The following is a 122097-nucleotide window of genomic DNA, read 5'->3' on the forward strand; positions in this document are numbered from 1 at the left end:
TACCCGACCTGACTGCAATGTTTGCAAGTGCAGAGCTGAGAGCAGTTAAACAGACTTGTTGTGGGTCTTGGTGCATGTGTTTGACATCTGAGAAAACAACAAGTTCTTGGGCAGGATTCAACATCTCAACAAGAAATTACAAAGAAGTGATGGCAGATACGATAGGATACCCTGCCTACAATTAATGCACCTGCAACTGAACCATCAATCATCCAGGAAATCTTGTGACAGTCCATTTATATCCAGTCATTTCTCTTACTTGGGAGCATTGCAGTTGTCTTGGATCAGGCACTGCATGCAAAGGCAACAGAAATTGCAGAAAACCTCTGGAAAGGAATGGGGGAATCGTGCTGATGATTGGCAACTTCCATAAATCTGCAACTTGATGTCCACAGTTGGTAAAATGTTTGGGGATGCTGGATGGACTTCGAAATATGGCTGTGGAATCAGGAGTCATTGTGGAAGGATCAATCAACAAGGTTCTTGAGGGGAAACAGTACAACCAGGCTGTCTGTCTTCAAAAGTTGATATATGAAGCGCTGCTCACTGTTTTTCATTTCTAATCTTTATCTGATGTATATTTCCCCGGGATTCCCGGCGTACGTTTCTCTGGAAATCGTTCCCACATTTTGACCGGGAATCTCAGGAATTTTCCGTCCCGAGGTTCTCGACTGCAAATTGTATTTGGAAACTTTCATTGACTTCGAACTGACTGTCAACACGTACTTCAATTTTCCGTTTTTTTGTTTTTTCAGAAGCATTTCGACGACAGTCAGTATGAAAACAGGAGGTTTGATGATTCAAGACCACTCAAGCACAATGCCGTCCCGACTGTCTTCCCGCATATTGTGCCTGTCACGTAAAGGAAGCCGAGGAAACATTTGTAGACAGACATTTGTGGTAGACATTTGTGAATACATTTACAGAGAGAGGGGCGAGAGAGGAGGGGGGAGAGAGGAGAAGGGAGAGAGAAGGGCGAGAGAGGGGGAGAGAGAGGGGAGGGAGAGAGGGGGGCGAGAGAGGAGGGGTGAAAGAGGAGGGGGAGAGAGGGGGGACAGTGGGGAGGACAAGAGAGAGGGGGCATCAATTCTTCTTCGTTTGATATGACATCACAATTGATGCTGGGGACCTGATACTGCAGGCACGAAGCTGCACATACTGGCACGCACCTACGGGCCCGCACTAGTATGTATAAATATATATATATATATATATATATATATATATATATATATATATATATATATATATATATATATATATATATATATATATACACACACACATATATTGTTACAGCCACGGGAACCAAGTGTATTATGAGGGGGTTAATCCTCGTTTCTCCTCGGAAGAACTGGACCTGTGGCCACCGCTCAAAATTAACTTTGTGGTATGGTGGGTTGCTTTACAACCATGAATGCCAAACAGTTAACCACGAGTTCCAGTGTCCACCGCCTCATTTGCCGTTTAACTCAAGGTCACGTGGCTTCCTGACCAGGGAACGTGTCCTTGGCGATGCACCAATCTTATCTTGATTAGATCTTAAGTATGGCAGCCGAGCACTTACCGCTGGTGTGTGCCGACTATGACAGGTTAATTGGTTTGTGAATTATAATCTCCCAGTCTATCTCGGTTCAGACAATGCTGCATCAATGGAAGGAAATGACAAGCATGGACAGGTTGAAATGTCAAAAATGTGGTTATTGAAAAGAAAAATAAATAAACTGACGAATATTTTATTTCCTTGTGGTGTTAATTAATGAATTCAAATCAATCAAAATAATCTCAAAGAAATAAAGAATTAAACAGACATTGATAGAAAAATAGACAAAGAGCAGAGACTTATCACGATGCCTTACTGAACAATTAAACAAAAGATCTCAGCAGATCATTCAGGGGGGGAAAGAAATCCGGTCTTGGCTTCCCAAGGCGGAAGTCATCGTGCGTGAAATAAAATCTCCCAAAATGTGAGCTTGCCTTGGTCCGCTGCCAGCACCCTTCTTCGCTGTGCACCCACCCGCAAACAGGCGCGAACACCAATCGACATCAAGTCATCACCCCCAGGAACCAGGGATGCTAAGAATCAGGTCCGCCAAGAATCAGGTATGCCAAGAGCAGGTTCCGAGGAACAACGGTCCAACCATTACCGTCAGGAGCTATCAGGAGCCATAACCAAATGGCAGCTGTAAGGAGCTGTTAGCAATGGTCAAGAACTGTAAGGAGCTCTCAGAAATGGTCAGGAACTGTCACCAACCACCATCAACTATCAGTACAATGGTCCCAACGGCTATCTCTTGTGTGCATGAAAGTGCAATCAAGAGGAAGAGGTCATCCCATAAGAAAGGCAATCTGTTCTGTACACTTCTCCAACGCATCAAAGAGTTAAAATCCCACTAGACAAAGGGAATGGGTCTATTCTGGACATGCATTTGTGGAAATAACTGTCTGAGGACCTGAATGTTGTGTGCATTAGACAGATCCGATTATGAAATCCATAACAATATTTTATATATATATATATATATATATATATATATATATATATATATATATATATATATATATATATATATATATATATATATATATGGACCTTGGTGTTGGCGCAGTGGTAAGGGCAGCGGCTTGGGATCCAAGAGGTCCTGAGTTCAAGCCCCGTTGAGCCACTGAATTAATACACCAAGGGGTTGACTCAGCCTGTCATCCTTCCGAGGTCGGCGAAATGAGTACCAGTGTACTGGGCCGGTGTATACCCCGGTTAAAAAATAGGTGTACCATATCCCTGTGTCGTAAGAGGCGACCAGGGTTGCGTCAGGAAGGGCATCCGGCGTAAAAAAACATATGCCAAATCACTATGCGGATCATACGGATGATCCGCTGTGGCGACCCCTAACGGGAGCAGCCGAAAGAAGAAGAAGAAGATATATATATATATATATATATATATATATATATATATATATATATATATATATATATATATATATATATATATATATATATATATATATATATATATATATATGCATGCACGCACGCACACACACGCACATACAGTATATATTGTTACGGTTGTGGAAATTCGCAAACCACCATTCAGGTCCCGTTGGTGAGATATCTCTGCAAGTACATGTGTAGTTAGCCCCAAACCTGTTGTTTGGAGGGAATAAATGTGATTCTTTCGGGCTGCGACGCTTTGAGATAGCCGTTTTTCTGTTCTATCTTTATTTTGAACCAACCATGCTCCAACCATCACACAACAACAACAACAACGCCAACAGCCACGATCTTTACCTTCACAACTCGCTCCCGCAAACATCGCATCACCGCCATTCCAAACGGCACCATGGCCATAAACCACCACCATAAACCCTCCACCACCTTCACCTCTCTCCTTCTGCGGCCATTCCCACACCACCTGTGAGCACCGAGCGTCGGGCTGTCCTGGGCTTGTACAAGATACGCGCCGAGCCGCGACTGCAAAATGCGGCCTTTCCGCGGAGAATTCGGATCAGGAATGCTACACGCCCACTTCTGATCCGTCCAATCAGCAAGCGCGGCGCTGTTTGGCCCCGCCTCCAGGCGCGTCTGTGTGGAATCGAGATATGCAAATTCTAGGATCAGGGGAGATTCACGCCCCTTTTTCTCCATCCAATGGGCGAGCGTGGCTCCACCCCCGAGCTCGTCCTGATCTGGAAATTTGCATATGGGTTCTCCTGCCGGCCTATAAAGCGCCGAACGCAAGGCGAATTTGGGCAGAGTCAGTTTGGAAGAGCGGAGAGTGGCAGAAAAACGAAGACAGTTTTGGGGCAGAGAGAAAGAAGAGTTGTTGCACCAGAGTTGTTGTTGCGAGGCAGTAGAGTCAGTTTGGAAGAGCGGAGTGGAGTCGGGAGGCGAGGGCGTCCCGGTGGTTTTCTGCAGTAGGCTGAGGAGAATTGGGGGAAGAGTCCGAGGAGCTCGGGTCCGAGGCAAGGAAGACGGCGGTCGGCGACGAGGTCGCAGTGGAATCGCTCGTCACGGGACCCAAGAAAGCCAGCTATACTCTTTCCCCAGAGCATCAACAATTCCCCCCTTTTTCCCCCACGCTGAGATAGTGCGAAAAGGGGGCCCCGTTCCCACCCCACTCCAAGCGGTGCCAACGAAACCTTCGAAGGAGCACGAAGACGGGGCACCGCCACGCTGCCACATTTGCGGCTCAACACGAAGACACGGGTAGGGCCCACCCGGTCTCGCGGACCTGACCGCTCCTTCAGGTCCCGCGCAAATATTGGCCCACAGGCTCCGTCTGCCCCCTTGTCTTTGAGGGTGGCCTTTTCTTTTGCTTTTGAGTAAATGTGTGTCAGCGCCGTCTGTGAAGTAAAACTGTTTAAGTGTTGCCGTGTGCTCGCGTAGTCGGTAGTATCTCTGCGTCATTGTTTCTTTTGTAGCATTTGATATATGTGCATTCTGTTTGGCTGTATATGTGTGCTCTCCGTGTGCCGTGGAATAAATGTGCATTATGTTGAATTGTTCCCCGTTTCGCTTCGTCTTTTCTTTAATTGAATCTCCATCTTGCTTCACATAAAGGGTTGGTAGTGGGCTTAATACGCCCGATAATTAATCGGAACCGTCGAGGCCGACGATAACACTGCTCAGTTATCCCGATAGTATGGAACGGATCGCTTAAGCGGCCCGTGTCCGGAGTCGACCTGCGGCGAGGTGCGATCGCCCGGTCTACCCTCCGCGTGGGTACTTAGGTAGGTCGAGTTTGGCGAACAACCCTATCCCACGCGGGTGGCCGATTGGCACGATCGTGGTGAGGCCGAAAGGTCCACCCGTGACTATCTCCCGGCGTTAGTCCGAGAGGGTCACGACAGAATTGTCCATCAGGTGGGCGACGTTCCGCGATTCGAGTCACGTGGCCGTTCGCATGCCTGCGGGCGCGAATTCGCAACAATATATATCTATATATATATATATATATATATATATATATATATATATATATATATATATATATATATATATATATATATATATATATATATATATATATATATATACGTATACATACACGACATGGCCTTAAGTACATGGACGCCTGCTCGTCCAACATCTCCTTCCAAAACCATGGGCATTAATATGGAGTTGGTCCACCTTTTTGCTGCAATAACAGCCTCCACTCTTCTGGGAAGGCTTTCCACGAGATATTGGAACATTACTGCGGGGATTTGCTTCCTTTCAGCCACAAGAGCATTCGTGAGATCAGGCACTGATGTTGGGCGATAAGGTCTAGCTCACAGTTGGCATTCCAATTCATCCCAAAGGTCTTTGATAGGGTTGGGGTTAGGGCTCTGTGCAGGCCATTCAAGTTGTTCCACACTGATGTCGACAAAGCATTTTTGTATGGACCTTGCTTTGTGCATGGGGGCATTGTCATGCTGAAACAGTAAAGGGCCTTCCCCAAACTGTTGCACAAAGTTGGAAGCACAGAATCATCTAGAATGTCATTGTATGCTGTAGTTTTAAGATTTCCCTTCACTGGAACTTAGGGGCCGAGCCTGAACCATGAAAAACAGCCCCAGACCATTATTCCTCCTCCTCCAAACTTTACAGTTGGCACAATGCATTTGGACAGGTAGCATTCTCCTGGCATCCACCAAACCCATATTCTTCCGTTGGACTGCCAGATGTTGAAGCGTGATTCATCACTCCAGAGAACGTGTTTCCACTGCTCCAGAGTCCAATGGCGGTGAGCTTTGCATTGTGAATAGTGATCTTAGACTTGTGTACGGCTGCTTGGCCATGGAAACCCATTTCATGAAGCTCTCGACCAACAGTGCTTGTGTTGACTTGCTTCCAGAGTCGGTTTGGAACTCTGTAGTGAGTGTTGCTACCTGTGACAGATGATTTTTCTGCGCTACGTGTTTCAGCACTCGGCGATCCTGTTCTGTAAAGGCCCAGTCACACCTTGACGTTTTAGCCAGCTTATGCCGATTTTTGGAAAATTTGTCTAAAACGCTGGTACACGTCGAATACGTTATGGGTAAGTTTTGATAACATTGAGAGCACGCTGAAACACACTGCCATACGTCGTTGTACGCTGGCTTTAAACGTTGTACTTTTCGGTTGTCCTCAAATTTTCCATGCTTGAAATTTTAAGACTTATGCCAGCGTATGACTCACACGTTCCGCATAACGCTGGCCATAAGTTGTAGGCACGTCACGCGATCGTTGACACACGTCGACACACATTACTTGTGAGTGACTCATAAGTCGAAACACGTCGAGGTAATGTTTAGCGTACCGAAACTTATTTCTAACCTATGAGTTACGTGTTGTACTCGCGTTACGCGATCGGTGATACACATCCACACACGTTCCTTGGAAGGTGCTCATAAGTCGAAACACATCAAGGTATTGGTTAGCGTCGGTGTTCCAGACTCCCTGGTTTTTTTTTTTTAGTTTTTTTTTTCTTCCTTCCTTCGGTATGATGGTGATTTTGACACTTCGATTTCTAGTGCGGTTATAATATAATATAATTAATTGGCTGCCGCTCAACGATTTAAATCATAACGGCACTGTACACTGAACACCGTCATACCAAAGAAAAAAAAAACCGGAAGTCTGGAACACTGAGGAACAGAAGTCTCCGAGGGTCGCCCGTGCCCAGTACACTGCCCCCGTGGCATTGGCGCCACGGGCCCCACATCGTGCGGGTCACCCGTGCCCACTACGCTATCCCAGCCCCCCATGGGCCCTTAGCCTACTGGGCCGACTAGCCCGGTGCCCGGGGTACCCACGCAGCGATACTCACCATTCGCAGCCACGCTCCCAGCCGGTCAACAGGGCTCCTGCACCGCTCCAAATGGGTATCGAGCCTACATTCCCACCAACAGCAAAACGACCTCCATTTTGTCAATTTGACTAACCCCCTAACTCACATTACTCTGACCCTGGGGTCCCTTTGGTGGGAATCACTCATCGGACCATGCATTCCACATTCACTCCATACACTCAGACCCGCTGGCCTCACTCACTCATCAAGTACACTTTCCATTCCTCCACTCACACTTCGCTGATTCTGCCATTCTTCTAACTGCCTCCCCTAACTACCTCGTGCTCCCTCGTCGTCCCTTACACTATAGCACGTTCCTTTTAACCTACGTAGCTAAGCTACGTCCCATCTACACACTCAAAGTCGTCACTGTCTCCAAATCCAAAATAAATCCATTTCTCCCCATTCTAAATCTCAACTGGATCCCTCTAACTAATCCATTCCACGGGCCCCATGAGGACTTACCCCTGCCCCATGAAGCCGGTATAGCTAAGCTAACCCATCCCCCTAACTAGTGGTGTCCTGTGCCCAGGCAGGGGTTCTTCCACCTCTTGCCCAGGAATCCTGTTCACCCGAAGCAAGGCTTGCTTCTTTTCTTTTTTTTTTGTATGTGCGCACCAGCGCGGCAACTCGCAACCTGCGCACCAGTGCAGCAATTCACAGCCGCGCACCTTGCACCTTGCCCGTGACGTCATGGCAGCTGTTCGTGTACCTCATCCCTCTTGGACGGTACCATCCGGCAGGGATATCCCTCCTGCCGGATTCCTACCCTACATGCAGCCATGATGTCACCCTGCGCATTCAAAAGCAAGCCTCGCGTTTCAAGGGGTTCCCCACACGAGCACATGTGCTCTGCCTGTCCGTAACCTGTGCCGTGCGCTCTGCGAACAGAACACACTGCGCACGCCACATAGAGCTTCACACACATGCCCGCCTGGAGAACCCATCCGTTCCAAATCCATTTCCCAGCCTATCTTTTGTTCGTCCGCGGGATCGGCTAATCCACCACGTGCGTTTCCGGACCGGGTTTCACTCCCGCAGGCGTGCACGTGGCGGCCTCGTGCGTACCACAGCACGGACCCTGCGCTCGCCGCCGGGCAAACCCGGCGCGGTCCCCAAAACAGCTACTGCCGCTACTCGGCCTTTGTCCATCTGTCGCCGTCCTCGTCGCCATTTAACACATGCACTCCCGCGTGCCATGACGCTTACACACCTTGAGATGAAACTCACACTCGGGCATGCAGTTGCGTGTTCCTGCATGCCAGCCGCCATCTCCCTCACATACAGCGACCTCACACACACGGTCTCTCGCACACGGCCATTCACTCATGCATGCCATTTTCCTCGCACACGTGGTTCCATTCATACACGACCTTTCACTCACACTCACTATCTCACTCGCACACGGTCTCCCCCACACACGGTGTCTCTGTCACACACAGTGCTGCTGGAAGTGTGTCGCTCACATGCATTTTGGGTCATTCGCAACCACACACACCAGGACACTCACGCTGGGGAATCGTGTCACCACAAGGGTTCCCGGGGCCTCCATATCCCCCAAGCTCCTCGTGCACCCGTTTGCAGCACTCGCCCCCTCTAACTCGCTTGACACGACTGAACTCACCTGGTCGCGATGAGCTTCAAGGGAGAATAGCGTCTCCCTCCGTTCCCGAAGGACGCTATCCAGCTGCTTGCACCGGGTCACAACACGTTCTGCCAGCTCACCCCCATTAAGCCTCGCTACGTGTGTGTGTGTGTGTGTGTGTGTGTGTGTGTGTGTGTGTGTGTGTGTGTGTGTGTGTGTGTGTGTTCGTCCTTAGGTCCTTTTAATCCACCCTCTATCTCCCATGTCTCTGTTTCCGTGACTATTTGCATTTCTTCCTGGCTCCATTTTCCTTCCCATTTGAGTCGTTCTTCCTCTCTGAGCCCCACTAGCTGTTCGTTATCTTTCCGGAGCTTTTCCATCTCTGTGGACTCAAATTTTGCTCTCTCCTTGAGTTGATTAATTTCAAACTCATATTGTTTTTGTTTTCTACCCCACCGTCTCTCATGCTCCTCATGGTTCAATCTCATAGTTTCCTTCAATTGGCCGAGCTCCTTTTGCTGTTTTGTTTGTTGTTCTTTCATTATCTCTGCGCACCTCAACCTTGCTTTTTACTTAAGTCGTTCTTATCCTTCTTGTTTCATTCCTTGTTCTTTCACGATCTCCGCGTACTTCAACCTTGCTTTCTGTTTTAGTTGTTCTTTTCTTTCTTTTTTAATTTCTTTCACCCCCTGTCCCTCATTCTTCAATCTCATAGCTTCCTTCAATCGACTGATTTCTCCTTCCTGCTTCATTCCTTGTTCTTTGTGTTTTCTATTCCACTGTCTTTCTTGTTCCTCATTCTGCAATCCCGTTGTCTCCTTCAATTGGCAGATTTCCTTCTCCTGTCTCATTCTTTCATTACTCTTTCTTGTTCCTCATTCTTTAATCTGGCCTTGGCTTCCAGCTGTTCGATCTGTTCAGTGTGGTTCCTCAACGTTTCATTCTCCGTTCTCGTTCCCTCCTCTTTCAACATCCTCAGCTCGCCCTGTAATTCCGTCTCTTTGTTTTGGTGTTTCTGTAACTCAGAAGCTTTTTTTTCTAATTCCTTTCTCATCTCCGCACACTCCGACCTTGCTTTGGCTTCAAACTGTTCGATCTGTACAGTGTGGTTCCTTAACGTTTCATTCTCGGCTGTCGTTCTTTCTTCTCTCACCATCCTCAACTCGTTTTGTAATCCTCTGTCTCGGCTTTGGTGTTCCTGTAACTCAGAAACTTTTTTCCATAGTCCCTCTCTCACTTTGCATGCTTCCTCACTCATTTCATCAATTTTCTTGCTCATTTCCACCTCACTTTCCACTGCTTTCCTCCTCAATTCGTCCATTCCCTCACCGAATTCTCTGCCAATTTTGACCCAATACTTTCCTCTTTTTATCTCCTGTTCCAGGCTTTCTCTTTCCCGATTGCCTTCTTCTACCTCCTCCTTCAGTTGTTCCAATTCCACATCGTGTTCCCGTTTTTCCTCTTCCCACTTTGTTTCCCATTCTTTTTCAAAGTTCTCTCTATCCCAGGAATTAATAATTTGCTCTTCTTCTATTCTTTCGTTCAGTTTCCTCTTCTCTTGTTCCAATTCATGGGTACTCAACTCTACTTTCCTCATTTCTTCCATTAGTTGGTCAATTTTGGATTCGTGTTCCTTTTGTTTCCTATCCGCTTCTTCCAAGTTCTCCCTCATTTCTTCGAACCGTTTTGACTTTTCCAACCATTCTTCCTTCTTTTCCTCCAGATGCTCCTCTTCTTTTTTATCTCCTGTTCCAGGCTTTCTTTTATCTGTTTGCCTGATCTTACCTCTTCCTTTAGTTGTTTTAATTCCAAATCGTGTTCCCATTTCCCCTTTTCCAGCTTTTTTTTCCCATTCTTCCTCCAAGTTCTTCCAATCTCGAGAATTACTAATTTGCTCCTCCTTTTTTCTTTCATTCAGTTCACTCGCCTTTTGTAACACAAACCCACGCAAACAATCCACTTGTGTCGTTTCCTGATGGAGTTCCTCGATTTTGCCGGCTAATTCCTCATTCAGCTCCCAAATTCGTTCCCGTGCATTGGCCATCTCAGTTTGTAATGTACTGCCGTCGCCCTGCCTCGCCTGCCATGCCCACGTGGTTTGAGCCGGTAGGCGGGAGCGCCTTCGTCGTGCCGCGCGGTTCGTAGCGCCATTAATGGCGGCCCGCTCACGCCTCGTGCCATGCTGAAGTGCGGCCGCGCCGCCATCTTGCGACTCCGAGTTTGTTTGCCGGTAAAGTTCATGCTCAGTGTATGAGGGTGAGCTCCTTCACTGATTACAATTTTCTGATACGGGTCCAAACCGCATGGCGACGGCGTCCTTGACCATGGATTCTACCATTTCTAAAGGCATACCTAATACCCCCTGCTCCCGTTCGTCTTGAAAAGCCATCTTGCCTCTCGGAAATAATTTTAAACGCTCGTGGTTTGGTGGGAATCGAGGGTCGCTTCACTCACCCCTGAACCGATTCCCGCAAATTTAGTTTGGAGACGGGAGAGTTTGTTTCCCGCTCGATGACACCAGTGTTACGAATTCGCGCCCGCCAGCGTGCGATCGGCCGCATACCTCTAATCGCAACCGCGTCGCCTACCGGATGGACAATTCAGTCGTGACTTTCTGGAACCACGCCAGAAACCAGTCACGGGTGAGCTTTTAACCTCACCACAGCCCAGTCCGTATTCTACCCGCGTGACATAGGGTCACTCGCCGAATATCGATATACCTAAGTACTCGCGCAGGTAACCTACCGAGGGGCCGTACCTCGGCGCAGGTCGGTTTGGGACACGAACCGCTTAAGTGGTCCATTCCATTCTACAGCGATAACCGAGCGTGTATTATCGCCGACCTCGCCGGATCCGATTCTATTAACGGGTATTTCAAACCCAACTGATTATTCCGCGAAGCAAGATGGCATTTTCAATGGGGAATAGAGGACGCAACGAATGGGATACATTTCACACAAGGACATTTATTATTTACACACACATCACAAGCAAGGCAGTCATGCAATGTACAAGCAAGAAACAAAAGCAATACCACTGACTACGAGCAAAAATATACATGCACAGTCACTTAGGCAGGTCTACTTCACAGGACATGGCGCCAACAACATTCATTCAAAAGCAAGAAATGGCCACCCCCAAAGACGAGGGCGGCAGACAGGGTCTGCAGACCTTTATAACGCGGGACCTGGAGGACCGAACGGCTCCCGCGAGACCGTGGCAGGTTACGTGCCCCCCTCGGTGGTCAGCGAGTCGCGACGTCCCACTCCCACGACCGTCAGCGTGGTCGTGCCTGGTTCTGGGTATCCCACGTGGCCGGCAAGCTCTCTCCAGCGCTCCTCGTCCAGACACGCAGGTCCACCAAACAGCCGGCACTGCTGCGCCTTCCGTCCGCGTCTCCCACCAACAGGCCGCTCACAGGACCACGAGCGCAGGAACCAAGCGAGGAAGAAGAAGAAGAACTGGACCACCGCGAGACAGGGGCGAGCATGAACCAAGAAGAGAGGCTGAGCCTCGCGTGCGGTCCGCCCTTTATAGCGCGGGGCTCCGCCCATCGCTCCGCCCCGTTCTCGGCTCCACCTTCCTTCGAGAAGCTTCTCGAAAAGGGGCATTTCTCAACTTCGACCACCTCACTCCTCATATCCACCAATCGCGAGCGAGCCGCCTCGCCCTTCTCGTCACACCAGCCTCGGAGAAAAAAGGCGGTAAAATCCGCGCGTCATCGCAGTTCTTTCCTTGGCGCCTTTGTTTGACGTTCTCGGACGGTTTTCGACGTGGAAGGGGTGGTAGCGTGCTCTGTCGGTCCAAAATAACGATAGAGAAAGAAAAACACTATATCAAAGGGTCGCAGCCCGGTGAACACGAAGAAACCCCTCTAAACAACAGTGGGGAAACCTATCTGAACACTCACTTACCGGGATAACTGATCTAAGGAACCTTTATGGTGTTCTGCGAATTTCCACAGCCGTAACAATATATACAAACACATATCAGTGGTGGAGGGAGGGGTTACGTTCCTGGGAAAGTTTGCTTTCATATTAGACATGTTATATACGATATTTTTAACAATTAAGAAAGTAAAATGAAGGTATCAAAAACATCTGCAGTAGTCTATAACTCACCAGTGATGGTTGGAGTGATGACTTGAGGAGGTGGAATGAGATTAAGTCGTCAAAATGAGGTAGGGGATGCAGATAGTGGGTCGTCTGCCTCTTCCTCCTCTGCCTGCTTAGGTGATGGTGATGCTTGTGGTGCATTGGTATGAAAAAACTTATCCAGTGTCTATTGCTTCGCATTTCGCTGGTTTTCTTTGTAACCGTCTATCTCGTCCTCCTATGTCTGCTCTGCCTGCTGAGGTGGTGGTGGTGCTTGTGGTGCATTGGCACAAAGAAAACTTAAACAGTGACTGTTGCTTTGCATTTTGTTCTTTTTAGCAAACTTGGAACATAATTATGGGATGGCGCGTCGTCCGTCCGTCAGCTCGTCCATAAACATTTGCAACTTTTTCTCTGAAACTACACAAACGATTTCATGCCCTAAGGAGATCGATGGGGGTTTCCCCCCCCCCCAAATTATGTATTTGCTTTCTTCTCAGAAACTACACACACAATCTGGATGAAACTTGAACACAACCTTCATCACACATGATGTATCAAAGTTTGTTCATGACATTAAAAAGATTGATGTCTAAGTGGGTTTATAGGGGGAGGGGAGAGGCGGTTGCCACCTAAAATAGGTATTTGCTGTAACATTGGTTCATTGGTGTATTTTACTGATTCCGTCCCACATTGACTTCTTCCGCAGTATCATTATTCCACCACTTGAGCGCCCATGGGTATTGCCCCTATTTTTCTTTGTAATCATCTGTCTCGTCCTCCTCTGCCTGGTCTACCTGCTGAGGTGGTGGTGGTGCTTGTGGTACATTGGCACAAAAAAACGTATCCAGTGACTGTTGCTTCGCGTTTTGCTGTTTTTCTTTGTGGATTTCTTCGTTGCAATGGATAGTATTGGCGATTTGCCTGCACACCTCAGCACTTTGTTCTCTGCTCAAGTCATCCTCACTTTGTATTTCCATGGCTTCAAAGAAGTTGCGGAAAGCTTCTGCCAGTTTCTTTGTGGTAAAAGCTCTCACTGGGGTGGTTCCACACGTGTTTCTCCTTCCTCTGCCCTCTGAGTCTCAAGCTCACTCGTGTCATCATTTGTTCTTCAACACGTGATTTCAACACTTTGATCACAACTTCCACTTGCACCACTTCAAACCCAGCTTGCTCGGCCAGGCCTCAGATGTCATGCTGTAACGTGGGGACCATGTTGGCGAATACTGTGAAAATGTGGACACACTTGCAACAGTTTACTCCACACTCCATTCATACAACTTTGTGTCACCTCCTCCCATGTCTCACCTATTATGTCAACTGCTTTAACCCTTGAATGGACAGGGATTCTCAGAATGATAGATGGCGAGTGGTTTCATCGTGCAGTCACCTGCTGCAAGCAATAGGGTGATGTGGTCTTTGGCAGCTTTGAAACTGGGCATCGTGAGTTATTCTTTTGAGATGTAGGTTTCACAGGCTTTTGTTTCCAATACAGCCTGGTTTCATCAGTGTTAAATACCTGTTTATCTGTGCATCTACCTCGCCTGTCATCTTGATGTTATGGAGGTTACTGCACCACTTAAACGGTTCAAACCAGCCTCTGCTTGCATTAAAGGTTTGACATGATTCACCTCATTCACCGTTCAGGTCGTTAAACTGTGGGACTCAGCCTGGATTGTATGATGCACATGACATTGGTTTTGGTCTTCGATCCAGACCGATAATAAACATTCCATATTCTTCATCACCAAACTATGAGTGCGTACATTTCCAAAAGCACCCAGTGGCCTGTGGCTCTCACATTGTCCTTGTTTTTTTTTCCCTGATTGTCCTCACAGTCGTCATGGGGATCCAAATGATGGCGGCCATATGCATTGCATGATCACCAACATTGAACTGCCTTAATGCATCTAATTTAGTCTGCAAGGTGATTAATGGACACTGTGTTTAATTTTGCTGACAGAAGCACTACAGCCTCACTTGACTCAGGTGCGTGTGGTAAACCGCCTCAACTCAGCCTTGCTTGATGATCGTTTGTCACTCATATTAAGAGGTAAACAAATATACCACCGAAAAACGAACAAGGAAAAAAGACAAAATGTCATCGTCCCGTTATTTTCGTCATTTTGCTGTTTGGAGTTGAAGGGTGAGCCCATATTTATTTACAACTAAAATGGCCACCAGTCTACTGGTCTGCCGTCTTTGACCAGATCACAAAATAAAGTGAGGTACAAGTGTTCACCATTGTGTACTGTACTTGTGCCAAGTTTGAACAAAATCGGACGATGCATGTCTGAGCAATGGTGGGGACACATTTAAGTAACAAAATGGCCGCCAGTCGGCCATCTTGGATCCGATCTTTTTAAAAATGACACGCATATGTAAGTCATCATTTCTTATCTGTCTGCATAGTTTGAACAACATTGGTAAAATGCATGTCTAAGAAATGCTTGAGGACATGTTCAACATTGGGTTTTTTTTTACAACTAAAATGGCTGCCAGTCAGTCATCTTGGATCTGATGTCGAAAGAAAAAAGGAAACACTTATGTAAGCTGTCATTCCTTATCTCTTTGCCAAGTTTGACCAATATGGGTAAATGCCTGTCCGAGAAATGGTTGAGGACGTGTTTGGTACCGTTTTTTTCTATTTACAACTACAATGGCCACCAGTCGGCCATATTTGATCGCATCACCAAACAAAATGAAGTACTTATGCAGACCATCATGTGTCGTCTTTGTGCCAAGTATGAATAAAATCGGTCCGTACATCTACGAGATATGGTTGCGGACGCACGCACGCATGCACGCACGGACACGAAAATCAAGACCAAATCCATAAGCCCCCGTTTTGGATGAAGTTCAATAGGGGCTAATAAAGAAAAGCTGCTCATGCACGTTCGACAAACATGGCAGTGTAACAATATGTACAGGGCAGAGAGAAACAGAGCTTCCATTTTTTGGGGTTATTTTTTAAAACATTTTTCATTTTTTAACTGAAACATACCTACTTATATTAGAAAAGAATGTTAATTTATCAACAACGATATACTGAAAAAAATGGCTAACTGGACTACTTAGTATATCGCGAACTCCCTGTACTATAAAAAGGTTCATTGTGTTGCACTCTTGTTTTCACTCAGAGCCGAAGCTCTGAGCTACTTATTCTACCCACTATGGAATGGTGGTGCAACATCGGGCGGCGGAGGATGCATTTGTCTAAAAAGATGGCAAATATATAGCTTTTTAAATTGTATGTTACTCTATGAAGATCTGTATAAAATCTATTGTTACGGTCATGGAAATAGACCCTCATGCATTCAGAGACATGTCGAAGTTTCCAGAATTTGTTATTTCTAAGATTTGTGTGAAGGATACATTTCCTGTCCATTGTTGAGAGGGATGGGAGACAAATGCGTTGTGCATGTTTAGCTCGGTCTTTCCCCTTCATCTAACTGACAATCCACGCTCCATCCACATTGTCATCCTGTATTGTATCCAGTATTCCATGCCACCACCACGCTGCACTCCTTGCCCCTAACCTCTAATTCTCTGTTATGTCTTCACCCTTTGAACTGCGATTCCCCATGACGCCCTCACCCCCCCCACCCCCTCAGCTTCTTAAACCCTGAAACCCCACAAAAGCCTCCCTCGCTTCACTGAAAACCACCCATTTGTTCCCCCATCTCACAACCTTCGTCATTCTATTTCCCAACCTCCACCTCACACCTTCCCTCAGAAACCAACCCCCCACCCCCCGTTTTCATTCAACATCCAAAACCTTTACCGTTTCACCACTGAGTCACTGTCTCTCATACATGCCACATACTCACCTTGTTAATTCCGTACAAAGAAACCCTTCAGCATGTGACAATGACAAACTAATTGGATAACTTCCTTTCCTTTCTCCTTTATAAAAACCCTTCATTTAAAACACACATTACACGAACGTTACAGACTTGCACACTCACAGCACGCATGTGGAGAGTGTCAATTCCTCCAGAAAGGGTGGCGTCCATTCAGTCGTGGTGAATCATTCTGGAAGATACTCGAAGACTCGATGAGCCAGGAACCAATGAGATTTGACCACTAGTGAGTGGAAAAGGCCTCAAACCACACCTGTGCTGGCCCCAATAAAAAGTAAGTGCACAGGTGGACAAGCGGAGCTACTAAGAGCAGAACCACTGAGATGGAACATTTTTTTTTTGTCTGAATGAGCGGTCCTTACATGCACTGTGCCACAGCGAGACTCTGCCTGAATGAGCTGTTAATTGCCTGCACCAGTCTCTGCCCTGAACGAGCTGTTAAGTGCCTGCACGAGTCATTGCCGAGGAGTGGGCTAGCACGAGAACATGACGGCAGACAGCCGCATAAGAACTGTTGAACCCGGCGGTTCCAACCACTTGCCACTGCATTGCGACACCACATCGACACTCTCCCTATTCCTCTTCACCCTCACCCTTGTCGCTCCTTCACTTTGGGCAAAACATCAGCAAGCATTATCTGTGTCTGGTAAGCCAGGAGTCGATTCAATACTCTGCTCTTCGTTTAATCTTCACATACTCTCATCTACCTTCCTGGATGATTGAAGGCACCATGTCCTATGCTTAGTGTAGATAAGACTGTACACTTGGGCTCTGTAAGCACGAAGATAAATCACTTTTCTCTTTTTGCTTTTTAATTGTGTCTTTCTATCGTGATTTTAGGACATGCATTGTAAATACATGCTCACAATTGCCATTGAAAATACATGCCCCCACTGATTGAACAGCTATTGCTTTGTTTTGCTGATTGAATAAATGTACTTTCTGAACTGTTAATCATTTCCAACCTGTTTGCTATCATCATTTCTTCTGTTGGCTCAGTTTAGTGTGTAAGTCTAGATAGACGGGAAGTTCTGCCCCATCGATTGGCTCTGCAGTTAGCCAGTGCATACTCACTGTTCCGCTCGGCCACACGTAATCAACAGACAGGTGCGCACTGGGGTTACGGACCTCAATTGACATCGCCAAACCAGTGGAAAAGGTAATGTGGTTTAGAGCCAAGCTCCTGCCAGGTTTGGCAGTATCAATCAGCATCCGTAATTGCTTGACAACCTGACGGGGCCGCAAACTTATCTGTGGTACAGCAGCCTGCATGGCCGGAGGTCGGAAGAGTTCGAGAAGTCCCCTCGTGGTGAACCCCAACCCCGGTTCTGTAACTCTACTTTCAGATGTTCATGTTGATGCTTAACCAATCATGCTGTTTATATATGGCACGAGGAAAAAAAATGACTTCCGCTTAGTGGCGAAGCTCAGTGTTATTATCCCCCACAAACCAATGAAGTTGGCGGGGGATATAGAAATGGGTTCCATCCGTCACATTTCGTTTCTGGAGCTTAACTACAAATCCCCTCAAGATATATTTAAGAAATTTGTTACACATATCAAGCAAGTGGTGAACTGGTGCCTTTTGATATTTTCTAATTGATAGGTCACGTGGTTTGGCAGCCATGTTGGATTCAAGAAAATATTAAATAATGTTTTCTCTGGAATCACATAACCCAACGAAGCGAAAATTTGCAACTATCATCTTCCATCATGTCTGCATACATAGTAAGAAATTATGATGTCACAAGTCACATGGTTTGGTGGCCATCTTGGATAGAAAAACACACCTCATCCGATTAACACGAAACTTCACACATGTATTCCACTGGAGGACTGGAGGCAGAATGTAAATTTATGATGCCATAGGTCACTTGGTTCGTCAGCCATCTTGGATTGAAAATGAATAAATTGTAAAAAATATTGTTAAGGATTCAGCGACGGAGGGATTCTCAACCCACTCCGGCCGTCTCCGGGGTTTATAATGATGGCTGGCTCAGCACAGGCCTCGGGTCACGCGTCTTCAATCGCGATACCAACGTAATCCTGGACCATACCAGTTGGGGAAATAGAACCCCGGTTACAGATTGATTTTGTCAGATGCTGAGCGTTTTCTGCCAGTCTGTAACCATTTTGGTTTTATATACCAATCGAACGGATCGTTCCTTGACGCGACACGAATTAATCCAAAGCGGCAACTTCATACGAACCAACCAGATTTATTGGGGAACATCGGGGAACACCAGGGAACACAACACAAGCAAAATATTCAGGACACAACACAAGCAAAAAAACAATGTTTTTATTAACAATCTTTAACCCGTTCTTAACTAGGGAACTACGGATTACAGGTTTCGAGGGGGTCCCCACCGAGATATGCCTTAAACAACATGCAGATAAGACAGACAGCATGCAGACAAGGCAGAGTACTTGGTGATGTTTCATGGACGAGAGGAAAGTGTCAAAAACTCGAATGTCTCTCGTAACAAGCCGATGTCCACGGATTCGAGCCCCCAGCTCGAACACGCCGCATGGCAAAATGGCGCTCGCCCTTTTGTCACAGACCTCACGCATGCACTCTCACACGTTCAGACCCCGCGAGGTCGACTGCACCATAGCGAAAGATCCACGGTGGTATGCTCCAGCTGGCTTTTCACAAGGTCCAACATACAAATCCATGCCTGGCTCGTTCACCAGACAAGGCCAAATCGAGGTGTTTGGGCTCCGGCAGGCGGATCGCCAAACGTGTCGAGGACCTTCTCATGAAAGTCAATTGCCTACTCGACGTGCAGGCAGCCTCTAGTCGTTTCTCCTGCCTCCTTCACGAGGCAGATCGCAGACAGACACAGCCGTCCCCTACACAGCAGATCACGACTCCTACCAGTCGTTTCTCAGTTCCACCTTTTCTTTCTCGTCGATGGCAGACTTGACCGTCAGGTTCAGTTTTCTCTCCCAGCCGATTCACCACTGCCTTTCCTTTTCTCGCTCGCCTCGAAGCCCCCCTGCTCATCCAGCAGATCGCGACTCGACACTCGTCGTTTCTCTGTTGCCTTCCCTGCCTTTCTTTCGCCTCGTTCCTCACAGAAAAAAAGACACAGTCGATGGGCGCCACCTCGGCGCTCACAGTTTCACCACCGTTTATTTTCCGTTTGCTTGCTTGCGAGCCACTCGCTCCGAAACCCGAGCATGCCTCAAAACCGACAAAACTCCTCCCCTTAGTTTTCACCTCCCTATCCAGGCCACTCCCGCTCAGCCGACTGTGCGGGGCCTATCGTCCGGAGAGGGGAGGAAGAAGAAGCCCTCAGCACACCACCACTGTACGAACAATAAACATGCATCCTATACCTCCCAACACACATGTAACGTCCATTTTACCGAACAGCCTCGCTAAACATGCATTTAATGGGGGATCTGAGCTAATCCTATATTTAGTAGCCTACTAAGGGCCATTTCAGTAACACTATTCTTCTCCAGAACGGCTGGACAGATTGAGGCAAAATTTCACATACACTTTCCCCAAGACATCCTTTCAGAAGTTTGTTAATTTCTAATTGATAGGTCACATGGTTTGGTGGCCATATTAAATTTACCCTAAAACCTTCAAACATCTTCTTCTCCAGAACGGCTGGACAGATCAAGGGGAAACTTCACATACATATTGCACACGCTTAGGGAATATAAGTTTGTCAATCCTCATTTACTATGGCGGGGGATATCGAAGACTTTGTCTTCAACGGATCCTTGTTTGCTTTGGTTTGAACCTCAACTTAAAATGAGTGAAATGGAACATTTTGAATTTTTCAAATTATTCTCACTCAGATTTCAACATCACAAATGCATATTAAGTTCTTTAAACTTTCTTTATCTGCATATATGAAGTTGCATTTTCTGTCAGTCTGTCTGTCTGTCTGTCTGTCTGTCTGTCCATCGATAGAATCGGATCCACCGGTTGTAACCCCATCATATTGCACACCGTTGGAATCCTCTTGGCAAATGGAGATGCAAGAAAACATTTTCAAACCTACAGGGTAGGGGGTTTAGGGTGGGGGGAAGACTTCAATTATCTCTATGTAAATGTGTATTGTATAGCATCACAATATGTGTATTGAAGACATTATTACAAATCATCTCCTTATATCGACATCGTCAAGCTCACAATTCTGGCACCGAGCAACCAGACTTGAAATGTCTATCCAGAGGCACTTCGGTCGTCATTATTGTGTAGTATTGCCTTATTGTATCGTATTATTGCCTGTTATTTTATTTTAAATATTGTATATATTGTATTAATCGTTACATTATTATTATTATGGTATTGCCTGCAAAATTATGTGTGATGAACTAATTGGAATTATATTATAATAGCACCTGGCTCTTTTTCTAAACTATAAATTCCTTCTGCACACAGTGCGGGTCCCTCTGTTCCCCCCTTTGTGTATAGCCTTTTTGGCTGCTGGTTGCATCATTGGTTAGGGACGCGGCTGTGCCGCTGATGCAGTGCCCTTATGACCAGTACACTGGTACTCATTTCGCCGACCTTGGAAGGATGACGGGCTGAGTCAACCCCCCGGTGTTAATTCAGGGACCAACGGGGCTCGAACTCAGGACCCGAGGATCCTAAGCCACCACCCTAACCGCGAAGCCAATGCCAGGCTTTTGGTCCCTCTGCTGGAATAGATAGATGATGATTTGTAAGTAGTAATACTGACTACCACCAGGTGGCGTGCTATATGATACACATTTACACAGAGAGAATTGGGGTCTTTCCTCCACCTTTAACCCCCTATCCCAGATATGCTAACCTGATAGAAACCGTACTTGGGGTACCATTAGGCATCATGCAACATATGGTTGTATTTGGTTAAGTATTTTTTTCGTTTTTGAAGCATATATAAATCAACAAACAAACAAATAATTCACTTTTATAGTAGGCGTATGGATAGGTCGAGGATGAGACAGTCGTGAATTGAACCCAGGCTGAACAGCTCAACTAAGTCATTCGTCTGATGTTCCGGGCACTGCAAATTACGGGAACAGAATTTCAATTTTTTGCCGAATAAACGAATAATAAAAAAAATAACAAGTAGTTGAACAACTTGTATTTGCTTGTCATAATTTTACACTTGTTAAATAGATCAATGTTAATCAGGTTCCATACCACCACTACCCCACCGCTCCCATACCACCCCTACCCCACCGCTCCCATACCACCACTACCCCACCGCTCCCATCCCCGACATGCCATGAATAAAAGTGTTTTCCCTCCTCGAAATCTCAAAAGGGTCTCTTGGTGGTGAAGTTTCTTGGACTTTTGATAATATATCGAGTTATAAAGTACGTGACCTGCATCGCACCCCGAATGCTGTTTGCACAAGTTACCATCCAGAGCAACACTTTTTCATCTCAGAATGTGCACAAGCGTTTCACACGAGTGGTGCAAAGCACGTGATGATGATTGTAATTGATGTTGTGTACATTTACTCGATTACAAGGACCGTTGTGTGCCATTTTTCACCCGTGGAGCTGGAAACCCATGAAGACGCTGACCCGGGCAAGAAGGGAAGGTGCGAGGAGAGGGAGGCGCGATCGAAAGAACCGCCGATTGAATGTGCGATGCGAATGAAAGAAGGAAGGAATTGTAAGGAGCTCGCTCGGTGCTCGGGTCCTGCGGCGCACAGCGCGTCCTGACTATGCGGGGCGCGCGCCTCGACCTGGGGAGACCGCTGTAGGCAGGTCCTGGCGGGCAGCGCGACCCCCCCGGGGTCCGGGGTGGGGAACCACCCCGGGAGGCATGGCCGAAGCCGAAAGGGAAGGACGACCGGCGGAGAAGCGATGCCGCAAGCCGGCGCATCCGGTCAAACGGGAGATCAACGAAGAGATGAAGGTAAGGCGCGGAGAGGGTTAATGACGGAGGGGAGGGAGAGGGGTGGAGGTGGGGTCGGGGAGGGAGTGCGACGAACGTCCGACGTGCCCGGCACAATGGTACGAAGTGTTAAGGGTTCGGGATCGGACGTGGTCCCGACGACGACGGTTCGAGGCCGTGTCCGCCGCACTCATCTCGAGCCGGTGTTCCGAGAGACGTTCAAAAAGTTCTCGAATCGGGATCCGCCTTCAGTGTCGGCTCAGACAGCGCCGGAGGTTTTATTTATTTTCTCAAGACACGAGCAGGACACAAGATAGAAACACCTTCCCGATGAGAGTGTGTACATAAACTCGTGTACAATGTAAAGAACAGTCCGCCCGTCGCTCCATCGGGGATGATGATCGTGCGTTCGAATCGGCGCGCCATGCGCATCATGTCCGTCTCGCGGACACCGCGTCGCACGACGACGATGACGAGCGGAACGTCGCGCGTCGCGCGTCGTGCAATCCGGACCGGGCTATATAATCCGCACGGATGTCCCTGGACGTGCTGAGACGGCCAATGACCCTTTTAACCGGACGGGGAAGAACTTTAATGAATGAATGCGTCCTCCACGTCCTCCACGTCTCCGGCACTGCCACTGGCACCGAGACTCGCCGACTTAATCGGGTGTGCGCGCATTCAGGTGTACGTACGTACGGACGTACGATCTTTTGTCGACGAGAAACAAAGGGTTTGTGATTTCACGAACCTCGGCCGTATATTCATTATCATCATCAGTTAATTAATAAATAAATAAATATATAATTAACGCCTCCTACTTAAATTGGCAGCTCGCAGCGGGTCGTCCTGATATTATATTGTATTACTATTTGTCGATGGTTCGTGCTCGGGTTATCCGTGCGTTCGGACACCTGCTCCGCTGCACGTGTACGTGTACGTGGTGGAGCTCTCTCTCTCTCTCTCTCTCTCTGATGATGATGGTACGAGGAGGAAAGGGTTAAATCCGTGCAAAATTGCGCGCAGCTGCAGATAGGGGAGGGGCGTTGGGGACGGAGGGGAGGGGGGAAACGCGACGATGGGGGAGAGATCGGGGAGGGGCGTTGGGGACGGAGGGGAGGGGGAAACGCGACGCTGGGGGAGAGATCGGGGGAGGGGCGTTGGGGACGGAGGGGAGGGGGGAAACGCGACGATGGGGGAGAGATCGGGGGAGGTGCGGTACGTTTGAAGCTGGGCAAGTATTATTCTACAACTACCTCCGCCAGCTCTATTTATTTCCGAACGTTAAAATGAAATCGTTGTTTTCACAATTACTTTTAAGTCTTTAAAGCAACGAAATTATCGGGTTCTCTGCTTGCGAAGGTTTCGCGGGAAGAGACGATGAGATGAAGGGGGCGGGACGATTTCGTGAGCGATGGCGGGAGAAATAGGGGGCGTTGCCTGATCCTGTGGGCGTGGCCTGACCGTGTGGGCGTGGCTTTCTGCGCTTTGTCCCAACGATCGCAATTCTGCGCGTTGCGTGAGTGAAATACAGAGTACAGTACAGTAGTATCGAATGTTCTTCGCTCCATTATTGGTGAAATCCCAACGACGCTCGAACGAGGCTGCAATTTTCAGCAATTTTCAGGCGGGAACGCAAATTGCAAAGTCTCATCCAAAGCATCAAACTGCGTTCTCATAGCACATTGTGTCCCACGTCCTTGTGGTGCTCAAAATTATATTTGCAGTTTTGCGGTTCTTATCCGCCTGTTTGTGGCAACTCAATAGTGAAAAAGCTGTTGTTATAAATTTTCTATTCCACGGATGATTTTTCGGTGCTGCACACCTTGATGGGACACCGGGGTGTATTGGGACATCCCCCTCCAGCAGCCATTGTTGACCCTCGTATTAAGTGGCAACGCATTGACACTTACAAACTTGTCAAGCTCCGATGTGTCGCCACTTGATTTCATCGGCCAAGGATAGCTGATCAAGGCGACGTCCAAATGTACCCAGCCCCTCGTAAACCGATCTGTCCTTCGGAATTGGTGGCGTATTGGTACCTGCGCGTGCAGCACCTGGAAATCTTTGATTTGTGGATCAAGGTAAACGATTCCTGAGACCTTCCGAGCTGGTTTTAGGATCTCCGCTTACCAAGCGTGCCGTGAGCAGTGCAAAGTTGCATCAAAACGGAAGTGTGGCTTTGAACACCCTTTGGCAAACCCTCTCGACATCCACATGTGTTATTACTTCCATGATGTGGGTTCAAGGTTGTGAGTACGTCGAGTCATCGGTCCGGTCTGGCTGGCTGGGCTTGCTTGTGTCGCGATAGGGGGCCCTCTCTGATTGCTAACTTACGGGTGAAACCTACTTTTCCTGCACTTGACGGTCAAAGGTAGCAGTCAGTGATCGCCTCCGATTGGGTGATTGGTTAAATACACCTCACATAGAGTATCCATCCATTGGGACCATACTCTGTGCAGAGCGTTGGTGCTGCCTCAGCAGTCTCCTTGGCTATTGGGTACAAACCTGGATGGGTCGCCACTCTGACGCAGGATCCCAGCAAGCTGGTACTCATTTTGCCAACCTCGGAAGGATGACAGGCTGAGTCAACCCCACCTGGTATTCATTCAACAACCAAGCAGGATTTGAACTCAGGATCCTAGGATCCCAAGCCGACCACTCCAGCCAACCCACCTGATGTTAATTCAACGGAAAAGAGGCTCAAACTCTAGATACTAAGATGTTAAGCCAGCCTCCTTGACCGTCAAGCCAAACACCAGGCTTAGTTTGTTGCTTTTTTAATTTCTTCCATGAGCCTCGATCTTGATTTAAAATTGTCAGAATCTCCATGAACACCTGTTCACCTGTTATTGTCCGCACATGTTAATTCCCAGAAATATCATATTTCACAAATACTCATTGTCTTGCCCGACTTGAAGGCGACTCCTGACTCTTGATAAAGTTCAAGCATCACGTTGAAAGAACAAGAGTTAGAGAGACAAAAGCACCTTTACCTTGGGAAAGGTTGAAGGAACATGGATATGTATTGTCATTTGGGGCCATCTGTTTGTTTCACACTCATTGGAGAAAGGGGATGAGGAGGAGTGGGAAAAAGAAATGCAAGATGGTAATAGGACTAGGAATAAAGGAGGGTTGAGAAGTTCGGGAGCAAAGTAAAAAGGAGGGAAGGGAAGGGAAAGGTAAAAGAATGTATCGAATACCATGGTTAAAATTCCTCTCGATTTTCATACATCTTCTATAATAATAAGTTGTGTTTGTATCTCCTCCATAACTCCAAAACCATGAAACCTCGCGACCCAAAATTTTGCATGCATACTAAGGGAACTCCAAAGGAGTGCATGAAAGAAAACTGGATATTTGGGTGAAGTTAAAAACCTCTTTTGAAGATAATTAATGGCTTACCTTCATGAAAAGCTTATCCTTGGTCAGCCCAACTTCTCCGCACAGGGGTGCCATTTTGGAGAAGCGATGTAACAAAAACATATCTCCCAAGTAACAGCAACTCTTAACCTTTTGCAGCTTCACTTCAAATCCCATATCCACTATCCCCGTGTTCTCGGCATCTTGATTTCCATCCACGCACCCTTTCTTAGGTGCCTGAGCTGCCATTTTGATTTGACGTATGAAAAAACGCCTTGCCTTGGCAACATGATCTACTCTCACAGGCTAATTAAAGTGTATAATCGAAATATGATTTCGGATTTGACGATCGGATCTCGTGGCCTGATTGAGGGTTGAAATCTGGAGTGAAATCTGAAAATGTTAAGAAATTACCGATTATTATAACTAAGCGAATAAGCATTTTTATTTAAGGAAGGTTATGCTTCCATCTTCTCCAAATTTACACAAGAACATGTGAAATTGCTAAAGCATTAAACTGAACTTTTTCTACTGTTTCCACCATTACATTAAGTGAAGAAAAGATTAAGGAATATCCCCGAAGTGTAAGTTCATTGAGTGCAACATAAATAATTTTAAAGCTGCCGAAAGCTCCCGCTATTATTATAGAAGAAGATATGTGAGCAGTGGGCATCGTGACTGCGGCTCGGTTCAAGATGCGGAAATCCCCGGAGTTTGGAAGGCAAAATAAATTAGACGAGTAGAGTAAAAGTAAAGCGAACTTCGAGTTCAAGAGAGAATTTAAAAATGTTTTCAGCGGCTACAAAGCAATGCATCCCCACTCCACGGCATGATGGCCTGAGAGGTACGCACACTCGCTCGAGGCTGTCTAGCCTGGGTTCGAATCTCAAACCAGCTAGAAACTGTCATCCCGGTGTTTCACAGGCAGGGTGATTAATGAATGTGTGTGCCGTCTCTCGGATGGACATTAAACTTGGCGTCACATCTGCCCGATTTAGTTGGAGGACATTGAAGATCCCTTCATGGTGTCCTTTGCAAAGAGTAGGAGAGCTATCCCTGGCATCCTGGCCAAATTACAAATTGCTGTTCCAACCTTACAGGGGCACTGCATCAGCAGCACTGCCGCACCCTCATTCAATGATGTGACTTGCAGCCTTGTGCTGCACAGGAAAAAAAGAAGATGACCAGATTCCTATGTGTGGTATTTTATTCTAATAATGATTTAATTAATTAATTTACTCTTTAAAATTTCCACTTAATTTATTTTTTCCGTCAGGAACACATTCCCTCTTTAATACATTTTCAAGTCAGTGGGATTTTAGAGTTTGATTTATATTATTTAAATTTAAATGATGTTTTCCAGGAATGCATTGATAACATAAATAGGGAAGTGTGTGTGTGTGTGTGTGTGTGTGTGTGTGTGGTCATAAAGAATAATGTAACATTTCCTTTGCTAGCAACCCCCCCCCCCTCACCTTTCTCTCTCTTTTTCTCCCCCAGCCCTCCTTCTCTCTTCTCTCTTCTCTCTTCTCTCTCGCTCTCGCTCTCTCTCTTTCTTTTTCTCCCCCCCCCCAGCTCTCTCTCTCTTTTTCTCCCCCCAGCCCTCTTTCTCTCACTCTTGCTCTCTCTGTCTGTCTCCTCCTCACTCCCCTCCTAATAAAGTGCAGCACTCTCCTCCCACACCTCCTTCTCTCTCTCCCCTCCTCTCTTTCTCTTGCTTACACTCCCCTCCCCCTACTCACACCCCCGCCCTCCTGGAGTGTATAGCGACATGTGGTGAGGAGTCGCCCTCCCCCTTCCTCGCTCCTCTCTTCCTCGCTCCACCACCCCTCCTCACTTATCCCTTCTCTCTCCCCCCTCTCCCCCTTTCCTCGGTGCCCCCTTTCTGAGCTGCACCCCATCCTCACCCCCCCCCTTTTCGCTCCTCCTCCCTCCCCACCCCACCTCTCTCTTCCCCATCCCTCTTTCTCTGTCTTTCTCTCTCCCCTCTCTCTTGGTATTCCCGTCTGCGAAACGACGGGTGGTATTTGGTAGTAATCTATAGATGGCCCTTAATTGTACAAATAAAACGACTTCATCCACCACGGCCCGGGTACTAAACTCACAATGAGATCCATCATTTATCAACCTTCATTGCACGCAAAAAATAGATGGTTTGGAAACAATAATTTGAACACCGCGTATGGCCCATCATTGACTCCAACCACAGGCGGGTGCCTCTTGTCACGGGATTCATCCGGTTAACACGATGATGAAAAGTATTAACCTCCGCTATGGGATGGAAAGGCCTCAAGAGATTATTGTGAAAATAATGCAATTATCTGCCACACTTATACGTACCAGGCCGAGACTTTGGCCTGCACGGGAGGGGTGCGACTCCTTGCCTCGGGTTCTGATGCTAACATTTCTGGGTAATTGACCAGTTTCGTGTGCTTTTTTCTTGGCGACCACCCTTCATTGCTTCATTACAGGGAGGGTATCAAGATGTTATCACGTGGGGTGTTACAATCTTCACTTTTGAGAGGGTGATTAACCTGTGGCGGATTTGCGAATAAGGTGTACTTGAGCTGAAGCTGCAGGATTGTCATCAGCTCAAAGAACCCTTGTTGCATAGTTTATGTACAATAGTCCCACTTTACTGCAATGAATCGACTGAGAATGGAATAGCTCAGATGGAGGTAATCGTGCGAGAACACAGCTCGAGCAGAGCCATGGAAAGTGACGATGTCGGCTGGGCGAGTCGTTTGATCCCAAGGTGATGTTGGAGAAGTCGGGGCGCATTGGGACATCCCCTCTTCAGCTCTTCTTAGTCGATGGTAAGGTGCCAATGCGTTGGCATTTCATGTCATTGATCAAGAATAGCTGCTAGAAGGGATATGCTGATGTCCTGCAGTTTCCATGATTGTGGAGTAACAGGAATGGTAAAATAGTCACGCAGAGATTTATCAATGAGGCCACCAACTTGCGGCTATGAGGTTCCCTGTAAACTGCGGACATTTTCTGCTCACCTGTCAGATATCGCATTCACTGATGTCAATTAATCAATCAATCAATCAATCAATCAATCAATATCTTAAATAGAGCTTTTCAATTTTGGAGTAGATTCTTTCATAAGGCATGAGTTACCAATTCCACTCGGGCTGACAAGATGGCCGAGAGGTACGCATACTCTCCTCTATGCTGTCTAGCCTGGGTTTGAATCCTGAACCGGCTATAAACTGTCATCCTGGTGTTTCACAAGAGTGTTTAATCAATGTGTGTGCTGTCCCTCAGATGGACATTAAACTGGTAATCCTGTATGCTTGCATGAGTTGGTGAAGGTTAATGATCCCATGGTGTCCTTCGTGAAGAGTAGGCGAGCTATCTCCAGCATCATAACCAAATTCTAAATTCCTGCCCGAATCAGCAGAGCGCATTGCATCAGTACAACGGGCATTCCCTCGGCCAATTATGCCACCCTCGGGAATTAAACCTTGACTAAACAGCTCAAAGGAACACAAACTAGCTCTGAGATTTTCTGCCAGCCCAGATCTCCAAAATTACTACGAACTATTGACCACCCTTAGCTTGAAGTTAAGTTTGTGATCGATCTACAAGTCCAACTTGTAATATCTGCATTATAACCTCGTCCACAAACTGAAGCAATGAAAAAAATTCCGATGAAGTGTCGATTTTATCGACGATGAAGTATCAACTTCAGTAATGAGGTTTTATGATGAAGACTCTCAACTCTTTCCACTTATTCCATGATACCTTCATCCTCGTTCTCGCAGCTAACTCAGCTCCACCACCTGCATCAAACATATCTTCCAAGTAACAAAAAAATCTTAATCTTTTGCAGCTTAACTTCAAATCCCATATGCACTACCCCCATGTTCTCAGCATCTTGATTTGCACTTTTATTTACATCTGAAACTGCAAGCCACTCTACCCAAACGTCCCTTAACTCCACTGCATATCCAATGATACCACCTTTTAGCAAGACACACACACACACACACACACACACACACACACACACACACACACACACACACACACACACACACACACACACACACACACACACACACACACACACACACACACACACACACACACACAGTGAATATAATTTGACTGTACTCCCTTACCACAAGTCACCTAGGGACATTTCCCACTTTACTTATTTTTGCCTTCTTCGCCATTAACCATGAGATCGTTGCCTCCGCCACGGGATGTGGAAGGAGATTATGTTTTCACCTCTGTCTGTCTGTTTGTCTGTCTGTGTGCAGGATATCTCAAAAAGTTGTTGACGGCTTCAGATGAAATTTGGTGGAGAGGTTGGGTAAATGACAAGGACTACCTGATTAGATTTTGGTGAAGATCCAGATCCAGATCTGGCTACTAGAATTTTTGAAGTAATTCTTCACCATTGGGAGATCGGGCCAAAAATGATACACGGCATGATATTTCAAAAATGTATTGGACCCGATATGCTCTGGCAGATCAGCCATTGCTTGGCAGAGGTATGCGCTCTACCGAGCGTCATTCTAGATACGTCAGTATTCACCTTCAATCCCTTACATTCCATTGCTTCCTTCCAAATATGAATAATGTTTCATACTCAAGTTTTCATTGTTTTGTAAAGGAGAAGATTAAGGATGCTGTTGATTTGATTTAATACTTTTGGGTCTTTTTGTGGGATAATGTTTCAACAGGTTAAGGGTGTTGTCATGGGTGGGAATTGCAGTCCCCGACTCGAGGACATTTTTCTAATTTTCTGTGAATTCTCATTTACGCAGAAACTGATGAAGGAGAAAAAAATTAGGCTTAGCTAAAATATTATGTCATATATGTCATGATATAGATAATATTTGTGTGGTTAACTATAATTTTTGAGAGTTTTAATGCATGGTTTAACAGAGTTGTGGAAGTCCTGGATAAAAGGATTAAGTTTTTTTAGGGTCAGTCTTAGGGTCTTTTTTGCTTGCACTGGGTCAGTCGAAACCAGTATTGAACAAGCTGAGTGTTCGTAAAGACATTCATGTTCTCCATGATAGCTACATAATAGCTCCAGCACATAAGGCTGTTAATAATTTTGCTGTGCTTTGTAAAAATTTCGGCCAATTACCATAGTTTCCGGTGTATAAACCGCCCTTTTTTTCAGCAAAAAAGGTAAAGGTTTGGGGTTCGGTTCGAAAATCGGTCCAAAAACACGATCAATGCTGAATTTCAATCATATTCCAAATGAACACTTTTGTTCACAGCAGTCGGAACTGCTGTTAAGCTCAATTCTGCCATTTAAATTTTGAAAATCGTTTCAGGTTAAGAGTTTGTACAGCATTTTATTAACCATGTGTGGAAATTAAATAAATAAAAAATGGAGACACCCAGAGTTTTGGTGTGTGGCATATATATGTAGAGCCTTGCGGCTCTGAAAACACCATTAAACACAAAAGAAGAATTATTCTCAATAACTAGAGTCCAATAACAGAGCCCCAAAGACAATAACTAGAGTCCAATAACGGAGCCCCAAAGACAAGTTTCCAGTCGGCGTCATTGTTCGTGCGCAGCAGAAGGGGTGGATAGATGAGCGACTTTTGGTGGTGACTATCATTTTACATGCATCATTTTCTACATGGACATCCGGTGCAGGCAGAATTAATCCACCAAGCTTGTTCCTTACAAGCTGACGTGATGCTAGGAAATGCTGGACAGTGGGGTATGGCTTAAAACTAGGAGCAATCAATCAACCCCGAGTACTTTTCTTTTCGTGGGCACGAAATGGATTTAAAAAGAAGAGAGCGAGAGTTATCATGAAGAGATTCTTAAGAAGAAGAGATCTAACGAGAGCAAGGAGCCATGTAAGACTGTGACGCTTTAAGAAGTACGAGTGCTGCTCAGTTCTTTTTGGCTTCCTTTGGTTCTCTTCGTTCTTCCTTGTTCTCTTCATTTTCCCTCGTTTATATCAGCGGTTTCTAACTTGCTTCTTACAGATTACTCGGGTCGACCAGATGAACTTTCTTATTTCACAGGCCTTTGTATTTGACCTGGGCTTCGAGGAACATTAGCTGCATCTTGGTGGAACCACCACAGACAAACTTTCCTATTTCCTGGACTTGGTATTTTCATCCAGTTGAAAATGAACATTTTGTGACGTGTTTCCAGCCGGGATTTTTGACTCGGATTCCGAGGAGCATTGGCCACATGCATCTTGGTTGAACTTTATTACTCCTGTTGCTACGCTGGCTGAGCATGATGTTGACTGGGAGATGGCCGGTGTTCATCGGGAGAATGAGAAAGGTCGACCTTCCGATGATCTGTGGCTGGATCGTCAAGGTGTGGGAGGAGATACCGTCGGACATCATCAAGTGAGCATTTCTGAAATGCTGCATGTCCAACAACATGGACGGCACAGAGGATATCATTTGGGAGGAGGAGGCTGCAAATGACGGTGACAGTGACATGGACTTGCTCTACCCTGATTCGGACAAGGAGTTAAGTGCCATCTTCGATGAGGAAAGCAATGACGAGGATTTCCTCAGGTTTAGCTGAAAAGTTTCACCAAACCCAAACGACCCTTTTCAGGGCCACAAATCCACAATAAACACATGATACCGGTGTAAATCCCTTGTCTATCTTTTTATAGGCACAAAAAAATCCTCTTTATAATATTATAAAATAAGAAAGAAAAATAAAAACTTCTTGGTGTCCTCTCCTCTCTCTTCAACCTCTTGAAAATAAGAATAAGAGTGTTCGATGAAATTAAGCAGACACGGGAGTAAGTATGCTGATACTTCTGTCGCTTTGTTCCATACAAAGTTAATGTATGGACGTATTTACTGTAGATCTAGATCAGAAAATATAATGATCAATATATTCATTTATTTTGAGGGTGAAAAACATTGGTGCGGTTAATACACCGGAAAAGTTATTTTTTTTTTTTTGAGGGTGAAAAGCAGGGGTGCGGTTCATACATGGCCGTGATTTATACACCAGAAAATACAGCAACTTGGTGTGTCATTTTGAAGGTGATTGGTTACACCTAAGCTCATTTACCATTGCTATTATAAGCGCGGTGGGCACTTATTCAACCAAGATATTCTGGTTTTGTATTTTTAATTAATTTTCTGAAATTTGTAGAATTTGTTTTTCACTTGGAAGTTGTGGTTTACGATGAATAAATAAAGGTGGAAAAAGTCTGATTTAATGTAATTCAATTCCAGGCTAGGAGGCAACAAAAGGTTAAAAAATTTGAAAGAGGATAAGACTGTTAAACTATATTTTCTATAGACACTGCAGGTTAATAGGTGGTGCCAGGCAATGTTCCACCAAACAGTTATCGGTTGTAGTTAATTGAGGCTTTCAAGTTGTTGGGGAACAGTTCAGGAAATATTATTCAGCAATTGAGAATAATTCTGATATGAACACTTTCTGGAGCATTAATTCTTTTTTTGAGTTCTTCGATAAGATTAGATGCCTCAATATCAAGTCAATCAACGTTTTTCGTTTTTAACTTTATATAAACAAGCTCAAATGAGCGAAGATCCTCATCCTCTTAATCATGACGTCATAAAAAACGAATATGGCGTTATTGTGATGTATCAGGTTTGCAATAAATTATCTGTGCTAATACCCGGCTTGATTCCCGCAAACAATTCAAACAGCTTGCTTAGTTTCGGAGATAATGGTATAGGCGATTTCCATTAGCGGCGATATTATGATGTCAACTTTTTTTCTAGAAAGAATTTCCAAAATCGGAGATGGTTACTGCCTGCGCATGGGCTTTCTGTGTATACATGGCAAGTTTCACGAAGATCCGATGAAAACTCTGCGTTGTGAAACAAAAATGTCCAAAAATCGTAATGACGTCATAAAAATTGATATGACGTCATAGTGATGTTTCATATGTGCGGTAATTCATCTCTGCTAATGCCCTGTTCGATTTCCGCAAACAGGATTAAAAAAGCTTGCCTAGTTTCGGAGATAATTTTTTAGGCGATTTCCATTAGCGGAGATATTTTGACGTCATAACTTTATTTCTAGGAGGAATTTTCAAAAATCAGAGATGGTTACTGTCTGCGCAGGGTATTTTTACATATATATATATATATATATATATATATATATATATATATATATATATATATATATATATATATATATATATATATATGCCAAGTTTCAGGAAGTTTCGATGAAAACTGTAGGCTGTGAAACAAAAAAGTCCACACGAAGAAGATGAAAAACAACAACGTGAGTAAGACTTCGATATTCTCCACAAGGATCTAAAAAATTTAGATTTTGTACTCGTGAGGGATTCACTCTTTAAAAGTGATTAACAAGGTTTTAAACTCTTTTAATATGTTTGTATGTGTCAGGTTTGATGAAGTATTCTTTTATAATAAAAAAAGTAAATACTCAAGTTTTCACTGTTTTGATAAGCAGAAGTTTAAGGATGCTGTTAACTTAATTTTATTTCACACTTTTGTGTCTTTTTGTGGGACAATATTTCAACAGGTTAAGGGTATTCCCATGGGTGGGAATTGCAGCCCCCGACCAATGGACATATTTCTTATTTTCTGTGAATTTTCATTCATGCAGAAACTGATGAAGGAGAAAAAAATTAGGATTCGCTAAAATATTATCTGATACATGTCGTTATACACATGATATTTGTGTGGTTAACCATAATTTTTTTGATTGTCAGCTTCTCTAGATTTATCCAGATAACCTGACTGTAAACAGAAGTGGTAATGATTGTACAGTTGCTGCGTATCTGGATGTGTTGGCTCGAGTTGGACAGAATGGTTTCGTACAAGTGTATATCATAAAGTTGATTATTTCAGTTTCCCTTTAGTCTTGTACTCCTTTCCAAGTAGCAATGCACCAATTAAAATGGGTTGCAATGTCTTTTCATCTCAGCTACATAGATTAACAAGATTTTGTTCAGTGAAGGATGATTTTGTGAAACATGCTGAGAAGGTTTTTACATCATTTAAACGGGTGATATTTGGATGATTGTTTGATCAGGTCTTGTGAGATTGTCACCTTTTACTATCCTCGCCGATGGAGAGGGTATTGCATTTGGGTCCGTTTGTTTGTCTGTCTGCCTGTCTGTTTGTCCGCACAGGACTTTAGTGTTTTCCTCCGCAACCGCTTGTCAGATTATGACACAATTTTCATGATAGGAGCAACTACTCATGTAGAATGTTTTAATGATAATTATGATGTCATAGGTCACGTGGTGTAGCAGCCATGTTTGAAAAACAGAAACCTCACCAAGGAAAAAAAATTGAAACTTGGCACATGGCAAGTACTCCTCATGGGGAATAAGTGTGATTTTTTTTTTGACATCATAGGTGCCTTGGTTATGACATCATTATTGCATATGTAGAACACTTCATCTGATCAGCATGAAAATTTTTGAGGGTCATCTAGCGATAAAATGGTCCACAGAAAAAAAAAAATGATGACGTCAATGGTCACGTGATTCATCAGCTATATTGGTTAAAAAAAAAAGAAACCTCAAAAAATCTTCTTCTCTGAAGTGGCTGAACAGATTGAGGTGACTTTCTAGGTATGATTGCCAATCCATGACAAATATATGGTTCACACATATGATGTCATTGGTCACATGGTTTGGCAGCCACATTGGATTTACCCTAAAACCGATAAAAAAAATCTTCTCCAGAAGGCTGGACAGATCGAGGGGAAACCACACATACTCCCAAGCATTGGGGATACCAGGGTATTCACGAATAATTGATGTCACGTGGTCTGGCAGCCATATTGGATTGAGCGAAAATCTTTTTAAAATTCCTTGTCTTGAACCGCTTGATAAATCGACGTGGAACGTCACAATTATGATCTGGTAGTGATGTGGAATATATATTTGAAATTTCAATCTGATTAGAGACATGGTCTGGCAGCCAGAATTATTTTTTTTTGATCTGGGTTATTTTTGATTATTTATTTATTTATATATTTATTTTTAATTTTGTATACCTTGTCGAGGCTCATATGAGAGCGAACACACAATGCACAGCAAGGGGGGTATGAGACGAGGGGCGGGAGTGGGAAGTACAAAATTAGTGGGGAACAGAGACATTAGGAGATCTGTGGAAGGGAGAGGAATGGGATGGGGAACATGGGGAATACAAGATGGACATTACAGGGACTTTCAGGAAGGAAAGCAGGAAATTTGAAGGAGGTGGGCTTGGGTAGATTAACGGGGGGTAGAAAAGATCGAGGATTTGGATGGGGGATGATAAGAGGTGGTGGTGAAAATCTGTTTTGAAGGCCTGGAGGGAAGAATGTGAATGAGGGAGTTTATTCCAAAGGTGGGAAAAAAGAGAGGAACGAAAGAGTAAAGATGAGCAGTGATTCATGATTTTGGTAGTTTTACGAGAAGGGGGTTGTTGGCAGATCTTGAGCGCCCTGCGCAAATGTGGTGGGGACAAATCGCAGAGAGAGAGAGAGAGAGAGAGAGAGAGAGAGAGAGAGAGAGAGAGAGAGAGAGAGAGAGAGAGAGAGAGAGAGAGAGAGAGAGAGAGAGAGAGCTCGACCCTGGCCACCAAGAGAGAGGAAGCGAGCTCAACCCTGGCCACCAAGAGAAAGGAAACGAGCTCGACCCTGGCTCGTCGAAACGAGGAAACGAGAGAGAGAGAGAGTGGTGGGGGGCGAGGCTGGAGAGGAGATGGTAGAAGACAAAAAGACCACCGACCAGCCTGCGGTGAGAGAGTGAGAGGCCCAAAGACTCAGCCTTATCAAAGGAGATGCGAATGATCCGAAATGCCTTGGTTTCCACAGAGTGATGCCGAAAAAGGTGAGAGGCAGGAGCACCAGCCCAGAGCGTAGAGCAGTACTCCATCAGGCTGCAGACGAAAGCTTTGTATGTGGTCAGGAGCTCAGGTGGGCTGAAGAAAGACTTTGCATGACGGAGGATTCCCAGTCGGCGACTGGCTATGTAGGCCAGGTTTGAAATGTGGCTTTCTCAGCAAACGTCCTGGCAGATAGTGAGACCCAGAAGCTTGAAAGAAAGGACTTCTTCCAGAGGATTGTTGAGAAAGTGGATGGGTGGAGATGGGGGGGCTGGTTGCCAAACGGTCCTTTTGGAGAGACATAGTGAGAGTGTGAGATTTGTCCGGATTGAAAGACATGTTCCATGTGTTTGGACCAGTTTGTGATTTTACCCAGATCTGCAGCGAGCGAAGAAGCTGCTGCATGCCGGTCTGAGGCATGACAGATGGTACGGCAGAGGGTGGAGTCATCAGCAAAGAGATATAGAGGATTTTCCAGAGAGTCGGAGAGATCATTGATGAAAACCAGAAAAAGAACAGGGCCCAGAACGCTGCCTTGAACTCCAGCCCCTACAGGAAGAGGGGATGAAAGAACTCCATTTAGGGCCACACGTTGACTACAACAGGAGAGGAAGTCTACGAGCCGTGAGTGGAGATGGCCTTGGATACCATAGGAAGAGAGTTTGGTGAGCAGGGCAGTGTGCCAGACCGTGTCAAAGCACGCGATATATCTGGGGATACAGCTCTGATTTCATGTCCGGCATTAAGGACCTCCACCCATTGTTGGGAGAGCGGAAGCAGAATATCCAGGGTTGAGTGACCTGGTCTGAAACCAAATTGATGATCGGAAATCAGGCCATCAGAGAAGAGGAAGGATTTAATATCTGAAGTGATGATGGATTCCATAACCTTGCTGATGATTGGGAGATTTCTGATTGGTCTGTAGTTGCAGGGATCTGTTTTTTCACCTTTTTTATGCAGAGCAGTAATGTTTGCTGATTTCCAAGCAGATTGCAGATGACCTTTGGCAAATGAGAGGGTGAATAGAACAGAGAGCGTGTGAGCAAGAGCAGGGTTTTAGGACACGTGGGCTGATGCTGTCTGCACCGGTTTCAGAATCTGAGTTGAGGTTTGACAGCAAGCTCTCCACATTGTCAGGAGAAAAGAACACAGAGTCCAGGGATAGTTGGGTGTGACTGGTTAAGGTGGGTAGAGAAAGCGATGGGTTTTGGACACAAGATTTTGATGCAAACACCGAGTTTAGGCATTCAGCCTTTTCATGTGCGGTGTCAGCAGTGTGGCCATTTGAGGGCAGGGAGGGGATGGAGGGGGAACATACACCAGAAACAGATTTGATCAGACACCACCAGGATTTTGAGGAGGGAGAGAGGTTTGAAAGTTCAGACTTGAGCTAAGAAAGATGTTGTTTTCTGGCTCTCCTGAGGGTAGCTACACACTTGTTCTGAGTTTTCTGGAAGGAACTGAGATTACCCTCAGTTGGGTTTGCTTTCCATGAGACAAAGGCAAGTTGTTTTCAGGACAACTGCCTCACCACAAGTTTCAGTGAACCAAGGGCGGGAGGAAGGGTAGGACAACTGAATACGAGAGGGGATAAATCTGTGCATGAGGCAGAGCAAGTTTCTTTGAAAGAATTCCCAGGATGAGTTGATGTTGGAGAAAGTAGCGATAGGAGACCAGTCTATAAGTTTGGGGGCTGCTTGGAGACCCTGCCTGTCGGCCTTAGTGAAATGCCATACTCGACGGCACTGAGATGGTTCTCTGATAATAGCCAGAGAGATGTCCACTTTGACAAGGACATGGTCAGAAGAACTGATTGTAGCGGAGGAAGAGCAGCAGATATTGTCAGGGAAATTTGTCAATCAGATCCAGAAGAGATGGAGTACCATTGGTTGAGATCTGAGTCGGGAAATTGACCGATTGAGTCAGTCCCAATGAGTCGCAGTAAGCTTTTGCTGAAGTGCTATGACAGGTGAGAGAGGTACCCACACCTGGCGAACTGGCATGATGACAATTGAAGTCACCACATATGAGGAAGAGAGAGAGAGAGTTCGGATGAGAAGATAGAAGTTGGTCCCTGTTTTCGGATAGTGAGGTGTAGATCAAGTCATCACTGTTTGGTGGACGGTACAGTAAACATATAAACATGAGGTGGGAGTAGAGGGGAAGCCGTAGCCAGAGGTATTCCTGGTGGTGTGGGGGAGTGAGGGCAGTCCATGGAGAGTGAGGAATATAGTCTTTGATGAAGAGTGCAACTCCTCCACTAGGCGGAGGCTCAGGTCTGTCATACCAAAGGAGGGAGTAACCAGGGAGAGATACTTGGGAGTCAGACACGTCTTGAGGGAGGAAAGTTTCTGTTAGGCAGATTATGTCTGGTTTGTCAGTGGCAACCTGAATGGAAAGATCTGAAAGGTTTGAGCGAAGGCCCCGGATATTTGAGGTCCACACTGTTAATGAAGAGGGAGGGGAGGAGGCTTTGGGTGCAGGGGGTGGGAGGGGAGGGTGAGGGTGGGACAAGGGACGAGGGGGGGGAGGTAAGGAGGTTTGTTGAAAGAGTGTGGGGGATTGCAGAATAGCTAGGAGAGGGGAGTGCTTGAGGAGGAGAAAAGTCTCTGTGGTGCTGAGGGAGGGGGGGACAAGAAAGGGGAAGAAGACAGTTGAGGATTTGAGGAGGTGGAGTGATGAGATGGAGGTAAAAGGGCAGGGGAAGGAGGCAGCTTTGTGGATGAGAGGTGGGGTGGGGGAACTTTGAGAAGGGTGAGTGAGGGGGGTGAATGGTGGGAGAAGAGTGATTGGGGAGAGTTGAGGGAGAAATGTGAGTGGGGAGTTTTTGATTGAGGTGAGAGGGAGGCTTGGAGAGAGAAGAGTGTGATGGTTGCTTTGAGAGGGAGGGGTGAGAGGGGTGAGTTGGCACTGAAATTGGAAAAAAAAGAATGGTTGATGGAAACTGAACATTCATTGCAAACTGGGTTTTTAAAAGTCTTTGGTCAGATATGCGATTAAACACATTTCTTGAGGGATGCAAAAAAGGCGAATTCAGAGAATGGAGAGAAAAAACGCTGTAACAGTTGGATTTTTTAGGCAAGGCATGAAGGAGAGGTCAAATTGAGAGCAGTCTGTTAAAATAGTAGAAGAGTAGTGCATTTTGATCCAGTAATGAGTACCAATGTGTGAAAGAGGAAGATGAAGCATTATAAGAGATTGTTTTTATTTTTGTTATTATTATTATTATTTTTATTGTTTGAGAGAGTTTTCATCAGATTAGCTCATGGAAGTGTTGTAGAAAAAACCGTGAGGTGAATGGTGAATTTGGATCGGTAAACGCAGGGGGTGTAAACAGATCACGTGGTTATGTGAGAAGCACTTGGCTATGGGAGGTGTCTCATCAAAAGTGAAATTATTTATTAGAAATAAGGATTGCGTAACATTTGGAAAAGGGAAAGTTGAAGTAAAATTGTGGAAGTATGTGGTGAATTTGGACGGTAAACGCAGTGTGAAGCTGCTGGGTCGATGAAAAGTACCAGGAAGAGTGAAGAGAGACACGTGGTTTCAGGAGGTGGAGAGATTGAAAGGATACAAGGAAGATTATTATTTTTTGATGTATTTTTGAAGAACAGGTAAGATTCGGGAATGAAAGGTTGCAGGAAGAAATCATGAAGGTAATGGCGAGAGAGAGGGTCAGCTCAGTCGAATAAATATGGTGTGCCGGCAGGAGGAAGAAGAAGAAGAGGAAGAAATGGAAGGATCGAGACTCGTGAGTGTGCAAGGAGAAAGGTAGTTTTTTTTTTGGATTTAAGACAAGAAACAGAGTGTTTCGTTGGGAGGGATGGGGGACGTTGGGAAAATGGGGAAGATAGGAATTGAAGGTAATGGGGAGAAAATACAAATAAACATGTTCGTTCACCAAGAGGGGAAGGATGGGTAGCCCTCAAGCAACCAGGTAAGACAAGGTCGACGAAAACTCACAAAATAGCACGATTTTTGAAACACAACTGAAGTAGGAACACACAGTAACATGTAGGTGAGAAAATAAGCAGTTAAAACGGGACAGATAACGATTGGAAACTTAACTTTGAGATCGTCATGAGAGAGCCCTGAAAGAGAGCTGCCGACGCTCCGAACCCAGAACCGGAAATTCAATTGATTATTGATTGAGTGATTGATTTTTTTGAATACGGCTCACATGGCTGTTCCTGGATGGGTTTGAGAGTAAATAAGTCGCAGCTGAAATGCAAATCCTATCCAGGTTGTTCCTGATGACTTCATCTTTGCTTTTTGCTTGTTTCGGTTCCTTTTGATTACTCCAATGCAGGACTGGACCTATTTGCTCTTCCATTTGATTTGAATTGAATTTATTTTCATCCCATTCTGAATTCAATTGAATAATAATCAATGTCATCGGTCAGGTTCAATTGTCTGAACAAAGAAGGGTTGCAAAGTGGGAGGTCTTGGTACCTGGCCAGCAGTGATAAAGTGGCAGTTCTGGTTATGGCTCTTATTAATGACGTAACACACCAGTTCCAAACACCACACCAAATACACCACACAAAACAAGTCCTGGCGAGGGTCTGCATTCTCTGATTGCTCATTTTCTTGTTTCAGTTTGGTTGGTTTTCATGTAAACACTTGTTATTGCATTGAATATGATATCATAATATTGAATTAATTATTTTCGTGAGGTCAGTTCTTTAATTAATATTATTGATTTTATATATATATATATATATATATATATATATGTATATATATATATATATATATATGTATATATATACATATATATACATCTCTATTATATCCCTGTGTCGTAAGAGGCGACCAGGGTTGCGTCAGGAAGGGCATCCGGCGTAAAACATGTGCCAAATCTCCATGCGGATCATACGGATGATCGGATGATCCGCTGTGGCGACCCCTAACGGGAGCAGCCGAAAGAAGAAGAAGAAGAAGAAGATACATCTCTATTATAACACCAAGCTTGCACACTAAAAACTCGGCTCACCGTCACACGATCCCTATGAAATTGCTGTGGCACTTTGCTGACATGCCGACAATGTTTGGAAAGTCTTGGCGTTCCATAGTACCACTTTCATTTTGCACAATGCGTATTTTTGTCATTCCCCGTGTACGGTCTGTCGTCTGCTACCAGCTATGTTGTACTGCTATCCCGTGCATGTGCATGGGTATCGCTAGTATATATTTATTTATAGATGGTATAAATTAATGGAAATATTTAGATAAAATGAAAAAAAAAATTAATTAAAATACATAATAAATATGCATTAAAATAATTTGTTGATGGTTGCTGGGATATGCAGTACAGCGTGTTAAAATTGGTTGTTAATGCCAGTTTGAATATTTCAATAACACTTTGAGTCAATGGTTAGATGGATATGCTGTGTATGGATATATCTACAAGGTAATGTTCGTTATTCATGTGAAGTGGTTTTCTTAATATATTATCATATAAAGTGGTGTATGATTAAAGCTATTCATATGTGGTAATGCTTTAAAGAAAAGTAGTAATTAAATAAGTTTGAATAAGGAGATTGCATTGCTGTGTTTACTGACTGTCTGGACACAACCTTAAGGTTGTGAGTCCATTGATATTGAGTAATCTACCGATGTGGACCTGCGACTGCGGTTGTGGATCCGCCATTTGGAGAGGCAATGGACTGAAAGGATCGAAACCTCGATGATAACCGGTGCCCAGCTGATGATCTGGGCAGTTGGGAAATCAGTCAATTGTTCATATGTTATGGTTATAACTTCAAATACAATAGCTTTTGTAAATACTTCCCAGTACATAATATATCTGTGTTTGTGTGTATATATGCATGTATGTATGTATGTATGTATGTATGTGATTATATAAATGTATGTAGTTCTCTGTTAGGGTTGTTTGTGTAAGACTTATTTTCATAGCACTTAAAGAGGTAACACTTTTGCAACTTGCTCTGATTTTATCGGCGTTTGCGCAGATTGTTCTTGATGTCGATTCAGTAAGACGGAGAGCATGTCTATTGTCCACAGCAGGTTCACCTTTTTCATATCGCTGTAACACTTCTAATTTAAGATCCAACGAAATAGATTTCCTTTTTTTCTTGCTTAGAAGCACTATTATCAATGTTTGGTCACTTACCAATCATGGATTCAATGAATGGCACCGATAAGTCCTGATTAAAAGTTATAATTGTCGAGGAGGTGCCTCACACACAGAGCAAGATGGCGGGGAAAAAGACTGAGATGTGAGTGGTATCGTTCCATGCAGCACAATAAATGTTGTCGACTGACGCTCAGAAACCTTGTCATAACGGGCACCTTCTGCGTTGTGCGAAAAGAGTTCCCTCATAGAAAAACCATGTGATCGTGATATCGTGTTTTGTGGAACCGTGTTCAGTGAGTTGTACAAAAATCGGCACTAATCCCTGATGTAAACCTGCTTTCACTTCAAATGACTTGTACATCCTCCACCAGTTCTTGCTAATGTCCATGGCCTCATTTTCATTGGTATAACTAGCCTCACCAAATCGTCTGTTATTCCCCGTCTCCAAAGTTCCCATTCCACAACGACCATTGGTACTCTATCACATGCCTACTCAAGATCTACAAACACATGCTATAATTTCTTTTTCTTTGAAGTACTTCTCTTGAATCTGTCTAACTATAACGATTGCATCTGTGGTCGACCTTCCACTCGTAAAGCCAAATTGGTCTTTATTTATATTGACAACTCCACCCAATCTGTCTTCAATAAACATTTTCAAATATTTTCAATGCTTGCTCCAAAATATTCACTCCTCTGTGTGATGAAGGAAGTCATTGGTCACCCGTCATCTTAAACAAAATTATCAAAATTATACTGGTTGCAACGAATCATCAAAGGATATACGAGGCGCCGTGAGGAGAAGTGATGTAAGGGACACATCGGCCATTTTGGAGTTAATGCCATATAGCATTATTTTAACCCTTACCCTATCATCCGAGCCTATCATCATCATATCATTAAAAAATGTCGCTTACATCACTCTTCCTCACCGGGCCTCAACCATTCTTCCATGTCATTCTGCACATATCCGTCATCCACTTTACTCCCAACTCTCTTACTGTCTCCACCATGTCAACCCTAACATCAGTTGGTCGTGCTGTTTTACCTTTATTTAATTTCTTAATAGCTGACCTCACCTCTTCCTCTGATATTTCCTCCACCGCACCTTCTACTTTCCTGCTCGCCGCCTCCTTATCCATTCATTCTCATCATTCAACAACTTTTGCAAGTTGTCTTTCCGTACTTCTTCATATTCATGTTTTCTAACTACAGTACAACCTTTCCATCTAAGCAAAGTATATAGTAGAGTATATTTAGCCTGTATTGGATCAGTTTTGTTTAATGGTAGTGAAACCTTGGGAATGAGGGTAGAAGACTAGAGAAGAATAGGTGGACAGAGCTGAGGATAATGAGATGAACGTGTGGTGCGACAATAAAAGATAAGCAAAGAAATGTGGACGTAAGAAAGAGGCTCAAAGTAAAAAATAGTACTGGGGAAGAGTTGAGAAAGAGAAGACAAAGGTGGTTTGGGCATGTGGTGAGAAAGAGAGAATAAGTCTGTCAAGTAAGTCACCAGTTTAGTGGTTGAGGGAAAAAGTCCAAGAGGTAAACCAAAAAAGACCTGGAAAGATGCGATCAGTAGAGTCATGCAGTTGTTGGGGTTAATGGAGGAGGAAGCATTTGGCAGTTCTAAGTGAGGGGAGGGGGGCATCAGCTGATCAGCCCACTATTATGGGAAAATGGTCATTAACGTAGTAGTAGTAGTAGTAGTAGTAGTAGTAGTAGTTGTTGTAGTCGTAGTAGTAGTAGTGTATCAATTTTGGTGAGCATATTGTTTTATTTTGAAGGAGATATTAAATGGGCACCGTGACCAAACTATTCAAGCATTTCCTCGAACTTGTATATGTTCTCAAGATTCCCCCGATAAGTTGGCTGCACGTTGATGAGGAGCAACCATCTGGAGGTTACATAGTGGGCGATAACATAATTAGTGTCCAAAACTGAAAATACATAAAATCACAGAGCAAGAAACCCAAAATTTCTTTTTTAATCATAACCACTTTACACCTCAGTCACTAATGTAACACAGTTGATAACGCCACCTTCGAGGTGTGAACGAAAGAGAAATAGAAACTTAACGAAATGCCACATTAATTATCTCCAGAAACATGAAACTTAGGTCTGACGTGCATGCAAATCCAATGAAGCAAAACTGGACCTGACAATAAGCTTTGGGGAATCTTAGCAAGTTTTTTTTGGATAAAATACACTTTTCTTTCTCTTGTTTTAACAATGAAGAGATCATTGACTTAATTTGAGATCATTGAATTAATTTTATGCCATAGGTAGTACATTTATTATGTCTGACTTTTTAGCTCAGCTGGAACGTATTTCCAGGGATCTTATGGGATGGCGCGTTGTCAGTCCGCCCATCTGTCTGTCCACAAACACTTACAACTTCTTCTCTGAAACTACACAATGTATGTTGATGAAACTTGACCACAACCTTTATCACCTGGTTTGTATCAAAGTTTGTTCACGGCATTAAAAAAATCGTGGTCTGAGAGGGTCTCCGGAGGGAGTTTATGGCGGTGGGGGGGGGGTGGGTGGTTGCCCCCCAAAAGAGGTATTTGCTTTATTCTCCAAAACTACACACACAATTCCAATGAAACTTCACCAAAACCTTCATCACCCATGATGTACCAAAGTTTGTTCACGGCATTACAAAAGTTGGGGTTTGAGGGGGTTTACGGGGATGGGGAGTGGGAGGGGTTGGGTTGCTCCAAAAAAAATAGGCATTGGCTATAACATTGGTTCATTGGTACATTTTCCTGATTCCGTCCCACGTTGACTTCTTTCTCAATATCATTGTTCTACCAGGTGAGCGCTCAGAGGTATTGCCCCTATTTTTCATTGTAGTGATAACTGATTCACCTGAAGGCCCATATAGTGGCAGCTCATTGTTGCCGTTTTTGCTGGCAATCCCATATGGCATACATTTATTTTCTCCTTTGTACCTTAATGACCCCATTATCAGTTCAAGAATATGTAAGCAGTTACAGTAGCCTGCAAAAGTATTCACCACCTAACAAGAATGCCACATTTAGATGAATTATGAATTATGGAGAAACAATATTTCTAAATGAAACAATATTTCAACCAGACGTAACACTTTAAACTTTGACCAAAAAGTTCAATTTTTTTCTCGCCTGACCACAAAACGTTTCTCCAAATGCCTGCAGTATCATTAATGGGGAACTGAAATGCTCAGATCAGCTCAACACAAATCTATCCCTTGATTCCCTAGAAAGTAGATATGACGTGTCTTTTTCCTCTTTTTAAAGAATGTAATTTTGCGATTAAAAGTTGAAATCATCTTTTTATTCATGCTTTGCCGTGACGTCACACCTGAAAGTCCACCACAAGATTTATAGTCGCACAGTGTTACATCGCAGTGTGATTTAACTCGAATGGCAAATAATAATTTGCGATTTTCCACAAATGTGCCGAGTCGATGTGTCCTTGGTGGTTGCAGGAATACAAACCGAGATGGTTTCATGCTCCATTAATGGCCGAAAGACCCTAAGTTTGCCAGAAATTCGCTAAAGTTTGTCTGAAATACCCGAGTGTGGATCGAGACAAAGTGTTCGCTTTTGTGCTCAGAACATTTTACAGAGCACTGTTATGAAGCAAAAGAGATGGCAAGATGTGGTTTTCCACCATGATTGAGAGAGGATCCCAAACCCATGGTTAAGTGGAAGAAACAGCTGTCACTCGACACTAACACCACCTTTACCCAGCTCCCAGCACATGTACACGGATGATTTGAGAGGTGAATGAAACACCTGTTGCCATTGCCCGGCAGTTCACAAGAGTACCTGAAAATAATTATCTATTATCAACACAAATTTTTACAAATCAAATGAACCACCATCTATTTAAAGTGGAGAGTATGTATGTATGTCATCTACTCCTCTGAGAGTATTTGACCTGGGACTCTAAAACTTTCAGGGTCCCCACCCTCTCCCACCTCCACAATCCCCCATTAACCATCACCCCTACAATACCTACCAACATCTCACACTACCACCCGAAAATACACACTACCACCCCAAACCCCCCACCACCATAACCACATCCACCCCCCAACCCCCCCTCCCCCATCTCCACCCAAACCCCCCCCCACCAACACCCCCACCTTCCCCACCAACATTGCACACTCCCCTCCACCATCCCTCCACAACACAATATCCACAACCACCCCACATCCCTCCTCCCTCCTCCCTCTGAGCACCACTCCCCCCTCCACTGCGGCAGGGCATCGACAAGGCATGACATGGCACGACCACAGGCACAAAGGCTCAACATGATAAGGCTCCATAATTCCCCCAAAAGCATTTCCATCACTAATTTTTTCTCGAATTGTTTCTTCAAAATCCCACTGATCAGTTTCAGCAGACTAAGAACCTTCAGAGTTGCTAATGACAGTGGAATCAGTATCAGAATTCGAGCTTGAAATAAGTTTCTCGACGTAAGTCGCCATTTGGATCAAAGAGTGACGCCACTGGCAAAAATCTAAAATCAACACCATAGGGCTTTTTGTGGCACTTTGTGATTGGCAAAAGAAATTCAAAATTTTTTCCCCTTCAAATTTGACCATGATTAATGATTTTAAATGGCTTTCAGAAAGAAAAAAAAAAAACATTTGGTGCCCATTTAAGATGCTTTTTCACAAACTCCATATGAGCATTTAGATGCGTATTTTTCAGTAATGGTAAAAAGGAGGGGGAGGGTAAGACAAGATGAGAGAGAGAGAGAGAGAGAGAGAGAGAGAGAGAGAGAGAGAGAGAGAGAGAGAGAGAGAGAGAGAGAGAGAGAGAGAGAGAGAGAGAGAGAGAGAGAGAGAGAGAGAGAGAGAGAGAGAGAGAGAGAGAGAGAGAGAGAGAGAGAGAGAGAGAGAGAGAGAGAGAGAGAGAGAGAGAGAGAGAGAGAGAGAGACAAACAGAGGCAAACAGAGAGGCAAACAGAGAGGCAAACAGAGAGAAACTTTTGACTCCATTTATATTAAAAATATAAAAATAATTCAACCAAAGCAAGTTTTGAAAGAATACAACAAAGTCACAGAAAATCAAAAGGGAGAATAATTGGTGGACTGCAACCCAAACAATGGAATTGCAAAACAAAGGAGTAAACAAGAAAAAGAGCAGTCAGAGATTGCAAACCCTCACCGGGACTTTTGAATGGTGTATATCTATGGGTTTTAGGGTTAATCCAATATGGCTGCCAAACCATGTGACCGATGATATCATTTGCGTGAACCTTTTGTTCCTCATGGACAGGCGGTCATACGTGTGCAGTTTCAGAGAAGATTTTTGAAGGTTTAAAAAAAACAAAAAAACAATATGGCTGTCGAATCATGTGACCAATGACATCATGAGTTTTTTTTTCTGTGGACCATTATATCCCTAGATGACCCTCAAAAATTTTCATACTAATCGGATGTGGTGTTATACATATGCAATTATGACGTCATAAGGAAGGCACCTCTGACCTCAAAAATCCCACTCATTTTCCATGAGGACTACTTGCTATGTGCCAAGTTTAAATTTTTTCCTTTGTTCTGTTTCAGAGATACAGAGGTCCAAAGTATTTCCATTTTTACAATATGGCTGCCACACCACGTGACCTATGACGTCATAATTATCACTGAAACATTTTCATGAGTAGTCGCACCAATGGTGAAAATTTCGTTTCAATCTGACAAGTGTTTGCGGAGAAAAACACGAAAGTTCTGTGCGGACAAATCGACAAACAGAGAAACAAACCAACAGAGAAACAAACAGACAGACAGACAGACAGACAGACAGACAGACAGACAGACAGACAGACAGACAGACAGACAGACAGACAGACAAACAGACAAACAAACGGACCCAAATGCAGTACCCTCCCCTCTGGCGAGAGTAATTACACGTAAATATCGAATACATTTTCATTTACTTTGGCCATTTTCCCAACACACGAAGTTTCAACCAAATCGTTTAAGTTTACGTTATTGCTGCAGAAATTAAATTCTAGTTTTGACTGAGTTAAGACCAGGGATTGAAAATGTTGGCTCACGTTACATTGCTCCTGTGGTTTGCCTTTCCTTTTTGCTTTTATTGACAAGAAGATTGCCAGTTTAGCCTCTGACAATACATAATGAAGAAACATTAACAACTTTTTATTGGACGAAGTGACTCTAACCCCAAAAATTAAAAAAAACCATGGGTAAAATGGAACATTTACTCTCTCAAATACATTCTTCAGTGAAAGAAAAATTGGGCACAATCTTGTGGGGTCGATATAACCATGAAACAAATTCTTTAATGGTTTTGCAGAACGGACAGAGCACTGATACGGTAACATGTGGACGATTTACAAAGATGTTTGGCGACAATAACCAGTAAGCAAGTCTCCATTCTAAGTCACCTGACTTATTTGTTACAGGTGTATAATATATTGCTTTCTGTGCAGGTTCAGAAGAGGCAACGCCAGGTAAAAATGCTTTCATCTCATAACTCCAGCTGCAGTGTTTATATTAATGAAGGAGAGACAGGACTGGTAAATAGACTTACTCTTGAGATTACTGAATAAATAGGAGCCAATACTGACTGGAGAGAGAGAGAGAGAGTAGAACCCGTGAAGGTGACAACTAAGTTGGGAAGCGAAGGATGATGGGATACCCATTTAACCTCAGTACTCCACTGCAACCCAAGTCTAAAGGATGTACGATTGACTTCTACAAGTACTTGAGCTGCAGCTCTTGTTGATCTGGTACCAGTAATCTCAGCAATTTCCTTTGAAGATTTCTAGCAATGATTGGAAGAGTCACGAAGATGCCGACTGAAGTGAGGTTTGGAAAAAAAAACAACGGCTTTTGGGAACATTAGGAAAGAGTGGGTTGAGGAATAAAGGTTTCCCCCGGAAACATTTCAACATCATACCTTTGTTTTTGACGGTTCTCCACTACGGCTCGACAAGCATTCAACAGACCCTGGTAAAACAGAGGGGGGGTGAGACGCTTCAACTTTTTGGGATTTAACTGAGAACATCTCAAGGTCGGAGCCAAGTGTTCTAGCTTGTCTCGGTATTTGTTGTGCTACGGGGAGCCATGGCAGTTGTTCCACATTGAGCAATCATTGCATCGACTTCAATCGAAAGGCCATCAGACGAAACTTTACATCAGTGAGTCCTCGGCCACCATCAGACAAGTACGTCCGACCGCAACCAGTGATATCCTCCCCAAAATAAGTTAACCAGTATCCGTTGAAGCTCCTTAAGGAAAACATCTGGTGGCTGTAAGCAGATAACTTTATACCACAAGAAAGAGGCGACTAAGGTGTTAACAATTAATATGCGGCCTCTGAAAGATATTTGCAGAAAGAACCTTTTCCATCTGTTAAGATGCTCGGTTACCTGGTCTACCACTCCTTCCCAGTTAATAAGGGAGTACTGATAAGGGCCAAGATAAACACCTCGGTATTTCACCCCCCCTCTCTTGTCCACTTTAGTTATTTTGGAAGAGACTGAGGTGGCAGTAAGGGAAGCCTACCTGATGCTGATGTACTGTGAGCTGAGGATACCCACAGAGCTTTACTCTTTTGCCAATTACACCGCAAAGTTGAAGCAAATTGAAACCTACGTAAGGATTTGAGAAGAATGGTTAGGTCCTGATCATTTTTTATTAATACACAGACATCATCAGCGTATGCTAATACCATGATTTGGTGCTCTTCTGGAGAAGGTGCAAAGCTGGAAAGAAAGGTTCTAAGATTGATTAGTCATGGCTCAAGAGAAAGACTAAACAGTAACCTTGATGATGGACAGCCTTGCCGAACAACCTTCTGAACCTGAATGGGTGAGAAGAGAGCATTATTTACTTTTCACAAACTAAATATATTGTTGCATAACAATTAGACAAACCCTATAAAGTTTTCACCAAAGCTAACCTTTTCCAAAACTTGAAACATGTATGTGTGATCAATACTGTCAAAAAAGTTTTCAACATCAAAGAAAATCAAACCAACCCCCTCTTCCTCCTCAAAGCCACAGTAAATCAAATCTATAATGAGAAAGATGTTATCACAGATTTATTTCCCTGGAATTGTATAAACTCTGGTCAGGATGAACGACAGTTCCAATGACAATCTTGAGCCGATTGGCTTGCAATTTTGAATGGAGTTTGTAATCAGAGCAGTCATGAAATGGGACACCAGTTCTCGATCCGACAGAGATCACCGCCTTTTGGGGAAAGGCAAACCACCACTCTGCTGCAGCTGAGAGGCAGTAGTCCAGAGTGTAAACTTTCTTGCAGCACCAGCAGTACTTCTGGACCTAAAATGTCCAACAACGCTGTGAAAGATTCCACTGGATGGCCGTTGATTCCAGCGGCTTTTCCATGTTCAAGGCTACACAGAGCTTTACTGAGTTCTTCCCGGGTAAACGGCTCTTTAATACATTGATGCTGGTCACAACTCAAATAAGGAAGATGAGTTGTCGTATCATCAACAATATCTTTACACCCAGATTTTTTCGCAAATAAACCAGAAAAACATCTTTACACAAGCATCACTCATTTTGTGTAACATTCCCTCTGGTGTCTAACAAGGAAAACATCTGCCTTTGTGACTGTTTATCCCCTTCCAAATGAAAACAAGCTCAAATGAGCTAAGATCCTCGTCCTCTTAATGATGATGTCATAAAAACGAATATGACGTCATTGTGATGTATCAGGTTTGTGATAAATTGTCTGTGCTAATACCCGGCTTGATTCCCGCAAACAAAATTCAAACAGCTTGCCTAGTTTCGGAGATAGTGGTATTACTCCTGGCTCGGGGGGGGGGGGTGTTTTTGTACATGACTCTTTTAGAGCGTTACCCTAATTTGTTGGGGGGGGTTGTGTACATGACTCTTTTAGAGCGTTACCCTAATTTGTTGGGGGGGGGGGTTGTGTACATGACTCTTTTAAAGTGTTACCCTAATTTGTTGGGGGGGGGGGTTGTGTACATGACTCTTTTAGAGCGTTACCCTAATTTGTTGGGGGGGGTGTTTGTGTACATGACTCTTTTAGAGCGTTACCCTAATTTTTTTTTGTTCTATATGTCAAAAAAAAAGTTTGTGTAACACCTCCAGATCAAGTACATTTTCTCTGTCGGGTCCATCTTGGATTCGCAGTTGGCTACCAGCAAACCATAATTGAACCAAAATGCCTGTATTGGGTTTAGATGGAATAAATCATTATTAAGCATCCATAAATTATTACCTTCGCAAACTTTGTTGCGAAGGTTATGTTTTGATCGCTGTGTATTTATTTATTTATTTATTTGTGAATATGTGTTTGTTTGTTTGTTATTCGCATAACTCCAAAAGTATTGAACTGAATTGCAGCAAATTTGGTGCGATGATTGGTTATTATCCCAGGACCATTTGATTAGATTTTGGGAGCGATCGGGTCAAAGGTCAAGGTCAAGGTCATGAAAAGGTCAAAATCGTCTTTTTGCCATAGCGCGGTCAATTTGCATTCAACTAATGCCAAAATGTTCAGAATTCAATGCCCCATCTTGTGATATGTGACATGACACAATGACGTAATAACCCTTATTAGCGGTTGGGAGTCTAAGGTCAGGGGGGGTCACGACATTGCAAAATGTTCGGTTTTAGTCATAACACGGTCAATTATTATCCGATTTGCATGAAACCAACACCAAAATGTTGACTGTTCTGTTCCCCACACTCTAATACCAATTACAAAATTAAGAGCACAAAGGTCAAGGTCGAGGTCATGAAATGGTCAAAATTGTCATTTTGCCATAATGCAGTCGATTTTTATCCAATTTGCATGCAACCAATGCGAAAATGTTGTGAATTCAATGCCCAATCTTGTGATATATGATATGACACAATGACGTCATTACCTTTGTTAGCGGTTTGGGTCAAAGGTCAGGGGGTCAACGACCTTTATTATCATAACGCGATCAATTTTTATACAATTTGCATGTAAGTAGATTCAAAATGTTTAGAATTCAATTCCCTATCCTGTGATGTGTAATATTTGATAGTGACTTTATTGGTGAGTTTAAAGCATTGGGGGGTGGGGGGGTGTCACTGAACTTACAAAATGTGCATACCTTAGTGGCACGTATGCACACTAAACAAAAAATGTTCCTTTTTATAAATTAGGAGCCAGCTGACGTATTACTTTTGGATTGCGCAACCACAACCAGCTGATGTCAACCATTCTTAAAAAAAACACGATCACCTGATGTGTGCTTCAAATGTGTCATTCTTATGTGCCATGATGCTTTCGGCTGCTGGTGCAATTTTAAGATATTAAAAAATAAAAGATATGCACATTTTACAGTTGTAAGGATGCAGGTAATAAAAACGGATTATCAGGCAAAAACATAGTTCTCTCCATGCAAACCAATGGGACTCTTGCACCAGGAGAGGCGTATTTCACAACTTGTAGTTCTATTTATCGATAGTACTTCAACCCCCTATCGTGCAACGAGCTAATGTCATACGCTCTGCATATAGTACACACAGCTGAATTAGTACTTTCAGATGTCATACTTTCTGAAAATGAATGTTTGTTTGTTCACAATAAATAACTTATTGAGAAAAACAGAAACTCGTGTGTGCTAAATGCCCCTAAAATGCCAGAAAATAATTTCTTATAATGTGACCAGTTGTCATCAGATTGACTTGACACCGACACCCAAAAAGGTCAGGGAGTTCATACAGAAATTGTACAATGTACGTGAATCAGTGTCATACAGCAGGAAATTTAATGTTTTTAAGCCATCATAACACATATGAGATGGCAGATGTGGTATGGGATTAAATACCCTCACAATCAACGGTTTCTGGGGGGGAGGGGGGGCAAAATGTAGCGTTGGTGAAGGTATGCGCTCTACTGAGTGCCCGTTCTAGTTAATTTTGATTTACTTCAATTACTTATGCATTGCTTAACACATTTTAGCATAATTTATTCTCTTAAAACTTGGTTCACAGTAGAAAATGACCATATTTTATGTAATTTTATTCAAACATAGTCAAAAATAGCTTTCAACTTGAAAGTAGCTCAAAGTTTGATGGTCTCTAAATGACTTAATATTGTAAGTAGAGCTATAAAATTTGGCCAAAAGTTTCATTATTAAGTTATCTGAGCAATTCAATTTTCATATTATCACAGTGGGGCTATGTGTTATGACCACAGAGTTTATTGTAAACCAAAGTCACCCCTACCCCCAAATGGCCACTTTTGCGGTATTTCATCAAATGATGATATCTCCTTAATTAAATGCCATGGAAAGTTGATTTTTTTTTTACTAAATATAGGTTATTGACCCCCAAGGAATTCATTGGTAACATTTTTGTATTTTTTTTTCGCTGATCTAATTAGCATAATCCCAAGATTTTCCTCAAAATGACTGCCAAAATAATGAAAAGTGGACATGATTTAACATTGAAGCTTTAATTAATGGTCTAAAATAGTGATGTGCATATGGTTCAATCCTACAGAGACTATATTGAGACACTCATATTAATTATATGTAGGGGAACTTGAGGCACAACCACATACCGGGCAACCACATACAACCACATACTGGGATCAAAGATGGCAGCTTTGCAGGTAGAGCCAGAAAAGTTTCTCAAACACTTTGGGAGATCACCAACCCTCTCTCCATCATTAATTCACAATGCTGTGCATTACTTGGTGAAGGTGCTGAAAAGTGGAAGTGATGTTACAAATTTCGATGATCTCCGAGCAGAGATGTTCCATTTCAACAAAAGTAGTTCTCTTCATAACCTGCCTCCAACCAGCCAGGGACTTCTACCTCATATCCCACATGGATTCTTTAATGCTTACACTACCATGCATACCTTGGACAGCCATACTGATCCTGAAACTGTTGAGTCACTGAAGCCAGAGGATTGTGGCTATGAGTATGAGCAGGGTCAGCTAATACCTGCAACATTGTGGAAAAATCCTTCCTGCCCATTGGTCTGTATTCTGTACTTGTGACAAGTGTGCTAGGTCAACTTGCTCTTGCAGGATGGCTGGGGTCAGATGTTGCAGATTCTGTCGGTGCAAAAAAACATCACCCGACTGCAAAAGTCCAATTGCTTAACGTGATTCTCGGGAATTCTGCAACTTTATGTGGAGATGACTGTTTGAGCTTTGCATTATATTATTACAGTTGATTTATGTGTATTATGTAGTATATGTAGCAATATTAGTTCTAGCAGTATGTAGCGTAGGTAGTGTAGTACTTAGAACATGTTATAAATCTTGAATGTTGGATGAGTGATAATTCAAGAAAATGTATCACCAACACATTAGAACAATTTTACCTGGACTTTATGAGCTAGTTTGTAGTAATATACATGTAACTAGTATTAGAATGCAGTGTGTTTTCTGTAGTTTTCTAGAAAACTATCCAGGTGCATGTATGTATGTAGTAAATTATGCAGTGTGTGTAATAATATTAGTCCTAGCGGTATGTAGCATATGTAATGTAGCATTTAGAACAAGTTATCTTGAATGCTGGATGAGTGATAATTCAAGAAAATATATCAACAACAAGTCAGGAACATATTGAGTTATTTGGCAGCAATGTGTATGTAACTAATAGTACTAAAGTATGGGCACCATGGTTGTGCATAAACCAGAACTTATTTCAATGTGTAAACATTAAAATTCTTTAATTAATATTGCTTTTGACTTGTTTTAATCGATAGGCGAGAGGGAGTGGGAAGGATATTAAGTTAGAGTTTCATCTTGAATATTGTTCTGCATTCCGAAATTTCAATATTTTGGCAGCAATTTTGGAATTATTAAGAAGTAGATCAACTCCAAAAATGTAACCAATGAATTTCTTGTGGTCAAAAACCTGTATATACATGTAGTATCAAAAATCAACTTCCCATGCCATCTAGTTGAGTGGATATCATCATTTGATGAAATACCGTAAAAGTGGCCATTTGGGGGCAGGGGTGACTGGTTTACAATGAGCTTTTTCAATATTTTGGCAGCATTTCTGGAATTATGCTAAGTAGATCAACTACAAAAACTACAAAAATTTTATCAATGAATTCCTTGGGGTCAATAACCTATATTTAGTACAAAAAATCAACTTCCCATGCCATTTAGTTGAGGAGATACCATCATTAGATGAAATGCCGTAAAAGTGGCCATTTGGGGGTAGGGGTGACTTTGGTTTACAATGAGCTCTGTGGTCATAACACATAGCGCCATTGTGATAATATGAAAATTGAATTGCTCAGAGAACTTAATAATGAAACTTTTGGCCAAATTTTATAGCTCTACTTACAATATTAAGTCATTCAGAGACCATCAAACTTTGAGCTACTTTCAAGTTGAAAGCTATTTTTGACTATTTTTGACTAAAATTATGTAAAATATGGTCATTTTCTACTGTGAACCAAGTTTTAAGAGAATAAATCATGCTAAAATGTGTTAAGCAATGCATAAGTAATTGAAGTAAATCAAAATTAATAATTTATGGATTTATTCCATCTAAACCCAATATGGGCATTTTGGTTCAATTATAGTTTGCTGGTAGCCAACTGTGAATCCAAGATGGACCCTACAGAAAAAATGTACTTGATCTGGAGGTGTTACCCAAACTTTTTTTGAAGGTCTTGGCATATAGAACAAAAAAAAAGGGTGACACTCTAAAAGAGTCATGTACACAAACACCCACCCAGAGCCTATACTATATCGGCGATTTCCATTAGCGGCGATATTATGACGTCAACTTTTTTTCTAGGAAGAATTTCCAAAATCGGAGATGGTTACTGCCTGCGCGTGGGCTTTCTGCATATACAAGGCAAGTTTCACGAAGATCCGATGAAAACTCTGGGTTGTGAAACAAAAAAATGTCAAAAAATAGGAATGACATCATAAAAATTGATATGACGTCATAGTGATGTATCATATGTGCGGTAATTCATCTCTGCTAATGCTCTGTTCGATTCCCACAAACAGAATTCAAAAGGCTTGCCTAGTTTCAGAGACAATTTTTTAGGCGATTTCAATTAGCATAGATATTTTGACGTCATAACTTTTTTTTCTCGGAGGAATTTTCAAAATCGGAGATCGTTTCTGTCTGCGCAGGGTATTTGTACATATATACGCCAAGTTTCAGGAAGTTTCGATGAAAACTGTAGGCTGTGAAACAAAAAAGTCCACAAGAAGAACAACGTGAGTAAGACTTAGAGATCCTCCACGAGGATCTAAAAACCAACAACTTTTATTTGGGGTGTCAGAAGACTCAATATTTTGGATTCTAAGTTTAACTGACATCCCCATTACTTTTTCATGAATCAATTCCCTACGAGAGTGAAACGGCAATTTTGTTCTTGCTTGTGGAAAAAGACTTAAAACATTCTTGACCGAAGAGTAACAAGGTTTTCTTTGGATAAGCGTTTTCCAATGGTCACGAAAACAATCAATAGAAGAGAAATCCTCCAATAGGCTAGTATTGAAGGTCCAATGTATACTTTTACTAACTGAGAAGTGGCTCATCCAAGCACTACCAGGTGGAGATCTGAGAAAGTAGAAAGAAAATGATTACAATACATGAGTACGTTTTGAAAAGTAGAATTAATATACCATCTATCAAGCCTCGCAAGCGTTATCAACCCGCTAGCACATGTGTATCGAGATGCTGTAGGGTGCCCGGTGCTGTATCTGCCATACATCAAGTAGACCAAACAATGAGAAGCAATGCGATATATGTTTATGAGATTCATATCTGGTGTTGGCTTAATGGTTAGGGAGGCAGGCTTTGGATCTTAAGGTCCTGAGTTCAAATCCCGCTCAGCTGTTGAATTAATACCAGGTGGGGTTAACTCGGCCTGTCATCCTTCCAAGGTCGGCAAAATTAGTGCCAGCTTTCTGGTATCCTGTGTCAGAGTGGCGACCCATCCAGAATTGTGCCCAATAGCCGAGGAGACTGCTTAAGCAGCACCGACGCTCTGCACATAGTATGGTCCCAATCTCCCCCTCCTCTATGACATTCAGGATGTGGTTCTGGAGTGTTTCTATCTAAATTGGGTTTGAAGGTGCATTGCAATCTCCTCCAATACAGATACATTGATCAAAGGCTATTATGTGAAGGTAATTAGCCAGATGAGTGAAAATATCTTTACGCTTCACACTATTACTCGGAGCATAGACATTGAGTAAGGTGAGGTGAAATCCTTGATAAGCCACCTCTAAGGATGCTAAGTGTCCTTTAACTATTTCATAAAAATCATATGAGTCAGGAACGAAGCCTGGACGAAGCAAAAGGCAATTCTGGCAGAAATCGAAGACAGAAACCGAAGGTTGCTAAACAAACACTGCCCCTTATTAAGGGGAAGCCAGTCAGGCTGCGAAGTCTCTGTTATGGTGTTTCGTGCAATAAACAGATATCGACATGTTTCTGAACTCATAAGCTTTTAACTTTGAGCTAACACAAATGGTTAGTACCACCCACATTAATGTTTAAAGGTGCCAAAAAGCACTTCCTTCATTTTCATTTCGAATCAAGTGGATTTGGCTGCTGTTGAGAACATTCCAACCCTGCTTTCGTGTTAAATTTTCGAAGTCTATGAACTTGTGCTTTTGTTACTTCATAATATTTAGAATTTCTAATTATACACTTTGCAATCTGAATGAAGGAAAGCAAGTCAGGGAAATGTTTTTGGATTGCAACATTCATCTGCCTAAATGTCTCATTTAGAATGGACACATTAACCTTGGGAGGTATTTGTAAGTGATCAGATGATGACTGTGACAGATCAGCCACCTCGATGTCATCATCTGATGCCGACGGCTCAGATAACATTCCGCCAGCATCATAAATTTCACTCTGGATGATTACTGACTCATTTATAAGCAAATTTGGGGGGTCTACCAAGTGATGCAGGGTGCAACTCTGCAAACCTTGCTTCACACTCTCCTCATATCATCTTCAGATGGGGCTTCTAATACATCATCCTGTACAACTTGCTGGACACCTCTGCCGGGGCTGCAAAAACTCTATTTAGATTTTTTGCTGAAGTGGGAACGTTGAGAAAGGTTGAATCACTACTTTGTTTAGGCTCATGAAAAACTGATGATGATGATACTGTCTCGACATTTGCGGGGGATACGTTCCTGAAAAATGCCGTGAATGTCAAATCCACGAATGTCGAGGCATTGTTTCAATGGGATAAAGGGGGATAGTTTCCCAGGAGTTCGTGATTCATCAGGAAAAATCAAAAAACGTGTGAAAAACCACAAATACGGCTGTGAAAAACGCCAAGAAACCGCCGAAAACTCATCATGTGCTTCACTTGGTCATGGCGGCACCCAGGGAGGATCATCAACATTCTTGAAATGATCATTCCATAACGAGACAAAACGGACACTAGTTTTTCATTTGGAACACTTCTTTTAACATTTGAACATAATGTTAACCCTAACATTTAACATAACCCTAACATTTGAAACACTTCTTTTAATTACTGGGACATCCATCGGGGAGGCCGCAACAAGGAGGCCACTTTGTGTGGTTAACCCGGAACTCACGACATTGTGAACAAACCATTCATCCGAAACGAACACCACGACCTTCTGGTTCATACGTGACATGGCACATACATGCTCAAGACTGATAACATTCCTGACCACCAAAACAATTTCTTCAGGAAGAACCTCTTCAGTGGGGTTCTTCAGATCAGAGAGATCAGATATGGGAGCATGCGCCAGAGCAGCACATCACTGCTGTCCACTTTCACAGAGTCCACATCACAGAGTCCACATCACAGAGTCCACTTTCCGCCGGTACTCCAGGGGCCTCTGTCTGGCCATCCCCCAGGCAGATGCTTGGCGCATCCCAATCTCCTTGAGATGCTGATTAACCTGCTGCAACCACAAGGAATGTGGTCGGCCCATTGGCCTCTTCCACTCATGAGGCTCCCTCGCTGAGAGAATCTGATGAGCATGATCAGCTTCAGGAAAACGAGCCACATGTCCATACAGCCGCAGCTGATGCTCACTGACTATGCAGGTAACAAATCTCATTTGAGTCTCTCTCAGCAACCGCTCATTGGATACAATGTCTGACCAGTGATAGCCAAGGATTCTCCGAAGAGACCTGGTACCAAAGAAATTAAGTCTCCGTCTCAGATCCTTGCTCAGAGTCCAAGTCTCACATCCGTAGAGCAAGACTGGAAGCACCAATGACCTGAAGACAGACTTTCGTCATCTTGCACAGGTACCGGCAGCACCACACCCCATGATCCAGTGAATCCATGACTCACCAGGCTCGACCCAGACTTCTGTTGACCTCTGACTCACAGCCAGCAGAGACATGAATATCACTGCCGAGGTAAGTGAATCTCTCCACATTCTTCACCCCTTCACAAACTAGATTATTATGTGTTCAGGTTAATGCTTCAAACACAGCATCTTGCTGTAAATGAGCCACCGTCATTACTAAAGTAAAAGAACTCCGTCTTACCCTGACTTCAGATTGATGAGCTTTACAGAATTAAATAAAATGAAAATAATGAAACCAAATGAAAGAAAATAAATATTAATTAAAGAGAAACATCTATAATCCGGCTCGACTAGGGATTGAGGACAGAGAGACAGAGACAGAGAGGGACAGAGACAGAGACAGAGACAGAGACAGAACGAACAATTCCGTCACAATCATCACCGCCAATATCTCAAGATGGATGCTCTCTCTCTCTCTCTCTCTCTCTCTCTCTCTCTCTCTCTCTCTCTCTCTCTCTCTCTCTCTCTCTCTCTCTCTCTCTCTCTCTCTCTCTGGCCAATAGGGAAAGATAAACACATGAAAACGAGGTGGGAGAGGGGGGGGGTAAGGGTAAGAGAGAGGGGGAATACAGAAGGAAGGATTCAACTCACACAGGCAGCAGCCATGACACCATTTTTCTTCTTTAATGGCTCCAATTATTCCTACGTTGTTGTGGGGTTTGCCGGGGAAAATTTTTGGCCCCAAGTGTTTTACGAATCTGCTGGCAAGGCCTGAAGTTCGACTAAGTAGTTAGGGGAGGAATTTGGAATTTGGCCATGGTGCTGTTTTATAGCTCGCCTACTCTTCGTGAAGAACACCATGGGATCTTTAATGTCCAACGACTAATGCCATCTCTCCAAGGGATGGTACATACATTGATGAATCACCCTGCCTGTGAAACACTGGGTTGACAGTTTATTACTGGGCTGAGATGTAAAGCCAGGCCAGACAGCTTTGAGGTGAGTGTGTGTACCTCGAGGCCATCCAGCCAGCCCCCCCCCCCCCCATGTATTCATCTACAAATCTTATAATATTCACTTGCAAATTATCATTTGTATAGGAACATTGTATTTCATGATTTCCTGATTGCATTCATGTAGACGAACCACAAAAACTGTGATGACGCGTCTTTTAGACGATCGTTGAGCTGTACCATCCTAAACAAGTAACATTTACAGGCGTAAATCGCACTGAAAGCTCAAAACAATGAGCAGAAACTGGCTCCTCAAGGAAAGATGTGGGTGTTGTTTTGGAACATCATTAAGCTTCTGTCACAGTGTCTCACATTATATTTGTTATCGAGGTTGCGTGACACATGATATTGAGGAAGCATCATGCCATAATTTTCAGATGTCATGTACCTTTTGCATCAAATTACCAGTGATATGAAATCATGGCTGTTCTTTGAGCACGAGAGAGCTGGATTTCCAGGAATGCTGTGTCACAGAGCTTTGCCGAGAGTACAATGAACGAGTTGCTGGGCTGGTATGGCTACGAGAAGGTGGAGCTTAAAGATGGTGAGGACATCGATCTTCGAGAGGAGTTGGGTCAGATATCTCCGATTACAAAAGGTGAGCACAAGTTATCATGCCAAGCTTCCCTCCTTCCTTTATTTAATTATTTTTTATTGTGTTGAATCTTCATCCTGTTGGTGATGGGATGAAGATTCAACACAAGGAAAAAAATAGAAAAATCTTCATCCTATTCTTTTTGCTTTTGTTTTGTGAATAACCTACTATTATAAGCCCCAGTATTGTTCATAAAATCCGAACTGAAAGCCTATGGTGAAACACCTTCCTCCGGTGAATTATAATCTTTGGGCAGGTGTGCTCGCAATGTCGGGAAGGTGTAAAATATTTGAAGGTTTCTGGGGAAAAGTTGCCTCACCGTAAATTGCAGGTGGTGTTGAGTCTTCCACACAGTCAGCTGCACATGTTTGCTTTCCTTCATCGAGTGTTAAGAAATGCTGAATGGCTGTATTGATCTTGCAGCCATTGCCACATAGCATTTTGCAGATAGATGAGGCTTCTTCTGCAGGAAGGTTCAGGTTTCATCATCCATGGTTTCATTCTTCTTTTGTCTGCCATGTCATTTCTTTGTGGAACAGGGTGATTGTTTTATTTATTTATTTATTTATTTATTTATTTATTCGAGAAACCACAAAAACTAGACCTGTTAGGAACCTAATATTTTGCATAAATGTAGCCTCATGTTACAGAAAGATGTGACATGATCCTGAGAGCTCTCGGGTATCACGTTACCCAGCAATGACGTTTAACGGTTTTCACTGAGTCACGCCATGGAGCTCACCGTGGAGGAATGCGTGTTTCTCGTCGAACATTACATCAAGAATGCATCCTGAGAACGTGACATCAACATAATCCATGATGTCCTTGGGCACCTTTCCACTGTTTTCTTTCTTTTTCTGTTCTGTTTTCTAGCTCTTCCATCAGCATCACCTTTGTATACAAAACCACTAGAATTTACCATATTATTCAAGCTACTCCATTTTACTTGGCAGTAACCACCGGCAGTGGTTTCATGAACCACTTTTACCATACCAACAGCCAATTATGTTTTATTAAGCGCTGACATTTTTATGTCTTGTGTTTTCTGATTTGTGATCTTTTATTTATTTATTTATTTATTTTACAATCGCTGATTATTCCATTCTTTGTTTCAGTTAATTCTTGCACATTTAATGAGTATGGTAGTTGTACTGTTTTATTGCGGTTTGGTTTCATTTTTGGCCTGGCAGAAATCTTGATCCCCAAAAAACGCTCTTCGGAGGGGTCCAGTCTCGAGGATGGGCAAATTCAACCGTGGCCTGACACTCCTGGTCATACAACTAAGGAGCAAACGGCGTGGGGTGGCCTCCCATCAGCCTGTTTGCCTTCTGCCGAAAGCCCGAGGCATCCTGGGACAAAAGATTACAGTAATGTTTCCCTGGTCATTCCTCTTGTTCCACACCCACTGGTGAAGACGCCTCCAGGTGTGTGTGTGTGTGTAACTATTTTCGGAATTCAATAAATTATTTAATAGTTGTGAGGAACAGAACAAAATATGGTGTGTCTGTGTGTGTGAGATGTGTGGGTGTGTTTTTTATTTTTATTTTTTTTGACCAACATGGCCACTTGTGTGCATTGATACAAATCAGGAAGTTTATTATATAAGTTCCCTTTCAAGGAATTTCAATGCAGGGGGCTATTCGGCCCATCAAGTCCATGCTATGGTTGCCAACATTTGGTTGATTGTCCATGCTCTATCTTTTTTAAATGCTGAATGTCATGCAAGGAAGTAGCGCGTACCATTTTTTTTTTAAAGTCGTTGGTATAACGTGGCCAGGGTTCATAACGCTGACCTCCCAGACTCGAAGTGGACGCTCCAACTATTACACCACTGACTCTGGTTTCAAAGAGTAAATTACATGCAGAGAAACGCTTGTTGGTAAACAGAGCTCGAGTCAGTCAGACCTGCCAGATCTGGGTCGCATTTTTGTGACCTGAGACAAAGTTTGAAGGCGTGAAAACTTGAGATGCATTTTCAGATTAAAAGTACAATTCAAACAACTTTCTGAGTAAGTGAAATCAGAACTACATTTTACATCAAAATATTGGGATATCTTTCACATTATTTTACTCCTTTTACACTACCCATAATACTGACGTTTGTCGCACCTCGTATATAACTATCATGGAGACTAATTCAAAGTATACTATGAAATTCAATACTCAACCTTGGACAAGACATTTGGGAATCGATATAATCAGCTTTTGGTTCTTATATTTATTAATTTTTATTTATTTTATCTTTTTGGAGCAAAGTGGCTTGTTTGGTATTCCCATCTGAGCAATTGTCTCATAATTCTGGACGTCATGGTTAAATCTCATATGTTGTGTTGTTTTATCCATTCTCTGTTCATGTCTTTGTCATTCACATGGTGTAGTTCTTTCATGAGCCTTAATCTACCGTGATATATATATATATATATATATATATATATATATATATATATATATATATATATATATTTTTCTATATGCATGCATACATACATACATACATAAAGTGTGTTCCTGTGATAAAATTATTTCTTTGTTTTTTTTAAGTTTGTGAACTTGGCAGATACATTTTTTTTTTAATAAGAAAAGGAAAGATAGTTTTAAAAACACAAGCTCTGTTATATCGAGGTGAAATAATACATGGAATGGAGAGTTGAGTTCTTTCCTCTGGGTGAAAGTAAAGAATGAGCGTGCGCCCCAGGCAAAAATAACATTCCTTTCCTGGAGTAATTCTCGGCAGACGACTGTAGTATATGACAGTACAACTCTCATTTACTGGAGTTCTAACTAGCATTTTTGCCTGCGAAAGTAGATTGCTTGTGAATTTGTGATGAAGGAATTGGACAAATGAGCAAGTTATTATGATTTGCAATTGAGGAGAGAGTGGTGTTTTCATTAGAGCCTGTGTGGTTGTTAAGGGACAGTTGAGAAGTCCTTAAACCATAACTACGGACCACCACCAAAAGGGGACAGTGCATGATGTTCATTGTTCACGTATATTTTCACAAGTTACCAGGAACACGAGTTTTTCAATTCACACTTGATGTTCTCGAGGCTTTATTATGCAGTGAAGCTCAGTTTGTTTTGTTGTGCCGTACTGTGATTAAAAAACATTTCCTTTTGCACTGTGTTAACTGCTCGGCCTCGTTCCATCCAGCAAACCCTGCAGACTTGTGCGGGATCTCATTGGGATGGAATCCGCTGCTGCTGTGTATGCTTTTGCAGCACCGGATTCTGAGTTCAAAGTCGATATTTGTTGGTGTTCATTTTGCTTTCATCATTATTGCATTCTCTCTTTGCAAGCTCAAAAGAATCAAATGATTCCTTGGTTCGTCCGTGTTGTTAACACAAGCTAATTTTCTTCCTGGATTGACAATGACGTGTGCAAACGAATCATCGTCACAAATTTCTTCTTATTCTTATTCGCCTCCTTCCTTTTTACACATATTTGTTCCCTGACGTTTGGAACGTGCAGTGCAAATATACTGAAACAAAAATGTAGGCATCGAGTCTCTTACTGTTTTTGCATTCAGCACGAAATTTGCCATTAACTAAAGAAATTGAGAACATCCACTCATTGGAAAGCTGCCACGTGTTGAACCGTGCACGGAAGTCTCAGTCTCTCTCTCTCTCTCTCTCTCTCTCTCTCTCTCTCTCTCTCTCTCTCTCTCTCTCTCTCTCTCTCTCTCTCTCTCTCTCTCTCTCTCTCTCTCTCTCTCTCTCTCTCTCTCTCTCTCTCTCTCTCTCTCTCTCTCTCTCTCTCTCTCTCTCTCTCTCTCTCTCTCTCTCTCTCTCTCTCTCTCTCTCTCTCTCTCTCACACTCACACTCACACTCACACTCACACTCACACTCACACTCACACTCACACTCACACTCACACTCACACTCACACTCACACTCACACTCACACTCACACTCACACTCACACTCACACTCACACTCACACTCACACTCACACTCACACTCACACTCACACTTGTTCTTGTATATACTGCCATTCTGAGTTTGTACTTTTGTTAATGAACATATGGGGACGTCATTATAATGAAACAATATTTTATTATCCATTTGTCCAGTTTCCCCTTCATCCCACTTCCCTCTTTACCTCCGCCACCGAAGGTGAAGGAGGTTATGTTTTCACCCCTCTCTGTCTGTTTGTTTGTTTGTTTGTGTACAGGATATCTCAAAAAGTTGTGGATGGATTCGGACTAAACTTGGTGGACACGTTGGGTGTTTGAGAAGAACAAATGGATTCGATTTTGGTGAAGATCTGGATCCGGATCTGGACATGATAATTATTTAATTGTGAAAGTGATTTTTCACCGTTGACAGGAGAGATAGGGCCAAAAACGGATGTATAACAGGATATTTACCCTCGCCAAAGGATTCGGAGAGGGTATTGCATTTGGGTCCATTTGTTTGTTTGTCTACCTGTTTGTTTGCACAGAACTTTAGTGTTTTTCTCCACAACCGCTTGATGGATTGAGACGAAATTTTCACCATTGGTGTGAGGACTCATGCAGAATGTTTCAATGATAATTATGACATCGTAGGTCACGTGGTGTGGCAGCCATAATGGAAAAAACCAAAAAAAATTGGACCTCTGTATCTCTGAAACCCCACGAAGGGAAAAATTAAAACTTGGCACGTGGCAAGTACTCCTCATAAGGAATGAAAGTGATTTCTTTATGATGTCATAGGTGCCCTCGTTATGACGTCATAATTGCATTTGTAAAACGCCACATCTGATCAGTATGAAAATTTTTGAGGGTCATCGAAAGATAAAATGGTGCACAGAAAATAAATTAATGACGTCATCGGTCACGTGATTCGGCAGCCATATTGTTTCTTTTTTTTTTAAACCTTCAAAAAATCATCTCTGAAATGACTTCAAAGATCGAGGCGAAACTTTACACATATGATCACCTATTCATAAAGAGCAAAAGTGTCGCACATATGATGTGATTGGTTACATGGTTTGGCATCCATATTGGATTATTTACCCTAAAACCTATAAAATACACCACTCAAATAAGTCCTGGTAGAGTTTGCAAACTCTGATTGCTCTTTTTCTTGTTGTTGATTTGTTGATGCAAGCACTGAATTAGCTTGTCCGTCTGCACAGTGGGTGACTAGGTTTTACAAGTGTGTGTGTGTGTGTGTGTGTGTGTGTGTGTGTGTGTGTGTGTGTGTGTGTGTGTGTGTGTGTGTCCAGGGCATCACCATTTTTACCATTTGATGTTTTGTCATCAAATTTTCAACAAATCTTTATTATGAGAATATGGAGAAGACAAATTAATATATGGATCAAAATGTCAAAAATGTAAAGTCACACTGACCAGAAATATGACCAATTAACCCATCCACTGCACGTCAGCATGAGATGGCCGGGTTTTTAATCATTTCCATGTTTCTTTCTTTATTTACCAATTGAGCTTCAGTGTGTCTGTCCAGGCCGTAACCTTTTTTTTTTTTTTTTTTTTACTATTTGAGCTTTTGTCATCAAATTTTCAACAAACCTTTATTATGAGAACATAAATTAACAAATTTTACATCTTTTTTCTCAGCTGTTGTTTTTCATCAAGTTGATTTCTCATACAAAGCGGATGTGGATGGGCTTTGCATTTTGAGATGCTTTCTTGTTTTTCTATTTCAGTATTTTGTTTTAAGAAACACTGAATGATTGAGATAATTATTGTACTTTTTATGTTTCCTCAAAGCAGGAGGCCATTTGGGGTCCATGATGTGATGGTTTTAGAGCATCTGCTCCGAGTCTGGGAGGTCAGTGGTTCAAACCCTGGCAGAGTCAAACAAAAAAAAATTAGAAAATGGTACGTGCTGCTTTCTTGCTTGATGTTCAGTATTTAAAAGGTTAAGGCCCTGTCACACCTTGACGATTTAGCCAGCGTATGCCGATTTATGAAAAATTTGTCTAAAACGATGGCACACGTCGAATACGTTATGGGTAAGTTTTGTATACGTTAAGAGCGCACTGAAAAACACTGCCATACGTCGTAATACGTTGGCTTTAAACGTTGTACTTTTGGGTTTTCCTCAAATTTTTTATGCTTGAAATTTTACGACGTATGCCGGCGTGTGACTCACACGTTCCGCTACGCTGGCCATAAGTTGTAGGCACGTTATGCGATCGTTGACACACGTCGAAACACGTTACTTGTAAGTTACTCATAAGTCGAAACACGTCGAGGTAATGTTTAGCGTACCCGAAACTTATTTCTAACCTATGAGTAACGTTTTGTAAGCATGCTACACGAACGTTGTTCACACTTTGCAACACTTTACTTGAAAGTACTACTACTACTACTACTACTACCAACATCGACATCACTAAATTCTCTCGAACTACTACTACTACTACTACTACTACTACTAATAACATCGACATCACTAAATTCTCTCGAACTACGACTACTACTACTGCTACTGCTACTGCTACTGCTACTGCTACTGACATTGACACATACTCAACATGGAGTCTGGAACACTGACAGGTTCCTCTTGTGAAGCCAATTTGTATATACCAATTCCCCTAAACGCTGCCAATACGCCATTATACGGTAGATGTAAGTTAGAAACACGTTCAGTAAGTTCTGTGGTCGTCCGGAAGATGTCAATCAAATTCGTCTACATTCGCCAATGTGCGTTTGAGATACGTTACATATCGGTTTAAAGCACGCTACATATAGGTTCAAAGCACGCTACTAATATGTTCAAAGCACGTTACTCGTAGGTTAAAAATTAAGTTTCGGGTATGCTAAACATTACCTCGACGTGTTTCGACTTATGAGTAACTTACAAGTAACATGTGGCCGACGTGTGTAAACGATCGCAGAGCGTGCCGAGAACTTATGCCAGTGTATGCGGAACTTGTGAGCCATACGTCGAGTACGTCGTAAAATTTTCAGCATGCTTGAAATTTCACGACGTACTAGACGTGCCACATAATATGCCAGCGTACTTCATTGTTTTTCAGCATGCTCCTAACGTATATACAACTTACCCATACCGTATTCGACGTGTTCCAGCGTTTTAGACACATTTTTCATAGGTCGGCATACGCTGGCTAAATCGTCAAGGTGTGACTGCGATGTTGACACTTCCAATTTTCAAGGGGTTATGATTTAAATCGGAGTGCGGCAGGTTTTTAACAGAGAATGCCACAAGTTCGTCGGCGAAACGTGCAGCACGCTATGACTAAGTTAGCTATCGTTGGGCATAGGTTGTGAACGCCGACAACAGGCTAAGGATTCGTTGGTATAAGTTATCTTTAACACAACGAAACGTTCTGTGCCCGTTACTAATACGTTATGCATATGACCAACACATTATGAATACGACCAAAACTTAAAAAAAAAACTCAAAACTTCAGCGTGTGTGTGTGTGTGTGTGTGTGTGTGTGTGTGTGTGTGTGTGTGTGTGTGTGTGTGTGTGTGTGTGTGTGTGTGTGTGTGTGTGTGTGTGTGTGTGTGTGTGTGTGTGTGTGTGTGTGTGTGGCAGCTCCACCATGACCCTTCAATCATGTAAAAAAAAAAATGTGAACGTCTGATTATTTGTTCATTCTCTGTCCTCCAAGTGCTGAGCATCATGCAAGAAAGCAGAAGGAACCATTTTTAAAGTCTTTATTATGATTCAGCCAGAATTCAAACCACTGACCTCCCAGATTCAAAGCAGACATTTTGACAATTACTCAACTGAGTCTGGTTCATTTCTTTCTCCCATTTCAACAGTGAATCTTATTTTCATCTTCTAATAACATAACACTGATCCCATTTCTGTGTATTTTTATTTGTATTTTCATTTGGCTGTCTCGTTTCCAGCGGCCGCTTCCCACGCTATGTTTGAAAAGCTGTGTATGCAGGCAAAGCTCAACATTCAAGTAGAATAAGTGCATGATAACAGATGACACCTTTTAAAGGTGTAAATACAAGATGGAACGCGTTCGTTTAAAAGAGGATTATCATAAACTTGAACAAACCATGTTAGCGTTGTTAATAACAGGAGCTCAGACACTGAAAGTCTTTGAACAAAGGTTGCAGTGCAAGGTGATCATTTAATTAAATAAAAGCCTCCGTTTAGCATTATGACCTCAAATAATGTTAATAATAAACTTCAAAGATGGCCCAAAATATATAAATTTAATATTTGGTGGGCTCGATGATGTAATTTGTTGGAGTTTGAGCGTCTGCTTTGAGTTGAGGAGGTTTGCGGTTCAAAACCTGGCCAAGTCATTAAATATATATATGTATATATATATATATATATATATATATATATATATATATATATATATATATATATATATATATACATATATGAAAGACTTTAAAAATGATGCCTGTTACTTCTTTGCTTGACACAACATTTAAAAAGGATAAAGCACGGACATACGAGGTCCGTCTAAAAAGTAACGGGACTGAGCCTGCTGTGTGCTCCACTTACACAACTTCAATGAATGGGTTGTATCACAGTCTTTCGCAAAATTCCAGCAATATATGTGATTGGTGATGGTTGACTGCGCTCATTGTGTGATTTTTTACAGATCGTGCTTTCCATGTTGTCTCGTTTGAGTCGTCGCGCTATGAGTCATGAGCAGAGAGTCAATCTGAAGTTTCTTGCCAAGCTTGGAAAAACACCTTCCGAATCCTTCGCAATGCTGCAGCAAGTCTACAGGGAAGAAACGATGTCATGTACACGTGCATTTGAATGGCACAAGAGGTTCAAAGAGGGATGGGAGGAGGCTGAAGATGATCCACGGTCTGGAAGACCTTCAACGAGCAGAACGGCGGACAACATCGAGCGTGTGAAGCAGATGGTGTGCACAGTTCGTCGACTCATGATGCGGATGATTGCTGAGGAACTTTCCATCAACAAGGACACTATCTGGAGCATCATCACTGAAAATCTCGAAATGCGCAAGGTGTGCGCAAAGATAGTCCCCAAGGTGTTGACCAAGGACCAGAAACAGCAAAGAGTCCCTGTCTGTCAAGACTTTATCGAGAGCCTCGAGGACGATCCAGACCTGCTCGGGAGAGTCATTACTGGCAATGAATCGTGGATATTCGAATACGATCCCGAGACCAAATGGCAGAGTCATCAGTGGAAAAAACTGGCATCACCAAGACCAAAGAAAGCAAGGATGTCGATGTCGAAGGTCAAGGTGATGCTCATCGCGTTTTTTGACATCAAGGGCATCGTCCACTTCGAGTTTCTACCACAGGGTCAAACAGTGAATCAATACGTGTACAAGGAGATCCTCCGGCACCTCATGAGATCAGTCAGGGATTAAGGAGGGATCTGTGGGAGAACAACAACTGGGTGCTCCACCATGACAATGCCCCTGCTCACAGTGCCCTGAGTATCGGACAGTTTCTGGCAGAGAGGAATGTGTCAACTCTGGAGCAACCCCCATATTCGCCAGACTTGGCCCCTTGTGATCAAGGGGACCCAATTTCCTGATGTGGAGGCCATCAAAAGGGCCGTGACGATGGAGCTCTGGAGGATTCCAGAAGAAGCCTTCCAGGGGTGCATCGAAGCGTGGAAGAAGAGGATGGACAAGTGTGTGAGACTGGAGGGAAACTATTTTGAAAGGGATAAACTGTGATTTCAATATATTTTTTGGAACAAAATTTCTGTGAAGGCAGTCCTGTTACTTTTTAGATGGATCTCATATATAGGGGGAGGGTGAGGTAGGTTGTGAGAGGGAGGGAGAGGGAGGAGGAGAGAGATAAGTGAGAGAGGGAGAGAGGGAGAGAGAGAGAGGGGGAGTGGGGAGAGAGAGAGGGGGTGGGGGGAGAGAGAGAGAGAGAGAGAGAGAGAGAGAGAGAGAGAGAGAGAGAGAGAGAGAGAGAGAGAGAGAGAGAGAGAGAGAGAGAGAGAGAGAGAGAGAGAGAGAGAGAGAGAGAGAGAGAGAGAGAGAGAGAGAGAGAGAGAGAGAGAGAGAGAGAGAGAGAGAGAGAGAGAGAGAGAGAGAGAGAGAGAGAGAGCTCGACCCTGGCCACCAAGAGAGAGGAAGCGAGCTCAACCCTGGCCACCAAGAGAAAGGAAACGAGCTCGACCCTGGCCACCAAGAGAGAGAGAGAGAGAGAGAGAGGGGGGGGGGAGAGAGAGAGGGAGAGAAAGGGAGAGAGAAAGTAGGGGTTTGGGGGATGGGATAAGTTTCCTTCTGTATTCATATCTATGCTGTTCACCTCATTCCTCCCCACACCCATTGTTTCTCCAAGTCTGCCTCTATTTTCTTCTTCAACTCTGTTGTTGGTGTCCCCTCCCCCACCCCCACTGTTCCTTTTGTCCTTTTGTGTCCGAATTCATTCTGTGTTCTCGCTTTCCACAAGCCTTGACTCTGTATGGTGTCATACGTTGTCAACCATTGTGCAAGCTTGATGTGGCGAATGGTCTCTTTCTGTGTTGAAGTTCCTTGAAGGGAAGTAACTCATATATTATATATTTTGAACCATGGTGTCTGTCCATGTGTTCATCTTTCTCCTGTTTATGGTGGCCGCTTCCTGTGCTGGGTTTGAAAAGCTCAATATTACTTTTGAAATTATGGGAGAACAGCCATGAGGAATGTTGATGCCAAATTTTATTTTGCCATGATATTTTTTCCTTCTTGTTAATGCCAGGATATTTTCCTCTCTTTATTCTCAGTAAACTCACACATGCAATTCTGACAACTCTTCAACAAAAAATCTTCAAGCTCCCCCTCCCAACTCTGTCCCATTTTGCTCCTCCACCATCCTCAACCCCCAACTCCTTCCACACCAAACCCCAAGGCATTGATCTCCTCCCCACACTCAATCCTTCAGACCCCTCTGGCTCCCTCCAACAAATGTCTTCAACCCCCCCTCTTTCAAAGCTGTCCCATCTTCACTCGCACCCTGCTCCCACTCATAAAAGCAAAATGGCATTCACATGTCAAAACAGCGTAACGTGTCATGTTATCTGCTCCCCTATCATGCTTTCACCGACATAATGGAAACACGTCACAATTTTAAGAGAAAATAGTCGGTAATAATAGCATACCTCTATAAACTCTGCAGTTATTGTGTTGCTTGAGAGAAGGGGTTTGAGGCATAATTATAAATAGTTCTCAAGAGTAATTGTAAAGGGTAAATTCGAAATGGTACTACGGGGTAATTCTAAGTAATGAAATTCTAATGGGGCTAATTCTAAAGAGTAATTCTAAAGAGTAATTCTAAAGAGTAATTCTAAAGAGTAATTCTAAAGAGTAAATTCTAAAGAGTAATTCTAAAGAGTAATTTTAAAGGGTAAATTCAAAATGGTACTTAGGGATTGTGGACGGATTCTAAGGGGTTGTGGATGGTACTAAGGGGTAAATGCTAAGGGGTAATTCTGAAATGAAATTCTAATGGAGTAATACCAAAGAGTAATTCGAAAGAGTACATTCTCAAGAGTAAATTAGAAAGAGTAATTCTAAAGAGTAAATTTTAAAGAGTAATTTTAAAGGGTAAATTCAAAATGGTACTAAGGGGTTGTGGACGGATTCTAAGGGGTTGTGGACAGTACTAAGGGGTAAATTCTAAGGGGTAATTCTGAAATGAAATTCTAATGGGGTAATTCCAAAGAGTAATTCTAAAGAGTAAATTCTAAAGAGTAATTCCAAAGAGTAATTCTTAAGAGTACATTCTAAAGAGTAATTCTAAAGAGTAAATTCTAAAGAGTAATTCTAAAGAGTAATTTTAAAGGGTAAATTCAAAATGGTACTAAGGGGCTGTGGACGGATTTTAAGGGGTTGTGGAAGGTACTCAGGGGTAAATTCTAAGGGGTAATTCTGAAATGAAATTCTAATGGGGTAATTCCAAAGAGTAATTCTAAAGAGTAAATTCTAAAGGGTAATTCCAAAGAGTAATTCTTAAGAGTACATTCTAAAGAGTAATTCTAAAGAGTAAATTCTAAAGAGTAATTCTAAAGAGTAATTTTAAAGGGTAAATTCAAAATGGTACTAAGGGGCTGTGGACGGATTTTAAGGGGTTGTGGATGGTACTCATGGGGTAAATTCTAAGGGGTAATTCTGAAATTAAATTCCAATGGGGTAATTCCAAAGAGTGATTCTTAAGAGTACATTCTAAAGAGTAATTCTAAAGAGTAACTCTTAAGAGTAAATTCTAAAGAGTAATTGTAAAGGGTAAATTCAAAATGGTTCTAAGGGGTAATTCTGAAATGAAATTCTAATGGGGTAATTCCAAAGAGTAATTCCAAAGAGTAATTCTTAAGAGTACATTCTAAAGAGTAATTCTAAAGAGTAACTCCAAAGAGTAAATTCTAAAGAGTAATTCTTAAGAGTAAATTCTAAAGAGTAATTATAAAGAATAATTCTAAAGAGTAATTCGAAAGAATAATTCTAAAGAGTAATTCGAAAGAGTGATTCTAAAGAGTAATTCTAAAGAGTAATTCTAAAGGGTAATTCTAAAGAGTAATTCTAAAGAGTAATTCTGAAGAGTAATTCTAAAAGTGTGATTCTAAAGTGTAATTCAAAAGAGTAATTCTAAAGGGTAATTCTAAAGAGTAATTCTAAAGAGTTAATTCGAAAGAATAATTCCAAAGGGTAATTATAAGGGGTAATTCCACAGAGTTCTAATGGGTACATTCTCAAGGGTTCTGAAGGGTACATTTGAAAGGGTTCTAAAGAGTGATTCTAAAGAATAATTCTAAAGGGTAACTCTAAAGAGTAATTCTCAAGAGTAATTCTCTAAGGGTAATTCTTCGGGGTAATTCCAAAGAGTTCTAATGGGTACATTCTAAAGAGTTCTAAAGGGTACATTCAAAGGGGTTCTAAAGGGTACATTGTAAAGGGTTCCTAAATTGGCAGTCAGAGTGTAGAAATTGTGGGTGGAGCCAGGCGAACTGTCCAACCAATGGGTGGAACTCGCATGCATGGATGCATGCAAGGCTCCTTTTATCATATAGGTTCAACCTCCGCTGCCCGATGTTGCACCACCATTTTGTGGTGGAGGTAGTATAATTAACAGAGAGCTTTGGCTCTGAGTGAAAACTAAGAGTGCAACCCAGTTAACCTTTTTAAAGTCCATGAAATAAATTAAATTGATAGATTATTTTTAACTTTTCCCTTCACCTGGGATGGATACTTTTGCTGGTGGATACGAATATAATAGTCTGTGTCTATATTTGTACGTATGTTTGTCAGTGCCATAGCTCCATGATGACAGCTGTAAACTTGAAGTTTTGCATGCTTACTAAAAGGACCCCAAGGTGTGCACCTGGGTTTGATTTTTAAAAAATATTCAGTTTCAAAGAAAAAAATTAACTTGCTTGCTTTCCCATCACTGGGAGCAGGTACTTTTGCTATTTATTAATATCATTTTCTCCTTTGTGTATTAATATCAAAAATAAATATCTATTCACATCAAAAATATTTATTAATATTGATATCAAACAATGAACTTAAAGAAAGTTTTCGATTTTACCGAAACAGCAGTTTCCTTACATTTGGCAACCAGATACCCAGCAGACAGTGGGGATACCCATGGGTTCAGATCTGCCCCCTTTCTTTGTAAATTTATTCCTGCACATGTAGGAGTCTGATTGGGTTCAGAACATGTGTAGGAATGAACGAACAACTGCACGAAGGTGTGGAAACATCTTTAGATTCATTGATGATTTACTCGCAATTAATAATGGGTTTGTATTTGATCAGCTTTATGATGATATATATCCAAAAGAACTCTAATTAAAAAAGAAAACAAAATCGATTTCAATAATAATAAGTTTCACACGAAATTATTTAATAACGAGATACTTTTCCATTCCACATGCTACAAATGCCTTTCTAAGACAGAAATATTCTGAAGGAGCTATTCCATGGCACAGTTACAGGTGAAATAATTAGGACCGTGAGAGCAACCACACGCAGCACTGTACTTGTCAATCGATTAAAACAACCAGTCAGACATTTACTAACACAGCACTGAACTCATAAATAGATTAAAACAACAAGTCAGATGTTTACGAACACAGGGAGCTACAGTTAGCAGATAAATCAAGTTTTCCTTTTAATCATAAAACGACATCAAATGGAATTAGTGAAATACAACACAAATAGTAAAAATATTATTAACAAGATAGTTATATAAATACATCATTAATATATATATATATATATATATATATATATATATATATATATATATATATATATATATATATATGTAAACCATTTAAACCCATTTCAGTGGTTGCAAGGAGACAAGGAAGCAGGTAAAAAAAAACGTTTATAAATAACCGTTTGAATATTTGAACAACAGTTTGATTTAGTGGTAAGTGGGATGGTCGTGTTTGTTGGTGGACATGTTATATTTAAGGCAAGATGTGCATGATTTTATGTGTTTTCATATCATGGAATGCGTGATGGGAGTTGTAATGATGTGAAGATACATTAAACCCTCAAGCGAGTAAAGTCTGATTCGTGATGTTACATTGATGGGTTGACTGACTGCCTGGACGTAATTGATGTAGGTAATCTACTGATGTGGATCCATGACCGAGGTTGTGGATCCGCCGTTTGGAGAGGTTCTGGGCTGAAAGGATCAAAACCTCGAGGAAGAACGGTGCCCAGCTGATGATCCATGCAGTCAGAAAACCATTAATTTGCTTATAGGTTAAGGTTCTTACTTTAAGTAAGGGAACTATGTTTTGAGGTTTACATTGTTTTCAGCAATCCTTTAAATTATATTATTTTTTTCAGGAATAGCCGATACTGTACAACTGAGTGTGTGTGTGTGTGTGTGTGTGTGTGTGTGTGTGTGTGTGTGTGTGTGTGTGTGTGTGTGTGTGTGTGTGTGTGTGTGTGTGTGTGTGCTTAGTGGAAAATACACTTTTCTGGTGCTCATCTATTGATGAATCATTAAAAAATAAACATTTTTGTTTGTTTATTAGTCCACAGAGTTGAGGACAGAATTTCAACTGATTTCCCACGTTCTCTACTATGCGGACTTATAACAACCGAAAAAATATTTTTAATGCAAGTTATTTTTTAATATTTTATCAAAATATGAGCACCAGGATAGTGAACCGCATGCAATAAAATTCATTAGAAATGCTGAAAGGGTCGAAACTGCTGATGATCCAGGCTGTCGGAAAATCGGTCAACCGCTTACAAATCACTGTAGTTCTTAATTTGGGAGTACATTAAATGATTATAATTGTTGTGAGGAACAGCTTTGTCATTGAAAAAAAGCCCGGTGTGTGTGTGTGTGTGTGTGTGTGTGTGTGTGTGTGTGTGTGTGTGTGTGTGTATTCTTGTGTGTGTGTGTATGTGTGCGCACGTTCAGAAGAAGAGTCCCAGGGAGGGCAGGCGGTGTGTGCTTGGTGTCAGAAATCTGGCAGTAAGCGTTACACTCTGTCCATGGGCAGTGAAGCCAAGAATTTCTGCAGTGAGAAATGCTTCACCTCGTGCAGAAGGGCCTACTTCAAACGAAACAAGGCAAGGCCTAGGATATGCTGGGATGTAGACTTGGGGATAGCGTGGAGTTGGCTGGGTGGTGTGGACAAAGGTAGAGACGTTTGGGAAAAATCTGGTCGACGAAATAATTGAATGCTAGGTTGCCAAACAAAGGGTGCAACATTAAGGTTTGAACATCTGTGTGTTTCCTAAATGATGTGCATGCGCTGATGAGATTGAGAATTTTTTTTTTGTATCGTCCAAGCACTTGCATGTAGATCTGTCAATCTTTGAGTTATCACCTATCAGGGTCATTTTGGCAAGAGTTGGAGCATTTTGAATGTTTAAATATATACGCAAGCTTTTTAGGCTGTGGTGGAAAACAAAAATGCTTTATTTTGTAGCCTGCAAGAGAGGTTGGGCAAATGTGCTCGGCATATTGCCCACTGTCAGGCTACTAAGTCACATGTCATGTGTGAAATGACCCAGGGGCCTGATGAAGCGTTACCATGGGAACCTCTGCTGCGCAGGCCCGCCCCTCCATCGGATTCTGAATTTAAATCACAATTTTGCTCCGTGAGCATGTTCTCCAGTGCTGCGCTACTACGCCAGTTTGTCTGTTTTTGTTTCAAAAGATTTATGTTGTCCTGTCTTACAATATTAGGTATTGGCAGAGAGACCAGTCAACATATTTTTCCTGTTCAGCATTTGTGTGCACAAAGCCTTGTGAATGAAGGAAATTATCCCTTTAAAATTTTTTTTTTAAACTGAGTAATGGGAAGTAAGAAATGTGGGGAGGAAAGGGGAGGGGAGTTATCACCATTGAATCGTATTCTAGCCAGAAACAGAGAATAGCAAGACTAATTTGGCCTGTATTGTCTAGTTTAGCTTGTTTGACTAATTGATTCTGCCCACCTTTGCAGGTGTGCGATTGGTGTAAGCATATCAGGCACACGAAGGAGTATCTGGACTTTGGTGATGGTGAACGTCGTCTGCAGTTTTGCAGTGTTAAGTGCCTCAACCAATACAAGATGGACATATTCTATAAGGAAGCCCAGGCCAGTCTTCCCACACCTCCACTGGCCTCTGCCCTTGTGCCACCATTCCTCGATCAAATGACAAAGACTGAACGCAATGGCCTTCCTGTTCTCACACCAGATTCGTGGAATGTGCCACCCCCTGCTTCATCATCTTCTTCATCTTTTTTATCTTCCACTTCATCGTTTTCTTCTTCTGCCCAAGGGCTGGTCCAAATGGGTAAAAAAACCTCTCTATCTTCGCCTGTAAGTTTATACGGACAAAGCTCAACTCAGCAAAGCTCCACCTTGAAATCACTCCCAGAAGGCACCCGATCTACAATTGGGGGAATCAGCCGGCAAGGTATTTCTTTGGACACTGCTGTCTCTCCAATTCGCCTTAATATGCCATCAGTTGCATCACAGGAGCAGCCTACTTCACATGTGGAACCAGCTCCTGTTGTGGAAGTTGGAAATGGGCTACAGTCTCCACTTCTGCTAAATCATCGTGGGTCCTTACCACTGCCACTGTTCATGGAAAACCAGTTGAGACCTCCAGCGGCTCACAACCCCACAATGCCTCACCCATCTTCATTTGTGCCTGGTGTCTCTTTGCCACCATCATTGCCTGTGCCTCCACATCATGCTGCCCAGGCCTCAAGTCCTTTGCAAAGGGCACAAATACTCTCACCTCATTTGCAGCTTCCAGCAACAGCACAGCTACCACCAGCGGCACCACAAGCCCCAACCCTTCCACCATCAAGTGCCACACATCCTGGATCCACAGCAGCAACTCCTGCATTTTCTGTTTTTCCCAACTCAACATTTCCTCCACCATTGCTGCCTCCTCCTCTGCTCAACTTGGGCCTACCCTCACTCACGCCTCTTGTACCACCTGCAATGATGCTTGTGCCATACCCTGTAATTGTCCCACTCCCTGTACCTGTGCCAATCCCAATTCCGATCCCACATTTCCTCTTTTCTAAGGCAACATCTACACCCCCTAACACATCTGTAGATGAAGTAGGCACACACGCTGAAGGCCTACAGTCCAAAAGAACGGTGCCAACAGAATCTGGAGGCTTAGACAGTGATTCACAGATCACTTCTGACACTGGTGATCTCATTTGCAACTATGAAGACATGTTGCAGAAAGTAGTCACACAAAATCTGCCTAGAGATGTTGATGTTCGGCTGGAAGAGGGTGAGACCAGTGAGGAACGGTACTTCTTGATTAATCATCGAACTTTTGACAATGGACCGCTATCGGTTGGAGGATATGAAAGTGGCATCGAACTTTTGTCAAGACCCTTGTCAGTCAGTCCCAGTCCTTGTGAGATTATTGACCTCACCATAAAACCGCCAGGATACATGGAGCCTCAGGTGTACATAAAGCAGCCGATAATTAGCAGCCCATTGCATGATGAAGTGATTGACCTGAGTTTAAAGCCACGTAATCAGTACAACCCTGTGACTATGGAGGATGAGGAGGCCAAAGACACAGAGGAAAATACTTGTGTGGACAAATCTGAAGCAGAAGTGGTTCCTTTGCTGAAATTGTCAGCCATGGAGCACCAAGTCAATGGACTTGATGATGATTTCTTGGAAGGTAATGCAGAATGCAAAACACCTGCTGCAGATGATGAGTTTTCCAACTTTGGGTACAGTGGTGATGTTGATCTTATTCTTCATTATGGCTCATGCCAGCGAAAACAGCTTGGACTTGCCATGGCTGAACAGAGTGCTTTGTTGATGGCCAAAGATGGCCATGCTGCTGAGGCTGCCAAAGAAGAATATAGCTTGGACGAAAAGGTTTCATTCAATGGAGATTCAGCAGCCTGTGGCTTGGATTCTTTCCTGTCCATCCAGGCACGCAGAGAGTGGACAGAAAAGTCTCCTGGCTCCAGCAGAGTTGCTGACGATGGTAGAACACATGCCTACAAAATTGAGGGGGAAATAAGTAGAAATTATCAAAATGGAAACAATGATGTTGCACCAACTGGAGAATGTAATCCGTTTACTTGTGAGAGGGATGTGGGCCTTGGAAGCATTGCTGAGCCAACTTATGGAAGTGAGTTCTTGCCAGATGAGTGTTTCAGAGAGTCCTCAGGTGAAAAAGGTACGGCGGTTAACAAAAAAGTTAATTCTGCAGAAAGGCCGAGCCAAACCGATTGCAAGCTTACCAAGCTTGTGATTAAACTTAGCAGCCGGGACATCAAACAATACCAATCGCAAACAGCAAAGGCATGCAAGACCTTGCCAAGGGATAAAAGTAAAGGATCACAATCTCATGGGAAAAAGGATAATGGTAAGCGTGGCAGTAGTCGGCTAAAAAGAGGTCACACAGCGGTTGAGGAGCAGAGTCCGAAACTCAAAGTGCTCCTTCCTTTGAGACAACTCAGTCCTGCTGCAGCGACTGATGTTGACAAAGGAAAGGGAAGGTTTAAAGATAAGCAAGTCAGAGTGTGGAGCTGTAAGATCGCGGAGGAGCAAGTGGATAAGATCAATAAGGAATCCGAAACACTTTTGGACTTCAAATGTGGTTCACAAAATGATCTCCCAGAATCTTTGGGAGAAAATGAGAGAGTCAGTGCCAAATGCAAAGATTTTTCTTTGCCAGATGTAAAAAATTGTACAAACGAGTCTGTGGTTACAAAGCCTTGCAAACCGCATGCAACAGGGTCTAGAACTAACAAGCAGCAAACAGCTGAAGCAAAAGCAAAGCACATGCAGCACACGGGGGGTAAAATATGCAAAATGGCCACCGCAGATACGAGGTGGAACAAGAGTGACATTTCACCATCTAAGAAGAAAACGATGGAAATCTCACCTCTGGAGCCAGGCGAACTTGTTCCTTGCTCATTTCCACGTGGGAAAACTCGACAACAGTATGTCGAATCTGGCTCCACGGTTCCCGAATTGCATTCGGCACAGCTTGCGGAGCCAGTGTGTGACAACCACTGTCCTAATAACGAAGGCTCCAGCTTGGTTAAGGTATCCACAGGACCAGAAACATCCCTGCGGGACCCTTGTGTGGCTGACCATGCTTATGCCTTGCGTGTAGGCCCTAACCGATGTGAAAGCGAACAATTGGTTGACGAGTCCTTGAGCTCTCAGACTATCCATCCTACCAGCATAACGGAGGATGTCAAAAATGGGGGACCGGATGATTTTAGACCTGCGGTCAAGAAGAAATGCTTGCGTTCTCAAAACTAGGTTATGTAGGCGTCAAAGTATAGTTTGAGTTCAGGGTCCGGTTTATACATTTTGTCAGGAGGTTCACCATTTCATGCCATTAAACTAATGTTTGTCATAATGATTGTATATCATAGCAAAAGGAATCAATTCTGATTTTTCTCTTTCCTCCTCTTCTTTTACTCACCTGCTTGTATTTAACATGTCCAAGAACCTTAGAATTATTTAACCATTTTTTTTTCCTTGTTGCAAACAAATGGCAAGTTTTCATTTCCCCCCATCCCCACCCTTTTGTGTGAAAATTCATGAATGTTATTGCATGGGAATATTGCTTCAACAATTTTGCATTTGTACTCGGTGCAGGATTTTTTCGGGTATTCTGTGGTTCTGTCACTGAAAACGAATACGGTATTGTACTACTGCTCGTAACGATGAGAATCATTGCCCAAGGCATTCCAATTTTGGGGAATCGTAATGCAAATTTGAGTACGAGGTACTACTTGAAGTGAGGAGTAAAGTTCTTAGACTTTCCAAAACAAATCGAAGGCGGGCACCCATCTGGATCCTTGGAAGACCGTTTCTATAAATGATGCACAGTGTGTTCTATCAAATGATCTGGAAAAGTTGTAATAATGCAGGTTTTGGTTATATAATGAAGAACATGCCTGTGCTCCAAATAAGGAAGCCCATGCCCTTAGGAACGCCAGTGGACATCCGGCAATCGGTTCATTCATTTTCTACGTCATGCTTCTGTTTTCCTGCATCACGGAACAAATTGCTCACGGAGCCCAAAACCCTCACCCCACGAGTGGACATCTTTGAGTGTTCAGTTTTGCTCTTTCATTGTGGGTATCAAATTTTATCAGGCATTTATTTGGAGGGACATTTTGCCCTAATGTGCAACCGGTGTACCTTATTTGGTGGAAGGAGATTGATACTACAAGTGGATGATGGGAATTTTTCCTTGACTGCCCGTACGGTGAGAAATGTTGTTGGTCGGTTGGAAGTCGTGTCATTTGTCATCAGCTGCACTCTTTCGTTCCTAATATGTTTTTCCCCCCACCTGTGGAGCCAACTTCCACATTCTCTTCGATCTCATCCATCCCTCAACGTCTTTAAGACAGCTTGTTCACAACCATCTCACATCAACTCCAATCCAAAACCATGATCTTTTCCATCTCTGTTATCCCTTCCCAAACCCACTTCTTTCTAAATTTCCATTTTTTTCATTCCTGAGAGTTTGCTGCTATGTCAATGTTTTCCACCCGTGTGTCCTTCCCTATCCTTCATTCTTCCGCACTTCCCTTATTGTCCAAGTCTCCCTCTATTTTGTGCCTCAACCCTGCTCTTGGTGTGTTTCCCTCCTCTCTTTCTACTGTTCGGTTTGTTCTGTTACATCCTGATCAATTATGTTCTCGGTGTTCCATCAGCCTCGACTTTGTATAAAAAAATAATGTTGTAATTTCTCTCGATCCAAACCTACTTGGATATATATATATATATATATATATATATATATATATATATATATATATATATATATATATATATATATATATATATATATATATATATATTCAGAGCGTCTGCAAGCCGTGGTTTGTGGGACCTGTGACGGTGGGTGGGGTGAATTCCGAAACTCGAAGGATGTAATTTCACTCCAAGCTCTTCGTTACAAAAAAAAGGACTGCCGGGGCCGGGCTGACCTTAATTGAATCGGTATGGTGGTTTTATTGATGAAGAAGCCTTGGCATGTTGGGGTCACAGAGTTGACGTTCGTGGTGGCAATTTCCGACCTTCCATTATTTTAGACTGTCTTCTTTTAAGAGTTCACACCATCCTTTGCTTTATTATTATGCCTTTTGGTGTTATAGTACAGTACCAAAAGGGGAATGTCTGGGAGGAGGGTGTGCGGGGGTCAAAAATTTGAGTACATTTCACATTGATGATTCTTGAGACGTTAAAACTATGCACAACATCTAAACACTTGACGCGCTTGCTGTCAACACTCGCTGTCAAATGTCACAAGCAGATGATTTCCTCGTCGAAAACTTGCGTCGACGTCACAAAATTGGAGTGTCCGTCTTCACAAGTTTATGCTTTGCGTGTTTGATCTCATTCACAGTATTTGAGAGTACCAGGGAGCCTGTCGCTCTCTTCAAATATCCAGAAATTTGTCATTGGGTGAAACCTGATTGAAGGCAAGAAGCTTCATGTCAGAACAGCGATTTGTGGTTTTTCAACCGACAGTGTAGGTTCTTGGTTGGAGGATTATGCGGGTAAATTACTCCGTATATCAGGGAAAGAAAAACCTGATCTATGAGAAAACACATTTGTTTTTATGCCTCTATAGTCCTGCAGTTCTATGTTTCTGCATCGTATTTGACCGTGATTGAATCGAGGTCATGTATGCTTCATGAACACCACACAGACGCACCACCAGGGACCATGCACATATTTTGTATGGAAAATGGCAGAATTTCTGACCCCCCCCCCCCACACCAATTTCCCCACTCCAACACATGCACCACACACTTCTCTTCCTTTTACTCACTTTTCTCCAATCTCCTTTTCTTTGTCATCCCTCCTCTCAAAATCCCTTTTCCTACACCACTTCCCATTCCGTTCTTTTATCATTTATTCCTTTTCGATTTACCCAAGCCAACATCTGCATAGATAAGGGGTAGGTCCCCCCTTGGTAGTCAATGCAAGATGGCATCGCTGCACAATGGTTGAGACGGAAGGCGTGTTGTCAGCTACTTATACGAGTCTGGTGGAGAATCGATGGAAAAGAATGCACAACATGAACTCCGCTTTCACACGTGCTGAACAGGAAGAGAGTGGGGATTGTGTGAAGTGTTTTAAAAGGTTTCCAATACCAGGAACATGATTCGACAAATTGCGCACGTTTTGCTCATTTGGACATCGTTTGGTGGAATGCTTTGGCATTCGGCTGTTGTATCTTCATCCGATTTCCAACCGTCGGACTGTTTCACCTAAGTCTTCCTGACATCTTGTTGTTCATAAATCCCTTGTTGTCATCGAGAGTCTCGAAGGTTCTTTCAATCCTGGCATCACTTTGCAGACCAAAACCTGATAAGAAACTGGCCCCGAGACGCGATTTCCATCAGGAACTCTGCGTTGTTTTAATTTTTTTTGCACCACAGTGAGACATTAATGTGTGAAATAACTTTATTTCGTTTTGGTAGAGCCAACATTCAAACGTTTGGTTCTGCTTTGATTTCTGCTTGAAATCTACCTCCCTACTGGGAGAAAATGGACCCCAAGGCCTATTGACTTTCGTCTCGAATGGACTCCTTGATCCAGCCTTTCGTCGAGGCTGATTTTCCCCAACTAATCGTGTTCGGTTTCACTTGACGACTTGTTTCACTTTGGCATGGTGCAGCCCCTAGGAAACACAAGCCTCCTGCATTCCGGTCTGCTCCAGATTGTGGAACCCGAGAGTCTGGGAGGAGCCTTGCTGGAAGAGCGGGCGTGCGTGGTATGGAAGCTTTTGCTACATATGAACGCGAGGTTGGCTTAATTTTTTTCGCTGCGATGTTTGTTGTGTTTACCATCTTATAGTGGCATTCATCTCTCACCTTTCAGATAGGATGCATCTATTTATTACGTACGCAAATATGGCGGAATCTTTTACTCCCCTTCTACATGCACTCCCTGCTATCTACTCACCTTTCTTCTCCTTGTATCCCCTCTCCCTTTCTGTGTCCCCTTCTCTCTTTTTACCTTCCTTTTCTCAATTGAAATTCTCAGTTTAACCCACTCACATTGAGTACATAATAAATAGATGGCACCAAAACAAGCATACTTTTGGCCTGAGACTGTTCAAAAACGTTAACTTTTGTCATGTTAAAATGTGTTACATCTGATCACGTGCTGGACAGTATTGTTTACTGCAAAAGACAGGTTGTTGTAAAATGCAGGTTGTATTTTTGATACAATGATGACAGTATATGTACATGGTAAGGTATGCAGTGTTCACATGCATTGTATTACTATAAGAATGGGTATTGCGTGTAAGATTTTATTTATTCTTGTTTGTTGTGATAGTGATAACAGGTTTGAGGCAATCTCGATATAATGTGAACAGGGGAAGGGGTGAAGGACATAGGAGAAAGGAGGTTAGTTGAGCAGAAAGGAGGGAGGAGAGAGGGAAGGGGAAGGTGAAAGGATGTCAATGGTGGAGGGAATGAAGAAGAGGGTGGTGTTGAGGGATCACAACTGCACCATTTTGCTGATGTAGTATGTAGATGCCCCTCTTATTTTCACCAGGTGTTCCAAACAATGCAAAATGGTCAGCGCATCCCATACATTTAGCCTCATGCTTGAAACCTTCCAGTTTCGTGGTTCGTTCGCGTTAGAACAAATCTTTGGGTACCAGATTCTTTGTAAAGGGAAGAAAATCGTACAACTTACAAGCTTGGTAAATTGCAGCACATTTTGCCTTCGTTCTGACTTTGCGATGGATGTGACAACGGAATGGATGAATGAAATGAAGAGACGTGGACGAGTCCTCGCGTCGTGTCACCCACTGCACCTTGATGTTGGAATTTCGCATTTGATTCCCAAACAATCGAAAACAGCACAAGAAATACCTTCAAGAGCTGTAGATCTCCGTGTAGTTTCAAGAGCAACTTTGTGTCGATTCCATATTTGGAATTTCAAAGTGGGATAAACGTGACCTACCTCTTTGCGTGAAATGCTGCCATACACACTTGATATCTTGCTAGCACTTCCACATGAGCTGAGCCTCCTTGAGAACAAATCTTTGGGTACCGGATTCTTTGTAAAGGGAAGAAAATCGTACGGAGGGCAGGGGGCTCTGACACCGTACCGATTTGTCACTAAACTGCTGCGGTGTCCCACGGTGCATCGTTCCATGACGGCCGGTTGCAGATGTGATCGATTGACTTAAGACCAAAAGACGAGTCCCCGTAAATCATCTAGAATGGCGTTTCTTGATGTTAGGAGTCGTGATATCTTAGGTTGAATGGAAATAATCATATTATCTAGTTGATTATAGTGACATTGAGGACTGCTCCTGCCGTGGCTGTGCCAATTGGACATGGGGGATGAAGATGGAATTCCAACCTGCAGCACCGTTGCTCTCAAACTGCAGAAACGTTTTGCCATGGCTTTCATGCACACCTGATCTTTTCCCCTTCGGTACCGATTTGCTATACAATCCGATTCGGAGCGTCCAGGACTCTGACGTGGTGCCGGATCCTGACGCAAACACAATGTATTGTGTAAGAAAAGAAAATGTTTTATTTTGGTAGACTTTTATAATAGCACTTTTTTATTTGTGTGGTGGTGTGCTGAGTGCTGTGTGACAAATGTTCTTTTTTTATATATATATATTATATATATATATTCTAATTTTATTCATGTTTCCTCTTATTTAATTGCTGTAAACTTGTGTATTATTATCATTATGCTTGAAAATAGATTATTTCGTAATTGCTTGGCAGCCTGTGGCTGTTCCAGCAACCTTGTGGGTAGAGGAGGCGTAAAAGTGATGTAGAAATAAAGAGAATTGAATGACTCGGCTGTGCTTGTGTTTTTGGCTTGGCTGTGCCGTGAGGGTTTTGTGTTCTGTGTCATCATTTCAGGTCCAATTAAACTGCCCCACATCACACTTGAGCTGTCTAGTTCGATTCCTGAACCGACTAAAGTGCTGGACTGGTGCTTACCTGACAGGACGTTGTACCACAAAGTGTGTCGTCCCCCTCAGATGGACGTTGAAGACGCTTGTTCCATTTGCTGGCATGAGCTGGTGGATGCTCAATGATCAGAGATGTCAACAAGTCACTTTAGTCAAGTCTCAATTCTTTGAGGGCAAGTCTCAAGTCAAGTCTCCAGTCTTTGAGGGCAAGTCTCAAGTCAAGTCTCAATTATTTGAGGGCAAGTCTCAAGTCAAGTCTCAATTATTTGAGGGCAAGTCTCAAGTCATTGAGGGCAAGTTTCAAGTCAACTCTCAAGTCACAGTAGTATTACTTTAACTTGTGTCAAGTCTACATTCACATAATCAAGAAAAAAAAACAACCTCCTCGGTTGATCCTGTGAGAAGGTGGGAGTATTTGGGGCTGTTAAATAAATAGTTTGATTTAAACTGCCCTCATACACTGACTTGCTTATTAATAATAATAATAATAATAATAATAAAAAATAGGACCGTTGGTCTTGAAGCTACCCTGAGTCCAGAGCAACAGTCAATCTTCTTCTTCTTTCGGCTGCTCCCGTTAGGGGTCGCCACAGCGGATCATCCGTATGATCCGCATCGTGATTTGGCACATGTTTTACGCCGGATGCCCTTCCTGACGCAACCCTGGTCGCCTCTTACGACACAGGGATATGGTACACCTATTTTAACCGGGGTATACACCGGCCCAGTACACTGGTACTCATTTCGCCGACCTCGGAAGGATGACAGGCTGAGTCAACCCCCTGGTGTATTAATTCAGTGGCCCAACGGGGCTTGAACTCAGGACCTCTTGGATCCCAAGCCGCTGCCCTAACCACTGCGCCAACACCAGGCATATCAGAGCAACAGTCATTGACGTCATAAAATAACTAAATTTTGTTCATGCACAGAATCTGGTCACGTGATTGGTTGAATGGAAGCCCTCTCAATGCTGAATACATTGATGCATATTTACAGGTCATGATTTTACAGGTTACAGATTATGTTTTTGGCTTACGGCATGGCTGTGCTGCTGATGCGATGTCCCCTGTAGGTTAGGGCTGGAATTAATTTTTTTTAACGTTTTCGGTCTGATTTCAACCCCTTCATGAGCGCAGATTTTGATGCGGTAAATGCACCTTCCTTAAGCATCAGATATGAAGCATGTGGCCAAGTTTCATTAAAATCGTGTGTTTGGTTCAAGCGATTATGAATGAAATGTTTAAAGACTCACTGGACTGACTGACTTACGGACACTGCTCAATTGCATAAACTCGCCGGACTAAAGTCCAGGTGAGCTAATCATAATTAGAGCGAAGTCAATGGCATGTCTTTGCAAATCTCCACGCTTCCCACCTCAAGAAAAGCTGAGAGACGGTAAAATGTTCCACCAGGAATGACCCAATATCAAATTATGAGTATGAAAAAAAAATCTTCTGCTTTGACCCCTGTGACCCTAAGTCCTCACCCCCGGGGCATGAACCGGAGGTCAAATCCAAAACATCGTCACATATTTCATGCATCCCCAAATGTTGATTGCATATACAAAGTTTCATTTAAAAAAATGCGTTAAAATGTGCCTGTAATTGCATTTTCGGATATTTCACCTTTTGACCCCACCCCAGGGCCCCAGAGAGTGGGGACAAAATGATATTTCTCTTTCACCTTCGAGCTACGTGGTGATCATGACTACCAAGTTTGGTGAATTTCGACACAACCATTCCGGAAGAGATAACGTGATGGACAGACGGACAGACAGACAGAGCTGATTACAATAGCCCACGTTTTTGTTTTTTTTTAAATAAAAAAGCATGTGGGATAATGTAAATAAAAACCTAACAAGAGATTCCACACGTGATAAAGCTGAATGTCTAAACTCGGTGTTTGCAGCTAAATCTTGTGTCCCAAACCCATCACTATCTCTACCCACTTTACCCAGTCGCACCCAACTGTCCCTGGACTCTGTATCCTTTTCTCCTGACAAGGTGGAGAGCTTGCTTTCAAACCTCGAGTCAGATTCTGCAACCGGTCCAGACGGCATCAGCCCACGTGTCCTCAAAGCCTGCTCTTCTGCTCTTGCTCACCCTCTCTCTGTTCTATTCACCCTCTCATTTTCCCAAGGTCATCTGCCATCTGCTTGGAAATCTGCTAACATCACTGCCCTGCATAAAAAAGGTGCAAAAACAGATCCCTGTAACTACAGACCAATCAGCCTTCTCCCAATCATCAGCAAGGTTATGGAATCCATCATTGCTTCAGACATGAAATCCTTCCTCTTCTCCAATGGCTTGATTTCCAATCATCAATTTGGTTTCAGACCAGGTCACTCTACCCTGGATATGCTGCTACTGCTCTCCCATCAATGGATGGAGGTCCTCAATGCCAGACAGGAAATCCGAGCCGTATCCCTGGACATATCACGTGCTTTTGACACAGTCTGGCACCCTGCCCTACTCACCAAACTCTCTTCCCATGGTATTCAAGGCCATCTCCACTCATGGCTCGCAGACTTCCTCTCCTGTCGCAGTCAACGTGTGGCCCTAAATGGAGTTCTTTCATCCCCTCTTCCTGTGCAGGCTGGAGTTCCTCAAGGTAGCGTTCTGGGCCCTGTTCTTTTTCTGGTTTTCATCAATGATCTCTCGGACTCTCTGGAAAATCCTCTATTTCGCTTTGCCGACGACTCCACCCTCTGCCGTACCATCTGTCATCCCTCAAACCGGCAAGCAGCAGCTTCTTCACTCACTGCAGATCTGGATAAAATCACAAACTGGTCCAACACGTGGAACATGTCTTTCAATCCACACAAATCTCACACTCTCACTATGTCTCTTCGAAAGGACCGTTTACAAAACCCCCCCATCCACTTTCTCAACAATCCTCTGGAAGAAGTCTTTTCTTTCAAGCTTCTGGGTCTCACTATCTGCCATGACCTTTCCTGGGAAAGTCACATTTCCAACCTTGCCTCAAAAGCCAGTCGCCGACTGGGAATCCTCCGTCGTGCAAAGTCCTTCCTCGGCCCTCTTGAGCTCCTGACTACTTTCAAAGCTTTTGTCCGTAGCCTGATGGAGTACTGCTCTCCCCTCTGGGCTGGTGCTCCTGCCTCCCACCTTTCTCGACTTCACGCTGTCGAAACCAGGGCTTTTAAGATCATTGGCATCTCCCGCAATGAAGCTGAGTCTTTGGGCCTCTCACTCAATCACCGCAGGTTGGTCGGTGGTCTTTCTGTCTTCTACCGACTCCTCTCCAGCCTTGCCCCCCCTGCTCTCTCTGCGATTTGTCCCAACCACATTTCCACAGGGCGCTCAAGGTCCGCCAACAACCCCCTTCTGGTAAAACTACCAAAATCACGAATCACTGCTCATCTTCACTCTTTCATTCCTCTTTTTTCCCGCCTTTGGAATAAACTTCCTCACTCTATTCTTTCTCATTCTTCCCTCCAGGCTTTCAAAACAGCTGTTCACCACCACCTCTTATCTTCCCCCATCCAAATCCTCGATCTTTTCTACCCCCGATAATCCACCCAAGCCCACTTCCTTCAATTCTCCTGCTTTCCTTCCTGAAAGTCCCTGTAATGTCCATCTTCTCCTCGCCATGTTCCCCGTCCCATCCCCATCCCTCTCCCTTCCACAGTTCACCTGTGTCTGTTCCCCAATGTTTTGTCGCTTCCACTCCCACCCCTCTTGTCTCATGCCTCCTTGCTGTGAGTTGTGTGTTAGCTCTCATACGAGCCTCGACCAAGGTATACAAAAAAAAAAAAAAAAAAGAGTTGTTGTTGCGAGGCAGAGTCAGTTTGGAGCGCGGAGTGGAGTCGGGAGGCGAGGGCGTCCCGGTGGTTTTCGGCAGTCGGCTGAGGAGAATTGGGGGAAGATACCGAGGAGCTCGGATCCGAGGCAAGGAAGACGGCGGTCGGCGACGAGGTCGCGGTGGAATCGCTCGTCACGGGACCCAAGCAAGCCAGCTATACTCTTTCCCCAGAGCATCAACAACCCCCCCTTTTTTCCCCCACGCTGAGATAGTGCGAAAAGGGGGCCCGTTCCCACCCCACTCCAAGCGGTGCCAACGAAACCCGCGAAGGAGCACGAAGTCGGGGCACCGCCGCGCTGCCACATTTGCGGCTCATCACGTAGACGCGGGTAGGACCCACCCGGTCTCGCGGACCTGACCGCTCCTTCAGGTCCGGCAAAAATATTGGCCCACAGGCCCCGTCTGCCCCCTTGTCTTTGAGGGTGGCCTTTTCTTTTGCTTTTGAGTAAATGTGTTGTTGGCGCCGTCTGTAAAGTAAAACTGTTTAAGTGTTGCCGTGTGCTCGCATAGTCGGTCGTTTCTCTGCGTCATTGTTTCTTTTGTAGCAGTTGATACATGTGCATTCTGTTTGGCTGTATATATGTGCTCTCCGTGTGCCGCGGAATAAATCTGCATTATGTTTAATTGTTCCCCGTTTCGCTTCGTCTTTTCTTAAATTGAATCTCCATCTTGCTTCACGTAAAGGGTTGGTAGTGGGCTTAATACGCCCGATAATTAATCGGAACCGTCAAGGCCAACGATAACACCGCTCGGTTATCCCGATAGTACGGAATGGATCGCTTAAGCAGCCGGTGTCCGGAGTCGACCTGCGGCGAGGTGCGATTGCCCGGTCTACCCTCCGCGTGGGTACTTAGGTAGGTCGAGTTTGGCGAACAACCCAATCCCACGCGGGTGGCCGATTGGCACGATCGTGGTGAGGCCAAAAGGCCCACCCATGACTAGCTCCCGGCGTTAGTCCGAGAGGGTCACGACAGAATTGTCCGTCCGGTGGGCGACATGCCGCGATTCGAGTCATGTGGCCGTTCGCACGCCGGCGGTCGCAAATTCGCAACAGTATATATATATATATATATATATATATATATATATATATATATATATATATATATATATATATATATATATATATATATATATATATATATATATATGTATATGTATATATGTATATATATATATATGTATATATATATATATATATATATATATATATATATATATATATATATATATATATATATATATATATATATATATATATATATATATATATATGTATATATATATATATGTATATATATATATATATATATATATATATATATATATATATATATATATATATATATATATATATATACATATTGTTACACAAATGGCCCTCATGGGGCTACTAAATGTAGGATTACCTCGGATCCCCCATTGAATGCATGTTTGGTCAGGTTGTTCGGTATATGGGCGCTAAGGCCCTGTCACACCTTGACGTTTTAGCCAGGAATGGCAACGTATAAAAATGTATGTAAAACGTTGGCGTACGCTGAAGTTTTGAGGGTTTTTTTTTTTTTAAAGATTTGGTCGTATTCATAACATGTTGGTCGTATGCATAACGTATTAGTAACAGGCACAGAACGTTTCGTTGTGTTTAAGATAACTTATACCAACGAATGCTTAGCCTGTTGTCGGCGTTCACAACCTATGCCCAACGATACTTTAACTTAGTCATAGCGCACTGCACGTACTGCCGACGAACTCGTGGCGTTCTCTGTTAAAAACCTGCCACACGCGGATTTAAATCATAATCGCCTGAAAATTGGAAGTGTCAACATCGCAGTCACACCTTAACGATTTAGCCAGCTGACCTATGAAAAATGTGTCAAACGCTGGGACACGTCGAATACGGTATGGGTAAGTTGTGTATACGTTAGGAGCATGCTGAAAAACAATGAAGTACGTACGTCTAGTACGTCATGAAATTTCAAGCATGCTGAAAATTTTACGACGTATGGCTCATACGCTGGCATAAGTTCTCGGCACGCTCCGCGATCGTTTACACACGTTAAGGCCCGGTCACACCTTGACGTTTTAGCCAACGTATGCCGATTTTTGAATTTTTTTTCTAAAACGCTGGCACACGTTGAATACGTTATGGGTAAGTTTTGATAACATTGAGAGCACGCTGAAAAACACTGCCATACGTCGTTGTACGTTGGCTTTAAACGTTGTACTTTTTGGTTGTCCTCAAATTTTTTCATGCTTGAAATTTCACGACGTATGCCGGCATATGACTCACACGTTCCGCTACGCTGGCCACAAGTTGTATGCACGGCCTGCGATCGTTGACAGACGTCAACACATGCTACTTGTAAGTTAATCATAAGTTGAGACACGCCGAGGTAATGTTTAGCGTACCCGAAACTTATTTCTAACCTATGATTAACGTGTTGTTGGCACGTTACGCGATCGTTGCCACACATCGACAGACGTTACTTTTAAGTTACTCATAGGCTGAAAGACGTCGGTATAATGGATCGTCCTTGCGTCAGCGTCCACGGCCACGGCCTGGACACTTATTTGCAGCATTCTTCAAACTTTTCTTCGGCATGACGAGGATGTTCACACTTCGATGTCTAGCTTGGCTATGATTCCAATTGTCCATCGGCAGCGTCTATTTAAAATAGTCGAGTTTGAGCGTTTTAACACGTTCAGAAGAAACGCTTCAAATTTCCAAACCCCAGCGTCAAAAAAAAAGGCGAGTGACAGCAATTTAAATCGTTCATTGTAAACAATGAAAATAGCTGAGTGGTTCCGTTTAAAAGTCGTTGAGTGTAAAAAAAATCCAATTGTTGAGCGCAAGCGTCTACTTTCAATAGTGGAGATGCAGCCATTTAAATCGTTGAGTTTATCATTTAAATCGTTAAACGCAAGGACGATCCATCATAACCCACACCCTCCCCCTCACACTCACCTACTACTGCCAACATGAACAAACTACTACTAATACTAATAGTGATACTGATACTGATACTGTTACTGCTGACATGGACATCGACTCAAAAAGGACTCGAAAACACTGTTGGGTTCCCCTTTTATGAGCAGCATTTTTATATACCAATTCCCAAAACCGCTGGGAACACGTCTTGATATGGCAGTTGTAAGCTAGAAACACGTTCATTTTTTTTTTGTCGACCGGAAGACGTCATTTGAATACGTCTACATACGTCGATGTGTGTTGGGACTACGTACAGAATTGGTTCAAAGCACGTCAAACATAAGTTACAAATAAGTTTCGCATAAAAAAGACATTACCGCGACGTGTTTCGACTTATGAGTAGCTTATAAGTAGCCGTTGTGGACGTGTGTAAGCGTCCACATATCGTGTGTAAAACTTATCCCCATCGCATGTGGAACGTGTGTCATACGCCGAGTACGTCGTAAAATTTTGAACATGTTTAAAATTTCTTGACGTACTCTACTTACTACGACGTATGATAGCGTACTTTAGCATTCTACTCACGTATACCAAACTTACTCATACCGTATTTGACGTGCCCCAACGTTTTAGACACATTTTTCTTAGGTCGGCATATGCTGGCAAGATCGCCAAGGTGTGACCGCGATGTTGACACTTCCATTTCTACGGCAGTTATGATTTGAATCTTTGTGCGTCAGCCTTTTAATAGGCTACGTCACGACATCGTCGGCGATGCGTGCAACGCGCTATGCCTAAGTTAGACTATCGTTGGGCATCAGTTGTGTAGGCCGACAACAGGTTCAGCATTCGTTGGTATAAGTTATCTATAACACAACGAAACGTTCTGTGTCCATTATCAATGGGTTATACATAAGACCAAGTCGCTATGAATACGTCCAAATCTTTGAAAAAAAACATCAAAAGTTCAACGTCAGCCAGCGTTTTACATACATTTTAATACGTTGACATCGCTGGCTAAAACGTCAAGGTGTGACCGGGCCTTTAGTAGGGTAAGAATACTGATTCTGGCTCACTTTTCCCCATGTAAATGAATGGGGGATTTTCAGCGATGAATTTTTTCTTTTTTTTCCCTAAAAAATAAATCCCCTTTTTAGCCCACGGTATATTTATTTGTCTCCCCTTTTAACCTGGGGACACTTTTTTTCAAATAACCCATGCAATAAGACAAATATTTGTTAAAGGTGATTCTAAAGAAATATCTGAAACGTCTAAGCCTCGGGACACTCTTTATCAAATAACCGATGCATATTGTTTAGCTCACTCATTGAACCTATAAACATTTGTTCATTCTCAAATTCCTTCAATTGTTTAATTTTCTTTGCACAATAATCCCCATCTAAAATATTGAAAAACAAAACATTTGAATCTTTATATTTTTTAAGATACCCCTTTTGTGCCATTACGAAATGATAAACTTCTCTTAATGATCTCATCTGGCCACCGCCCGAGTTGCAAATCATTTTTGTGCATAAACCACACCATAAAAAAAGTTTTGTTTCAAATGTTTTCAGTTCATGCCATGAAAATGAGGAAGTGTTTTTTTGACACGGTCGTGCTGTGAAAATGAGGAAGTGTTTTTTGACAGTCATGCTGTGAAGAAATAGGAACTATTCTGTGAGACAAGGCCTCATGTTTCTATTTTATCTCAGAACACGAACAGGCTTTTAAACATAAGTTTGATCAAAATCATTTTATGGCATTTTAAGTATGTTTTAAAAATGATTCATACAATTTGAGAATATATCTCCCAGTTATTTTCCAAGCTGTCTCGCCCGAAGCGTCATTTCCTGTGGCCACACCCAATGATTAAGCAATCTCCTCATCGTTGCCTTATAAGTGATTCGCCAGACAAAGTTTCTTCCAGACGGGATTTTCATTTTTACAACTGAGACATGAGCGATCTTTCTTCCGCGAACAAAACAGCTCAACACAAAGTTGGTAAGCTTGTGTATGGGTTCCTCTTTGAACGATGAAGCAATTGATTATAAATTAAATCGTGATAATTCTGATTTATTTTTTTTTCTTGGCAGGTCCTTGGAAGAAGAGCAGTTTACATATCACGACGAGGTGCATGAAATTAATGCTCTTATTGAAGAGGTCAATCATCTTAGAAGAGAATTGAAAAACATTTTGAATGACTGCCACGACGTCTTATCACGGCCTCTGATCTTTTTGCCATCTTGTACCAATGGTAAAAAAAAAACTGAGACATGGACTCACTCTCTTCCGATGAAGATAACAGCTCACTACAAAGTTGGTAAGTTTGTGTATGGTTTCCTCTTTGAACGATGAAGCAATTGATTATAAATTAAATCGTGATAATGCGAAAATATATATTTTTTTCCTGGCAGGTCCTTGGAAGAAGTGGAGTTTACATATCACGATGAGGTGCATCAAATGAATGCTCTTATTGAAGAGGTCAATGATTTTAGAAGAGAATTGAAAAACATTTATAATGACTGGTACGAAGTCTTATCATGGCCTCTGATCTCGAATGAATTAAACCAATGGTGAGACACGTGTGTGTGTGTGTGTGTGTGTGTGTGTGTGTGTGTGTGTGCGTGCGTGCGTGCGTGCGTGCGTGTGTGCGTGCGTGTGTGTGTCTCTTTCCCTGTCTGTTTGTCTCTCTCTATCTCTCCCTGTCTGTCTCTTTGTATCTCTCTCTGTCTGTCTTTCTACCTACCTCTCTCTGTCTGTCTCTCCATCTATACCCTTGACTCATTATTTTATTTTTTTTCAGCTCGATCACACAACATAAGCTGTTGAAGCAATCTGGTACAACACATGATTTTCTGGAGGTAAATGTTTCTGAATTATTATTTAGTTATTTGTTTATTTATTCTTTTATTAATATCACTCTCTCTTTGGAATGTCGCCTTATGTTGGTTGCATCATTAGTTTGGACGCGGTTTTGCCAGTACACTGGAATTCATTTTATTGGCCTTGGAAGGATGACAGGCTGAGTCAGCCTCCTGGTGTGTTAATTCAGTGGTCAACGAGGCTTGAACTTAGAACCAACACCAGGATTACTCATATTACCATGTAATTATCTTTATAAAACCTAATTATTATCCACTTTTTGTTTCAAAACAGAATATGGTGTCTGAGTTTCGAAATCACAAGACATCTGAAGATTGCTGGGAAAGATTATACATTCTCGCAAATGAATATTTAATATTTTCAATTTTGATTAATTAGGGTACCCAGTCAAATCGACTGGGTAACCTATTGTTTTTCTTAAGTTTATTATTATTTTTCTTCCGCCGTAAATTTGCAAAATTTCCAATTTTTTTTCGCTTTAAATGCCATTTTCTCAGAAATGGTAAGACCAATCGACACAAAATTTTCACCACATATGTATCTTTTATAATAGCATACATAATTGACAATTATGACGTCATAGGTCACGTGGTACGGGCGCCATCTTGAAAAAACAGATAAACTTTGGACATCTGTATTTCGGAAACCGTGCAATGGAAAATTTTTTCGTTTGATACATTTTACTAAGCTCCCTCTCAGGAATACGTGTGATTTTTCGTGACGTCATCGGTGAAGAGGTATCCCAGTGAAAATTCGTCAAGTAGAACGCCACATGGCAAAAATTTGAAATTTCTTGAGCGTCATCTACATATAAATTCATCATAGAAAAAAGATATTTTGACGTCATCGATGACGTAATTCGGCCGCCATGTTGTTTTGAATTTTTTTTTTTTAAATCTTCTTCTCCAGAACGGCTGTGCAGATTGAGGCGGAACTTTACAGGAACATTCCAAGAGAGGTCCTTTTTCAAGTTTGTTAATTTCTTGTTGATATGTCACATGGTTTGGCGGCCATCTTGAAAAAACCCTAAAACCTTCAAACATCTTCTTCTCCAGAAGCGCTAGTCCAATGAAGGCGAGATTTCAGAACTATATTCGTGACATGTATGCGATGCAAGTTTGTTAATTTCGAAGTGATAGGTCACATGGTTTGGCCGCCATGTTGGATTTAAGAAAAATATTAAATAATGTTTTCTCTGGAATTTCATAAGCCATCGAAGCGAAAATTTGCAAGTGCCATCCTCCCTCAAGTCTGCATACATGGTAAAAAAATTTTTTACCTCAGAAGTCACATGGTTTGGCGGCCATCTTGGATAGAAAAATAGACCTTATCCGATTTACACAAAACTTCACACACTTGTTCAGGTCGACGATGGAAAGCAGAATTTAAATTTATGTTATCATAGGTCACAAGGTTCGGCAGCCATCTTGGATTGAAAATGAATAAATTTTAAAAATCTTCTTCTCCAGAAGGGCAAGACAGATTAAGACGAAACTTCACACATATATTCCCCATGAGGTCCTTTCTCAAGTTTGTTAATTTCTTCCTGATCGGTCACATCGTTTGGCGGCCATCTTGAAAAAACCCTAAAACCTTCAAACATCTTCTTCTCCAGAAGCGCTGGTCCGATGAAGGGGACATTTCAGAACTATATTCGGGACACGTAGGCGATATAAGTTTGTTAATTTCGAATTGATAAGTCACACGGTTTGGCCGCCATCTTGGATTTAAGAAAATATTAAATAATGTTTTCTCTGGAACCGCTTAACCTCATGAATCGAAAGTTTGCAATTATCATCTACTATTGCATGTGCACGCGTGGTAAAAATTATGACATCACAGGTCACATGGTTTGGCGGCCATCTTGGATAGAAAAACGCACCTTTACCGATTAACACGAAACTTCACAAACGTGTTCTAATACCCAGTTGGGAGCAGAATGTAAATTTGTCATATCATAGGTCACATGGTTCGTCAGCCATCTTGGATTGAAAAATAATATCTTTAAACGTCTTTTTCTCTGGAACTGCTTAACCTGGAGAAGCGAAAATTTGCAGTTCTCATCCACCATCGTGTTTGCACACGTGGTGCAAACTATGACATCACAAGTCATATGGTTTGGCCGCCATCTTGTATTGAAGGATAAATATTAATTAATGTTTACTCTGGAACCGCTGCCTCTATATAAGCGAAACTGCAGATTTATAATTCAGGCGACATGCGAAACAAAAGTTTAAAATTTCAACCTGATCGGTCACACAGTTTGGGAGTCAGAATTATTTAATTATTTGAATCTGGAAGCCAATAATAACGAAATTGAATGCTTTGTGCTGCCCGGTTCGTAACTCGTCTGTTCCGCGCCCTCTCGAAGCAGGCCTGTGTTTGTATCACCATTAAACAATGTTTTCTCCGGAACCGCTTATCCTTTCAATGCGAAAATTGCGACTATGATTTAAGTCTCACGTTGTGTCAAAGGCGGACGGACTGGGTACCCGGTCATCACTGCTAGCAGTTATAAAGTGGCAGTTCTAGTTAGGGTACCCAGTCAAATGGACTGGGTAACCTATTGTTTTTCTTAAGTTTATTATTATTTTTCTTCCGCCGTAAATTTGCAAAATTTCCAAATTTTTTCGCTTTAAATGCCATTTTCTCAGAAATGGTAAGACCAATTGACACAAAATTTTCACCACATATGTATCTTTTTTAATAGCATACATAATTGACAATTATGACGTCATAGGTCACGTGGTACGGGCGCCATCGTGAAAAACAGATAAACTTTGGACATCTGTATTTTGGAAACCGTGCAATGGAAAAATTTTTCGTTTGATACATTTTAGGCTCCCTCTCGGGAATACGTGTGATTTTTCGTGACGTCATCGGTGAAGAGGTATCCCAGTGAAAATTCGTCAAGTAGAACGCCACATGGCAAAAATTTGAAATTTCTTGAGCGTCATCTACATATAAATTCATCATAGAAAAAAAATATTTTGACGTCATCGATGACGTAATTTGGCCGCCATGTTGTTTTGAAATTTTTTTTTTTAAATCTTCTTCTCCAGAACGGCTGTGCAGATTGAGGCGAAACTTTACAGGAACATTCCAAGAGAGGTCCTTTTTCAAGTTTGTTAATTTCTTGTTGATACGTCACATGGTTTGGCGGCCATCTTGAAAAAACCCTAAAACCTTCAAACATCTTGTTCTCCAGAAGCGCTGGTCCGATGAAGGGGACTTTTCAGAACTATATTCGGGACACATAGTCGATATAAGTTTGTTAATTTCGAATTGATAAGTCACACGGTTTGGCCACCATCTTGGATTTAAGAAAATATTAAATAATGTTTTCTCTGGAACCACTTAACCTCACGAATCGAAAGTTTGCAATTATCATCTAGTTTGCATGTGCACACGTGGTAAAAATTATGACATCACAGGTCACATGGTTTGGCGGCCATCTTGGATAGAAAAACGCACCTTTACCGATTAACACGAAACTTCAGAAACGTGTTCTAATACCCAGTTGGGAGCAGAATGTAAATTTGTCATATCATAGGTCACATGGTTCGTCAGCCATCTTGGATTGAAAAATAATATCTTTAAACGTCTTTTTCTCTGGAACTGCTTAACCTGGAGAAGCGAAAATTTGCAGTTCTCATCCACCATCGTGTTTGCACACGTCGTGCAAACTATGACATCACAAGTCATATGGTTTGGCCGCCATCTTGGATTGAAGGATAAATATTAATTAATGTTTACTCTGGAACCGCTGCCTCTCTATATGCGAAACTTCAGATTTATAATTCAGGCGACATGCGAAACAAAAGTTTAAAATTTCAACCTGATCGGTCACGCAGTTTGGGAGCCAGAATTATTTAATTATTTGAATCTTTAAGCCAATAATAACGAAATTGAATGCTTTGTGCTGCCCGGTTCGTAACTCGTCTGTTCCGCGCCCTCTCGAAGCAGGCCTGTGTTTGTATCACCATTAAACAATGTTTTCTCCGGAACCGCTTATCCTTTCAATGCGAAAATTGCGACTATGATTTAAGTCTCACGTTGTGTCAAAGGCGGACGGACTGGGTACCCGGTCATCACTGCCAGCAGTTATAAAGTGGCAGTTCTAGTTATATTTGTTTTGTTTACAATTACTTGATTTTGAATTTCAAAAAAAGAATCAAGACATGAAGGAGAGGGAGGGAGGGGGGGTGGGGGGGGGGTAGGTGCGCTCCCCCAATGACCCATCACCCCCTCATCGCACCCCTCCCCTCCCCATGTGTGTGTGGGGAAGGGTGGGGGTGGGATGAGGGAGGTGGTGGGTCAAAGGTGGGGGTGCACAGGGGGATGAGGGGGTGGGGCTTGTGTGGGAGGGGCTTGTGTGGGTGGGGTTTATGTGGGCGGGGCTTCGGTGGGGCTTGTGTGGGCAGGGCGTGTGTGGGCGGGGCTTGTGGGAGGGCGTTTATGTGGGTGGGGCTTGTGTGGGCGGGGCTTCGGTGGGGTTTATGTGGGTGGGCTTCGGTGGGGTTTGTGTGGGCAGGGTTTATGTGGGTGGAGCTTGTGTGGGAGGGGTTTATGTGGACAGGGTTTATGTGGGCAGGGTTTATGTGGGTGGGGCTTTGGTGGGGCTTATGTAGGAGGGGTGAATGTGGATGAGACTTATGTGGATGAGGTTTGTGTGGATAAATGGATGGGTGGAGAGATGGGTGGATGGGTGGATGGGTGGAGCTTGTGTGGATGGGTGGATAATTTTTTTAATTAAATAAACATGTTGTGTGTGGGGAACTAATTAACTAATCACTAATTATGTGAATATGATGAATATGGGTGGAGCTTGTGTGGGGTTTGTGTGTGTGGAGCTTGTGTGGGTGGCGTTTATGTGGGCGGGGCTTCGTTGGGGTTTGTGTGTGGTGGGGTTTGTGTGGAGCTTGTGTGGGGTGGGGTTTATGTGGTTGGGTTTTGTGTGGGTGGAGTCAAAAAGGGGCGGAGTCAAAAAATTTCAATTTAATCTTTGTCTTTTGTAATTCCTGTGAATAAAATGAACCTAAAATCTCTTCCCCTTCCAAATCATATATCTTATAAGTCCAAGGAACCGTATCTATTACATCAACAATTTTAAAAAGTTCGTTCGTCCATCGTTTAGTATAACGCTTTTCAAAATGAGATTTCCACCTATATATTCTTACGATATCACCAACTTTGAACTTAAGTTTTCCGACATTAATCTCTTTTTCATATTTTCATTTTGTAAATGTTTCTGAGGGTTTCATATTTGTTGACGTGTGAACCGTGTCATTATACTTATCCACAATATCCTGAATAAAAGATGACCATTGTTGTGAACCGAGTTGTGTGAATTTTTTATATAGTCTCTCTTTTAAGGTACGATTAAAACGTTCAACAACAACTGCCTTCCCTTCATTAAAGGTACTGTATAATGTAATACTGTTATTTTTTAGAAAATTCATAAATGTTTTGTTATTAAAACTCTCTACCCTCATCAGTCCACAATTTTTTAGGTTTTCTCTTACTTTTATTAAATATCTGTTGAAAGGCTAACATAAGAGTATTACCTGTTTTGTTTTTTAATGGTACAACCCATGCGTATCTACTCCTCAAATCAATGACGGTTAAAGCATACTTGTACCCCTTATCATTATTGAGTTCAATCAAATCAGCAGACCAGATATAATCTACTTCCTTGGAATAAACTTTCCTTCTCTGAAACTTTGTGATTATTGGTTTATGTAATTCATCAGCTAATTGCTCTTCAATCTTAATGACATCATTAGAGCTTACAAGTTTTTTGAATTTCCAAGTCCAAGTTTCATTTTAGCACTGATCATCTTCTTCACAATGAACCTATCAACTTTTTCTCTCAAGGTTGGATTTTGTATCAGAGACAAATTACAACATTTCTCGATCGGCTTCATGCTTTTCTTCCAAAGTTGTGGTATTCCCACAACTTCCAAAGTTGTGGTATTCCACGATATTGATTAGTGAGACAGCTAATCAATATCGTGTCTCATGCACACTTCATCAACTCTATTGATGGGCTCACTCCTGGATTTAGGATTGTCTGCCTCATCTAATCTTTTATCCAAGTTTGTGCTTATATATGAAATATTTTTAGTATTAGTTTTCTTTTTACATTTGAGACAATAACTCATTTATTTATGAGAAAAATTCCTGCAGAGTGCAAAAACATTTTTAGTTTCCAACATGCACATTTGAATCTTAATTTTTAAAACATAAAGAATCCTCAGAAATGCCTTCACTCTCTCCTCCATTTATTTAAGAAAAAAAAAATGAAAAACTTGAATTAAAATCCATATCTTGTCGATGTCAATAGTCTTGTCGAAAGTATTGCAAATAGACTTGTCAATTCTTTGTTTTCCTCCTCGGTGGGTTGAGTTATTTTCTTTAAGACCTCTAATCTTTTTTTAATCTCACTGGTTTCCATATTTTGATATTTATTCATTCTCTCTCTTTCCTCCCTCTCCTCCCTCTCTCTCTTCTCTCTTTCCTCCCTCCCTCTCTTCTCTCTCTTCTCCCTCTCCTCCCTCTCTCTCTTCTCTCTTTCCTCCCTCTCTCTCTTCTCTCTCTTCTCTCTCTTCTCCCTCTCCTCCTTCTCTCCCTTCTCTTTTTCCTCCTTCTCTTTCTTCTCCCTCTCCTCCTTCTCTCTCTTCTCCTTTTCCTCCTCTTCCCTCTCTTCTTCAACTCCTTCCTCATCCCTTATTATCATTGAATCGCTTACACCCCATATAATATCATACATATATTCATCAGGATTTCTTGTTCTTGTTGTATCCAAAATAATTTTTTTTACAACGGGAAACCAATAAAATTTCTTTTGAATTTCTAAAAGAGCCTTACCTTTTCTTAACTTTATAATCTTTTCATTATTTAACATTCTAATTAAATCTAAAGTTGTCGGTTTATCAACATCAGCATAATGCCAATCTTTCATTGAAAATACCTCATTCTTATGTTGTAGAACATATTTATTAAAATACCGAATACCCTTTTCTTGAAGGTATGCTTGGACACAGAAATGATAATTTTCTTGAAGCCTTCTTGCTGTCATTTATGTATTAGAAATATATGTTAGAATAATATTATGGCACGAAACACCTCCCCATCTTCCCATAGTTAAATAATTTTGTATTTCCTTACTTATTATATATAATCCTGTTTTTTCTGTTTTCATGATATAAACAAGGGCAAAACCATTATTATATTTACCCTTATGAAATTCTTTTATTTGTTGTTTACTAATCGTGGCCCCACAAAACTCATTCTCGATACCAAGTGGATAATATTCTTCCTTACGAGACTGATTTAATTGTTCCAGGTCTTCGAGGTTAATTTTAAATGACCAATTATACCCTAAATCATTCATATCATACCCCATTGTTCTATTCTCATACAAACAATACGCCCTTCTTTATAAAAATTTATTTTAATTAAACTGTGAATTCTGTATGACCTGGAGATAATATCAACACTTCTGTATCTTTGGAATACACGGCCGTTTTATTTAAGGATATATATTGTGATAAATCGCTTAATCTCACCAAGTCATTCGCGTCAGTCAGGCTTGGATAATTTTTTAATTTTAAGCATTTTTCATGTTAATATTTTTGGTTATATTATATTTCTGTCATTCAGCCTGTGCCTTTGTGTAATAATTTGATAAATCAATATCCAGTTCTTGGGATACACCAAAGATCGACCCATCTTTCCCAACATAAGTCATTTATATTAGATTAAAAATAATATCATAAAAATTTTTTATTTTTGTTGAGTTGAAATAACACATACAGACATAATTGACCACAACACTTGGAATTTAATTCTTGGACTTGAAATGTTTGATAAACACCATTCTGTAAGAATTTTATGACTTCAACAGGTGGTGGAAGACCAAAACTATCAAAATAATATTTGTCTTGACTATTAAAAATACAAACCCAATGAGAACCGTTCCCATTACTATCTTCTAAGTTCATAATAATATTCTTTGTATGTTTCGGCACATTTGTTAATTCATCTCTCATACAAATAACCACATTATGAATTTTTAATTTCTTACAATATTTGACAAGTTGTAAATTTGATGTTGTATTCTTTCCAAATTCTTTAAACCACTCATCAATGCTCATTTATTTATTAGAAAGATATAATCCATTACCTCTTTTCGTTAATTTTGCACCTGCCTGTGCAATAGAAGAAAGCATATCTCCAACTAACAATCTCGCTTTATCAGGCAGACCTTCAAGTTTTTCAGCAAAATATACAATTACACCACTTCCACTAATTTGTTTCTCCAACTCTTTGTTCTGTCTTTCCAATTCTTTTTGAGCCTGGAGTTGAGCCTTCCTTTCGTTGGCAGTTTTCACCGCTGTTGAAATACCACCCGTCAATGCTCCAACCGCACTTAAACCAGCAAATAAAGGAATTAGAAATGGGAGAAATCCTCCACTCGTCTCTCTAATTGAATATTTTTTCAACATTGGTTTTGTCATTTTAATTTTAAGTGAGCCAGTGTCATTCAAGATTTTAACCTGTTCTCTTGTGAGCAAAACATCAATTCTTACTGCTCCTTTTCTCTGAATTGTATTAACGTTAATCATACAAGGCTTTTGATTTTGAACACAAGATGAGAGTTTATGAAGATTGATTTGATTAACATATACCCCAGTTGGTACTTTGCCACTCATTTATTTAACAAAAAATTATGTGAGACTAATCATCACACCATTATCTGGATTAATCTGTAATTATGTTTCTTCCAAACGCAAACAATATATATCAACTTCTTCACTCTCTCCTCTTTCAATGTATAGGGAAGTATCCACTCGATTAGACTTTATAGTTTCCTTTTGAGCGCTCAGGTCAAACGCATAGATTGTTTACAAACTTTTAAATGCTGTCATATCCAAAATAGGATCTTTATTTCCATTACTTTCACACACCTTTTGGTAAGACTTGTATGCTTCAGCAAAATCATGTTTTTCCCAATTAATTTCCAATCTATCTCGTGGATAAAATGTTCCATTTAAAGAAACGCGAAGTTGTTTCACCTTTGCATTATCACTCAATGCATTATTCTTATCAGTCGCAGTATCACCATCTGGCTTTTTAAAAATGATCCACAGATATCGTGGCTTTCCTTCCAGAACACCCAAATTCCACGTGTAAGTAGTTTGGTTGAGTTTAACGTGTTGACATCTTCTTTTGAGGTATGATACACTGAGTGGTTTCTTTGAGTTAAGTCTTCTATTCAACATCTCTTCTGTTTTAAGATTAGGAGTATATTCACTGATATACCAACTCATTTCCTCAATTACAAATTTATTCTGATCACCAAAAGCATTACCAACACCAAAAAGCAATCTATTTTCATTATCATTCCTTTGTAGTTGAAATCTAATTTTAAGACCATACAGAACTTTATCATGATCACAAAATCCAAATATACCTTTAAGAGGAACTGCCACAGTAAAACTATTTTCTGCTTTTGTATCATCATTATACGCTCCTTTCCTTTGAGTATATCCAGGGTCTGTGTTTGTTCCCGTTGACATATCAGGAATAAAATCTTCGACAGACCCCTTTCCCATTCTATCACTGAATGTATAGAGTGTAAATTTCATCATTTCAGATACAGCAGAGACATAATCAACCGCTTCAACTTCTTGTGTTCCAATATACAAACGCACACTATCAAACATTTTCCAGAAGAAATCATTTACAAGTGTAGCGTTTGTGTTAGTCGCAGCTTTAGTCAATTTAAATTTACACAACAAGAAACTTTCGGATAGATTCAAATAGGTTTGTTGATTATTTATTTCAAAACTTTTTGTACCATTCGTATTCCATTCTGTTCCAGTTATTGCATTTACCTTGAAGTAATCTTCTTTTTTAGTGGAGTTTGAGATAATAATAGTATCATCCAAATCATAGATACTAGCAATGGCTTCCATACTTGTATTTATTTCGGAAAAAAAGATGTTAAAACTTTTGAAACCCTGATCCAAGTATTCAAATTATTTTCTGTTGTTCTTGGGGGGACAACTGAGTTTTGCCTTTCTTAATTTCTTTTATTGCTTGTAATTTATGAGATTCCTTCTGGGAATCATTTATGCTCTTTACAGCACCTGCTACATTTCCCACAGCAGAAGCAGTTGAACCAATTAGATCTTTATGTTTAAGAATAGTTGAACCAATACCCATGAGAGTATCAATTATCTCATCTCCTCTAAATTGATGTTCAACACCCCTTTGTCTCTTAGGTTTATAGTATCCTCTACCAAGATGCATACCTTCACCCTTGTAGTATGGGGAAAGGAACATCCCATCCCCTGTAATTATTTTATATTTTCCCTACTCGTGTTTCCTCACAATAACCATCGTATTTATTTATTGGAAAACTTCACGTAGGTGAATTCTGATGGATATAACTTCTCCATTAAAAGAAATCATACGATTATCTTGGTCGGTTGTCCTAAAATTTACTCTGTGTATGGTTTTTCCTGACACAGGGAGATAAACCAAATTTTTGGGTTCCATATTGAATTTATAACCAATTGGGGTTGAGTATGCGCTGAATGAAAATATTGTATTTGTTTTTTTTTCCATCATTATAAACACCATCAATTAAATCACAGTGAATTAACACCGAATTTATTCCTGAGGATATATCTATCGTTTGAATGCAAACTCTCGGTATCATAATCACTCTCATAATCTTCAAAATCTTCAGTTGAATATTGACTCATATTTAATTAGTAGAAAAAACATTACCATCGATATCTATATACATTTTTTCATTAACAGATTCAACTGCTACATTTTTTATATTAAAGGTAATTTTAAAATGATCCTTAACTACAATTGAATGAAATGTCATTTCACCTGATATATTAACATCCTTTATTTCATCAGGATTTATATCTTTAGGGTTGTTGAAAAAAATACAAATTTCTCCTTGCATATAACAGATGGTCTTATCTTTTCTTTCTGAAGCTTCATCCATAAGGTTTTTATTTTTTGATACCTTTTCTTGTTTCATTGCTTTTTCTAGTTTTGAATATATTGCCAGAAGGAGAGGAGAAACTTTTGTTGGAGATACCTTAATTGATGTTCTTCCAGGTATACTAAAAGCCCTTCCACTGAAGTAAATTGAAGAACTCATCATATCCACCATAATTGTTTTTATCCAATAGTTGTTATATTTATCTTTGTTCAATTTTACATCCTTGACATATTTCTCAGTATCTTTAACAAATGAAGAGATTGATTGAAACTTGTCTTTTGTGTCTTGAAACATTGTATTTATTAAGTGAAAAAGTTGGAGGATAAAATGGTTTTAAGCACAGATTCACCTGTAAAATAAACGAAATTTTCATCAAGAACATTTTAGTTTAAGCACAGATTCACCTGTAAAATAAACGAAATTTTCATCAAGAAAACTTTAGTTTAAGCACAGATTCACCTGTAAAATAAACGAAATTTTCATCAAGAAAAAAATTGTAGTTTAAGCACAGATTCACCTGAAAAATAAACGAAATTTTCATCAATAAAATTTTAGTTTAAGCACAGATTCACCTGTAAAATAAACGAAATTTTCATCAAGAAAATTTTAGTTGAAGCAAAGTTTTATTATATAAATATGGTGAATACAACGTACTGCGATGTTTGTAATCACGAATATAAACATTATAGAAAACACCTCCGAACCAACAAACACACATTTAATCTATTTCATAAAATATCTCCTCTTGAGTTGGAAAGAAAACATTGTGATATCTGCTCAAAGGATGTTTTGAAGAGTAGTTATAATAGACATCTTCAATCACAAAAACACAAGAAAAATGAGTTTAAAGTAAAGGGAGACTATTATATTGAAAACACTGATGGGGCATTTAAAGGGCATATAAAAATAAGGATTTTTCAATTTGGAAAACCCGGTCCATCATCAATAGTTGAATCAATTGAAATAGTGAAACCTTATGTTGAAAAATTTATTAAAAAGACATGAAAGAAATGAAAACTTTAAAGTTTTATATGGGAGTGAAAATGAATATGAAAGGACAAGATGAAGAACAAACTCCTTATATGAGAACAGATCTTCATTTTATAACAACATTTCAAGATTTTTTGAATAGTGGGGTTTATGAAGAACTATCAAGACAAGAGGAGGATGTTGATAATACAGTGGTAGGAAGTGGATTCAATATTAAAAAAAATCATCTTTTTAGATATACACATTCTAAAATCAAACCGTCTTAAAGCTTCTTCTTATATTGAATTACCAAAAGAAATAAAACGAAAGAAGGTCGTTGTTAATATTAAGAACAATGATAATAAATGTTTTCTCTGGTCTGTTCTTGCTCACTTACATCCACCAAAATGTAATTCAGAAAGAATAAAACAATATATGAAATATGAGAATACCTTGGACATTAAAGATTTTAAATTCCCAATGCCACGAACAGATATTCCTAAATTTGAGAAAAAGAATAATCTTTCCATTAATGTATATGGATTAACGGATACAAACAAAGTTCAAATATTAAAAATTTCAAACAACTATAAAAATGAAGAAACACACATTGATCTTTTATATTATAGTGTTGGAAAGAATTCAGATTACACATACATCAATAATTTATCAAGATTAATCTCTTCTCAGGTATTCAGAACAGCAAACAAAATATATCCTTGTAAGCGATGTCTTAATTCATTTCATACAAAAGAACGATTAGAACAACATTCAAAATATTGTAGTAATCATAAATCAGCTGTAATTACAATGCCTAAACCTGGTGAAAAGATTTCTTTTGAAGATTATAATAAATCTATCATGCACCCATTTGTGATATACGCTGATTTTGAGTGTATCCTTAAAAAGATAAATACTGCTTCTCCTAATCCAAAAGAATCATATACAAATAAATATCAAAAACATATTCCTTGTGGTTTCTGTTATGTCAGGAACTATGAACCAGAATGGCACTAAGTTCCTTGACTTTGCAAGAAGTCATGGACTTAGGGTGGCTGGTTCATGGTTTCAGCGCCCACAAGCTCATCGCTGGACTTGGTATTCCAACGCTGGCGGTGTGGCAAAGGAGATTGACCATGTCCTCATTGACGGTCGTTGGAGGATGATCCAGAACTGCAGGGTCTACCGGAGTGCTCAGTTCCTCAATACTGACCACAGGCTTGTTGTAGCAACTCTAAAGCTGCACCTTAAATCCTGGAGAATGGTACCATCCCAGCCTAGGCTGGATGTTGCCAAGCTCAGGGATGAGAGAGTAGCTGAGGAGTTTGCGAACAGGCTGAGTGGACACTTGGGGGGTCTGGGTACTTTGGGGTGTCCTGAAGAGTTGTGGAGCGCCTTCAAGACCACCATCCTTAATGTTGCCGGTGGATGCCTTGGAGCTCACTGCAGGGCAAAGAAGAATTTTGTCTCTCAAGGAACACTGGATACCATTGACCAGAGTCGCAGGGCCAGGCTGAATGGCAGAGCTGAGCTGTTCAGGGAGCTGAGGCGTAAAACTGTACGTGCACTGAGGGTGGACAAGGAGGCCTATGTGCGAGGAATCTGTGAGGGGGTGGAGCATCACCTGTGGACAGGTGATTCTCGTCCCGCTTACAGGGGAATTCGCGCATTACGTTCATCCAAGCCCATCCCTCGGAGCACTACAGTTCGAGCAGAGAGTGGTAGACTCTTGACAGAGGAGTCTGAAGTGAAGGCCCGCTGGGCCTGTCGAGTTGGACGTCAAGGGTGTTACAATCCCTGTTGCTGACCCTCGAATCAACTGTGGTCCACCTACGCTTGTGGAAACACGGGCTGCGGTGAACCAGTTGAAACGGGGCAAAGCTCCAGGGATCTGTGGCATCCATGCCGAACTTCTCAAGGCTGGGGGAAATGCTGCACTCGTGTCGTTGCATGCAGTTTTGTGCTCTGCCTGGAACACAGGCATCATCCCAACTGACTGGAAGAGGGGCCTTGTTGGCCCTCTCTGGAAAGGGAAGGGTGATCGCCAAGACTGCAACAACTACCGAGGGGTGACGCTGCTCTCAGTGCCGGGCAAGGTCTTTGCTCGGATAATTCTTGATAGGGTTCGCCACCATCTGCTTGAGCACCAGCGTCCAGAGCAGTCAGGCTTTACACCAAAGAGGTCAACGATTGACCGTATCCTTGCACTTCGTGTCCTCACCGAACGCAGACGAGAGTTTCGGCAGGGGCTGCTTGCAGCCTATGTTGATCTCTGTAAAGCGTTCGATTCAGTGAATCGGGATGTCCTCTGGAGGATTCTTGGTCTTCGTGGGGTGCCACCAAAACTGATCGATCTGATGTCTGAACTCTACTCTGGTACTGAGAGTGCTGTGAAGTGTGGTGGTACCATCTCTGACTTATTTCCAGTTGTTACTGGAGTTCGTCAGGGATGTGTACTTGCCCCCACACTTTTCAGCACTTGTATGGACTGGATTCTAGGGAGGATGTCGGAGAGATCAAGTTGCGGTGCGTCATTTGGGAATGTCAAGATCTCGGACCTTGACTTTGCAGATGATGCAGTCATCTTTGCGGAGACTTTAGACATCCTCTTGGGGGCCCTCGAGGTGCTGAATGAGGAGTCTGAGCCGTTGGGATTACGGGTTTCTTGGGTCAAAACTAAGATCCAGGCTTTCGGTGACATCTTGGATGCTGCTGTCCTGTCTGTGTCTGTTTGTGGTGAGGATGTTGAGGTTGTGGAGAGATTCACTTACCTTGGCAGTGATATTCATGTCTCTGCTGGCTGCGAGTCAGAGGTCAATAGACGTCTGGGTCGGGCCTGGGGAGTCATGGATTCACTGGATCATGGGGTGTGGCGCTGCCGGTACCTGTGCGGGAGGACGAAAGTCCGAGTCTTCAGGTCCTTGGTACTTCCAGTCTTGCTCTATGGGTGTGAGACTTGGACTCTGACCAAGGATCTGAGATGGAGACTTAATTCCTTTGGTACCACGTCTCTTCGGAGAATCCTTGGCTATCGCTGGTCGGATTTTGTGTCCAACGAGCGGTTGCTGAGAGAGACTCGGATGAGATTTGTTACCTGCATAGTCCGTGAGCGTCAGTTGCGGCTGTATGGACATGTGGCTCGTTTTCCTGACTCTGATCCTGCCCACCAGATTCTCTCAGCGAGGGAGTCTCATGAGTGGAGGAGGCCAGTGGGTCGACCACGTGCCTCATGGTTGCAGCAGGTTGACCATCATCTCAAGGAGATGGGGATGGGCCTGGCATCTGCCTGGGGGATAGCCAGACGGAGGCCCCTGGAGTACCGGCGGAAAGTGGACGCAGCGACGTGCTGTTCTGGCACATGCTCCCATACCTGACCTGACCTGTTATTATATCAAATCATCTGTTGGAGAAAAGTATAATAAACTTGAACATTATAGTGGAAAAAATGCTTCACAAGAGTTTGTAAAACGATTAGAAAAGGATTGTATAAGACTGACTAAATTAATGAAAGAAACAAATGAACCGATGAAATTAACCAAAGAAGAAAAATTAGAATTTAGAAAGAACAATATCTGTCATATTTGTGAGGAGGAAATTGAGGAGTCTAAAGTTAGGGATCATTGTCATCTTACTGGTAAATATAGAGGTCCCGCTCATTCCTGTTGTAATCTTAATAATAAACTAGAACTGCCACTTTATAACTGCTGGCAGTGATGACCAGGTACCCAGTCCGTCCGCCTTTGACACAACGTGAGACTTAAATCATAGTCGCAATTTTCGCATTGAAAGGATAAGCGGTTCCGGAGAAAACATTGTTTAATGGTGATACAAACACAGGCCTGCTTCGAGAGGGTGCGGAACAGACGAGTTCCGAACCTGGCAGCACAAAGCATTCAATTTCGTTATTATTGGCTTCCAGATTCAAATAATTAAATAATTCTGGATCCCAAACTGCGTGACCGATCAGGTTGAAATTTTAAACTTTTGTTTCGCATGTCGCCTGAATTATAAATCTGAAGTTTCGCATATATAGAGGCAGCGGTTCCAGAGTAAACATTAATTAATATTTATCCTTCAATCCAAGATGGCGGCCAAACCATATGACTTGTGATGTCATAGTTTGCACCACGTGTGCAAACACGATGGTGGATGAGAACTGCAAATTTTTGCTTCTCCAAGTTAAGCAGTTCCAGAGAAAAAGACGTTTAAAGATATTATTTTTCAATCCAAGATGGCTGACGAACCATGTGACCTATGATATGACAAATTTAAATTCTGCTTCCAACTGGGTATTAGAACAAGTTTGTGAAGTTTCGTGTTAATCGGTAAAGGTGCGTTTTTCTATCCAAGATGGCCGCCAAACCATGTGACCTGTGATGTCATAATTTTTACCACGCGTGCACACGCAATAGTAGATGAGAATTGCAACCTTTCGATTTGTGAGGTTAAGCGTTTCCAGAGAAAACATTATTTAATATTTTTCTTAAATCCAAGATGGCGGCCAAACCGTGTGACTTATCAATTCGAAATTAACAAACTTATATCGCCTATGTGTCCCGAATATAGTTCTGAAATGTCCCCTTCATCGGACCAGCGCTTCTGGAGAAGAAGATGTTTGAAGGTTTTAGGGTTTTTTCAAGATGGCCGCCAAACGATGTGACCGATCAAGAAGAAATTAACAAACTTGAGAAAGGACCTCATGGGGAATATATGTGTGAAGCTTCGTCTTAATCTGTCTTGCCCTTCTGGAGAAGAAGATTTTTAAAATTTATTCATTTTCAATTCAAGATGGTTGCCGAACCTTGTGACCTATGATAACATAAATTTAAATTCTGCTTTCCATCGTTGACCTGAACAAGTGTGTGAAGTTTTGTGTAAATCGGATAAGGTCTATTTTTCTATCCAAGATGGCCGCCAAACCATGTCACTTCTGAGGTAAAAATTTTTTTACTATGTATGCAGACTTGAGGGAGGAAGGCACTTGCAAATTTTCGCTTCGATGGCTTATGAAATTCCAGAGAAAACATTATTTAATATTTTTCTTAAATCCAACATGGCGGCCAAACCATGTGATCTATCACTTCGAAATTAACAAACTTGCATCGCATACATGTCCCGAATATAGTTCTGAAATCTCGCCTTCATTGGACTAGCGCTTCTGGAGAAGAAGATGTTTAATGGTTTTAGGGTTTTTTCAAGATGGCCGCCAAACCATGTGACGTATCAACAAGAAATTAACAAACTTCAAAAAGGACCTCGCTTGGAATGTTCCTGTAAAGTTTCGCCTCAATCTGCACAGCCGTTCTGGAGAAGATTAAAAAAATTTTTTTTTTCAAAACAACATGGCGGCCGAATTACGTCATCGATGACGTCAAAATATTTTTTTTCTACGATGAATTTATATGTAGATGATGCTCAAGAAATTTCAAATTTTTGCCATGTGGCGTTCTACTTAACGAATTTTCAATGGGATACCTCTTCACCGATGACGTCACGAAAAATCACACGTATTCCCGAGAGGGAGCTTAGTAAAATGTATCAAACGAAGAATTTTTCCATTGCACGGTTTCCGAAATACAGATGTCCAAAGTTTATCTGTTTTTTCAAGATGGCGCCCGTACCACGTGACCTATGACGTCATAATTGTCAATTATGTATGCTATTAAAAAAGATACATATGTGGTGAAAATTTTGTGTCGATTGGTCTTACCATTGTGGTGAATTGAAGGTCGTGACGTGTGATCACATGTTGCACGGCTCGAGCACGGAATAGATAAAGCTAAGGTTCCGCTCGGTCGGGTGGATTGTCCCAGGGGCATTGTCGTTTACGGCGGCGATTCACTTGGTGCTCGTTGAATGGTGAGAATTGAGAGTATATCGGACTCCGGGCTTATCCTGATTTATTTTGCGGTGATTAGTTGCACGTGTATACCTTACTGCTTATGTACTCCTTGCTGCACCTGTATCCCCTGATGTGCCCGTAGAAGCGGCTTCAATCAAATGGAATAAAGTCTACACTCTGAAGGTTCTTCTCTCGTTTTCATTTCAATTTATTCCATTTGGTTTTCTCGGCTCTCTCAACCAACGATGGACAAGATCTACAAACCAGAGAGGTTCGACGCAGACCCAAACGCGACTGACTCAGAAATGAAATGGTCGCATTGGTTCCGTTCCTTCTCACACTATCTGACCATCATCGAAGAGGGAGCCGACAAATTGGCCGCCCTTGTGAATCATATCTCGCCCAGCGTATACAGGCTCTTCTCGGAGTGTGACACCTACGAAGCAGCGATCAACGTGCTGCAGGCGCTCTACGTGAAGCGCAAGAACGAGGTATACATACGACATCTTCTCAACACACGCAAGCAAGCAGCCGGGGAGACAATCGATCAGTTCCTGCAAGCTCTGAAACAGCTGGAGAAAGACGGCAGCTTCCAGGCCGTAAACGCCGAGGAACACCGAAATTAAGCGACCCGGGAGGCATTTATCCAAGGACTCAGATCAGCCCACATTCGGCAACGCTTACTAGAGAAAGCGCAACCCACTTTTGAAAGGTAGTCGACCAGGCTCGAGCGATGGATACGGCTCAGCAGCAATATGAGTCATTTGGGACACCGATGCTGCTAATGAACGCCGCTATGGTGTAAACTCAAGGAACCCCACAGACACAGACACAGCCTGACACAGGGGATGGAGAAAAACCCGAGGAGTCGGATACCCAGACCTCGTCAAACTCCTCAGCAACTACTCCGGTTGGTAAATGCTTCTTTTGTGGGTACAAAAGACACTCCGCCACAAATGCCCCGTCAGAGATGCCACATGCATGAATTGTGACAAGAAAGGGCATTATGCCAGGGTATGTAAATCTACTCTAAGGAGAAATAAACCCACTTCTGCGGCTCTCTACTCACAAAAGAAACTAACTGCAGCCTCACCGGGGAATCTATCCAAGGTTATCATCAACGTACGAATTAACGGGCATATGGCTGAGGCTCTGATTGATACCGGTAGCTCTGAAAGTTTCGTCAACAGCTCGCTAGTGAAGGGCAGGAAATGGAAGATCCACCCGACAGACAATACGGTATGCATGGCCGCCACATCACTACAGTCCCGCGTACGAGGGTACTGCAATGTTGAATTGGACGTAAAAGGGTACACGCATCGGGATGTAAGGGTACTGGTGCTTCGTGATTTATGCGCAGACGTAATTCTGGGTCATAATGTCCTCAAGCAGCACTCAATATGTGGTGAAAATTTTGTGTCGATTGGTCTTACCATTGTGGTGAATTGAAGGTCGTGACGTGTGATCACATGTTGCACGGCTCGAGCACGGAATAGATAAAGCTAAGGTTCCGCTCGGTCGGGTGGATTGTCCCAGGGGCATTGTCGTTTACGGCGGCGATTCACTTGGTGCTCGTTGAATGGTGAGAATTGAGAGTATATCGGACTCCGGGCTTATCCTGATTTATTTTGCGGTGATTAGTTGCACGTGTATACCTTACTGCTTATGTACTCCTTGCTGCACCTGTATCCCCTGATGTGCCCGTAGAAGCGGCTTCAATCAAATGGAATAAAGCCTACACTCTGAAGGTTCTTCTCTCGTTTTCATTTCAACCATTTCTGAGAAAATGGCATTTAAAGCGAAAAAATTTGGAAATTTTGCAAATTTACGGCGGAAGAAAAATAATAATAAACTTAAGAAAAACAATAGGTTACCCAGTCCATTTGACTGGGAACCCTAATTACCTTCTTTTATTCCAGTCTTTCTTCACAACAACGCCAACTATGATACACATCTATTTACAAATGAACTTTCAAAAACACCAGGGAATATTTCTGCCATAACAAACACAAGTCAAAAGTACATTTCATTTACAAAAATGATATTCACAAAACCTATAACTCGTATTCGGTTTCTTGATTCTTACAAGTTTATGGGAACACCACTAGCCAACCTCGCATCAAATCTAAGCTCCACGGGCTCTTTTCCAAATCTTAATTCATTCCTTCCAAAAGAGGAAATTCTAACTGAAGAGGAAATTCAGATTAAAGAGAGAATTCAAAGTAAAGAGGAAATTCTAATTAATGAGAAAATTAATAAAGAAATTCTTACTGAAGATGAAATTCTAATTATACAGAAAATTCGAACAAAGAATGAAATTCTAACTAAAGAGGAAATTCTGATTATAGATGAAATTCTGATTAAAGAGGGAATTCTAACTCGAGAGGTAATTGAAACAAGGAATGAAATTCAAAGTAAAGAGAAAATTCTTACAAGTAAGGGAATTTATCCTTATGGTTATATGGATTCATTTATGAGATTTAAAGAAACACAACTTCCTTCAAAAGAAAGTTTCTATAATAACCTTTATGAAGAAGAGATAAGTGATAAGGAATATAAACACGCACAAGAAATTTGGAAAATATTTAAGATAAAGAACCTTGGTGAATATCATGATTTGTATCTAAAAACAGATGTTTTATTGTTAGCTGATTTGTTTGAAGCTTTGAGATCACTCTGTCATAATAAAAATTGTTATGGATTAGATCCTTCCCACTATTTCAGAGCTCCTGGTTTAGCTTGGAGTGCAATGTTGAAAATGACAAAAGAAGATATAGATTTAGTCAGTGATGTAGATATGCTTTTGATGATTGAGAAGTCTAAGAGAGGTGGAATATCACAAGTATGTTCAAAAAGATATGCTAAAGCAAATAATAAATATCTTCCAAATTATGAGAGTGAAAAAGATAGTAATATATTTGATGTACTTTGATGCCAATAATTTGTATGGATGGGCAATGTCTCAATCTCTGCCTTATGGTAAATTAGAGTGGGTGGAAGAAAAGGATTATGAAAAGCCTTTGATGAATATTGTTATTTCTTCTCAAGAGGAATTGAATGAGGAAGAAGAAGGTTATTATTTTGAAGTTGATTTGAGGTACCCGAGTGATCTTCATAATAAGCATAAAGATCTTCCTTTTGCATGTGAGATAGAAACCCCAAAGAAAGAATGGTTAAGTGATTATCATAAAAGTTTTAATATTAAAGGTAAATCAACTGAAAAGTTATTAACAACATTCTATGATAAAGAGGGATATGTTTTGCATCAAAGGAACTTGAGACAATATTTATCTGCTGGGTTGAGAGTAGCTAAAATTCATAGAGTTTTAAAATTTAAACAAAGTCCTTGGATGAAAAAGTATATTAAATTCAATACAGATATGAGAACAAATACAAAAGTAAAATTTGAAGGGGAATTCTATAAATTGATGAATAATGCTGTCTTTGGAAAGACAATGGAGAATGTTAGAAACAGGCAAAACATTAGATTTGCAACATCTTGGAAAGAAGCTTCGAGATTGATAAATAAACCAAGTTTTGAGAGAGAAGAGGTTTTTTCAGAGAACTTTTCTGCTATTCATATGAAAAAGGAAAGTATTGTCATGGATAAACCAATTTATATTGGAACAGCAGTTCTTGATTTATCAAAAATATTGATGTATGATTATTTGTATAATGATTTGAAGAAAGAGTATGGTGAAAATGTTTCATTGTTGTATGTGGACACTGATAGTTTTATTGTAGATATAAAAACTGACGATGTTTATAAAGATATGAAGAAAAATATTGGAGTATATGATACAAGTAATTTTAGTAAGAAGAGTGAGTTATTTTCAAAAAAGAATGAAAAGGTTATTGGTAAGTTTAAGGATGAGTTGGGTGGAAAAGTAATGAGTGAGTTTATTGGATTGAGAGCAAAGGCATATGCTTATAAGTATGGTGATCAGATTGATAAAAGGTTAAAGGGAATAAAGAAATATGTAATAAAGAAATCAATAACTTTTAGAAATTATTATAATTGTTTGATGAATAAGAAAGAAGAATATAGGAAAATGAATACAATAAGAAGTTATAAACATAAGATATATAGTGAAGAAGTAAATAAAAAGGCATTAGGAGCCTTTGATGATAAGAGATTTATTTTAGATAATGGAATAGATTGTGTTCCATATGGATAGTGTATGATAGAGTGTATAAAATAGATTGTGTTCCATATGGGTATTGTATGATAGAGTGAATAGAATAGATTGTGTTCCATATGGACACAAGTTTTAACGATGGGAAGATGGGTTAGGGTTTTTAAGGGCTACCGCCGCGTTTTTCACAATATATAAATGGTCGAACCAAGTATTAGTCAAACTAAAGAGTGGAGAAAATCTCAGTCTTGGTATATAAATGGAAAACATAATGAATGTGAAAAATATCAAATAAGTCTTATTGAAAAAATATCTAAAACAAAGGTAAATAAAACAAAGATGTGAATCAATTTAAAAACCAATAAGTTAGAGGATGCAAAGAAAATAATAAATATCTTTGAATGGACTGAAAAATTTGATGGTTATCAATTGAACAATGGAAATTTTTTTTACGACAATCTCAAAATGATATGCAACTCAGGAGGTGGTCAGATGAGATCATTAAGAGAAGTTTATCATTTCGTAATGGCACAAAAGGGGTATCTTAAAAAATATAAAGATTCAAATGTTTTGTTTTACAATATTTTAGATGGGGATTATTGTGCAAAGAAAATTAAACTATTGAAGGAATTTGAGAATGAACAAATGTTTATAGGTTCAATGAGTGAGCTAAACAATATGCATCGGTTATTTGATAAAGAGTGTCCCGAGGCTTAGACGTTTCAGATATTTCTTGAGAATCACCTTTAACAAATCTTTATCTTATTGCATGGGTTATTTGAAAAAAGTGTCCCCAGGTTAAAAGGGGAGACAAATAAATATACCTTGGGCTAAAAAGGGGATTTATTTTTTAGAGAAAAAAAAGAAAAAATTCATCGCTGAAAATCCCCCATTCATTTACATGGGGAAAAGTGAGCCAGAATCAGTATTCTTACCCTACTCACGTTGGCCACACGTTACTTGTAAGTTACTCATAAGTCGAAACACGTCGAGGTAATGTTTAGCATACGCGAAACTTAATTTTTAACCAACGAGTAACGTGCTTTGAACCTATTAGTAGCGTGCTTTGAACCTATGTGCAGCGTGCTTTGAACCGATATGTAACGTATCTCAAACGCACGTTGGCGAATGTAGATGAATTTTATTGACATATTCCTGACGACTACAGAACTTACTGAACGTGTTTCTAACTTACTTTTACCGTATAATGGCGATTTGGCAGCGTTTAGGGGAATTGGTATATACAAATGGGCTTCACAAGAGGAACCCATCAGTGTTCCAATCCCATGTTGAGTAGATGTCAATGTCAGTAGCAGTAGTAGTAGTAGTAGTAGTAGTAGTAGTAGTAGTAGTAGTAGTAGTAGTAGTAGTAGTTCGAAAGAATTTAGTGATGTTGATGTTTTTAGTAGTAGTAATAGTTCGAGAGAATTTAGTGATGTCGATGTTAGTAGTAGCAGTAGCAGTAGTAGTAGCACTAGTTCGAGAGAATTTAGTTATGTCGATGTTAGTAGTAGCAGTAGCAGTAGTAGTAGCACTAGTTCGAGAGAATTTAGTGATGTCGATGTTGGTAGTAGTAGTATCAGTAGTACTAGCAGTAGTAGTAGTAGTTCGAGAGAATTTAGTGATGTCGATGTTGTTAGTAGTAGTTGTTCGAGAGACTTCAGTGATGTCGATGTTAGTAGTAGTAGTAGTGGTCGTTCGAGAGAATTTAGTGATGTCGATGTTGGTAGTAGCGGTAGTAGTAGCAGTCGTAGTAGTAGTAGTAGTAGTAGTAATTCGAGCGAATTTAGTGATGTCGATGTTTTTAGTAGTCGTAGTAATAGTTCGAGAGAATTTAGTGATGTCGATGTTGGTAGTAGCAGTAGCAGTAGCAGTTGCAGTCGTAGTAGTAGTAATAGTAATTCGAGCGAATTTAGTGATGTCGATGTTTTTAGTAGTAGTAGTAATAGTTTGAGAGAATTTAGTGATGTCGATGTTCGTAGTAGTAGCAGTAGTAGTAGTAGTAGTAGTTCGAGAGTATTTGGTGATGTCGATGTTATTAGTAGTAGTAGTAGTAGTAGTAGTAGTAGTTCGAGAGAATTTAGTGATGTCGATGTTGGTAGTAATAGTAACAGTAGTCGTACTTTCAAGTAACGTGTTGCAAAGTGTGAACAACGTTCGTGTAGCGTGCTTACAAAACGTTACTCATAGGTGAGAGATAAGTTTCGTGGACGCTAAACATTACATTGACGTGTTTCGACTTATGAGTAACTTACAAGTAACGTGTTTCGACGTGTGTCAATGATCGCATAACGTGCCTACAACTTATGGCCAGCGTTGCGGAACGTGTGAGTCATATGCCGGCATACGTCGTAAAATTTCAAGCATGAAAAAATTTGAGGAAAACCCAAAAGTACAACGTTTAAAGCCAGCGTACTACGATGTATGGCAGTGTTTTTCAGTGTGCTCTTAACGCATACAAAACGTACCCATAACATATTCGATGTGTGCCAACGTTTTAGACAAATTTTTCATAAATCGGCATATGCTGGCTAAATCGTCAAGGTGTGACCGGGCCTTTACATGTGTGTCGGGAGGTGTAGGATGCATGTTTATTGTTCGTACAGTGGTGGTGTGCCGAGGCCTTCTTCTTCTTCCTTCCCAAGCCTGGACGAGGCCCCGTCCAGTCAGCTGAGAGGGAGTGGCCATAAAGAGGAAGTGAAACTGAGGGGAGGAGTTTGTCGGCTTCGTAAAAGGGGAAGAGCCAGTGGCTCGCAAGCGAGCAAACAAAGACCTCGTGAAGTGGTTCAGTTTGGGGGAACAGTCGGTTTCGAGGCGAGAAGGAAAGGAAAAAGTGGTAAGAAACTCAGAGGATGGAGGTGATTCTGCCGTGAGAGAAACGGCAGTCGGCTTTGAGAGTCAAGCGAACAAAAGTGAGTAGTGATTCTGCCGAGAAAGAAACTGCAGTCGGCCGAGTCCGGTCGGTGGTGGAACTGAGAGCACCGAAGCTGCTATCTGCTTCGACAGGACCTGGCTGCTGCATCAGTCTGGAGTCGGCTTTGAGCGGAGGTCTGACTCTCCCGACTCAACGATGTTTTGGAATCCCATGGATCCAGCCTGTGGAGCCCGGCACCTCAATTTGGGCCTTGTCTGGTGAACAGGCCATTCCTGGACTTGTATGCTGGACCTTGAGAGAAACCAGCTGGGACCAATCGTCGATCTAACGGTCTGATGCAGTCGACCTCATGGGGTCTGAATGCGCGAGAGTGCGTGCGTGAAGTCTGCAACAAAAGGGCGAGTGCCAATTTGCCACGCGGCGCGTTCGAGCTGGGGGCTCGAATCCGTGGACATCCGCTTGTTACGAGTGACATTCGTGCTTTTGACACTTTCCTCTCGTCCATGAAACATCACCAAGTACTCTGTCTTGTCTGAATGCTGTCTGTCAGTCTTGTCTGCACGTTGTTTAAGGCATATCTCGATAGGGACCCCCTCGAAACCTGTAATCCGTAGTTCCCGAGTTAAGAACGGGTTAAAGATTGTTAATAAAAACAGTCGTGAATATTTTGCTTGTGTTGTGTTCCCCAATGTTCCCCAATAAATCTGTTTGGTTCGTATGAAGTTGCTGCTTTGGATTAATTCGTGTCGCGTCAAGGAACTATCCATTCGAGTGGCATATAAAACCAAAATGGTTACAGACTGGCAGAAAACGCTGGGCATCTGACAAAACCAGTCTGTAACTGGGGTTCTATTTCCCCAACTGTTAAGGTCCAGGATTATGTTGGTATCGCGATTGAAGACGCGTGACCCGAGGCA

At 42.0% G+C, this 122097-nt stretch overlaps 2 protein-coding genes across 5 annotated transcripts; both read left to right on the forward strand.

The window, feature by feature from the left end:
- Positions 1–21971: 21971 nt before the first annotated feature.
- On the forward strand, positions 21972–86568 carry LOC147010617 (uncharacterized). 3 transcript variants are annotated; one of them, XM_085858589.1, is made up of 5 exons: positions 21972–22243; positions 61241–61364; positions 62552–62785; positions 76683–76834; positions 77716–86568. In XM_085858589.1, the coding sequence occupies exons 1-5, from the start codon at positions 22151–22153 to the stop codon at positions 81022–81024; spliced, it is 3912 nt and encodes a 1303-aa protein (XP_085714715.1). In that variant the 5' UTR covers positions 21972–22150; the 3' UTR covers positions 81025–86568. The 3 variants fall into 3 exon arrangements, with proteins under 3 accessions (XP_085714715.1, XP_085714716.1, XP_085714717.1); XM_085858590.1 differs by having other exon boundaries at positions 21977–22243; positions 61225–61364; XM_085858591.1 differs by lacking the exons at positions 21972–22243; positions 61241–61364; positions 76683–76834 and having other exon boundaries at positions 62696–62785.
- Positions 86569–94406: 7838 nt separating this feature from the next.
- Positions 94407–115934, forward strand: LOC147010618 (uncharacterized). Of its 2 annotated transcripts, none has more exons than XM_085859368.1 (4): positions 94407–95760; positions 95855–96013; positions 96244–96301; positions 114312–115934. In XM_085859368.1, the coding sequence occupies exons 1-4, from the start codon at positions 95714–95716 to the stop codon at positions 114348–114350; spliced, it is 303 nt and encodes a 100-aa protein (XP_085715494.1). In that variant the 5' UTR covers positions 94407–95713; the 3' UTR covers positions 114351–115934. The 2 variants fall into 2 exon arrangements, 1 of the variants encoding a protein (XP_085715494.1); XR_015052332.1 differs by lacking the exon at positions 114312–115934 and adding an exon at positions 96597–96889 and having other exon boundaries at positions 94410–95760.
- The last annotated feature ends 6163 nt before the right edge of the window (positions 115935–122097 follow it).

The sequence above is a fragment of the Eptatretus burgeri genome, chromosome 16 (genome assembly GCF_056783735.1).
Source record: "Eptatretus burgeri isolate ZD-2024b chromosome 16, Ebu_testis_v1, whole genome shotgun sequence".
NCBI classification, from domain to species: Eukaryota; Metazoa; Chordata; class Myxini; order Myxiniformes; family Myxinidae; genus Eptatretus; species Eptatretus burgeri.

Bases quoted from the DNA above. Each gene is read 5' to 3' on its own strand.
- LOC147010617 (XM_085858589.1), top strand. From the start codon at position 22,151: ATGGCCGAAGCCGAAAGGGAAGGACGACCGGCGGAGAAGCGATGCCGC. The intron at 22,244-61,240 runs GTAAGGCGCGGA...GCTGTGTCACAG, and splicing joins AGATCAACGAAGAGATGAAG to AGCTTTGCCGAGAGTACAAT. The intron at 62,786-76,682 runs GTGTGTGTGTGT...GCGCACGTTCAG, and splicing joins ACTGGTGAAGACGCCTCCAG to AAGAAGAGTCCCAGGGAGGG.
- LOC147010618 (XM_085859368.1), top strand. From the start codon at position 95,714: ATGGACTCACTCTCTTCCGATGAAGATAACAGCTCACTACAAAGTTG. The intron at 95,761-95,854 runs GTAAGTTTGTGT...TTTTCCTGGCAG, and splicing joins AACAGCTCACTACAAAGTTG to GTCCTTGGAAGAAGTGGAGT. The intron at 96,014-96,243 runs GTGAGACACGTG...ATTTTTTTTCAG, and splicing joins TCGAATGAATTAAACCAATG to CTCGATCACACAACATAAGC.